Source organism: Stegodyphus dumicola, chromosome 5, assembly GCF_044657685.1.
Source record: "Stegodyphus dumicola isolate Sdum_Otavi_A_Nest chromosome 5, ASM4465768v1".
Classification (NCBI taxonomy): domain Eukaryota; kingdom Metazoa; phylum Arthropoda; class Arachnida; order Araneae; family Eresidae; genus Stegodyphus; species Stegodyphus dumicola.
The window spans coordinates 123906452-124036922 of NC_140772.1; the positions used below are offsets into that span (position 1 = coordinate 123906452).

Below are 130471 nucleotides of genomic sequence, written 5' to 3' on the forward strand. Positions count from 1 at the left end.
GTACTGTAAAACAACATTTGGCAGTTTGTGATATAACATATTTGTTTTATAACATGGATGTAGACATTCTAACTCAGCAGCAAGATCTAAGGTGTTTATCTCTCTTGAGTTTTGTTTCATGTCATTTAGAGCATGTATACACTGCTTTCCTTATTTTATGGCAAGTTCTCAATGCCACAAATAATGCTAAACACATCAGAGTAGTGACTTTACTGCTCAAATCTTTCTGTCAAAAGCAGTGTTAAAAAGTTGACTCATAATTGATTTCCACCTAAAATGGGTTCATCTATGTTTTTATAAGAAAACTGCTTTTTACAATTGTACATGTGATATCATTTAATTGAGTAACCCCTCCTAAAGATGTAATCAGTTCCCTTGCTTCTTTAGTTCTTTTCTAAATCCTTTTTCTCAGAACTCTTCAATATATAATATTGCAGTTATCAGTTTTTCTGTGGTAACTAATTACATGCTTTGCTGAATTGTGTTGTTAACTTTATTGATATTATTGAAAATTTAACTGCATCACTTCATACTACCTTCTATTTTGTCCCCCTTTAAAATTGATGACTTTTTGCCATTGGGGGATTTCTATTTCAATTTCACTACAGTTGCTCATTTTCTTCTCTCATCATTATAAAGCTTATTTATAGTCACACTATCATATTGCATTTTTTAAAAATTTCCTTACTCTGCCCTTCTTTCTTGATGTTTCCTTCAACAAATCCATCTTATGCTTTCTCTTTCTCGAGAACCTGATTTTTTATACACATTGGACCCCCTTTGTGATTGATATATGGGCACAATCTACATTTAACAAAAGCACTATGGAGAGAGAGATACTGACATTATTACTAATCTCTGCTAAGAACTGGAAGTTCAGTATGATCAGCAAGACATTTTGGCTTTTTACTTAAATATAAGATCAAAACTTGTATGCATATTAACAGATGCTGGAGATGAGGAACTGATAAACAGCATTGTTTATTAAATGTAAAGAATTTTGATAAGGAGTCCAGTTATTCAGTAAAATATCTCTGAAATCTTTATCAATAAGGTTTTCTGAAAGATTTTCTGATCCAAAATCTTCACATGTATTTTGGTGTAATGAACACAGTTTGCATAACATCTAGGCCATCAGTGTTCAAGGACGTTCTATAGTTCATCATAATATCACCCATATAATTAAATAAACTTTGTGCAATAGATACATGGAAGCAAATTAAAACAGATTTAATCAGTTTTGTCAATATTAGAAGTTTCTGTATTCCATCTTCTTTTAGCCTAAATACTACTGCCCAAAATTTTACAGTATTAGTTTATTTTTCTGTTTTTGGCATAATAATTTTTTTGTCATAAGAAAATTTCTTGCCTGAGTGACCGAATTAAATGAACTATAAACAACAGATTCATAAAAGTAAAATAAAATAGATTTAATCACTTGTATCAATGTGGATATTTTTACTTGCCATCTTCTTTTAGCCTGAATACTTCAGACTGATGTCATTAATAGTCTAAAAGTTTTAATTTCATTGAGGATTTAAAAAAATCTGGAATTTTAACTATATCCGGACCACAATCACCTCTGAATATCAAATTTAACACTTTTCACATACAAGCAATGAAGACAAGATCTTCAGTTAAATAATTCAATGGAAGTATCTGTAAAACTCTTAAAAAAAAAAAAAAAGCTATAAGAAAAAAAGCAATCAAATTTAAACTGATTGATAAATTACATAAATTTTTCCTCAAAATAGGTGGTCATTTAATACCTCAGTTAGTCCGCTAGTGCCACGAACATAAGTTATACAAAATTGATACATTTAAATGAAAGAAAAATATAAACAGAGTTTGCCACTATTGTTAAGAATGATCTTATGAATTTCAGATCCGAAGTTGAATGCCATGAAAATGAAAATAGTTAATTTTTTAATCCAAAAGCAGGTCAGCCAGTTAACCAAGAAAAAAGGATTTCGAAAGTGGACTGTGTATTGTAAAAATGTGAAATCATTTATCTATATTGTAAAATTATAATATGTTTAAGCAAATATCCTAAAAGCCTGTTTCTTATAATGTTTTCATTTATTAGCTTCGTAACTGCAGAGAAATTTCCTTGCTCTAATTTTCCCAGAAATTTTTTAAATAAAACTGACACTAAATCCTGTGAATTAACTGAGTTGAATGCATTGTGTTTAGTATATGAATTTATATCTTATACAGGCTGTATGAATACAGTGTTGAAAACTTTCAGGAGAGATAGAGTACACCTAGACGATGTGAAATCACGTAGGAATGCATGGTTGGAAATGCTTTCCTGGCGCAGTAACGACGACACAAAAGTCGAGAAAGAAAGGACACAAACGGGGTAAGAAAACGTGTATTATTCGGAGTACAACAAAAACAACACAAAAAGACAAAAATCATTGTCAAAGAATGTGTTCGGAATTACGACCCAGACTGTGATGCAGATCTTCCATGCGGAGATGTGAGGCCTGCATCATGGTCCAGGATCATAATTTCAAACACCTTCTTTAATGACGATCGTTTTTTTCCCCTTATTAGTAGGTTTCTGCCGAACTAAACATAATAAAACATTTTGTCTCACTGTTTGTGTCCTTCCTTTTTTGCTTTTTGTGTCGTCACAGCCGCACCAAGAAGGCGTTTCTGACCATGCATTCCTATGTGATTTCCCATTGTCTAGGTGCACTCTATCCTGAAAGTTTGTCGACACTGTACTGATACACCCTATATAAATGCCAGCAGTATTTGTAATAATAGAGGAACTTAGATTGAATCACAAATTTTGTTGAGAGAATCAGCATCAGCTCTACCAGAGTCAATTTTTATCAGTACTAAGAGCAGTCGTTAATTGAATAATTGATTACACATAATGCTATAAGTATAAATTAAGTAAAATTAAATTATGACTTTCCAATATAAATTGCATGTAAATCTTAATTGAAAAGATTTCCAGGACTTTAAATGTGTTTCATGTCCATTTAATCATTTTATATCTGCAGCATTTAGACAACTTTTGAATATATGTAATGCAAACTTCCATTCACTAACATAATTAAAAAAAAAAAAAAAATGTGAAGTAGCATGCCATTTATGGAAATTGAGGATATGCCTCTGACATAAGATATATAAAGGAATTCGACAATATACTGCACCTTATACTGAAACAGCTTGCATGAGAAACTTTATATTGTTATCTATTGCCTGCATTCTCTATAGATTGGTATTATTAGGGCTTGGCTGAATAGAATGTGCCAAAACTAAACCTAAAATAAAATCTTTTATACAAAATGTACTTTATATATTATTTCATCACATAGAGATTATTTTTTTTTTTAGGCTGCTTTACTTCATGATACTGTTGAAGACACAGCTACAACACTGGAAGAAATTGAAGAACACTTTGGGGCTGCAGTACGAAATATTGTTGCTGAAGTCACTGATGATAAATCCTTACCATATGGAATTCGCAAGCAAATGCAGATAGAAAAGGCTAAAAAATGTTCCTATGAAGCTAAATTAGTAAAACTTGCAGATAAATTATATAACCTTCGAGATCTACAAAAATCCACTCCTATAGGATGGACTAATAGAAGAGTGGAAGAATACTTTTTATGGGCTGCTGAAGTAGTGAAGAATCTGCAAGGAACTCATAGCAAACTGGAAGATGAACTGAAACACGTATTTAGTGCCCAAGGAATTTATTTAAATAATTAATTATATGTGTATGCATGCATGATTATATAAATTTATTTGTTGTTATTCATATTTCTTATAATTCTACGATGTTTTAAAAATATTTTGAAATTATATTCAATGTAGTTGCTATATTGCATTTTCATCACAAACTATTTTCAAAATAAAATCTAAAGAAGTGCTGTATTTTAAAAGATTAAAAATTAAGTGTAACTTTTATATTTATTTAAATGCTGTAATACATTTAATAACAAAATATGTTAAGTCATATACCATTCACTTAATTAAAAAAAAGCGTTTTATGATGTTATTTTTTTATCATTTGTAAACTATCAACTTAAATAACACTGCCATCAGGAAGAAACAATTTAAGAACAGTTTTGAAAGTTTGATAAAATGAAAACAAAATCTTTAAAATAACAGCCTCTGAACTTTGATTGCACCCAAGAACATAGTGAAAAAGACTTCTAACTGTTCTCAGTTAACTTTTTAGCTTTATAGATTAAAAATTCAAGTAAATGAGGCATAGCTCTTCAGCACTCAACTGCCCAAATAACTGTAGCTCAGTCATCTAGAGAAATACATATGTGAGAGAAGACTGTTAGAATGGGAAGAAGGAGTCATGCAAACAATACTCTTTTGGTGAATGACTCAACTTCCTCCGAACAAAAAACAGCATTGCAATAAAGCAATTCTGTCAAACTTTTTCTTTAACAATTTCAAAAAGTAGCACACATTCAAACCTAAAAAATGTTAAAAAATAGGAAGCAAGTTTTTCAAGAATAGCAGCTTTGCTGGTCATGTGTCCCAATTTGGAAATTCGTACAATTTTTTAAAAATTGATTTTATCTGAACGTAGTTCAAAATATCTCAATTTAACCATAAAATCTTGACCACTTCAATCCACTTCTTTGCTCCAGAATTCATAATCAAATGCCATTATTCTACAAATGGGTAAGTATTATTTACAATTCTAAAACATTAGTATTAGATATTTTATTGAATAATAAGATAATACATTCTACATATTATTAAATTTTGAGGGGAATGTTTTCAGTGTCAAGACCAACATAGAAATATTTACATACAGATAACATTGCATTTACAATACAGACAATCACTCCAAATAAAAACTAAATAAACACGTATTTAAAAGAATTATAAGAAACAAAAATATGTGACACCTGCCAAAAGACAAACTATTTTGTCCCCATTTCAATAAATGTTCCACATGCTAACAAAAAAATTAGAAAATATCAAGAATGCTAATTTCTGATATCTCTTTGCTTTCCCTTTTTTATTCATTCTAAAACAAACTTTTAGTTAAATGAAATATTTTACTTATTAGCATGGTTTCTACAATCAAGAAAATATATCATTTTATAAACTAATAATATTGAAGCTAACAAACTGAACAATATGTACAGAATATTTTTAATAAATTCATTGTAAAGTCTAAAAAAAAAATTAAAGACAGAATTCTGTGTTTCTAAAGCACTAAGTGATTTTTGCCTTTAATTAAAAAATCTTATGATTTATTTCCTTTATATTAGTTCTTTGAATAATCCTACACTTAATCTATACTCATCATATTATGTTTTTCTCTGTTCCTAAACATGTTTTTGATAAGTCTGTTGTAATGCAGTAGCTAGAAATATAGTGATAAAAATAATGCCATGTATATAAGCAGCAATCTAATAGAAACATACCATGGATGTTATTTTGAGTATACAAAGCAACAGTGTATGTATGGTGACATTCATGTATGGTTATGTTATTATGAAACATTAAACTCTGTCCATTTCAGTCTATATCTGTATTTGTCTTCGATGTTTTGCCATCATTTCTTTTCCTTGTATAACAAAGAGGTAGTTATAATGTTCTGATTCTTGGTTGTGTATATTAACTACTTGCACTACGACTAAACTTCATGGTAAACTCATAATGCATTTACACATGTGCATATGCATTTAATGTATAATGGACGGTATAAGCTAAGCTAAAATTATCTATTTCAGTTAATGTTGCAGATTACGTTGTTCCTTAATCTTCGAATTAGATTTTACTTTTTGCAGACTGTTAGAGCAATTTTATAAAAGTAAGCTTGAACTTTCGATTCTGTCAAAAAGAATTTCCGATTCTGCAGCTGCCAAAGGATCTACAAAGCGAAAGCATGTTTCGATGTCCATCAAACAAAAAGTGGAATTGCTGCAAAAAAAATGGATAAAGGCATATCCTTTGTTTCTCTAACCGTTCCGAAATCTGTTTATCAATTTCGCACTGCTCTGCGAGGGGGGGGCGTAACGGCGCAGCGCGCAATGAACTGGAAGTTGATCAGTCAGCACTATCCTTATCTTCAGATGTTTTTATTTTATTAGGCTTATAATTCCTTACTAAATGTAGTATTTCATCCTGATGTACTCCGTCTTTGATATGATTAAAATCAAATTCCTCGTCATTATAAATATCACGAATACACATCAAATAGTTTTCTGGTAGCAATTTTCTAATTTCGACTATGTGTAACGTATGCTTTACACATGCACGCATTGAAAGAAATGTTTAATAAAGTAAACAAATAAATATTAAGCTTTTTTTTTTTTTTTTTTTTGTAAATTTTGATACCCTTTAGATCATAATTGCTCTTTATTTCATAAATTACGGTTTCATATTTTTAACTTTATAATTTCCGCATGCCATCTTACCAGATTTAAATTGATGATCTATAATCCGGAATCGCCGAAGTCTGGATTAAAGACTTCTGACTGTATATTATTATAATTCTGCTTTTATCACAGTTTCTTTCAATATAATAATGTTAATTTTCATTAGATATATTTATTAAGCATAATTTATTCAGTAAATGCTTTTGATATAATGGAAATCATAAAAAGTTTATTTATTCAAAATGAACAAAATAAAAATGGTACTGGACAAAACTAAAGTTTTTTTGTTTAAATGTTAAATCAGCACATTCCATTTAATCACTAACACATACAATTACTTATACGTGCTTATAAATTTACGATAGTTATTTAAAATTTCATTTCATTATTCAGATGTATGTACATTATTTTTAAATTTATGGCTATTTTGAATAGTACTGCTATTTTTAATGTTATATATATTTTTATCACTTAAATAATTATGAAACATGAAGTTAATAAAAAGTTTAATTGAACTTGCCATTTACAAATCAACACCAACATTAAAAACATCCAATGTTTTTATTATATTCAACATTTCATTTTCTCTCTTTAATAATAACAGATTCATAAAAATTACAACCCAATTATAATCAGGACACTTGTCCTACAAATAGCATAATTTACATTAAATGCATGCTTTAGTTAAGATTTCATATCATATGCTTCAATAAAGTGATAAGCAAGTACTTTATAACAAGAAAATCCTTAGGAGCTGTATTTAATCAAATGATCATGTTATATGCTTGCAAACATTAAGATAATAGTGCTTACTGATTTCCTAAATTAAAAACTATTGTTCTGATCTAACTCAACTGATATAAACAGCTGACCATATGTCCTGGTTTGAATGGCATAGTACCATTTTATTTACCGCTCCTATTTGTCTTATTGCTTTGTCAAAAATCTTAGATTTGGCTCTATCTAAATGCTTTTAAATGTGTTTAAATATTAGTTAATTGTAACACACAAATGAATTCATATCTATGGTACCAACAACTGCTGTTGAGATAATAATAGTAGTAAAGAAATATTGGTAAAACTACATATAATAGATGCTGCTTTTGTTCTGTAATAATACATTTTTATTTTGCTTATTTGTTCACTGCAACATACATATGTAATATACTCTTTAAATTTCTGTTTTATATTTGCTACTGTTTTGAACTCGCAAACTGAAAATGTCACAGATTCAAAAATTAACATTCTATAATCATCTCTAAAAATATTCAAATTCATCACACTGGGTAAATTATGTTTCGATAAAATAAAATTGGTACAACCATTTTTCTGTTACTGTAATAGAGTTCGCTGCTTATGGATACAGAAAAATCAAATTATGTTGTGTAATTAAGTTCAACTGAAAGTTCAAATTCATCACACTGGGTAAATTATGTTTTGATAAAATAAAATTGGTACAACCATTTTTCTGTTACTGTAATAGAGTTCGCTGCTTATGGATACAAAAAAATCAAATTATGTTGTGTAATTAAGTTCAACTGAAAGTACACAATATGGCCATGAACATAAGAATTCTCCTCTAATATGACAGCTATTGCAATTTCAATTTTTAGATTAAAAAACTTGCTTCTTGTGCCATCCCATTTTATGAAATACATCATATTAAAATTTGAAGAAATTCTTCAAAATTCAATATAGCATGAATTTTTATCTTAAAAAGTGTTCAAAATATGCTGTTTAAATCGATAAATTTAGAATCTGTACATCACAAGACTACCTTCATCATTTATGATGGGAAAAATTCATATTTAAATATCCATTCTATATCAGTATGTCATCATAAAACATTATGAGATATGACTTCTAAACAGTGTTTCTATTCATTTTTTACTACGGAAGATTTCAAAAAATGTTAGCCTTTTGAATTGCACCTATGACTTTAATGTTGAGTATTACGATGATCATTATACTTAGCGTTTGCAATAAAATAGGCAGATCTTAATAACTAGTGAAACGTTTGATCACAATATAATAGAAAAACTAATATTCCGAGATAGTATCTCAACATATATGGCAATGGCATAGCTAGATGGGGGGAAGGGTGTCTGCCCAGGCAGCACATTTGTAAAGATGGCATTTTCTGAATGAAACATTATTTTATAGGTGTTCATCATAAGATCATCGAAGCAAGTGAAAGAGATTCTAAATTGTCATACAAAGTTAAATTAAAAAAGAAAAATAGTTTTTTTTCTTTTTTTTAACTCTAGCTAAAATACTGAAAGAAATCATCATCGGATTTCAATAACTATATACTCTTGCTATACCTATTTTACTTAGTGGAAACTTTTGAATGAAAATTATCAGCTACGTTATGATCATGGCAACATTAATAAGGAAAAATTCCTTGTTAATAATGAAGTACTTCAAATATAATAGAAAGTATAATTTGCTTTAATGCTACAGAAAATGAAGCAGGCATGTGAAAGTGCAGTCTTTTTGAATTTTTTGCATTTTTTCCCTAAAATACGATCTCCAAAATAAAGTTCCAGATTTTGTAATACTATTGCTAACTTTTCTCACAATGGCTGTAAGTGTTGCTAGTTGTGAAAACTTTTCTATATAAAAAACACTTAAGAACTATATTTTGCTTTTAAGAAACATTTATATATGTATTTTCTACATAACAGCAGCTGGAACAATAAAATAATACAATAATCTATAATGTCATTGACAGTTTTGCAGACAGAAAAACAGGCATAACAATAATATAATTTTAAAATGTTGGAATCAAAAGAATTTCTTCAAAAATTAATATAGAATTTTAATTTATTTCCTTACATGTCATCTCTACTTTTTTTTTGTACATCAGGAGGGATGGCAAATGCGGACACCATTTGAGCAGCTAAATTTCTAGCCATGCCACTAATACATGCCAATATAAATATTTACTTATATTAAAAAAGCTCAGCTATTGCTACACTTCAGAAAAATGTTTTAATATTTGCTATACTCATAAAAGTAAAATAAAGCATATTATTATATTTATAAGGATAATCTATCTAAAGTTTATATTAAAATTTATCAAGAAGAATGTCAATTAAATTTTCTTATCATTAAAACTAAATTAGCATGAGAGGCCATTTGAAGATTTCGTACCATAAAATGAATTATAAAATAGTTGTCGTTATCATTCACAAAGATCTACTTTCATTTTAAATCCCCATTCATGATTTTATAATTGTGTTGAATAAAAATTCCTTATCTTGGAATTCTACAACTTCATAACTTTTATTATGAATCTTTCTACTGATATACAGCTGTCTGGAATATGGTAGAAGAATGTCAGTTTGAAGCTTCATACGTTCTTCATTCATATTATCTTAGAGTTAATTCAACAAATTTGCATATTCCTGTAGTGACCCTCATATGGCATTTTTTGAAATGAGACAGCTTTTGGGGCGGATGCACAGTTTATCATGGTAGCAGTCTTATTGTTCACTACTAACCATAATCTAATAGCATAATGAAATCCTGATACCAGTTAAGTGATAAAATATATTACCCAATTGCTTAGATACAAATGATGGTAATTTAAAAAACTGGAAAAAAAAAAAAAATTGTGGTGCATGTAAGCATAAGACTGCTCAAGATATTTGTAGTACTTTTACCTTAAAAAAATCATTTTCATAAAATAAAATTGAATATTTTAATAATTGACATATTTTGATAAAAATGAATCTTGCTGTTGGTTTAAGTACTTTCTTTGTTTATAAATTTCAAATTTTTCAAAAACTGGAATTTTGGATTCCACAATCATGAATTTGGTAGTTTTCAAGATTCAGATCTTTTGAAGAAATTAAAGTTTTTACTAATAATTATTAATGCTCTTACACCAGGTAAAATTCATGAATATTTGTAGAATATCTATAATTTGAAAAGGGAATATTTTCCGGATAAACAAGTCCATAGTATGATTTAAAAACAGAATTTTTTAATTTCAAGATTTTAAGAAGGAGATTGGGTTAAAAAAATTTCTGTAAAAAATTGGTCTTTAAGTCCTGGAAAGTAAACTTCTTCAGAACTTCGATTAGTTGATAGAAAAGGAAAATAGTACAAGTTTGATTGAAAAGATTACTGAAAAAGAGGAAAAAAAAAAAAAAAAAAAAAAAAAACTGCTCCTGAAAACAAGAACAAAGATTCATTAGAATGGTTTAAGTGTCTTAGCTATCAAAAATTTGTAAAAGTGACAGCTCTGCTTCCAATACGCTAAAGCTACTTTTGCAAAAATGATATCTTTACAAACACAAAGTAATTGAAGAAGAAAAACTTGAAACTAGGAAAATGATAAAGGAAGACACCACTGAAGTAAAACAAAAAAGAGCAACTCTTTCTAAAGAAAAAGATAAGACTGACGATAAGCATAAAAAGGAAGAGAAACAGGAATGTGTAGTAATCCGTCATATTTCAGAATTAGATCCTCTCAAATATCTATAGAGATTTTTTATAACTACTAACTGGATTCAACAAAAATTAATTCAATTAAAATATTAATCAATATTTAGACCATTAATAATACAAAAAAAGGTGGTCAATTTTTTAAATCTTTTTTTTTTTTTTTACAGATGCTTTGTAATTCTTCACAAAACACAAACAAATTTTAAACACCTGTTTTACTACACTCTCCCTTTTATCACAAATCCAACTTAAAAAATGCAATAATTGTTGTGGCATGGAAAACAATTCCATTTAAAGCTTAACTGAACAGCTTACACTTCTTATTTACCATCTTACACTTTATGCTTATTCAAAATTGTGATATGCTCATCTAACTACTCCAAAGGCGTCTGATGACGATCATGGCATTTTTTCTGCATAAGTGTCAAACTTCAAAACTACCCCCCTCGAAACATTCTTTTTGTATGTTACATGTTATGATTACTATATGATTGATCATGATGCTTGTATCTAGAATGCTACAGCCAATTACCCCCCTCGAAACTATCTCCCTCGAAACATTCTTTTTGTATGTTGCATGTTATAATTACTATATGATTGATCATGATGCTTGTATCTAGAATGCTACAGTCAATTACAACTTATAGCCACAATTTGTACAAGCATCTAGTGTCAAAAGCTTTATTAATTATTATAGAATCCACAAAAAGAGAAAAACCCCAATCTTAAACTGACTGAGCATAATGTAAATATCTCCATGAAAGCACTCTTCCTGTCAGGAGATTTCCCTCATATGCATTTTGCTTTAATTAATTTATCAGCTAGTCTGTCTTGCAAATGTACTAACTTTATCCAGCCATGCTCAATAGTATCTCAGAACTCTGCTGTATATTTTAAGTAAAAGGCAGAAAATCAACCAGTAAACAAATACACATTCAAGCAATAAAAATAAAATGATAAACATGCAAGCAACAACAAACTATACAAAATTTTTGCTATTTTTTAAAATTCCTTTTTGTTATGCACGGATAATGAAGGATTATTGTAGTAGTAATAAGAGAAGTAAAAAAAAAAAAAAAAAATTTGAAAGTGTCAGATTTTAAGGGTTGCCCACTGGGGTCTTTTAACCCTTTCCGGCACGCTACTTTTTAAAGTCGGAGTTTTGATAAGGGGGAAAAAAAAAAAAAAAAAAAAAAAAAGGTAGGCAGTCTAATTAGGCCTAGAGGAGTACACAAGTAAAATTTTGTAAAGATAGCACTTATCGTTTTCAATGAACTGACCGATGAGATGGAGAAACAATGAATACAGACTTTCAGTTGTCCTAGATTATCGATGAGCCCGGTCTGGGCACAACTAGGGTTCGCTGTTTGATTTTAAGCAAGATTTCAAGGTAAAAATTTAAAACTAATATAGAATAAGAAGATTAGCATACAGACAAAAAATAACATAAATTTCTTTTCAAACAATTCCTTTTATACCCTAAAAAAATCTGGAAGATTTCTTTGAAAAATGAGGGTCTTAAAAAACTAAAATATATGGACTGGTTTGTGTTGAGTTGCCATCTACTATAAATAAAGAAAGTTCAGAGTAACCTATAAATCCTTTTTCATTCAATTTTTCTGTACATACAGAAGGAAATTTTTAGGTGTGCTGCAAAGGGTTAAACAGGACTTAAAAAGAAAAAGGCTAGTTCATAGAGCTTTTCCGCCTTAAACAGGAAGTGAGGAGTGATGATGTAGTCAGTCTATCAATTTACAGCAAAAAAATTGTTTTAAATTTGAAAAAATAGCCTTAAAAAACTGTGCATGAAGAAATAGCTTTAATTTAGCAGAAAAGATGTTATTACTGTAAGCATTTATAATGTCTAAAAAGTTATTTATTAATTTTAAAATAATAGATAAAATATGCTGTTTTCTTAAAAGTTGCAGGTTTTTCCTCCCCTGTGCATTTATTATTAAATTATGAAGAAAAGAAGTATCATATTCATTATCTTTTTTTCATCAGCATACTAAGTGAGAGAATTCTGTTAGTCTTTCTAAGATAACTACAATAACAGCATTCTAAAGTTAGAGGGAAAAAACTCTTAGTTTGGCGTAGTTTTAAATGTATATGTCAATCCCCCCCCTGCAGCTTAAGATGAGGAACTTATGTCTGACTGCCCTTGAAATCAAAAGTTTTATTCAAAATTTAATCTAAGATTACTTTTTTCACCTAATTATAAATTTTACATTTCCGTGTTTCTCTTTCGATTTGATATATCAGATATTTTAAAAATAATTGTCTAACTTATGCTTACATTTAAGCACATACATTACATTTAAATATATACACGGTCGTTTTTTTAAGTTTAAAAAAAGAACTTTGCTCACAGTATCTAAAGAGAATTATTTAATCTTTCAAAAGAAGGAAGATCTTTTTTATGTGAAATTGCTTTGATGTTTTATATGATTATACATTACTTAAATCCTGAGCTTTGTTTTTTACAAATTATCAATGCATTCTTATGTATTTTTACAGTTAGGGCATTCAGCAATATATTTCCACTGCAATTTGCGAGTTCTATTTTAAAATCATTCGCATTTGATTTATTATTCCTATCACATCATTTTTGTAATCAGCCTCAAAATGAATTTTCTTGAAATTTAATTTGTGTAATCTTTTAAAAACATTCTGCATTATTTTCTTTTCTTGGCACAGAATTGGATTTTAACAGTTTCTTTTGTAGCAATCCAATCAAGCAATTTTTCATGTCCCCCTCACAATCACTGCATAGAAAATGTTCTGTTCAAATTCTGGCATTTTTCACATTAATAAAAAACTGTCTTCGACACATGTATCCACTTTTTTCTTGCCAAAAGCAAATTGTCCTTTGGAAAAATATGAAACACAATACTATACTACCTTTTTCCTTTCCACGAATTTTATGGCACTTTGCTACAATACAAGAAGACATATTACATAAATGATACTTTACAACAGTAGTCTCAAACATTGTACACGAGCCCATGCACAATTTGAAAGCAGCTGATGGGCAGCAATAAATAAAAAAAATTAAATTAAATTAAATAATAATAATAATAATAAAAATAAAAAAGCAGGTTTTTTTTTTTTAACAAAAAAAATTCTTAATTAAATTTAAAACGTTTTACTAGATATTTGTAAAAACATATGAATAAAAATAACAAATTTATACTTATATTTTGAGGTAAATCTAAAAGTTGGTATCTGCAAGAAACTTCTGTTGGTCGCAATTTGGAGTTCAAACAAATAGATAGCTATGTATTCAAATTTAACAACTAAATACAGTATAAAGTCCGTGATTCAGACGTCCAATCCGGACCTCAAAGCCACCAATAACTTTTTCTAAATGTTTTTTAATACACATGCACATTTGATTCTGTGCTCCGCACATAATAAAACACGTGGTGAGTATCAATTCCTAATTTCATTTCGGCACTAAATAAAATACCTCGTTGTTGAAGAAACAATAATTTTAACATAAATTTGTATGATCAATAGTTTGGCTACGTGGATGCGTATCTGCTTGGCATAGATCTCAAACCGAAACATTCTACACTGACACATTCTTGATTTTATACCTACTAATATGTTATATCCCTGACGCCAATCTGGCAAATCATTATTTATTATATTTTGCTTTCATCACTGCATGTTTATCAACACAAGACAACTTGAGTAATGACTCATGCAATGATGCCTAAACAATTTTTACTTCCTTGCATGAAGTAAAAAGTAAGTTTTATGTTAGTAACAGAATAAGGAAGAATATGGAAAACTTTTATGCTGTGACATAACGCTTATGAATATGGCCATTCAATATGCTAAGAAATGTTGACGAGGAAAAATATAGCAAAAATCTCATTCCATATGCTAAAATTAGATTTTGTTAGTGATATTCACAGGCCAAAAGATTAAATTTACTGCTATTTGAATTAAGAATAACCGATTTGTTATTCACATAACCCCAGAACCAGCACCAGGGTTCGTATGGCGGCAGAATTTAGGTAAGACCAAAAAGGGAGGCACTTGGTAGCAGAATATGGGACCTACAGGGACTGCACCAGGCAGTAAGATATCTAGTGCTGGCCCTCAATAAGCCTTAAGTATATGTGGGAATTTATTTAATCAGATAAGCCTTGTGTAAGAAATAGACATAAGTATAATAAATAATTAAACTAATCTAATTCAGGCTTAATTGTCTATGTGATTCGATAGAAGCAAGAAAAAATTTAGCGGAACAACTTGTTTTTAATCTCCAATCTCATTATACATAGCCAAACATGTAAAGTGAACAATAGCTAAATTTTATGATGACAGCCACGAATTTTAAAGGCTTTTGGATATCTCAAACCAAAGGTGAAATTTTCCAATTAAAGGATTTTGTAAAGCAATGTAGAGAAGCGGTAATAAATGATGATAGTATAGAAGAAGATTCTCATCAATCATCAATCTGGATGGCAAAATCTGTAGTATGGTTCTAGATCAAGAAAATACCGCTACCGATAATGAGGAAAGTGCGAGAATTTACTAGAAGTGAAACAATTTCGATTGAAAAGTTAATCGGAATTCTTGACACAGCAATGTAACTGAACAAGAAATTATGCTTGTCTACAGAATTAAAGAGAAACTATTAGCACAAAAAACAAAGCAACTTAAACAGCTTACATTGAAAGAAAGGTTTAATAAAGTAAACAAATAAATATTAAGCTCTTTTTTTTTTTTTTTTTTTTTTTTTTTTTGTAATTTTGAAGCATCTATGATTTTGATCATAAATGCATTATTATTTCATAAATCACGATTTCATATTTTTAATTTTATAATTTCTACATGCCATCTTAGTAGATTTAAACTGATGATTTAATATCTGGAAAAATCTCAAATCTGGAAGCGCAGCAGTACCAACGAGTCCGGATCTCGGACTTTGCACTGTATTAAAATTTTTAGATTGGCATTTATTCAGCTAACTGTAATACACTAAACTACTAAGTAACTTACTTTTAATTTCAACTAAAAAGAGACATATGAAAGCTTCCAAAAAAGGGGCAAAATTTGAGAATAAATAATGACAACATAATTTTTTTCTTCTATTTATGAGATTTTTTTATGACACAAAACAAAAAATAACATTTGTATGTAAATTATTCTATATATCTTTGTTTTTTACTACATCTTTCAATTACACCACTTCATGATGTTTCGATTTTCATGAAGTTTGTAATCTTGGAGGGAAATTACCAAAAAATATCATCACAAATTGTAGATACTCATTGGCAGTCTGTTTTTTTTTCACAGACTTATTAATTTTTAACTACAAAAAACTGTTCTCATGTAAATGTACTCAAAAACAAAGCGGGTATTCTTATCGCTAAAATTCGTAATTTAAGATATTTAACTTTTGGCAAGTACTAATAAAATTTAATCAAATCTGTATCTTAAAATCTTTGAACAAGATTTATGTCACAGTATAAATTAATTAACTGTAGTTAGATTTTCTGAAGAGTTACGCTCATAATGTAAAACTGGACTCCATACGATTAAAATCTTAAACTTTTTCTTCAAATGCTTGTCATAGTAATGCTAACTGATTTTACAGGAAATGTGTTTGCAAGCAGCATAAAATTACTTCAAGAGCCACATGTGGCTTGTGGGCTGCCAGTTTGACTTTCGCCTAACAAATTGCTTTATTAGAAAAAAAAAAAAAAAAAAGCTTTACTAGAAAACAATATATGTGATTAAAATCAATTTTGGATGTCCACATTGCTAGTTTTAAACAGGCGAAGTTACAACAGATGCAACAAAATGACATCAGACTACTACCTGTTAACCTCCACCCTACTGTTTAACCCTGTCTTTTAACATTTAATATGATTTATCATAAAAGATTATCAATAAGGCTGGTCCAGGTGGAATAGCGAAACATTTTATAGAATACTAGTTGAATATATGTTTAGGCTAACATAGGAATGTTACACATTTTTTTAAACCTGAAAAGTGAAAAAGTATGTAACATAGTTCTATAAATATATTTAATGTTTTTAATTACATACATCATGATTTAAATGCATTTTTATTTAAATTAATCATATTAAAAATTAAAAATATTTAATTATTAAAAATTATATTTTTAACATCTAAAATTCTTAATTTTTCATTTGTTCTTATTACACAGAAAATATCAAATAATTATCAATACATACAAAAAAAACTACTCTGCATTTAAAAAACAAACATGGAAGTAGCAGCTATAAATTTTTTATCTTTACAGATACATTAAATTTAGTATTAATGTAGCTATATTACTGAGTATAAAAATTCGTTCAACTCTCATTATTATACATTTTAAATTATCCATTATTCTGACTTCCAGAATTTTAAGTGTGTTGATGGTTTTTGCACTAAAATTTAAGTTTTTTATACATCATTTATTATTTTTAAAATGGAGACTTTTCTCGACCCAAAAAAGCCACTTTCTTATTTCATTCAAAAGTTCCCTAATTTCAATAATATAAAATAAAAATCTACCTAACTATATTGTAGTATATATACATAAGTCTTGCAATAATAAATTTACTAAAGAATGGATAACATGAAATTTTTCAATATGCAATATAAAAATTAAACTGCTATCATGAAAAAAGTAGCTTTTTACTATGATTAATCATATGATTCTTCATATTTTGTTTCTGAATGAATCCCATTCCACATATTGGACACTTGAATGGTCGTTCTGATGTGTGAGTTAACATATGATGTCTGAAATTTGTACTGATATTTGAAGAATAAGGACAATGAGGACATGTAAATCTAGGATTCTTTTTTGTCTGTCCAGCAGATTTACTGTGTTTCATCATAGACACAGCTGACACAAATATTGTTTGGCATCCAGAATATCGGTATTGACCATATTGGTACTGATCATTTTCATTACCTGAAATAAAATTTAAAAAAAAAAAAGTTAACACTGGAATCAGAACTGAAATCCCTAAATATTGCAAATTTGTGATAATTCTTTAGAAAAATGCATATTAATTCATATAATTTATTATAATTAATTCAAAACAAGAAACTAATTAAAATATAATAACTAGCATTTGTTTAATTTGAAATAATATACTGCAAATATTACAACAGACTGAATAACTACATACATGCCAACTTTATAAGGGCAAAAATCAACAGCCATTTGAAAAAAGTTCAGTAAAAGTACAAAGTAAATTTTTTACAGAAAAAAAAAAAAAAAAAAAAACTAACACAATTTGAATATTTTTAAACAATCATATTAGACATAACAGTTACCATAAAAAATTTTAAATTACACTATTGAAATTAATTTCAAAATAATTATAAAAGCTTTTCACTAAAAATGTAATTTGGAACCTGTGTTTTAAAACATTTATTATTATTTTTTTTTAAATTCATAAGATATTCAAAAAGTGCTAAAATGAGAGATAATATTTTGAAAGAAAGGGAAATAAAAATATTTTATTTTAATGTTATTTTCTAAAAAAACTAATTTTAGAGTATTATTGTTGCTTTAATCATTTTGTAACAATTTGTTACATTTATTTACAAAACAGACACTTATGCAAACCCCAGAGTCAAATTTTTGTAAACAAGTTGATCTTAAAATTGCCAAAATGTTGATAAATTGCCAAATTTGGCAAAGCAGAAAAGTTGAATTTATACTCCAAAGTAAAGAACTTGTTTTTGATGTAATAAAGAGAAAAAAAAATCAAACATTAATCCAAATGTCTGCCAAAAGTACGAATTTAAAATGCTGATTTGGCAACAAATTGCCCCATTAGCTTAAGTTTTGGCATCTTTACAAAAAATAACAAAATTTGTAAAAAATTTGTTTTGCATGTAAGATTCCAAAAAACAGAAATTTGTTTTTTTGTAAATATTAAGAAAAATTTATAAAAGTTCGCAGATATAATTAGTTTAAATTGATATTATAATTTTTTTCATAAAATAACTGTACATACATTGTATATTGTACAATTGTACATTACATTGTACATTGTTTTAAACAGCTAAAGACATACAAATAACTATAACTGCACATACTGTTACAAATATTTAGTTTTACATTTAGAAACTGAAATATATAGTAATTAAGAAATATAACTTTGCTATATATTGTAATATATTTAGAAGTAGAATTTTAAGATTCATAAAACTAATATATTAAAATCATTATTTAAAAGATATTAATTCTAAATTAAAATTAATTAAAACTTTCATAAAACAGTCTACATTCTAAGCAAGTTTATATAATATATGGGAACTAAACATCTAATACAAGAAACATTAAAACACTTATTATATACTTTTCAGTTCTCTAAAAACATCAAACAAGGCAATAAATAGCTTACATTTCAGTATATCTAACCTGGAAAAAAAATAATTATATGGATATAAATAAAACATTCTCTTGGTACAATATTCAATAAAATACTAGTTTTTAGTGCAGAAAAAAAGAATATATTTTTATAAAGAAAAGATTCATTTTAAATGCATTGCTAAATGCACTGAGCATATATAGAACAAAAATTTAATCATTAATTAGTATTCGAGATCTATTACCAAAACTGCATCTGGGAGGGGGGAAAAAAAAAAAAAAAACATTCCATAGGTTTTTTTTTTTTGGAGGGAAGGAGAGTTACAGGAGGTCTAAAAACAAAAACCTTGTTTTAAGAAATAAAATATAAATCCTTGTATTTAAAAAAAAAAAAAAAAAAAAAAAAAAAAAAAAAAAAAAAAAAAAAAAAAACACTATTTTTTTCCTGAATATAAACAACGCCACATATATCACACTTGCATAGGCAGAATGATGAATACATCATTAGATGATTCTTGATAGTACTGATGTCAGATTGATATAAACATGTTGGCACTTGAATAGGTGACACTCTTTCAAGTGTGCTTTGTTGCAGAAATTTTCATGTAACATTTTGTGGTGAAAAAATCAAAGTATACCCTGTAATATCAAAGAATAGTCTTTTAACTAAAATATTCACATGTAAACATAATATATAGCAAAATCTTTGCTGTTCAGCATCCCTCTTTTTTTTTTTTTTTTAATAAAAGGCGTATACATTTTAGGATTATTCTAAACAAATCTGGAATACAGACTGCATGATTAACAACCACAAAAATTAATATGGATATTACATAATAATAACAACTTAGAAGCTCAACTGGAAAAGATTTTTTAATAAAAGATATAAATTGAAACATTTATTACAACAGTTAATTTATAAGAATAAAAAGATCTTTTATTATTTTTTAGAAATACCAAAATACATGTTGATAAAAAAATCTATAAATATATTGTAGATAGTAGATTTAATATACATTTTGACAAAAATGTTAATCTTTTCTTCTAAAGCTCTACTATTCAATGGATTTATACATGCTTTCAGAAGTATGTTATTCAAGTAATCGAGAAATACAATGATTTAGCTTTCTAACAAGTGGCTCTCCAAATTTTATCTCTAATATCTTATGATACAAGAGAAATACATGAAAATACTTTCAGGCCTCCATATTAAGAAAATGTGGCAATATAATAAAAGAAATTTTATTTTAAATATTTGATATATGAATTTAAACGGTTAATGCCAAGAAGGAATGTAACAAATCAACACTAAAAATTCTATTTCTGATAGTATTCTTCATATTTACTTCTAATTTTGTGAGAGCAATTTTTTGCTGTTTCACCACCTGATTTCCATAGCCCTTCTAAGTTATGAAATAGTATAATATGCCAATAAATGATTTTTGGTGCTAACAGCATGGAACTGTTAAAGGTAACTGTCAGAAATTTAAACTTCCTTTATGTCTACATAAGAAAACAAGGGAGGGAGAAGGAAGAAAGAAATGTTAAAATGTAGAGGTACTTAAAGTGTATTTAAACTCCATTGGAAATCTGGCTATGAGTGGGTGTAGAATACTGGTGTGGTTGTTATGGTAGATGCAGAGCCAATCAGTGTCAATTAAGTACCAATGTGTCAAATCTCAGCTTTATGGATTCCAAGTGCCTGCCACTGAAAGCTACAAGAATGATTATCTACCAAACTATTTGGTGTGGACCTGTTTCTTATGGAGCTGCAAAGCCATTGCAATCAACATTACCATTTCCTTCTCTGTAGTATAAGAACTGTCTACCAGCGTTATTTTCCATGGTAACATATGAATGTGTGCTTACCATCCATCTTCACCTGTAGAGAACACTGCTTTTGTTATGCCTAAAGTAACTCTCTGAGTGGTGCAGTATTTTAGATCCATTGTGAAGACCAGTATTTAAACAACATTTATTAATTTAGTTAGTATAATTACTTATTTTAGTTTGTATTTTCATAAACTTATGTTCATTAAGATGATATTTACATTACTAAAGAAAGTAAGAAAACAAAACATCTTAAATTATAAGCTAATATATGCCAAGTAGCAAAACTTCTGATGACTAGATAAACCCGATTATAATGCTCAGAGAGTTAAACCTTATACACTGACTACCAATAAGTATTTAGACACCTATGCAAATGACGATATCTGCGGTCCTGAGGTACGTCATGGACCCCGCCGGTATATATCGTGTAGGAAACAGCATTGGCTTTAGTTGCATGCAAGATGCCTCACAGTTTGGAGCTCTCTGATTTCGAGAAAGGTATAATTATCGGGTATCACAAATGTGGCCGATCCTTAAGGGACATATCTAGCCATCTGAAGTACGCAAAATCGACAGTGGCCTATGTGATTAAGAAGTGGAAGGTGAGCGGTGATTGTCGGAGTGTGCCCTGAGTCGGCAGACCACCGAAACTGGAAGATAGAGACCGACGAGTGCTGTCCAGAGAAATTCGGAAGAACCGCACCCAACCGATGGCCCTCATCCGCGAGGAGTTTCAACAGGCATCCGGGAGTATTGTTTCAATGTATACCATCTGTAAGGAAGCACATCTGCTTGGTTTTCATGGTCGTGCTGCTGCCCATAAGCCTTTGATCACAAAGTCTAACCGCGCTGCTCGGTTAATGTGGAGGAAAGCACATCGAAATTGGACCGTAGATCAGTGGAAACGGGTTTTTTGGAGTGACAAATCAAGGTTCACCCTTTACCGTTCGGATGGCAGGATCTGGGTCTGGCATCTAGCTGGAGAACATCTCCTGCCAGAATGCATTGTGCCAAGAGTCAAGTTCGGCGGATGTAGAATTATGGTCTGGTGGTGGTTCTCATGGTATGGGCTGGGACCCTTGGTCCCCATTCATGGTAATCTCAACTCCGATGCCTACTGCACTATTTTGGATGACAATGTGCTTCCTACGTTGTGGCAGTTTTACGGGTTGGACCCCTGTTACTTTCAGGACGGCAACGCCAGTTGTCATGTTTCGACGTTAACCAAGGCTTGGTACGGTGCCAATGGAGTTCATCGAATGGACTGGCCTGCCCAGAGTCTAGACCTGAGCCCTATCGAGAACCTATGGGACGAGTTGCATCGCCGAATTCAGGGGTGCACTACCCGTGCAAAATCGGTGAAGGAACTTCTATGTCTTCTCCAAGCCGAGTGGAAGAAAATACCACTAGCTGTCATACAAAGACTTGTGGAAAGTATGCCCCGGAGGGTCCACGTTGTAATTACCTCTCGTGGAGGCTCTACCAACTATTGATTTTGAATAAAGTTAGTTTTTATTTTCTATCACAGGTGTCCAAATACTTATTGGTAGTCAGTGTACATTCTTTTCTTAACCCTGCAATCTTCATGTGCACATCCTGCTGCACATTGCACAACAGTAACAATGAAATATGATAATGTCTCTGTATCTATAAGTAAAATATTCTGGAACTTGAAATAAACATAAAAAACTTCACTTGTGTACTTTCTTATTATCTGCAATTCCGTGTTTAACATGTCATAAAACTGCATACTTTTGGCATATATTGAAGTATACACACAGCAGTAACAACTCATGCATCCATATATCACACATGCGCTTGAGTGCAAGTGTATTTTATATGTTCATTCATCATTTAGTTGAGCAGCATTTACTGTCTTTAAAAATGTAAATACTAATCACACAGACTTTTGTTTTTTCCTCAAAAAAAAATTTCTTTTTTTTTTAAGAAAATGCTTCTTTTTATTATTATTTATGTATAGGATTATACCTGTAAGCCACAAAGATAGCCAAACAAATGGGTTTTTCCAATTCACTGAGTCCCCAATGAGTTAATGAATTTTTGTGGAAATGTAGATAATCAGAAAGTACTCAAATATCAGTACAGGAAATAAAATAGCACGTCTATAGCATGAAGCATTTCTTCATTTAGAGATCTGTAAGCATAAATTATAATTTTATTGCAATAGTAAATTTGTAATCTGGCAATTTTTAACTCTTCAGCTAAGCTTAGTATGCCATTTAAAAAGTCACTCAAAAAATACATAAATAAGCGCAACAATCTGAAAATAAGAGGAAAATAATAATTATAATTTCTTTGCTGGGAATTAAAACATTCTTAAGTGTTTGGCAACATTCTGAGAGCAACTTTCATTTTTATTATGACAAATCCTAGAGATCCAATGAGAATACAAGAGTCAGGGCTTAATTTCTAAAATTAGAAGTGCAGGAGCCCTATGGAAGACCGTCAGCAAAGAGGAACAAGAGTAAATAAATAAATAAAATGACTATTAAACTTACTAATAATTTTAAAATTAAATAGTTAATTATTATCAAATTAATTAATAGCTATTTAATTGTTGTTTAATCAATAATTATTATATAATTAAATATAATTTTATGGGTAATTATTAGATAATTATTTATTTATTTATTGAAATAATTAAATAATTAAATATTAAAGTAAGTAAATAAATAAAATTAAATTAAATGTAAAGAGATAAATTAAAATTTAATAAGCGATTTTTAATATAATTTTATTGCTAAAAATAAAATTTTCGAGATAAAATTTCTACTGAAATTTGTTTTTCAATTACATAAAAGTAGCAGCCTTCTTATTTAGGGCTCCGGCTAGAATTATCATTTATTACAAAAACTAAGAAGCACCGGCTCAATAAGCTCAGATCGTAGGGGGGGGGTTAAGTTCTTTTATCATCACAAAAATTACGTATACTTAGAGTTGATGAAAATTCAGATAATGCTAAAAACAGGCAAAAGAGAATGAGGGCATGAGAGTGGGTGGAAACAAAATTGAGGGAAATCTTGATGAGAGAGAACGTTCAATTTAAGACCGCGGATCTCTGCTGATATAGCCATGAAGCGGATGTGTGTCAGGGGTAAAATGAGTCCTGAATCTGAATCCTAAGGATGAATGTTAAAGTTGCTGGTTACATTTACCGTTACTCTGGCAATAGTGGTGTTCTGGCAATAGAAGTAAGATACTGAGGCTTTCTGGCATACTTAAAACAAGCTGTACCCAATGTATTTTCAGTACATTGCGTCATTCATCAACATCATTTAGTCTAAAAAAATCTTAGTGAACGTTTGCATGGATCTCTATATTATGTCATTAGAGCAGTTAATAAAATCAAAAGGAATGCCTTCATCGAGAGATTATTTACTCAGCTTTGTTTGGAAAATAACGAAGACTATAATCGTTTACTACTTCACATAGAAGTACATTGATTATCTAAAATCAATTTTACGCACTCTTTGATTCAATGTTGGAATTCCTGGAAAGCAAAGACAATGATTTAAAACACAATTTAATTAACTCAAAAATGACATAGCCTATAAAACTGATTTATTTGCCAAATTTAATGAAACTAATTTGAAACTACAAGGTGATCAATTAAATTTAATCAAAACTAAAAGTATAATATCTGCATTTGTTGTAAAACTTTTTCTGTATAAACAAAACTTGGAAAGAGTAGAATGTTCTCAGTTTCCAAATCTTTCAAAATTACAAAATAGAGATGAAAATTTGCTTGCTTACTGTCAACACCTAACGGCTCCTCATACAGACCTGAACCAAAGATTTGAAGACATTCTTCACTTGGATATTCCTGACTTGGTGTTGAACCCTTTTGCACATGGCCAAACTCAAATCCCAAACACAGATGAATCCAGACTAATACAGAAGTAGCTTATTGAAATATCCACAAATGAGGAACTTAACCCTCTGAGCGTTACGGGTTTAGCCCTGAAATTTCAAAGTTCCTCAAAATGTCACGAATAAGTGATATTTTCTTGATTTTAATTAGAAAATGACTCTTTCATTTTGTACCTTGATTTCTTTTCTTCCAATATACATTCAAACTGAAATCGGATACATTAAAAGCTAGCAGAAATTTTCATGTTTAATGACCGTGGAAGGCAACCTCCTGTACGGAATTTTCCAGTCCTAACGCTGAGAGGGTTAAAGCAATGTTTGAACAAGGATATCACAAATTCTGGTCCCAGAAACAGATCCCAGTTTTATATCCTGCATTATGGGTTATTGCACAGAAGTTGTTGACTGCTTTCCCCATCTTCCTATTTGGTTGAACGTTGATTCAGTGCCGTTATGAACCTTATCACACACACACAAAAAAAAGAAACCAACAAGAAATCAATGATCGTGGGGATTTGCGGTTGCTACTCACAAACATTGAACGGGACATATATACACTCATAACGTCTCATCAAGTTCATCCAAGTCATTAATTCTTTTTAAAGTTTATTTTAAACAAAAGTTATAATTTCAATAAATGCTTTTTCAACATTTTTTTTAAATTTGTAATTTTTATATTATTCATTTATGTAGCTTTTTCACTTGGGGGTCCGTTGGCAAGTTTTTATTATAAAAGCGGTCAATGGGTCAAAAAAGTTTGGGAACCGCTGATTTACAGTGCTGTCATTTTTCCAATATTGCTTACCTCCACAGGACAAAATGAGGAGAAAGAAACATCTCAACATTCTTAATTTTTTCAACATTATTTTCAATAAATTATTGACCTGAATCAATTACTATACAAAATACAGAATGCATACTAAAAGCAATGGGTCAGATTCAATTTTGTGATAATAAAAAATACTACAGTGAAAATCAAAAACATAACAAGGTTTTTCTCTTATGCACCTGCCATGCATTTTGGCAGATTTTTCTATTGCAAACAATTTCTAGCTATAAGAACAATTAATATATATACATATGTGATAAAATCAAACTCAGAAGTAATGTTCAGCAGGAATTTTGATGGCGTAAAAGTGTTGATCCATAATGAATAGGAAATTGGAGAAGAAGCAATTATTTTCAGCAATCATGTTGTGGCCACAATCAGGTTGGCACATTAATTGTGCCTATTCGGAAAAGCTTACATTTTAGATAAAATTGCAGTAAAATAGAAGGAGGAGTCAGACAGTGTTCCAGCTAGGCCAAAGCATTGAAAGCAAGTACGTTGTTCAGAGTGAAATCTGAATTCAGACTGAGGTAGTTTTGGTTCTCAATACATTATAGTTAATATTACTGTAAAATTACTATTGGCTGCTTGAGTTTTACATCACCAGAACTATGTATTTAGTTCCATTTACATCACCAGAATTATGTAAGAGTCATATGACATGGTTTAATCTAGAAATGACGCAGTGCAGAGAGAGGTTACTATTTTTAGAATTGAAATGGGAAATTTACGTTGCTAATTTAATCTTTTACATATTCTTTATTTTTCTTTCATATATATATATATGAAAGAAGCTAATTATTAAGAATTATATTTTATTCAAAAATTACATGAAATTTTAACCTTACATCAAATAATTAATTTGAAAGATCTTTATTGGAGCATTCCATTGAAAAATTTAATAATAATTAACAGTGGTTTGTTCCAAATAAAATATTTGAGATACAAATTTTCTTACATCCTTTTTTGCCCTTTTTAACTGATATCAGTATGAGTGAGCTGAAGAAAAAGTGTCGACAATACAGTGTTAAATATTTGAAGTATGGCTTTATTTCATCACCAGGAACTAGTACTTTAACCTATGTGCCGTGTATATAATAAAACTATGTCAGATAATTCAATGAAACTTTCCAAGCTTAAGGAACATTTAATGAAAATTCATAGTGACAAAAAAGATAAGGATTTAACATTTTTTCAAACAGTCAAAGAAAAATATTTGAAAACACCGTCCCTGCAACAACTGATAGTGACAATGTCTTAGCGAGATGACGATAAATTGCATGCTGCGTTGAATGATCCACATATATATACTAAAGAAATATTGATTATATTATCTCCTGAGATAAATGTAGTATCGAAAAAGAGGGAACCCATGTGTAGGAAGTTTGATTCTGAAAATTGTGTTTTAAAGTAACGTGAATGTAAATTATTAAAAATGTTTTACAGGAACTTGAATTTAAATCATGAATAACAAAATTTTAAACTTAGAAAAAGAAATTAAATTAAAAGCAAGTAATTATCGCTATTGATTGGAAATTAGTTGACTTTTCAAAAGTTACAAACGAACTCCCGTTCAATGAACAATAATTAATAAATACGAAGGTATTTCATCTTTTACTCAAGTAAGAATGGCAATGCCAAACTGGCAAATTAAGTTAGGCCAAAATTGTAGTTTCGTGAAGTGATGAGATTTAGAACCAAAGTTTTAGGGAAACATTTACTTAAGTAGTTTGTAAATTTTACTACATAAATTGCTTTTCACTCAAAATTTATAAAGAATCTTGTACTAGCAAAAATGCTTAATTCAGAATGAGTTCTTTGGTACTCTACTTTGGTTCTAAATCCCATCACTTCATCACTTTGTTTCTCAAGTGGTGATTCTCTGATTCATTTTCATGAGGCGGTATGTTAGTATGCAAATAGTGATGGGCTTTCGCCAGTAGCGAAAAAAAAAAAAAAAAAAAAAAAAAAAACAGTGTAAACTGGACACCCTGCAAAGGAGTTAATTGTGTGACTTGCTTTTTTTTTTCTCATTCCTTCAAGACAGGACAGTGATATGACACTCTCCATTATATAATTCTCATTCGATATGTATTTGGAATACTAAAAAATCTTAATCTAATTTCATGTACAGTCAAAAGTCATTAATTCGGACACCCATAATCCAAAATGATCTGTAATCTGGACCTCAAAGCTACAAACTTACTGCGCATGCGTCGCGTTGACGCATACGCATAAGTATTTACGCATGTACGTTAGACCTTTACGGCTGCGCATATGCATGTGCGCATTCGCATAATACATTTATGCATGTGCGTTTAATGTATAACGGACGGTATAAGCTAAAATTATCTAATTATCTATTTCAGTTAATGCTGCAGATTGCGTTGTTCCTTAATCTTTGAATTTTATTTGGCTTATTATTTTTTGCAGACTGTTTAGAGCAATTTTAAAAAAGTAAGCTTGAACTTTCGATTATGTCAAATAGAATTTCCGATGCTGGAGCTCCCAAAGGATCTACAAAGCGAAAATATGTTTCGATATCCATCAAACAAAAAGTGGAATTGCTGCAAAAAAATGAATAAAGGCATATCCTTTGTTTCTCTAACCATTCTGAAATCTGTTTATCAATTTCACGCTGCTCTTTTTAATTGGGGGGGGGGGAGGAATAACGCCGCGGCGCACAATGAATTGGAAGTTGATCTGTCAGCACTAACCTTATCTTCACGGCAGATGTTTTTATTTTATTTGGCTTATATTTCCTTACTAAATGTAATATTTCATCTCGATGTACTGCATCTTTCATATGATTTAAATCAAATTCCTCGTCATTATAATTCGCTTCCGATAGTGAAGAAAGTGACACAGAGGTTATTGAAAACGAAAAATTTCGATTGACAAATTAGTCGGTATTCTCGACACAGCATATATATGACTTGAACAGTGGAACTTTGTAACTGAACAAGAAATTATGTCTGTTTATAGAATTAAGGAGAAAGTATTATCACATAAAACAAAGCAACTTAGACAACTTACATTGAAAGAAATGTTTAATAAAGTAAACAAATATTAAGTTTTTTTGTAAATTTTGATACCCTTTAGATCATAATTGTTCTTTATTTCATAATTTACAATTTCATATTTTTAATTTTATAATTTCTGCATGCCATCTTACCAGATTTAAACTGATGATCTATAATCCGGAAAAATCAATAATCCGGAATCGCCGAAGTCCCGACGAGTCCGGATTAACGACTTCTGACTGTATTAATAAAATGTATTTGTGATCTTTCAATTTCTGTCCACAACATCTTTTTTGGATTAAGTTAATTGACTATGATCTTGCTGATGCTGCACTAGATACAAGGTAAGAGGAATCCTTTTACTCCCTACTTTTGTTAATTTTGTTGTGAAATAGTGAGGCTACAAAAATGTTTTACAACAAAAGATTATGAGAACAACTGAAAAATCGTAGTTTAATTAAATAATAATAAAGAGAGAAAAAAAAAAAAAAAACGTAAAGGCTAAAGTGTAGTTTCATATCAAAACTGAAAATAAAATTTTCGGTAATATAAAAATGTTGCATTCAAGTCAAATGCAATTGCAAAACTGAATTCAAGCAATTACTTAACATGGAAATTCAAAATACAAATGCTACTAATAAAGGAGGATTTTTACGATGTAATCGAAGATGTTTCTCCAAACCCTATTACAGAATAATGGAGTAAAAGGGATCGGCAATGTCGCGCAATGATAGATTTATTTATCGAAGACAGCCACATAATTCACATTAAACATAAAACTACTGCTAAAGCCAACTGGGAAAAACTTAGGCAGGTACATGAAAAGTCTAATCCCTCAAATAAACTATTTCTTTTGCAAAAGATTTACAGTTTGAAGCTTGAGGAAGACGGAAATGTGCAAACACATATAAATACATTACTGGAGTTAGTCAATAAACTCAAATCAATAGGTGAGGACATAAAAGACAAACACGTTTCAGCACTTTTGCTTTGTTCAATGCCTAGTTCTTATGATACGTTTATTATGGCTCTTGAAGTGAGAGCAGATTCCAAACTGAATCCAGAATTCTTAAAAGGGAAATTAATTGATGACTTTAACAAGACAGCTGAAAATAAGTCATCAAATTCAAAGGCATTTAAAGCCTCATTTCATAACAAAACAAAGAGAGAAAAGTTTTGCTCATACTGCCACGAAAATAATAATTTTAGGTCAGTGTGTTATCATTTAAAATCAAAACAAAAAAATTAACCACACCAAAACTCAAAGAAAACATACGCGGATTCTAAAACATGGCAAGCAAAGAATGCGAGTAACCTCACAACAAAAATTAAAACTCTGGAAATCAAATCCAGAGCCGTCGCTCTGTCTAATGACAGCATCGTACATCAAACAGCGGAGAGTTTCGTTTTCGATAGCGGGTCAAGTTATCACCTAGTAAATAATAAGAAATATTTCATGAAGTTTGAAGCCATAAATCCGTGAGATATTATAACTGTGAATGGGCAATGTGTTTTATATCAACGGTGATAGGAACTGTCCATTTTAAAACACTAAATGCTAAACAAAAAATAACTGAAGTTCTCTTATAAGAAGTTTTATTCATTCTTGAATTACTAATGAATCTAATCTCAATTAAGAAAATAACAGAAAAGGAACTTTCGGTTCCATTTGAAGGGAATAAATGTATGATCACGAAAGGAGATCAGATTATTCTAGAGTGTCATGCAACTAACAATCTTTACCAAATCAAACCAATCAAAAGGAATAATAAACCATTAGCTCATGTAGCATTTGAGTGCAAAAATGATAACTGTGTTCAACTTTGGCATAGACGCCTTAGTCACCGAAACGATGATGCGATCAAACAACTTGTAAACAAAGAACTCACTGAATTAAACTAGATAATTGTAAACATGATACCAAATGCATTCAGTGCATAAAATGCAAACTAACAGATTTCCAGTATCCCAAAGAATCGAAATTCAAAGCATCTAAACCGCTCGAACTCATTCACACTGATGTTTTAGGACCAGTACAAACACAGTCTGTCAGTGGATACCTGTACTTTGTAACTTTTATTGATGATTACAGCAGGTTCACAATGATTTACCCAATAAAAAAGAAAAATGAAGTAATTTCTAAACTAAAACAATTTATTGCTCTTACAAACAATAAATTTGGGAGAAAAGTAAAAATGCTAATAAGTGATATCAGTGGTGAATACACAAGTAAGGAACTTGATGAATATCTTATAAAACATGGTATAACAACTTACTGTATCGTATTGTCCAGCACAAAATGTCAGTGAACACAAAAATAGGTCTTTGATAGAGATGACAAGATGTCTTTTAGCTGACTCAGGTCAATCTCACAGATACTGCAGAAGCACTGCTGACTGCAAATTATTTACAGAATCATATGCCTACAAAATCAAATGCAAAAACTCCATACGAATTATGGAATTCCCAACTTCAAGAATCAAGAAACCCAACTTCTCTCATCTGAGGACTTTCGAGTGCAAAGTTTGCTTACATCTATAAATATAAAAGGGGTAAACTGGATGATACTGCTATAGAAGGAATACTCGTTGGCTATGACAGTAGATGTAAAGAATTTTAATTCCTGTGGACAAAATCATAATAAGTCGATCTGTACGATTTATTTAATACACTGAAACTAATAAGCCTGTAACTTTAACCAGGATGAAAAAAATCCTAAGGAAGAAAGCTCAGAACAGGAAGAAATAAAAATAGAAATACCCAATATCAGAACCTGAAGAACCTTTGGAACTCAGAAGATCAAACAGCGTGACAAGAGGTAAACCTCCTGATCACTACGAATTCCATGCAAAATATTTAATCTCTAGCAAACCCAAAACCTGGAAGAAAATTCAAACTTTGGAAGAAAAGGAAATGGCTAACAGCTGCTCAAGAAGAAATGAATTCACTAGAAGAAAACAACACTTGGGAATTAGTTGATTTACCAAAAGGACAAAAAGCAATAGGATGTAAATTGTCTTTCAAGACCAAGCTCAATGCAAAAGGAAAAATTAAAAGATACAAAGACAGATTAGTCGCAAAAGGATTTAAACAGAAGTTTGGATCTGACTACAGTCAAAAGTCGTTAATTCGGACACCCATAATCCAGAATGATCTATAATCCGGACCTCAAAGCTACAAACTTTCTGCACATGCGTCGCGTTTACGCATGCGCACAGGCGTTTACGAGAGCGCGTAAGACTCTTACGGCTGCGAATATGTTTGTGCGCATGCGCGTTTAAATTGTAACGGAGTTATACGCTAAGCTAAAGTTATCTAATTCAGTTAATGTTGCCGATTGCGTTGTTCCTTAATCTTCGAATTGGATCCGGCTTATTATTTTTTGCAGACTGTCAGAGCAATTTTATAAAAGTAAGCTTGAACTTTCGATTATATCAAATTGAATTTCCGATATATATTTACTACAAAGCGAAAGTATGTTTTGAAATCCGAAATCTGTTTATCAATTTCACGCTGCTCTGCGGCAGAAGGGGGGGGCAGAAACGTCATTATTAAATTATGATAGATTAGAAAGATTATGTCAAATAGAATTTCCGATATATATTTACTAATATGTAATTTGTATCTACAAAGCGAAAGTATGTTTTGAAATCCGAAATCTGTTTATCAATTTCACGCCGCGGATTGGAAGTTGATCTGTCAGCACTATCCTTATCTTCAGGGCAGATGTTTTTATTTTATTTGGTTAATAATTCTGTACTAAGTGTAGTATTTCATCTCCGTCTTTGATATGATTTAAATCAAGTTCCTCGTCATTATAATTCGCTTCCGATAGTGAAGAAAGTGACCCAGAGGTTATTGAAAACGAAAACATTTCGATTGACAAATTAGTCGGTATTCTCAACACAGCAATTATAGGACTTGGACAGCGGAACTTTGTAACTAAACAAGAAATTATGTCTGTTTAATAGAATTAAAGAGAAAGTATTATCACATGAAACGAAGCAACTTACGTTGAAGGAAATGTTTAATAAAGTAAACAAATAAATATTAAGCTTTTTCTTTTTGTAAATTTTGATACCCTTTAGTTCATAATTGTTCTTTATTTCATAAATTACGGTTTTATATTTTTAATTTTGTAATTTCTGCATGCCATCTTACCAGATTTAAACTGATGATCTATAATCCGGAAAAATCGATAATCCGGAATCGCCGAAGTACCGACGAGTCCGGATTAACGACTTTTGACTGTATGATGAAACCTTTGCTCCTGTAGTAAAATATACAACTCTACGAGTTTTCCTATGTGCAGCTTCGTATAAAAAACTGTCTGTTAGACATATTGATGTTAAAACAGCTTTCCTCCATGGAGAGCTAGAAGAAGAAATTTATATGATTCAACCTGAAGGATAATCAAAAGCTGGAAATGAAAATAAAGTTTGCGAACTTAAAGTCTATATAGTACAAGGTTCGAAATCTGGATGTCCATTATCCAGAATGATCTAAAATCCGGACCTCAAAACCACCAACAACATTTTCCTTGTAGGCTCTACACGTGCGCATTTGATTCCCCCCTCCATACATAATAAAACATCTGGAGAGTCCCGATTCTTAATTTCACTTCCACACTAAATAAAATACCTGGTTATTGAAGAAAATTATTTTAGCATAAATTTGTACGATTAGTAATTTGGCTCCGTTGCTGCATGTCTACTTGGCACACATCTCAAACCGAAACCTTCCACATAGATAATCATTGATCTGATGCCAACCTAGTGAATCATTATTTATTATACTTTCCTTTCATCACCGCATGTTTATCAATACATGATAAAATGTAGCGATACATAAACAATTTTTTTTATGTTAGTAATTGAATAATATAGGAGTATGGTAACTTTTTATGTTGATATTACGCTTGCCGATGATTATAGATTTAAGATAAATGCGCTAAAAAATGCTGACAAGGAACTCAGATGCAGTGTGTCAATGACTTTAAAATTATTGATTAAAATCAGATATTCTTTTATTTTTTAATTCAAAAGAAATGTATTAAAATCAAAATCAAGATAATTTATAATGTTTTTAAAGAGCTTTTAATTACTGAATTAACAAAAAAGCTTTTTAAAGAAGTAAAATTGTTTAAATTATTTTAAACACAGCCATGTTAGTAAAATGCAAGAAAGTATGTCACTTCTTTGTCAGTTTGTTCTCAAGCGTAAATTCTAAAACAGATCATCCAATGGGTAAATATTTCATGCTGAAAATGCATCATTTCATAGTGTAGAAAAAACTTATTTCCTACAATTAATGGAGAAGCATCATCTTGCTTATCAGCCAATACATACTTGAAAACCTAATAACACTCAAAACTCAGGAGATTTTTTTTTAAGAAATCTGATTTTTGACAATGTTAAAATGACTTTTTAAATGATAAAAATACAGTTTTTAATAATGAATTAAATTTAAATAGTTACTAATCCTTAAATGCAAGCAACACAAAAATACCTTACACATAAAAAACATTTTTATTACTTGCATTGTTTAAGAAAACAAACAAACAAACAAAAAAAAAAAAAAAAATTAATCAGTTTTCGTACAAATTTTACGATTAGTGGCAGATTTTGCTTTTGTTAAGAAAGAAACTTCATAATTTTGTTCATAGCAATTGCCACGTAGGCCTGCTTTTGCTAATAAAAGTTTTTCTGATGTGTCATCACTAATATTAGATCTAAATTTAGTCCTTGTTTTCACAACAACACTGAAAATCTCTCACACTCTGCATTACTATGGGGAACTGTCAAGATGGCCATCATAATTCTAGACAGTTCACTATATTTTTTAATCCATCAGCACCTTTCAGTTTTCCAATTAAACTCCACTGGGTGTCAATCTTAGCTGATTTTATAACTTCATCCAAGTTTTCTAATTGTAAACTGAAAAATTGCGACTGCAATATTACCAGTGGCAACATCAATATCATCATCTTTCATGATTAAATGAAGTAATGCAGGAAATCTGTTCAAAAAGTACCTTATATCAGAAAAGGATGCATTTGCTACAGCAGAAACATCAGCAACTTTAGCATGCAAAATAACTTCATCGTTGACTGGAAATTTATGTAGTACATACTCGTCAGAAGTAACTTCTAACATGAAGATAAAACTTATTTTTGTCTTTTGAAAGTTCTTCCACTACTTTTATAGTTGCAGCTCCTATTACCAAATCTTCATCTTTATTCTGATTTTCTATTTCACCATAAATCACATCATATATAGAATTACAAGACAAAACACAGACTGGTTTTACAAACTTTGATAAAATGTCTTTAAACAGATCCTAAATCATTCATTGCCAAACATGAATTAATGGAATTCTGCTTTGTAGAACTATGTTAAGAACATCGAATGATGGCAAAATGAATTGTTAAGAAAAAAAAAAAAAAAAAAAAAAACTTTGTTAAGGTCCTAAGAAAAAACATAAATATTCATTCTTCACAAGATAAACTTACAGTAATCGGAAAATGTTCCAAGTGTTGACCAATTTTTTATTTTGAGAGAAATTTGTATCAGCTTTATGCTTATATTTTGCAATATTATTTTGAGAACTGCCAGTTGAATTGCTGAATGGTGCAGAAATTACTTTATTTTCCTCAAACCTATTTTTTAACAATGGAAGTAGTAACTACATCTCCATTTACTTTAGGTATTTTATAACTTTCAATAGAGCCTTTTATCTTAACTCTTGAAGCATTTACTTCTTTAAAAAATGCAAGAAGTGGGTTCCATTGATCGAAGATTCTAGATAAGCATTTCTTTAAAGACAGCCAGCGAGTGCACACATGTTTAAAAAATTTTTCTCATTTCAGTATTATGCAGCTGTTGGAACTATTTCAATTTTTTCTTCCTTTTAGAACTCCTTTCAAGATAATAATAAATATCAACAATCTGTCCAATCATCCACATTTATTGGTAAAGAAGCTGCCCCTTTTCAGCTGCTAAAAAGGTGACAGGTGCACCTCATAAACTGCAAATCTGAATTTTCCTTTCTTAAGATGCCTGCAACACCAGTCTTCAAGCCTAGCATTACTGGTGCATTATCGGCACCAAAAGTGCTAAGCAATTATCCAGAGGGACTGTATTTTCTTTTAAAGTTTTAATAATTAGCTGTGCTGCATTAAAGCCTGTCAAATATCCTTCTAAAGTGGGGACAGAAAGTAAGCTGCACTCAATTTCTGAAGACTCTGGATTAAAAAAAAACAAAAAAACAATTGGATACAGTTTTGAATCGGCATTATTGCTTCATTCCATAGAGAGGCAGAACAGAGATGTTTTAATGCAATCAATAGCTGAAAATTAATTTTTCAAACTTATTTCTTTAACAATTGCACCTGTTTTGGCCCTTGAGCATTTCTTAGCGATTTCACTATCGGGAAACATTTTTCTAAATAAAGCTGCAGCGTGATCCGATGCATTCAGTGGCAGGTTGTGCTCCAGTAAAAAGGCAGAGAACAGACATTCTGCATTAATAACTTTTTGGTCCTTTGTTTCCAAAGAAAAATTTGATTTTTCTTTTTTCTTTTCTTTTTCAAAAATACTCATGTTGTCCTTGTGTTTTTGTGTACGTACATGTTTGAGAACATCCGCCCTTCCACCGTGCGTAATCGAAAAATCACAACGACAGATGGTACACATCGCAAATTTATTACACTTCCTTGAGGAAATAATGAAAGGAAAGTCAACTGTGTACGATTTCTGAAACTGTGTACGAGTATTTCAGACATAAAATTTTGGACCTTTCTCGCAGACATGACAGAAAATGATAATTTCTAAAACTATTTCCCAACGGGACGTGTACTCACACAACTCAGGACAAGATGAATGAAATAACTAAAGAGTAAAGAACATCCAAATAACAGCCTTGAGCTTGCTTTGTGCTCATTGGCTAATATATGCCAGATGATACACGGTGGAGCTCAATGCCCATTGGAGAAGTGGAGAATGACGTTTCTAGATACGTATGCTCTCACTCACAAAGCAGAAATTCTAATCTGATTCGCAAGGTTTTATTTTAGATATAATCTAGAGAAAATTCAATTGCTTTCAGACGTCCAAAATCATTTTTTTTTTTTTTTTTTTTTTTTTGTTCATATATTGAAGTATTAAGCTAAGTTCCATAAAATTCATGAGAAATTTTAAGAATAAGAAAAAGTCGGGAGAAATATATTGTAAATCGGGTTGGCGGGAGAACGGTCGAAAATCGGGAGTCTCCCGCCTAAATCGGGAGTGTTGGCAACTCTGCCAATATCTAATGATGATTCTAGTCGTGAACCATTAAATGATATACATGATAAACAATTAGAGCAATGCAGTGATGTAAATCACATAGTATCTATGTTGATTTGCCTAATATCCAAAATCTACAAAGCATCTGTGTCTGTGTTTGTACAATAGATGGAGTTGTATATTTAGAGAAAACTATTTATGTCTAATTAACACAACATACAAGTGAAAACTTATATGTACTTATTTTTAATACAGATGTCATTAGAAAAGTTGAAAACAAATTTGAATGCAATATTCATAGTTCAGTAACTGATAATGCACAAAATATGGTACAAATAAGAAAGAATTAGAAAAGAGTTTTCAGCTTATATCTTCTAATTGTTTATCACTGTAGTTAATTTATTGGCAGAAGATTTAAATAAATGAATTGTTACTGAGTATGTTTTTCGAAGTCAAAATATTTTCGAAATCACAAGCTTCCTTGTGCTACATTAAATTAATAGAATGTAACTAGACTATTTCCATTCAAACTGTAGAACAGAATGATGCAATATACAAGAATATTCAGTTAGATGTTTTTACTAAGGTATTTCAAAACTGTATAATTATTTATTACTTTTTTAAAAATAAATTGTAGAAGATTTCTTACCTTGCTTGAATCCAATTTCAGTCACTATAAATAAAGTCCTGAAGGATAACTGATTCATTGCTATTAAAATCTGACACAAAGCATAAAATTATTTAAAGAATGACATGAATAAGCACTGTCATTAGCATACTTTTTAGCATATATTCTATCACCAAAATATAAAGCTATACAAGTAAGAGAAGAGGAATAAGTATTGGAACTAGTGAAATAAAAATATGCAAAAACTGCTAGTTCAGTATTACACTGAAAATTTGTGTTCCTTCTTTCTCCTGAACCTTTTCCAAAAATGAGGCAGATGACTGGAGAAAATTGATAGCTCTTGTAAGAGAATGCAAATGGAAAAAATGATTGGATCTCACTGAAATGCTAAACACAGCAAGAGCTTCATCAACAGGAAGTGAAAAAATGGTTCCTAGTTTTAAATCTATACACAACGAAGTAAAACAATCAAAAATTGAAAAAGAAGTTTTTTTAAGTACTAAATGCAAATGACAGTAATGCAAATATAATACAAATAAAGGTTTTGAAACAGTTATGAACGTTACAGATATCACTGTAGTTAATTTATTGGCAGAAGATTTAAATAAATGAATTGTTACTGAGTATGTTTTTCAAAGTCAAAATATTTTCGAAATCACAAGCTTCCTTGTGCTACATTAAATTAATAGAATGTAACTAAACGTTACAGATATCACTGTAGTTAATTTATTGCCAGAAGATTTAAATAAATGAATTGTTACTGAGTATGTTTTTCAAAGTCAAAATATTTTCGAAATCACAAGCTTCCTTGTGCTACATTAAATTAATAGAATGTAACTAGTTTAAATATATTACATAAAGTTCACAGGAATTCAGCATGTGAAAGTTACATAAAGACCTAGACAATTTCCGTTCAAACTGTAGAACAGAATGATGCAATATACAAGAATATTTTGACTGTTTATTTGTATTCATATAAAAGATATAACTACAACAGTGTATTTTATTTCCTCTGTATAAATGTATATGCAGTTTATATTAAGTGATTAATATAACTTTACAAGTTAGTAATGATGAAAAGTTACCAAGATATTTTATTCTTACACTACTAATTCTAATTAATTATGCAAAATTCATATTATCATAATTATTTTACATGTAAAATATGTATCATGCTTTTTAATTTAATTAATTGTCTTGTAATATTATCTAATTAGAGATTTAGATACTTTCAACACCATTTAATATTTTGCATAATAACCATTTAAAAAGTAAATGTTAAAAAAAAACACTTCCCCCTTTTATTTTTTACACATTGCTCAGATATACCTTTTGGTATATTTTTTACCAAAGAAATTCTTGATACTATTTACTGTGGGGGGGGGACTGCAAAATATGAATAGGTACTTATTTTACAATAATATGATTTCAAAGCTGTGTGCAAAATCCATTATTTGAAAATTAATAACAAATGTGCAATCACAGGATTGTACTTTGAAATCATAGATAACATATGTAATCAAATATCTGAATGATGGTTCCCTTATTAAGCTTGGATTTAACCTTTACGTGATGGCGCACCTTTGTTTAAGATGCTTGTGCGGGAAGGAATGGAATCGAAAGCAGTCACCGTACAGGACAGAGGTTTTGCATTGCAAAGACTAATTTTATAAAATAAATCAGAAAAAAAAAGTTTCACTTCTAGCATCGTAATTTTTGGTATAATTTTAGATAATTACTTGAGCTCTTATATATGTTAAAATTAGCACTTAATAACGTACGTTTTGTTATTTTATGTGAAAATATACTTAAAAATTTCCTTATCTTGTAAAATAATTTTCAGAAGCACTATTCAAATTATTCCAAAGTTTTAATTGATAAAATTAATCAATAAAGTTTAAAATTAATAAAACAACACAATAAAGACTATTTACAGTAAGAAGTAACAAAATTTAAAATGAAGACTGAATGTTTTAAATCTCGACGCATGGCATATTACTTTCTAACTCTTAGAAAAAGTATCACTTTCTAACTCTTTAAAAAAAAAGAAACATCAGTCTCATCTGCATTAGTAAATGGTTCATTAACCATAGGAAGTTTCAATTCTTCTTCTGATAAATAGCACCTTCCCGCCACAATAGACTGGAGAAGAGGCTTTCCGAAATAATAAGAAAATGAAACGGAAATATATCTGAAGGCAATGCAAAACATAATAGAACTCCACATATTAACCCTAAAAGACTGTATATAGTAGAGGGAGAAAACAGAATAAAAAAAGGAATTGGATATAAATCAGACATGCGAATATTTATATTAGCATGCAGCAATTTAAAGAGCCCACATTTGTTTACGCTTTCCCCCCACCACCACCCTCGCAACATTTGATGAGTAAAATACCAAAGTCAGACAGAATATATCAAACTCAAGGTCAGAAACCTAAAACTGTGTTCATTTCAAAAGTAATGGACATAGAATGCCATCTAGTGGCCTTCAAAAAAAAAAAAAAAAATTCCAGCTTAAAATGCCTACACGCATCACCCGTCCTCTGAAAGCTATCTCTAGTGATGCATGGATGGGATGCCCGGCTGTCAGAGATGTTCCTAGGGAATGTCTATATGGGACGCCTGTCCTGAAAGGGTTAAGGCCATTTTGAATAAAGAGAAATTTCTTTCTTACAAATCTTAATTTGCTCGAAATGTTGCTAACTAAATGCCGGCTTATGATGAAAATTACCTGATTTATGAAGTTTAACCCTTTTGACCCGACTTTTGCATGATTAAAATTTACCTATGAAAAAGTATTTTAATTTAATGTTGACATGCTAAAAGAAGTGTGATACGAGTTTAAAGTTTTTAACTTTCTCATTTTCCTAGAAATCTCCTGGGACAACATGTCCCAATCGTATTGTCAACTGGGACTATTTGTCCCAATCATCCATCCGTCTCAGGAAAAAAAAAAAAAAAAATTACGGTAATACATAATGGGAATGTTATAAAACGTAAACTCTGTCACATTGACTAGTTCATAGATAACAAAAATTTTCATATATGTTTCAAAAACACAAACGTAATACAGTCAAAAGTCTTTAATCCGGACTCGTCGGGACTTCGGCGATTCAGGATTATCGATTTTTCCGGATTATAGATCATCAGTTTAAATCTGGTAAGATGGCATGCAGAAATTATAAAATTAAAAATATGAAACCGTAATTTATAAAATAATGAGCAATTATGATCTAAAGGGTATCGAAATTTACAAAAAAAGAAGATCAATATTTATTTGTTTACTTTATTAAACATTTCTTTCAATGCGCGCATGCGTAAAGCATACCTTACGCATATCTGAAATTAGAAAATTGCAACAAAAAACTATTTGATTTGTATTCGTGATATTTATAATGACGAGGAATTTGATTTAAATCATATCAAAGACGGATTACATCGAGATTAAATACTACATTTAGTAAGGAATTATAAGCCGAATAAAATAAAAACATCTGCCCTAAAGATAACGATAGTGCTGACAGATCAACTTCCAGTTCATTGCCGGCGCCACGACGTCCCCCCCCCCGCGCAGAGCAGAGTGAAATTGATAAACAGATTTCGGAACTGTTAGATAAACAAAGGATATGTCTTTATCCATTTTTTATAGCAATTCGTTTTTTGTTTGATGGACATCGAAGCATACTTTCGTTTTCTAGATCCTTTGGGAGCTCCAACATCGGAAATTCTATTTGACATAATCGAAAGTTCTTTTATAAAATTGCTCTTACAGTCTGCAAAAAATAATAAGCCGGATCCAATTTGAAGATTAAGGAACAACGCAATCATCAACATTATCTGAAATAGATAATTAGATAATTTTAGCTTATACCGTCCGTTTTACGTTAAACGCGTACGCGAAAACGTATTTTGCGCTTGCGCAGACACATATGCACAGTCGTAAATGTCTTGCGCGCACGCGTAAAACGCCTATGCGCAGAAAGATTTTAGCTTTAAGGTCCGGATTATAGATCATTCCAGATCATGGGTGTCCGAATTAACGACTTTTGACTGTATATAAGCATATAGTAATTTGATCACTGATGGCACATATCAACCCATATTGTCCCAAGTTAAAAAGAATTGGGACAATATATCCCACAAAAAGAATTTATTCAAAATTTTTTAAATCTGGTATTAAAAATGTTAAATTACTACTTAAGAACTATAAGAACTATTTTATACTAAGTATGCCTTAAATATTATTGTACTTAATGTAAAATTAAAAAAATAGGGAAATCAAAACTTGAGTAATCGGCGTGCTCAAAAACACAAGTGCACGATCTGCAATTTAAAAGTGTTGCCAGGTTTCTTTAGTCACATATTTGTTTCATAATTCTTTAAAAACACTGTAAATGTAAAAACCCATTTAAAAGTGAGTTTTATTTACCCAACAGGGCATGAAATCAAATCTCTGGGATGTATGGGTCCATTAGGACACAAAGCGTTAAGAATCAGTTAATTGCTTAATGTTCCCCTAATGAAATGAATTTGAAAATAAAGCTGTATATGATCTAGTACGAACAATATTCATAGCATTATCAGTGAAATTTAAAAATTACCTTTATTCATTTTTCAATGCTTGAACTACTTTAGTAGAGTGATTATTTTTAACATTAAAAGGAATGAATAATTAGGGTAATGCAATCATAAAATAAATTAAGTCATTCTGATAAAAGTAGTATATTATCTGCCCAAAAAAGATTCTTTTGAAAAATTATAGCATTGCCCTCGCCTTATAAAGATCATACAGAAAATTACTATTAAAAAAAAAAAAAAAAGAAGAAGAAGAAGAGCAGAATTCTCATTTAAACAGTTGTAATTTTAGTTAATTTGGTCTAAGTACAGTTTATTTGGATCTCTGATTACACTTTAGGTCTGTTATTTCTATGCACAAAATAATTTTTTAAATTTTAAGAGTAACCTCATTTAAACATAATTTACTTTATAAACAACAACCAATTTTATAATTCACAGAAGACATTTACATCAGATAAAAAATAACTAAGTTTTAAATTTTATTATTCACACTTTATAATTTTATTTATGTATTAATACATAAATAAACATATAACAATTAAATACCAAATATGCATAAAGATCCCCATTCACTAATGCAGATATTTTTAATCTTTCAGGTTAAATAGTATCTTTTCATGAGAAGGATATAATCCTCTCTTTCGTAATGAAAACCACAGCAGATTTCAAGCGACAATGCCAACTTTTGATGTATTTACAACATTTTACAAAACTGATTTAAAAAACTTTAATTGCCTTTATAAGATTTCAGGAAACAAAATTTATAAATGCAATTAAAGTAGTTACTGGACTATAGGACTGTTATTTGTTACAAAGTAACTTGACTCTCCTTTCAAACATATTTTATTTGCTTTACAACTCTGCTGAATGATTGTTTAGAAATAATTAAAATTAACATCTGCATAATAAAAATTTATATATATTGGAATCTCTCATTGGTGCTCTCGCATTAGCTGCTCAACCATCCTGCAAAATCAGCAGTTGTTGGTCATTTTTTGTTAATCTAATACAGTCAAAAGTATTTAATCCGGACTCATCAGGATTTCGGCGATTCCGGATTATAGACCATCAGTTTAAATCTGGTAAGATGACATGCAGAAACTATAAAATTAAAAATATGAAACCATAATTTATGAAATAAAGAGCAATTATGATCTAAAGGGTATCAAAATTTACAAAAAGAAGCTTAATATTTATTTGTTTACTTTATTAAACATTTCTTTCAACGCGCGCATGCCTAAAGAATACATTACACATAGTCGAAATTAGAAAATTGCAACCAGAAAACTATTTGATGTGTTTTCGTGATATTTATAATGATGAGGAAATTGATTTAAATCATATCAAAGACAGAGTACATCGAGATGAAATACTACATTTAGTAAGGAATTATAAGTTGAATAAAATAGAAACGTCTGCCCTGAAGATGAGGATAGTGCTGACAGATCAACTTCTGGTTCACTGCGCGCTGCGACGTCCCCCCCCTCCCGCAGAGCAGTATGAAATTGATAAAATGATTTTGGAATGATTAGAGAAACAAAGTATATGCCTTTATCCATTTTTTGCAGCAAATCATCTTTTTGTTTGATGGACATCGAAACATGCTTTCGCTTTGTAGATCCTTTGGCAGCTCCAGAATCGGAAATTCTTTTTGACATAATCGAAAGTTCAACCTTACTTTAATAAAACTGCTCTAACAGTATGCAAAAAATAATAAGCCGGATCCAATTAGAAGATTATGGAACAACGGAGTCTGCAACATTAACTGAAATAGAGAATTAGGTAATTTTAGCTTAGCTTATACTGTTCGTTATACATTAAACGCAGATGCGTAAACGTATTATGCGCATGCGTAAATACATATGCACATGCGCAGAAAGTTTGTAGCTTTGAGGTCTGGATTATGGACGTCCAGATTAAAGACATTTGACTGCATGTTGGAAACAGCAGCCATTTGAAAAAACAGCACTGTACGGAAAATCACACTAAACAGCAACAAATTAATAAAATTAAAATTCAAGAAATACCCATAATGAAATACTCTAAATTACATAAGACAAACATCCATAACAAAACACTGAAGAATACATAAAACAGCAACAAATTAACTAAATTAAAAATTAAACAAACATCCATAATAAAACACTTAACTGTCTTTTTCCCGGTCTTCTATCCATGTGCACAGTGATTTGTTTTAACTAAAATTATATCAAAGTATTGCAGAATTCTCAGCATTGAACAGCAAACTGGAATTGCTGTCAACATACACATAAATCTATTTTAACTATATCGGAGAATAATGCAAATTAACTTCATAGAATAGACATTCCAACACTTTATTACTATGCAAAATGTCATAGAATTAGTCATAGTAAATAAGGAAAAATGTAGCAATTTCTTTTTCATCAGCAGGAAAACTCCACAGTGGCATTAAGATTCATTACAAGAAAAATAAGGTATTTACGCATTAGCGCAACAACCACCTATGCGCAGTTTGGTGATTTTACAGAAGAAAAAGACGATTTCGAGAATTTTTGGATTGCAACTTTGAATGGATATGGTTATTTAAAAGAACTGTTATGCACATGATCCTCAAAGTTTTGCGACTGCTGAAAATATGCCAACTTCTACTAAGGTTGTTGCGATAATACGCATGTACCCCCCCTCCAAAAAAAAACTTCATACACTAATCATAAATAAAAACAGAAATCACAAAAAAGACCCTTAATTTTCAAAACTGTGTGCATTACCATTACCATGGAGATAGATGGTGGCATAATACACTGAAATAATGCACGCCTAACCATTAGTGAGATGCCATATAAATATATTTTCGTAAAATTCTGGGTTGCTTACTTTACTTTGACGACTTAGCACTTTGCCCAGAAATTCTTTTTGGGATTAGATGGATAATATGATACAGTAAGAAGTCCGTAATCCGGACTCATCGGGACTTTGGCGATTCCGGATTAGGGGTTTTTCCGGATTATAGATCATCAATTTAAATCTGGTAAGTTTATACAATAAAAAATATGAAACCGTAATTTATGAAATAAAGAGCAATTATGATTTAAAGGGTATTAAAATTTACAAAAAAAAAAAAAAAAAAAAAAAAAAAAAAACTTAATATTTATTTGTTTACCTTATTAAACATTTCTTTCGATGTACGTTGTTTAAGTTGCTTTGTTTTTTATGCTAATACTTTCTCTTTAATTCTATAAACAGACATAATTTCTTGTTCAGTTACAAAGTTATACTGTTTAAGTCCTGTAATTGCTGTGTCGAGAATACCGACTAACTTGTCAATCGAAATTTTTTCGTTTTCAACAACATTCTCTGTTACTTTCTTCACTATCGGAAGTGTGCATGAGTAAAGCCTTTACGCGCATGCATAAGCTTGTGGCTTTGAGGTCCGGATTATAGATAATTCTGGATAATGGATGTCCGGATTACGGACTTTGTACTGTAGTACCTATACTGTAGATAGAAACAATATAAAAAACTAATTGTTTAGGGCCAACACAGTAATTTTAAAACTGGTCCACTGTACTTTGAATTGCAATAGTATTTTTACTAGTAGCAATTTTCATTTAAATTGAAAATTTATTTTCAATAAATATAGAGCAACAAAATTCTATATGCTTCTCTTAGTACATAAAAGCAATTCTATTTAGAAAAAAGTTGAAAATTTTCATATTAGAAAAATTTATAATATACAGTCAAAAGTCGTTAATCCGGATTATAGATCATCAGTTTAAATCTGGTAAGATGGCATGCAGAAATTATAAAATTAAAAAAAATATGAAACTGTAATTTATGAAATAAAGAACAATTATGATCTAAAGGGTATCAAAATTTACAAAAAAAAAAAAAAAAAAAAAAAGCTTAATATTTATTTGTTTACTTTATTAAACATTTCTTTCAATGAAAGTTGTTTAAGTTGCTTCGTTTTATGTGATAATACTTTCTCTTTAATTCTATAAACAGACATAATTTCTTGTTCAGTTACAAAGTTCCGCTGTTCAAGTCCTTTAATTGCTGTGTCGAGAATACTGACTAATTTGTCAATCATAATTTTTTTCATTTTCAATAACCTCTGTGTCACTCTCTTCACTATCGAAAGCGAATTATAATGACGAGGAATTTGATTTAAATCATATCAAAGATGGTGTACATCGAGATGAAATACTACATTTAGTAAGGAATTATAAACCAAATAAAATAAAAACATCTGCCTTCAAGATAAGGATAGTGCTGACAGATCAACTTCCAATTCATTGCGCGCCACGGCGTCCCCCGCCCTTCTATCGCAGAGAAGCGTGAAATTGATAAACAGATTTCGAAATGGTTAAAAAAACAAAAAATATGCCTTTATCCATTTTTTTCCTGCAATTCCACTTTTTGTTTAATGGACATCGAAACATACTTTCGCTCTGTAGATCCTTTACATATTAGTAAATATATATCGGAAATTTTATTTGACATAATTGAAAGTTCAAGCTTACTTTCATAAAACTGCTCTAACAGTCTGCAAAAAATAATAAGCAATTCGAAGATTAAGAAACAATGCAATCTACAACATTAACTGAATTAGATAATTTTAGCTTAGCTTATACCGTTCGTTATACATTAAACGCGCGTAATGTATTATGCGCATGCGCACATGCATATTCGCAGCCGTAAGTGTTTTACATGCATATGTCAACACAACGCATGTGTAGGAAGTTTGTAGCTTTGAGGTCCGGATTATAGATCATTCTGTATTATGGGTGTCCGAATTAACGACTTTTGACTGTAACTGTATTGATTTATAGTCCATGAATAATTACAATACTGTGTGGCGTCATTTAAATGAAAGAGTATATACATTATTACTTTATATTCTTATTTTCTAAAGACTTTGCTAAATTTTAATTTGATGTTAGGCAAGAATGGGAACATAAATATAAAATTCTTATTCTACAATTACAGAATAAAATAATCTTTACTTAATTCATTCAGAGCTATTTCTAATAGTATTAGAATTTAGGTACTCTTTTGTTATTTGGGACCAGATTAAAAAATGTATGTATGTATGCCTGTATGTATGGATATATGTGTTCATGTACACATGTACACACATTTTTTAATCTGGTCCCAATAACAGAAGAATGGCAACATTTTAATTACTTTTATAGTCTATAACTAAAGAATTAGTTTTGCTTAATTAAAGGACAAGTATTAATATCACAGAAATAAATAGTATCCTCATTATAGTTAGGGCTTTATTTCTAAAAGTGCCGGAGCCCTATGGAAGATTGTCAGGAAAAACGAACAATGGTAAATAAATAAATAAAATGAATATTAAATTCATTAATAATTTTTAAATTAAATAGCTAATGGTAATTAAATTAAAGTATTTAATTTATATTAGTAATTAATATTTATTCATTATTATTTAATTGATAATTAATGTTTAATTCATACATAATTAATTCATTACTATTTATTTAAACGATTAAAGCAATTAAATAATTAAGCTTAAATAAAATGTAAAGGGATAAATTAAAATTGAATAAGCGATTTTTAATATAATTTTATTGCTAAAAATAGAATTTTTGAGCTCAAATTTCTACTGAAATTGTTGTTCAGTAACCTAAACGAAGGGCCAGAGCCTTCTTATTTAGGACTCTGGTGCGCTTTGTCTAAAATTAGAATTTATCCCAAAAACTAATAAGTACCGGTACTACCTAATGCTAAAACTAATAAGTACCGGTACTACCTAATGCTAAAACTAATAAGTACTAATCTAGCATTAGTGTTTTGCTTAGTGAAAACTTTAAATTTTATATACTTTAAATCTTTCACTTCTTAAAAGTTAATTTTGACATAACTGCAATTTCACTGGTGGGGATCAATCTATTTTAATTATTTATATTATTAAAAAATATCAGTTTAATCAAACAATAAGAGAAATTTTAAGTCTTATTTTTATTTATTAATTATGCACAACATATAATGCAAAATAATAAAAAGATTAAAATTTTTCATGAATAGTTTATATTAAAATTTTATGAGAATATATTTTTGTAATGTGAGAACTAAAATTAAATAATTATTAATTATTAATTTTGCCATAAAAATTAAAGTATTTTAATCAAACGGTTCTACATGAAATATAACTACTGTAAAAAAAAAAGGACCCCCCCCCAAAAAAAAAAAATCATAAGATTTACTTTACAATAAAAATGAACATCCTTTCTTTGCACACATCTATCTAGAATAAAGAAATTTCATAACACTCTGAAAATTCAGCCATAGAAGATAAATGTGCTTGCAAATGATATATAGACAGTGAATTCCCTCATCTTACAAAATGCTACATTTGCAAACAAAGTGAAATCAAATTAACAGGATCTTTAGTTTACACATTTGATTTGTACTAGAACTTGGTTAGTCTATATTTTAGGGTACCCCTAGGATTATTGCCAAGTTGTTGTTTCATTTATGGTAACTTCAGTAGTTGAATATTCTGGAAACCCTAATATGATTCGGTTGGTTGTAATGCGCAATTGCAGTGATTTTGACTGATGGGAAAATATTTGTTAGGTCTTACTTAGGTATGGATGCTAGTTAGGAAGTACGATGCTTATTTTGTGCTCTACACCATAAAATGCCTGATGGTGGTACGATTAACCTGAAGTTTCTGTACACTTTGGAACGACTGGGAAAGAAAACATTGATTGACTAGTGTGTAAATGAAGATTTAAATGGCTTTGTTCACCTATCGGTAAAGTACGCAGTAAGATTTAAGGATTTAAAAACCAGAGCTCATATCAACACTACGGAAGGTATGTGGAGTGCAAAGGGATTTTCGAAAGAAATACTACCAACAGTTTGGGGGATATTTTTTAATTTTACTTTTGTGATTTAATGTAGCGAAGGCAGTACATATATTTTAGTTTAGATAACTTTAAATAGTTTTTGATGCTGTTAAGGAATTCTGTATGTCACACATATCAAAGAAACACAAACTTTTAAATAAGGTATCGATATTTCCTTTTTGTACTGCATAGACTAGATATTTCCATTCTTATGTTAGTTCCTTTTTGAGTCCAAATGCAGTTTATCGAGATTATATATTTTTTGTTTTAATTATGTTTTGGACGCCATTTTACTGGGGAAGGCATTGGACATAAACAGGAATTGCGCCAATTTTTGCAAAGGGGGTACCCTAAAATATATTTTTACCTTAGAATTATTAGAATAAATTTTTTCTCTCCATTTAGTAAAAGTTATGAATTTAATACTGTACTAAAAACAGCTACTTTAAACAATAATATTAATGCCACAGCTTCGAAAACTTTAATTGACGCTTTAAATACTATACAGTACAAAGTCCGTAATCCGGACTTGTCGGGACTTCGGCGATTCTGGATCATAGATCAATTTAAATCTGGTAAGATGGCATGCAGAAATTATACAATTAAAACTACAAAATCGTAATTTATGAAATAAATAACAATTATGATCTAAAGGGTATCAAAATTTACAAAAAAAAAGCTTAATATTTATTTGTTTACTTTATTAAACATTTCTTTCAATGTAAGTTGTTTAAGATGCTTCAACAAAAAATTCAATTCAAAAAGTTCCTTTTTCTTGTGTCATATATAGTGGACTTTCCAATGCCATACTTCTCGCATAATTTTGAGAGGGATAGGCCTTCATCCATTTTTTTCAGCAATTTCACTTTTTGTTTAATGGACATCGAAACATGCTTTCACTTTGTAGATCCTTTGGCAGCTCCAGAATTGGAAACTCTTTTTGACATAATCGAAAGTTCAAGCTTAATTTTTATAAAATTGTTCTAACAGTCTGCAAAAAATAATAAGCCGAATCCAATTAGAAGATTAAGGAACAGCGCAATCTGCAACATTAACTGAAATGCTTTAAATAATTTTAGCCTAACTTATACTGTCCGTTATACATTAAACGCATATGAGCATAAAGTTTGTAGCTTTGAGGTCCGGGAGTATAGATCATTCCAGATTATGGACGTTCGGATTAAAGACTTTGTACTGTAATTTTATTATGCTATCCCTAATGAACCATACATGCACAACTTTTAGAAATCATATTGAGCAGAGTCGTAGCTAGGGTTTTCAGCACCCAGGGACAACTGAAGATTTTGCGCCCCCTACTGCTTGCCAAGGATGGAAAACATTTAATTCTAAAATGTCGTAACATCAGTTTGGCACCCCTTGGATTCTGCGCCCGGGGACAGATGCCCTCCTCTAGCTATGCCCCTGTTATAGAGCAAGCCCGATAAAAAACCAAGAAAGTAGATGTTACTTGTAACATGTAATTATTCTTTCTTTCATTTCAGGATGGCCAAGTTAACAAAGTTCCAATTCTAGCTGATTGTCCTCTTCATGCAGTACATCAAGCATGGGCAATTTGCTACAGTTCTTTAGTTCAATAAATAAAAATAAATTTTCTGATGTTGTGGCTGTACTCAAGAGGGAAGAATTGTCTGCTGCAAAAGTTCGTAAATTTGGATCTGACATGATTTAAAAAATCCGATGCCTACTAAACGGGCATTGTTGGATTTTGCAGTGACACTACCTAAACAAGGCATTTCAATCAGCACAAAATTTGCCGGGAACTTGACTTATCAAGGATTCACTGCTTTGCATTATTAATGGATGGAGGTTGAAGTACTATCGGAGAATAAAATGAATATTCTTGCTAAAGCACATCAGGTAGGACGTGAAAGAAAATACGAGTCTCTGATATAATGTTCACAAGAACGCAGTAACTGGACACAAATTTTATTTTACGATGAAGTAAGTTTCAGTCTTCATGCACATTTGAACTTGCAAAATGATCACTTTATTAAACTATTCAGGTTAAAAGAAACATTTCCAAGAATGACATCCTGATGGAAATTGATAAGCAACAGCCATCAATTATGTGCTATGGCACAGATTCCTGGCATGGCAGAACAGAGTTGTGGTTTATTAATAGTGATGCTGCTGAGCAAGAACACTCACTAAGATACAGAAGAAAGGGGGGAAAAACAGAAAAAACAGTAAACCAAACTATGCAAGCAGATGAAATGTGCATTCAAATGTTCAATGACATAAACAGAGTACTGAGCTGAAAAGAATGGATGGAAACAGGGCACAGGATTAATGCTTTATATGCTCACATATTAGTGCAACCACACTGGTACAGTTTGGCGACTTTCTACGGTAAAAAAAAAAATTGATGACATATAATTGGAAAAAAATATTTATTGCATTCATATTTTATACTTAAAGCCAAATCAAGCAAGTTTTTGCTTCTTTTGTACTGATGGAAAATTCGGGGTGATTGCTTTAAGAATGGATTCAAACAATTGCTATCTTTAGTGACTGGGGGGGGGGCAAAATAATGTATTCCTTCAGCATTTTTACAACAGAATCTTCTATTGTAGCAAATCCTTTTGTCTCATTTCAAAAATAGTTTTAAGAGAAAAAGTGTCAAGATTTACAATAAAACTCTTGGAGTTTGTAACACAAGAAAAAGAATATATATGAAAATGATGTTGCTTGCTAAAATTGAAGAACTCCCATAGCATGGTTCTTCTACATAAGTTTGGTTCATTCTAAAAAGTTGGTTTACTAAGGTGGTTATGTTAATATGTAAGTGCCATGTTTTAACATTTTATATATAGGAATTTTTAATAATCAAATTAAATAACTTGCCAAATTTTTTTAATCTGGCAAATGTCCATTTCCCCAGCAGCCAGTATATAACAGTATTAAGACCTGTAGCAGCATACAAAATAGTATTACAATACAAAGGACTTAAGCTTTACAATACTTACATATATTTTTACGCAATCAGTTAAAATTTCCTGAAATAATACAATATTTTATTTAAAAATGACTAATAATATAACAATGCTTTTTTATGTTATTAAAAAGGTGAAAATATAGTTATATTCATAATCTCTTACATTCATCAACTATCCTCTCATGAAATATAGAAAATATATTTAGAAAAATTCAGCACTTTTACTTTCTAAGAAACGTTGCAGCAGATTCATATTGCATCTTTTTAGCTATATACAATAAAATATAATTGTACAATTTATATCAAATATTCAACAAACCCAACATCAATTAAGGAATTTTATATAAAGAATATAAGCAAATATAATACACCCACAGTAAATTTAAATAATTAGTTGCTTTCAACTATGTCTGTTCAACAAGTAAATTTGATCGATTTTCTTTAGTTCGTAGAGACCTACTCAATTTGCTCAACTTAAGACAGCCGCTTAAATTACAGCTGTCAATTCAGAGGAAGTATTTTAACTATGGGGATTGTCCACATACAGATTTATGTTTCCTTGATCCAAAAAAAAAAAAAAAAAAAAAAAAAATACAACTAAGTTATCAGCTTAAAATAAAAAAATCTCGTAAAAATCCGTGTTATTTTTATTTCAGTATTCTTATTTAAAAACGATAAATCTGAAGCAGTCATAACTGAAAATGTATAACTCAACAAACACGCTTTCAAATGAAAAGACAGTCCCCATTTGAAAGAAACATAACGAAAGTGAAAGTTAAATTACGTAAAATGTTTTGTGAATGGTATGGGAGACATTTTCAATGTAAACAATAGAAAATGAGGCTTCTACCGGAAGTTGGTGGTAAAGCATCTTCATAGTATTTTAGAAGCTTAATTAAAGTGAAACCATCAAAAGGTCTTCTCTTCCATCTTGAAAAACACAAAAGTCTCTCTAATACATTGGAATTAATTTTTAAATTAATTTAACTTTTGGAAAAAGTCATCACTCTCATCCTGTAGGCTCCGCAAACATCATCACTTAATTTTTCAACCGTCGAAAAAAAATAACGATATGTAGATTTAAACGAAATTCTTCTCGATCCGTTTAGCCGACACGAGACCGGTGCTAACCAGATGAGCGCCAGAACTTTCGAAATATTGTTTTGTTCTGAAGAACTTTATATTTGTATCATTTTTTTGGCTGTATTCTAATTATTAAGGGTAACTACTGCATGCAAATTCCATCAGTGTACTTGACTGAAACTATAATTTGCTTAAATATGATAATGATTGCATGCGTTATTTGAAGTTTTCTGTTTTTGATTTTCTGAAATCTTTCCCTGCGATCGGGAGGGTGAAGAGCTCATGTAATTGTACGCAGTGACTTAACTCCGAGCACTTCTGTTATTCTTTTTTGTCATTTTCTGTCTAAAACTACATAGATGGCTGATATACAAGCAATGAAATGTGAAGAAGGAGAGCCTTCGTCCACTATTGTCCTAGAAGCAGAGGAAGCAGAAACCCCTGTAAGTTATTTGGAGTGTAGAGAATTTGTATGTTTTAGTGAATTAAAAGGATTTCAGATATAAATGGCATAGCGATATCAAATTATTTATAAGCACCGATGATCATTCTGCACATGAATTCAAGGCTAACAGCAGAGTAACATGGTATAATTTAGAAAGATTTGATATATTCTAATTTTTAAAAACTATTGCAAAAGAATATTTAATATTTATAGGCATAAACTGCAGAAATATGTAATACTTTGTGAAAGCGCTTTATTTTTTAATGAAGAAACATTTACTTGTAATTCTGGTGTTTAAAATTTATAATTGCACTTAAATAATTGTGTTTTAAAATACGTATTGGATTGGTTTTAATTGTAAAGTTTTGTTTTTATGCAGAATTGTTAAAATGTTCAGGAAAAAGATAAATTTTGTGATTATTACATATTATGTAGCTGTGATTATTACATAATATGCAGTACACAGCTAACAAAATACAGAAATGACTGTGCCAACTTCAAGGACTTTTATTGGTAATATATTATAATTGAAGAATTAACATAAAATATCTTTCATTTAATCAATTTGCTGGTATATTCATATTAGATATTAGTATCCAAGTTGATTTAATCTTAGTATATGGTACACGTGGGATTTGATGACAGTATGATGAGCAGTAAACACATTATTCGACGACAACATCAAAATCACATTATCAACATAACAAAGTAAAACACATTTTGGCAATTTAATATACAAATTTTAGTTATTAAATAAGAATTATATGAGACAGTAAATAAATGAAATGCGTACATTTTTCAAAAAATCCATCTTTGATTTTCTTCCCACATGGTAATATGGTTTTACTTCAAATTACATCAGAGAATTACATAAACTCAGCATTCCATACTGGCTGTCTACTAAATGCATCTAATCATAGCACCTAACACATTCAGCCTCAATGCAACTAAACCCATTTCCATGAACCACTATAACACTGACATTTGTCCCTTTTATGCAGTACTTCTGCAGGTTGAGTTTGTCACGTATCAGACACCTCTACTAAATAGCATTTTGTGTCAAATGCACCAAACCCAATGCTTGCTAGCTCCATTTGTTTGGGGTCACCCATTTTGTTTATAAAGTCTGACAGCCCCTTAATAGACCTCGGGTGTAAGTTTTAGTAAAGAAAATACCTAAAGTAGTCAAGTGAGTGAGGGCAAGGGCATCACACTTATATGTAATATGGCATGTTGATTCTTCGTTCTTACACTTTCCTGCCTATAGTATCTTGTTGAAGTAGTTATGAAGATGTTTTCTAAAATAGTTGTGCCCCGTAATGAACCTTACAGTTATTTGTATCTTCTGCCTTTTGCACATAAGAATTTCAGAGGCAATCTTAGCAGAAGGTCTGATAATCACACTTTTAATGTTTCTGTCCAGAAGAATCAAACCAAACTTTATTCATCTCCTATTTAAGGAGGACACTCTTTGCAGTCTTCAGGTTGATACCACTAAAGAGTTCCACACCTATTGGATTAAAAGCCAATCCCTGTTTTGCAAGTTCATCTGCCTTTTCATTACCTTCAATTTCCTTACGTCCTGGTACCCAGATTAGGATTACTTTGTTCTCTTAAAAGGTTTTTGCATTCCAAAACAACCTTTGATTTAATTTGAAATGAGTATAAAGCCTTTAGGGCTGCTTGACTGTCACTAAAAATGAGAATGGTTGGCAGTGATTCTCTTGCTGGGATACTTTTACTGATCCACTTACCATGATAGCTTTTTCTTATATTTATTTGTAGACAGTAGTAATAGTGAAAAGACAATAGCATATTCCCAAGACCTCTAGAGGAGGGTTTCTCAATAAAAGTACCATACATATTTAAATACATATACCACTAATGGTACACTGCATTATTTTTGGTGGTGCAGTTTTTACTCAAAAAATTTAAAATTCATGTTCAATAATTCAGATACAATAACATGCCGAACAAGTATTAATTTGAGAAGTTAAACAAAAAAATCAGCATTATATTTTCAAATTTTCACAGGACTAGTTTCAACGGTTTTACCGAACTGTCATCCTCAGCTGCAAAAGTGCAAATAAACGAGATGTAGTGATTAGATAAGATTAGTCATTAGATAATATTTTATTCTCCCATAAGTAAAATTGCGAGTTCCATACTGAAGGACCCCATTCTGAAGTATTTACAAAATTCCTTGCCAGTGTGATTTAATTTACTTCGATCAAACTAAAGCCTTAAAATTGCATCGAGCCTTAAAATTGCATGTTAAGGAACATGACACATGTGTTAGAGAAAAGGAAACAAAGAAGTTTTCTGTTGCCCAGCCCAAAAATCACACTTTCAATTTTTCTGCAGCCAAAATTATTCAGAAAATATCTTCCATTGGTGAAATATATTTTCTAGAGGCTTTTCACATTAAAAAAAGTTTGTTCTAGTTAACGAGCCTAATTCCAATCCATCTTTGCCCTCAGCCTTTAAGGAAATTATATTTTAGTTCTCATTTTATCAACAGATGCCACCAGTAACTTAACTCCTGCCCAGTCTTTCTTATCTTATCTCGTTCATTTGCGTTTTTGCAGAGAATGATGGTTCGGTAAAGCTGTTGAAACTAGTCCTGTGAAGATTTGAAAATATAATGCTGATTTTTGGTGTTTGAATTCTAAATTAATTCATGTTCAATTTGGCACCTTTATCAATCTTCGTATATTTTTTTCCATTTTTGGTACTTTCCTTAATTTGGTGCCTGCACATATTATTATATTTAGTTATTTGCACAAAAATATTTTTTGAATATTATGCGGTACAAAATTAAAAAAGTTTGAGAATGGCTGTTCTAGAGAGAGATTAATTCTGGGTGATACACCATGTACTCCCAACCCTGAGAGGTTGTCTTTCTTTAATCTGTGAACCATATTACATCATTGGTATTTAAATTGAACATGTTGTCATTCATTCATCCCTAGTATGAAAAACTACTTCAAATGGGGTGTCAAACATGTTAGTCATTTCCATGATGTACGAAAGGCATCAGTAGAGTAGGGTCATGAATTTTCTTAGTAATAATACCAATAGGACTTTTAGCAGTAGGTTTGCTATACCATTGATTTTTCAGCATCATTCTATATCCAGTCACTCTAGCAACACTGCAAATGAAGATGTCCAAGGGAGTCGGATCTAATATTATCTCTAATGCTCTTACTTGCTGAGAATATTGCATTTGTGATATACAGGAAAGCCAGTCTTTACTGCCTTCACTCGTTCAGAGTTCTGTGCTCCACCGAGCACCACCAAATCGTATATAAGTAATAAACGGTCTAATAACTGCAGTATGCATCCAAAACATAATTTTTGGCTGTAAACTCCAGTTTTTACCAAGCATAAGTTTGCAGGTCATGATGCATTTTTTTGCTTGATTGATTTTATAATCTATATGTTTATTCCAGATGAGCGTTTGATCAAGGTATAATCCTAAATATTTCACCTCAGAGGTCATGTTGATCTGGACGTCAAAGAGTTTTGGAAAAAAATTCCCATTTCTTTCTGCATGTGAATGGTACAGGATTGATTTTTCTGCGGACTCATCTTGACATGCCTCTCTATTCACAATTTACATGCATAACTTAATGTGTTTTGCACAAGTTGACAAGTTATGTTAAAATATTGTTATGAATTTTGTATTTAGTTAGATATTTTTAGTAGAATTATAATTTAAATTGTTTTATTTCCATGTGCAATGCAGCACGTGACAAGTTTTGAGAGAAAGCTATGCCAAAAAAAGTAAAAATACTAGAGCATGTGGCATTTAACATTGAATAAAAGTTTATCTCTCATATTTAAATATATCTATAATATTTGTATAAATGTTTATGTTAGCTGTAACCATAATTCAATGTTTTTTTGCTTTCCAGAAGTGCAAATTTAACAATAAGCTATAAAAGCCGGAGAGAAACATCTCAGCTCGGTTGTTGTTTAGATAACTTTGTTGATTGTAGCGAATTCGCTGTGAGATTGAATTAGCTTTCTCTGCACTTTGGATAGCGTTTTATTTAATGTTTTAGTGGTTTAAAAGACAGCTACTGATTATATTGTGTGATATTGTGATTTTGTATGAATATCTTTGAGGAAAAATCCAGCACTTTGTTATATTTCTTGTGATAAGACTAAATTTTTTGTTATATTTCTTGTGATAAGACTAAATTTTATTAACTTTTTATCGGATGTGTGCATTCAATCTATTACGAACCCACTCACACATAACAATTTTTGGTATTGGAAGGGGGCTTGAATGCCAATCAAGAGCAATGGAACAACAATTAAGACAGCTTGTCACTGCTTTTGCTGCATTCCAAGAAAAGATGGAAGCTGGCCAAGCATCCTTTAAAGAAGAGACTAATGTGGGTTAAGAATCTGCTAAAGGAGAGATGAAACTGTTCAGGAATCTGTTAAAGCAGTGACGGAAGCTGTATAAGAATCTGTTAAGGAAGATATGAAGGGTGAAGCAGGTCAAGAGGAAATGAAAAGGGAAATTACCTGCGTAATAGAAAATAAGTTCAAGGCTATGGAAAGCACAATAGAATCGGTCGAAAATAGGTTTGGAGAAATTGACGAAAGAGTTTCTGTCAAAGAACAAATAGGAGGGAGAGTTTCTGATGTGGAGCAATGAATTGAAGGAAGAGTTTCTGCTGTCCAATACCAAATCAAACAACAAACTGATGACAGGGTTTCTGCAGTCACCAAAGAAGTTAATACCTTGAAGGAATGCATAGCGGCAGCAGAGAGCAATACAGATGGTATTAAATTTTTACTGATGCCTGCTCATCCCTCTCTGAAACTATCTACATATGATGGGAAGATCTCTTGGCTAGTGTATAAGACACAATTTTCTGTAGTGGCGGAAGCAAAAAAATGGGATTCCCAAGCTAAGGCCTGTTATCTCAACAAATGTCAAAAATATGAGAGCAGATGCTGAACATATTTTTCAAACTCTTCCAGAAAACCAGACTTCGAAGATCTATCTAGTGTGTTGGAGCTGAGCTTTGAGGAAAAGTGTTTGAAAGACTGCAGTAGGCTTCAGTTAAAATCCCATCAAAAGAAGGCCATCGAAACACTCCAGGAGCTCACCACGGATGCTGAAAGGCAGTCTCACATCGCCTTTATGGAGTGCCTGAGAGACACAAGGGAAATCCTGTCTGTGCATCCAGGATTCTGAAATACAGAAAGCTCTATGAATGGAGGATGTCAAGGATTTAAAAAGCTCTCTAGTGTACACTATGAAATTCGAGGCAGTCAGTTCAGCATGCAACTCATAGAGACCGTTACCCAGTTAGAGCTGTGCAAATCCATGAGCCAGGGGATTAAGTGATGGCTCGTTTAGGTTAATTTATCCAGACAAGTCAATGCTTTGAAAGAGTACGAGTGAGAACAAACTGGTTATAAAGTATTGGAAATGTGGTAATGAAGGTCACATACGACGGCATTGCAGAACACCCCAGGGAACGGAAAATGAAACATATGATTTGACAAGACCAGTCGGTGCTTTGAGAGGGAATAGGAATGAAACAAAACCAATCCTAAAGTGCTGGAACTGCGATGCTGTAGGCCACATGTGTAGGAACTGCAGAACACTTCAGAGCACAGAAAAAAGACACTTAAATGCCATGAGACAGAAAAAGATTGAAAAGAAACAAAATTGCTGGAATTGCATATCTGAAGGCCACATATGAAGGAACTGGAGAACACCCCATGCAGGGCTGTGGAATCAGAGTTAGGCAGATTTTTGGGTAAAAGGAGTCGGAGCTAAAGTCGCTAAAAGAGGTCAACTCCGACTCCAGTTTTTGTTGGACAGTTTGAATTTAAAATAAAATTAAAGTGAATTGAAAATAAATTAATGACACACTGAGTTATTATTTTTATTTATGGACCATATGCATTAAAATAGTTATTTTCTATTTTATTGACATATTAATAAATAAATATAAGGGAGGAGGATGCATGTCACATTTGCCATTAGTGATTAAGCTGATTCATTTAGTTACTTCATTTAGTTGCAAATCTCTTAAATTTAGGTAAGCAGCAAGAACTTCCAAAATTGGTACCATTCTTAGGAAGCCAGCAGGAAAAATTGCACCACCAGATCAAGCAACGTGATGGAGAAGTACATATTTGATGATATAGAGGTTGTTAGAATTAAGAACTTTTTAGGAGATGTAGATAACCCTAATGTTTTACTTACAGAAAGACTGTGGAATGATCTTTCAGAACTTGAAACTCTTCTTTCTACACCAAACTTTCAAGCCACAAAAAAGCTACAATCTGAAGAATTAACAGGAGGCGAGATAAGAATGTGATGTTTATTCTTTTTGAAATGGGGGTTTTATTCAGAAGGAATCATTTCTTCAATGAAGAAAAGAGAAACTAGTTTGCTAGACAACGAGATCTTGCTGGGTTCAATATATGTCGATCCAAAACACTGAATTTTGTTGATGACGAACAAATTAAGAAGGCAAAGAAAGCAATCTATGAACTTTCAATAAGAATGAAATTATTGGAGATTTCAAATCAGGACAGTCAAACTGCAGACACTACAACTGAGTCTCTGTCATCCTCTTTTAGTGATGAATTAGATTTTGAGAATTATTTTTGGATAATATTGAAAAGGCTAAGGCAAAGAGAATGAAAATAAAGAACCAAGTGCCTTTAGATATAAAAAAGAAAAAAATACAAACATGATTTCTACACGGCCATTGAAGAAACAGAGAAATATGATTACTCTTGCAAGACACCTCTTTTAGAACTTTTAAAAGTCTATCCTGAAAAGTTAAAAGACGTAGCCCTAGCAGTAACAGCTCTTCCTCCTATTCAAGTCAGTGTGAAAAGACTCTTTTGAGCTCTGAAGTTTATCAAATCAGATGTATGGTCCTCCAACAAAGGAGATCTTGCTGAAGCTATAGTGTTTCTTAGAAATAACTAATGCCAGTTTTTCCATTTCATGATAAATGCTAATTAACGTCAATAATTTGCTATGCCATCAATGTTTTTCTGTAGCATCTATTACTTCTTTTATATTAAAAAAATAAGCTGTAACCCATGTGTATATGTTTACATATATATATATATATATACACACACACATTGGTATGCAGAACTTAAGCAACAGGTGCTCTCCAAAAAACATGAAATTCAGAAATGCGAGACAGCATTTTGTATTTAAATGATGACAAAAGCATAATTACGCAAAAATGAGTACAATGCATACAGTATGGAATCAAACAAAAACAGGCTTTTTTGAACTCGTGGTATCGTTACACATGTTTGTCTGTACAAGAAGAACAACAAGCAGATGTTCATTAGTATGGGATACGCCCTCCCCTTACTACAGTGGTTGCTTGGCATCGTCTCTCCATACTCAGCACCATGTTGTCCAACAGATCTTGAGGTAAGAGTGCCCATTCCTTAGTCAGCATCTGTTTCAGTTGTTGGGTGTTCCCCAGAGGATGTAATTGTGCCACAAGGCATGTTCCCAAAGTATTCCACACATCTTCTATGGATTTAAATCAGAAGAGTATGCTGGCCAATCCATTTGAGTGATATCTTCATTTTTCAGTAGCTTCTGAACAGCAGGAGTCCGGTGTGGCCATGCATTGTCATGATAAAAAAACGAAGTCTGCTCTAGTGGCACTTTGGAACAGACGCACAATGGGAAAGGATCATCTCCTGACAATAGCAATCTCAGGTTACAGAACTTCTGTCGAAAACATAGAGCTGTATCCACCCATTCAGCGTAATGCCTTCCCTGACGAGATCTCCAGGACACTGTAACGCTGTCTTTCCATGTTGTTACTGAGATTAAACTGAGAATCGCTTGTGGCACTAAAGCGACTCATTCGTAAGGTGGACAAGACTCCATTGATGAGATGCCCAGTTTTTGTGCTCCTCGCACCACTCTAGATGGTGGCACTGATGGCCAACTTTCAAAGTAGCAGCGTTCAGGACATGCAGCGCTCAGGACGGCGGGCGAATAGGCAACCTTTGTGAAGGTGTCTGGACACAGTAAACCACGACATTCATCGCCTGTTGCTGTACACAGTTGTTGAGCTGTGGTGCTTATTTACTGGTTTTCGGCTTTTTCCCAAAATGCAGAACGATATATTGGTTATCTGCTGCAGTTGTTTTCCTGGGGTGGCCACCTTTATAACAGCTGTACCTATGGTTTGGAAGGCTTTCCAAGCATGTGTAATGACATTTTTGTTGATTCCGAACTGTTCAGCTACACTGGTCACACTTCTCCCCTCCTCCAGCTTTCCGATCATTCTTCCACATGTGAAGTCATCCAGGTGATTTTTTTCTAGCCATATTTCACGAAAGAACTTGCTTCACTTGCAACGAATGTCTTTAATTGCAACTCTGACCTTCCTTTTATGGTAGTTTTGAGTTGAGTGCACTGACCTTATCCGTTTTACGTACGTTCACATAGCCTGTGACGGAAAAAAATGAGGCAGGAAACAAATTAATGACCATATCGTGAAGCAAAGTTTGAACGATAGTGAAAAAAACCCCTTTTAAAGCGCTTAAGATTTCTGCGGTGAGCGGCAACAGTAACGGACTATTCATCAATGGTCATATCGATAGAATTCCTTGCCATATGATCATTGACACAGCAGCTAATGTTACTAGCATTTGGAAAGATTTAGCTCAACAGTTTAAAAATAAAAATAAAGTCATCAAACTCTAAGCCTAAAGTCGTTCATTACGACCAGTTAGCTCCTTACTATGGCCATAGTATGTTATGTATATAATGTAAATAGTATAAGACCATGGTTTTTTTTTTGTTTTCAAATTTGTAAATTTGTGCACCTATTTATTGATTTAGCATTTGATTTATTTTAAGTTACTTATTGCAATTATTGTTTATGTTGTTTGTTGTCATAATGTGATGTGTATTATTGAATTGATGCTTTAGTTGTAAAAATGGCTTCTTTTCCAGGAATTGAACTGCCTGGGACGTGCAGTCCTTGAGAAGGGGACATTGTTATGAATTTCGTATTTAGTTAGCTATTTTTAGTAGAATTATAATTTATATTGTTCTATTTCCCCGTGCAATGCAGCGTGTGACGAGTTTTAAGAGAAAGCTACACTGAAAAAGTAATAATGCAAGAACACATGCATTTAACATTGAAAAAAGTTTATTTCTGCAATTGATATTTAGTTTGTTTTAATGTAATTAACTATTATGTTAGCTGTAACCGTAATTCTATCGTTTTTGCTTTCCAGAAGTGCTGATTTAAAAAGCTATGAAAGCCAGAGAAAACTTCTCAGCTCAGTTGTTATTTAGATAACTGTTCTTTGTTGATTGTAGCCAATTTGTGGTGGTGAGATCGGATTTGCTTTCTCTGCGCTTTGGATTGTGTTCTATTTAATGTTTTAGCGGTTTAAAATATAACCACTGATTATATTGCGTGATACTGTGATTTTGTACAAATATCTTTGAGGAAAAATCCAGCCTTTTATTATATCTCCTGTGATAAGAATTTATTTTATTAACTTTTTATCGGACTTGTGCATTCAGTCTATTATGAACACGTACAGACGCTGGTCCACCGAATTCTAAATGGGCTGTAACTCTCAATTAAACTAATTAACAAACTACTCTGTAACATATCTTTATCTTTATTATACTAATTTTTGGAAGACGCTCAGGCTCCCACAATCACTCTCTGCTTCGCCATTGAAGCCAACTCTAAAGTAATTAACATTCTTTTTGTAAACAGTAACGATGGCAGCGCCATCTGGCTTCAGAGGGACTTAACGCTCCCCCAGATTGAAATTACAAAATTTCAAGAAATTATACAAACATTCTTAAACAAAGTTAATATACTTATAAACAACATAATATACTATTACTATAACTACAGCCATTACAATACTATTAACAATATGATACATATGCAAAAAATATCATTTCAGTTTTCTATCGGAAGAATGGCGATCTTTGTTATCGCTCTTTTCTATTCTCCTGATTTTGTTTTGATTTTAACTGTTCTTACTTTATTGTCAGATCCATGATAGACTTTAATAACCCAACCTAATATCCATTTGCAAATTGGCAGATAATCCTCCTTGACGAGTACCATTGTACCAACAGAAATATTGTCCTTCTCTATCATCCACTTGTTTCTCTGCTGCAGAGTTCCTAAATAGTCATTTGACCATTTCTTCCAAATAATCTGAACTACTTTCGTTGTTCTCTGCCACCGGCTTAACCGATTTTCATTTACGTCTATTATCGTTGGCTCCGGAATCGTCTGTATTGATCTCCCTATTAAGAAATGACCTGGGGTCAAAACGTCATAACAATCAGAATCATTGGAAATAGTTGTAAGAGGTCTCGAATTCAGTATTCCCTCTACCTGCACAATTATAGTTTCAAACTCCTCATATGTAAAACGCAAATTTCCTATCGTTTTCTTTAAGTGATACTTTACGGACTTTTCCCATAGCCTTCCGAAATGAGGGGACTTGGGAGGTATAAAGTTCCAGTCCATTCTTTCGGACGTGAAATGCGAGGCCAAAGTTTTATCAGGAAAATTAATTACATTGTAAAATTTCTTCAACAGAGAATTTGCTCCTACAAAATTAGGGGCATTATCAGTGAATATTTTCGCACATTTGCCACGTCTGGCCATGAAACGCTTAAGAGTGGCAATTAAAGCACTAGAAGTTAAATCTGACAAAGGTTCAAGATGAATAGCTCGTGTCACAAAAAATATACATACACAAATGTAAATTTTATTTAGCACGCCCTTTCTCTGATGCTTGTAACTCACATAAAAGGGACCGCATAGATCCAAACCTGAAACACTAAATGGGGGTGATCTATTAACTCTCTTGTATGGTAAGTTACCCATAATCTGTGAAGACAAACTCGGTTTGCATTTAAAGCATGTCACACAAAGATGTACTGTTTTTCGCGCCAAATCTCTACCACCTAATGGCCAAAATTTTAAATGTACTGCATTCAATAATCCTTGGGGACCAACAAGCAATAATCTTCTGTGCACACTAGAAAAATAAATCTTACTTAGCTTAGAATTTTTTGGTAGGATTGCAGGATATTTCTGAGAAATTGGTAAAAAAGCTTTTTCAAGATTGCCATCAACACGAATTATTCCTTTACGATCAACAAAGGGATGTAAATTTTTTAAGTTACCTGTTATGTCATTTTTACAAAATAGAACCCTCTGCTCATGTTTAATGAGCGTTTCCTCAGCTATTCTTATATCATCTAGTTGAAGAGGGCCTACCTTTCTTGATCCACCTTTCCTGCAGTTACAAATAAACCTAAAAATATAAGAAAGAACATTAATAATTTTATCATAATTGTTACTAATATTCAAGAGTTCGTCCAAAACGTTAGAGTTCATGTCAATCAACATAGTTCTCTCAGAAATGTTATTAATGTCACTAGAACTTTTGCTTTCTTGCACAAAGGATTCCCTTTCACTTGGTGTTAGGTTCTCAACCTCTGGAACTATCGGTTGTAAGCACTTGTAGGGAAGATGCGGCTCTGTAAAAAATTCTGCACAAGTCCACCACTTAGAATTGTTCACTAGAGATGAGGCACTAACTTCATGCGTTAGAAGATCGGCTGGATTGTCCTTGGTTGAACAATAAAACCACGAATCTGGATTAGTCAACTTCTGAATCTCGTCAATGCGATTTTGAACGAAAGACTTCCATCTTCTGCTTGATCCTTTGATTCAATACAGTGTAACTTCAGAATCACTCCAAAAAAAAGATATTAGATGAACCTTTACGTAACCATAGCTTTTGTAGTAAAAGTTTTACTCTAACAGTGAATGGTGTGATGAGTCCAAGAGGATCATATACTTTTCCAGCTGTTTGGAGGATGAAGCATTTGGTACTTTTCTTTTTCCTCGAAATTTCCGTCAAACAAGAAGTCTCTATACTCAAACTATCTTCCTGAATGTTCCATTGAATTCCTAATACCTTCAGTATCTTTTCATTTGAGCTTAGCGGATGAATGTTGAAATTTTCTTCTTCCCATTTTTTAGCTAAATGATTTTCATTCGTCACCCATTTGCGTAGATTCATCCCAGCTCCATGCATAATTTCCTTTGCTTCCCTTGAAGTTTTTAAGGCTTCTGATACATCATCTGCTCCTGTAATAAGATCATCAACATACATACATGTATCAAGAATTTGAAAGGTATCGGGATACACATTTCTGTACTTTTGGTTATGCAGCTTTATAGTTGCCGCTAACAAAAAAGGACTGGAATTAACACCAAAGAACACACGCTTAAATCTATACACCTCTAGCCGATCGTCGGTATTCTGCAAAGGTGTATCAATATTCTTAACAAATAAAAATCTAACTGCATCTTGATCTTTCTCAGCTAACACGATCTGTAAAAATGCCTTTTCGATATCTCCTAAGATTGCAACTCTATTAAGTCTAAAATATATCAGCAAGTGAAATATATTTTCATTCAGATTAATACCTGGCCACAAACAATCATTCAGGGACAGACTACCTATTTCATGTGAGCTCGCATCAAATACAATACGCATTTTTATCGTAATGATTTCTTCTCTATAAACCGCCTGATGTGGCATATAAAAAACTGGCTTGTTTACTGGTTTCATAGAATCTAATACTCTTTCTATTATCCCTTGATTTAGTTACTCTTCTAAAGTTTCTCTATATTTTTGGTATAATGTATTATCATGCTACATTTTCCTCATCAGGATCTTTATTCTTCTGCGACACCAAAATTGTCGCCTAGATGTTCCCAACCTTTCTTCCAAGGCAGGCTAACAATATACCGACCATCTTTGAAACTAACAGTTTTGTTGAATATCTCTAATGCTTTATCTTCATCGTAAGAATTGGGATCATTTCTAATACCAATTGATTCCAAATCAAAAAACTTCTTCAACTGTGCTTCGACATTGTCATAAATTAACCCACAATGCATTAATTGTTTCTCATGTGGTAAATCTTCAATGCTACCGCTTACCAAATACCCAAATGCTGAATTTTGTAACACTAAATTTGTATTTGGTACATAAATTTGCCCGGATTTTATCAAATCAAAAAATATTTCAGATCCTAAAAGTAACTGAATTTTACCCGGTTTGTGAAAGTCTGGATCAGCTAATGTAACTCCTTGTGTAATCTCAATATTACAGACTTCAATTTGTCTAGAAGGCATTAAATGAGTAATTTTCGGAATTACGAAAAAATCTAGTTTACGACTGTATGTGTTTCCTCTATTTAAAATAACCGCACTTATTTTTGACTTCACCGTTGTTGAAATCCCAGATAAACATCCTACTGATACGTTTACATTTTCTCTTTGCAAATGAAGCTTCTCAGCTAATTCCGATGAACAAAGATGAATCATACTTCCACTGTCAAGCAAAGTTCTGGCTGGAAATATTTCTCCTCCATTTCCCTTAATATAAACAATTGCTGTTGATAGTAGGACTCTATTAACTGCATTACAATTTTTATTTACATTAGCTGTCATAAAACCCTCGTTATCCTTATTTATAAAAGGCTCTGCGTGAGCGTCAGTTTCGCTACTTCCGTAGACATACTGGTGTCTGACTTTTGATCCGTCAGAGATGCGATTTCGCAACTGTCTCTATTTTGGAAAATCAAAACCTTTTCTCGCTCATAACACAGTAAAGAATTGTGCTTTTTTTTTGCATAGCCTACAAGAGTAATTTGAAGGGCAATTTCTCACTCCATGATTTCCAAAACAGCAGAAACTTAAGTTGTGCTTTTTAACAAGCAGAAACATAAGTTGTGCTTTTTAACATACTCGACTCTATCCTTTAAGCTGAATTTTTGAAATTTAGGGCATTTAAATAATTTATGTTCCACATTACACAGTTTACAAATTAAAGCACTTTTCTCAGTCACACATGAAACCATTGAAGAAATCTTTGGTTGACTTACTGAAACTTTTGATTTAGACATTACTGGAATTCTAGAAGCGTTTAATGTCCTCGCGTGATCCTTTAGAAATTCTAATAACTCTGTAATGTTCGGTATTTTTTCTTTCTTTAAATTCCTTTCCCACCATAACTTAGTATTCTGATCAAGTTTCTGGCTAAGAATAAAGGCAAATATAGTGGATGAAACCCCATTTAACTTTTGTTCTAAACATTCTAACGATCTTACAACTTCACTTGTAACATCAATTAAATTTAGAATCGCAGAAGCTGACTCGTTTTGAATAACAGGAATACTCATAAATCTTTTAAGATGAGCATACATTTGTTCTCTAGGATTCGAGTATCTTTCTTCAAGGAGAGACCACGCTAACTTATAATTATTATCCGTTTTAGCTATCGTTTGGATAATTCTAAAGGCATCTCCTTTAAGCGCTGATTTCAAATATTGCAATTTTACAGCATCTGATAAATTTGGGTTTTGATCAATACTCGCTTTAAAAATATCTTTAAAGGAAAGCCAAGAATGCATTTCTCCTGAAAATGTCGGTAACGAAATCTTAGGTAAACGCACAACAGTATTTTCAGAAATTACTGCATTTTCTACTTTATTTTCTCTAACAACGTTCGACAATCTATTATTTATTTCAAATTCTATATCAATAATACTGCTATTGATTTCATCTTGCTCACTGAAGATTTTTTCGATATTTTCTTCACTACTTAAATTGATAATAGAATCAAAAATAATATCGAATTCATTTTGCAGATTGTTAAATTTAGTTTTTAACAATTCTAAATCACTAACACTTAATCTGGCTCACAAAGTTTCTTTTGCAACTTCGATAAGATAGTTTTTTTAGTTCTCTTTTTAGTGAGAACATCTTTCAGTTTCGTAGCCATTTTCGCTACACTTATCAATAACAAATTATCACACAAACTTAATTCAGAATTTACTAAACAGTTAACAATGAATAGAGTTTCAAGGGTTTTTTACTTACCCCTTTCTTTCAACAACTGGCTATAATCCACAAACACAAATTCCATAGAAACAAATGGCAAACTCACTGTTTTACACTGGATTATTTACTTAGCTGATATCTCTGCGGCTCTACTAGACCACTCAAATGGTCCGGCGAATTCTAAATGGACTGTAACTCTCAATTAAACTAATTAACAAACTACTCTGTAACATATCTTTATCTTTATTATACTAATTTTTGGAAGACGCTCAGGCTCCCACAATCACTCTCTGCTTCGCCATTGAAGCCAACTCTAAAGTAATTAACATTCTTTTTGTAAATAGTAACGATGGCAGCGCCATCTGGCTTCAGAGGGACTTAACAGACGCAGCAATATTTACCAAGGATGAGTATGACAATGTCATCTACATAGCCTTGTATATAGTAGCCTATGTCATTTTGGTGTTTGATGAGGCTATTTATTACTAGGTAGTAATGGTGATAGAACTTTTCCTTGTGGACATCCTCTGAGTCTTTTTTTTTTTTTTTCTTCAAATGATTCAACAAAGATGTTCATTTGAATAAATCTATCTGAAAGCAGGTTCTCGATCCACAATTCTCGCAATCCTCCAGAGGCCCAGTGGTTGTGCCTTGAAGCCACTACTCTTCACAATGGTGTTTGCTGCTTTTCAAATAGGAATATTTATTTTCACCTGGATATAGATAAGGAAGGGCCTTTGAAACCACCAAGTATTTATTACTATACAATATATGCACTTGCCCAGTGAAAATGTCTTTCATTTCCAGAGATTTTTCTCTGACCTCAACACACTTACTTCCTATGCTAGTATTGTAATTTTATACATTATATTGTGTGGTTTAAATATAATGTAAATATACTTTGCTATAATTAAAAATAGAAATTGCATAAAAGTTTTATTTAAATTTAAAATATTTTGGGATGAAATACAAATAAATTAAATATGAGTGGGAAATTAAAGATCTGTACCAAAGGCAAATGTGCACGGAAAATATTTTTTTTCCCCAATACCTCAGTAAGTTTCAAAGTCCTAGACATGCACTGGTTTCACAGTGCAAGCACCACACACAGATCAATGGACAAGAGAAGATTTTTTTTAAAATTCATATTTGTCTCTAGAATCATAATACAGTCAAAAGTCGATAATCCGGACTCGTCGGGACTTAGGCAATTCCGGATTATAGATCATCAGTTTAAATTTGGTAAGATGGCATGCAGAAATTGTAAAATTAAAAATATGAAACCGTAATTTAAGAAATAAAGTACAATTATGATCTAAAGGGTATCAAAATTTAAAAAAAAAAAAAAAAAAAAGGCGTAATATTTATTTGCTTACTTTTTTAAACATTTCTTTCAATGTAAGTTGTTTAAGTTGCTTCGTTTTATGTGATAATACTTTCTCTTTAATTCTATAAACAGACATAATTTCTTGTTAAGTTACAAAGTTCCACTGTTCAAGTCCTATAATTGCTGTGTCGAGAATACCGACTAATTTGTCAATCGAAATTTTTTCATTTTCAATAACCTCTGTGTCACTTTCTTCACTATCGGAAGCGAATTATAATGACAAGGAATTTGATTTAAATCATATCAAAGGCGGAGTACATCGAGATGAAATACTACATTTAGTAAGGAATTATAAGCCAAATAAAATAAAAACATCTGCTCTGAAGATAAGGATAGTGCTGGCAGATCAACTTCCAATTCTTGACTGCATTTGATTTCTAGAGCTTTTTAGTTAAAAATTATAAAAATAATATCTCCCGCCTCAAATGTTTAAAGCATTTAGGATGGATAGATGTGGAGTATTATCAAAGGCACACTGTATGTCAAGGAAGGTGGTCAAGGCAATTTCCTTTCTATCTAGGATGTATTCAGTCTTAGAAACAAGTTGTTGTAATGCTCTTTCTGTAGGTTTACCAAGTATAGGCAAATTGTAGGTTATACAAAGGGTGTAATTACCTGGATATTCTCTAATGTGCCTGTCTATAATTTTAAGAAAGAATGAAGAAAGGCTGATAGGTCTGAAGGATTTAGCCTGGTCATAGTTATTTTTGCCGACTGATGAATGAAGACTCTTCTTCTGCCATATCTTGATAATGCATCCCAGTGCCAGGCCTAGCTTTATAAATTTTAGTCAGCACTGGGATAATGATTTCCTCTGCCTTTTAGATCATGATCATGATTAATTCCATCATCGAGGGCTTTTGAGTGGTTTGAAAGTGTATATAACCCATCTAACATTATTATGATTAAAGATATTTTTAGCATAGGTCCATTGACTTCTAGTGGCTTTTTTTTTACAGAGCCAATGAAGTGCTGACTTTCATTGCTGTACGCATCCCTAGCTCCTGGAAAGTGGGTTTTGACCATGATTTCCATAATATCTTTACCATTCTTAGCAAAGTTACCGTCCTCATTCTTTAGAGTGTCAACCAAATTTGTTTTATATTTTCTAAGGAGTCTAAGGAATCTAGCTCCTTCAGAGATGGAATCTATCTCTTGTTTACTACCCAAGAGTCTTGTTTGCACGTTTGTTATAGTTGGTTAGGGTTTTTCTACTATAATTATCCCATTCACCGTATTTTTTTGCTTTATTGAAAAGTTTTCTGACTACTGCCTACTTTTAGTTCTTAGAGAGTCATTTCACCAAGGACATTGGGGTTTTGCTCTCTTAGTGTGAACTGGGCAATTGTTGTTGTGTGAATCTAGAATATTTGTTATGCAGATATTCTGCTGTAATTTCTAGATCATAATTGTCCCTAATAGTTTTTTTCCCATTTCAGCCAGCCGCACAAGTTTCTCCTGGAATTTTTTCCAATCTGTCTTCATGGATATCTGAACCTTCAATCAAGAATTAAATTAGAGTTTAAAACAGAAGTAAAAGTGTTAATTTCAAAGTGAATGTTTTGATGGTGTGAGCTCTGATGGTCTACCATCAGTTTTTCATTTTTTATATTTTTGCTAATTAGTGTTGTTGCAACACTAATATCAGTTACCTGAGATTATTAGAAGTACCGTAATTTTGGGTAGATAAGCTGGTCTAGCGTGTACGCCGCACACATGATAATTGACCAAAAAAATGAAAGGTCATTGGATAAGCCGCACCGCCGTATATGTCGCAGCAAAGCATTCCGAAACATGGCACTTAATATTTATATATTTAGTAATTCCCTGCCATATTCATGTAATCATCATCAATAACATTTACAACATAAATGTTATCAGTAATATGTAAATAAATAAGGAAGAAACATCTTACCTTAAACTTGCCGAAAAGGAACTCTGATGATTTCTAATAGATACAGTCAAAAGTCGTTAATTCGGACACCCATAATCCGGAATGATCTATAATCCGGACCTCAAAGCTACAAACTTTCTGCGCATGCGTCGCGTTCACGCATGCGCACAGGCGTTTACGAGAGCGCGTAAAACACTTACGGCTGCGAATATGTTTGTGCGCATGCGCGTTTAAATTGTAACGGAGTTATACGCTAAGCTAAAGTTATCTAATTCAGTTAATGTTGCCGATTGCGTTGTTCCTTAATCTTCGAATTGGATCCGGCTTATTATTTTTTGCAGACTGTCAGAGCAATTTTATAAAAGTAAGCTTGAACGTTCGATTATGTCAAATAGAATTTCCGATATATATTTACTACAAAGCGAAAGTATGTTTTGAAATCCGAAATCTGTTTATCAATTTCACGCTGCTCTGCGGCAGAGGGGGGGGGGCAGAAACGTCATTATTAGATTATGATAGATTAGAAAGATTATGTCAAATAGAATTTCCGATATATATTTACTAATATGTAATTTGTATCTACAAAGCGAAAGTATGTTTTGAGATCCGAAATCTGTTTATCAATTTCACGCGGCGGATTGGGAGTTGATCTGTCAACACTATCCTTATCTTCAGGGCAGATGTTTTTATTTTATTTGGTTTATAATTCCATACTAAGTGTAGTATTTCATTCTGTCTTTGATATGATTTAAATCAAGTTCCTCGTCATTATAATTCGCTTCCGATAGTGAAGAAAGTGACCCAGAGGTTATTGAAAACGAAAACATTTCGATTGACAAATTAGTCGGTATTCTCAACACAGCAATTATAGGACTTGAACAGCGGAACTTTGTAACTAAACAAGAAATTATGTCTGTTTAATAGAATTAAAGAGAAAGTATTATCACATGAAACGAAGCAACTTACATTGAAGGAAATGTTTAATAAAGTAAACAAATAAATATTAAGCTTTTTTTTTTTTTTTTTTTTTTTTTGTAAATTTTGATACCCTTTAGATCATAATTGTTCTTTATTTCATAAATTACGGTTTCATATTTTTAATTTTGTAATTTCTGCATGCCATCTTACCAGATTTAAACTGATGATCTATAATCCGGAAAAATCGATAATCCGGAATCGCCGAAGTCCCGACGAGTCCGGATTAACGACTTTTGACTGTATTATTTTTACGGGTTCGGTAAACTTCGTTTATCAGTATAAATTATCATATTACAAAAAAAATTACGTAAATTAGATAAACAGAATTTTCTAATCAAATTAAACTACATTTATTATATAAACTCTTCAATATTCTATTTGACTCATAAATGTCAGATTTAAATACATTTAACAAATGACCATCAAGGTCAATTTCAACATTCTGTTCTAAATCACTATTTTCAATGTCACTGTCTTCACTTTCTTTCCCAATGATTTCAAATTTAATGGAAGCTGATACAATCGTATTAGCTCGGACTGATTGTCATGCTTTATCGACCCATAAGGCAGCCTCCTCATACTAGGCTTTTCTCATTCGTCTGGAATTTGTGAAGGAATGGAGTCCCCTTTGCATCCATTCCTCCCACTGCTTTCGTAGTTCATGCTTGAAAACTCTATTGATAGTGAGATCCAGCAGCTGTAAAATTTTTGTAAGCTCATCTAGTATCACTGAGACATCAGTGCTAAGTTTTTTGCTTCACATCTTCCTATGTCTGCTAAATGAGATCTCGTTGAGTCCTCGGGTTTGGAAAAAAGCACCTTTCCTTTTTCGATAAATTTCTCATACTAAAAACAACATCACTTCTTTGCACATACATCCTTTTCCATTGGCGCAAATAATAACTCCTATAGGAAAGTTTCCTTTCGGAATTGTTTTTCTTTTGAAAATTATCAAAGAGGTTGACTTCTCTCCATTGGCGGCACAACCCAAAACAGAAGTAAAAGAAGTTTTTTCATTTCCGGTTTTTAACACTGAAGTAATTTTTTCACCTATTAAATGAACAGTTCTGCTCGGAAGACAGTCAAAAGTAACGGGCACTTCATCCATATTAATTATTTGCCCTCTTTTCAAATTTTGTTCTTTAATTTTCTTAGATGTGTACTCCAAAAAAGTTATCTTTTTTCAAACCAGTCCATGGGAAGCTTTTGTCCAACTGTTGTTTTGGTCCTTACAGATAATTTCTTTCGTTTCATGAACCTGAAACACAAATTAGGTTCTCCAACAAAATTTTTATTGCCCATTTGTCAAGCAGTTACCTTTGCTTGAAGGCAAATTTTAACTGTTGATACTGATAATCCACTTTGTCTCTGCTTTATTGTCCATTTCTCTAAATTGTCTTCTAAAACAAGCCAGGCTATGACACCAGTAAAATGAGATCTTTTATTGTTAGGCATTTTCTCTAATTCTTCTTGTTCTGACTTCTACTGGCAAATGCATCGCTTGCCAACTTAAAATTCTTTATCCGCAAAGCGATTTTCAATTTCAATCTCTGTCTTCACTGCCAAAAGCTTAAAAGCAGCTGTATAACGTTTTTTCTTCGAGTAGAAGCTATAATAATAATAGGATTTTTAAAACATGAATGATAAGGCAAACAAAAGGCAAGCTACAAAGCAGTAAAAACATGAAGAATAAACACAGCACTTGGTAAGTAAAATAGCTGTTTCCATAAAAAAAAAAAAAAAAAAAAAAAAAAAGTCATGGGAAAATGTGAGAAAAACCATGGAGTTTAGGAGAGAGTACATGCATTATGGTGTCTTTACAGAGAGTGCCACCCACCTTAATTAGGGGAGTTTGGACTTATTGCACTGCCTTAATGCAATCTGAGGTTAGATTATTGCAGCGAATTCTTACCGTTTCGCTTTTGCATTACTTACAATATGAATTAGCAAAGTTTTAAGGACAGAGGAAAAGTAAAATTCCCTCAGATACATTGCAGACCTAAGTTTTCAACTTTTAAACACATATAAGCCGCGACTTATCTATCCAAAATTACGATAATAAAAGTTGGATCATTGCCCATGTTTAGAATATCTAAATTATAACTAAGAATAAATTCTAAAAGGCACTAACCTCTTTTGTTTGTATCTGTGCTACCCCAGACCACATGGTGATCACTGCACTCTAGCCTAAAGACTGCCTGCAAGTTATTTTCTGCACAAAGTTGCATAAGTGTATGCAGAGATTTATTAGGTGAAGCCTTCTCTTCATTGTATACAGAGCCAAAAAGTGTTTCTCTGTAACATGCTCCCATGTTGAGTCTGTCTGACTTTCACTGCCCTTAGGTCCCTATGAATAAAATCAGTAAGAGGAAACACTTCATTATCTGTATTTGAAAGAATACAAGTTCTAGCATCACTATTAAAATAATAGATTAGCTTCCCCTTTGTTCCTTTAAGGCTGCTGATTCTACTCTTGACAAGGCAGGGTTCTTGTATCAGGGCCAGGCATATGTCCTCAGTAAACAATTTCCTGCTGAGGTTAGTGGTATCACTTCTACTGTGATGGATGTTGGCTTTAAGAACTTCATTCAAATCAGTCTTGGTGGATTTGTCGAGAACTTTAGCATGTACTTGGTGAAGGCCAATATGAAATTTATTTCTTCTTCTACCAAGATTAGTTGCATCCGTTTCAGGCACACAAGGGACGATGGTTTGTCTCAATGGTCATTCTTAATGTGAAGAATATTCCACTCAGTTGGAAAGAGCCCACCATTCTGCACCTGAATATTTTTTATGACATCTTTGGGGCCAGTTTGCTACAAACTTTTGGCAGTTTAGCAATGATGTTTGTGGTTTTGATATGTTTCCTTGTCTCACCCACCAAAAGTTTTTGCTGTTGCCAGGGTTTATTTCACCGACAGTCTGTTCCAGCCATTTAGAGCTACCCACATCTGCACACTTGATAATAAGTGCCCCATTCTCAAGTTTGCAGGATTGGAAGTTAGGGACAAAGCCTACATTGTTTGTTTTCTGTTGTAGTCAGTAGCCTGTTCTTCCGATAAACGTTTTTCAGGATGTCCGTCAATGAGTGCAGCCATCTTGATCACCTTAAGAGCCTCCTTGAAGGTTATAACCTTCAGGTCTGACTCTTTTGACAGTCTTTGGGGTGACAGTTTCAATTCTGAGGCTTTTTTTTCCCCCCTCAGGACATTATTTTTTTATTTTTATTTTATCTAGAGAGGCAGTCATGCTTTTAATAGCTTTCTGCCCGTCTCCAGATGTTTATTGAGTAGAGGTCATTTCTACCCAGCACCATGAGCGATTCGTTTCTACTCCTTCGATTGATTTCCTCTAGGTTTCCTTGTTATGAGAAGAAAGGTCTACTTCAGAGCTTTTGCATGTCAAAGTGGAATTTTTAATCATGTTGTCTTTTTCAGCCATATATAAACTAGAAAAGAAAGTACAGGATAAAAAAGGTCCACCCAGTATTACCTGCTGCTGGGTAAAGCAAAATACTCTAGAACAGCGGTTCTCAATCTTTTGACTAACGGGTAACCATCCAAACAAGACTGGAAAACTTTTGTACCACCACTACATTTTACAACCTTTTTTTTTTTTTTTTTTTTTCTCAGTTGAAATGTTAAAAAAAATATTTTCGTATTTGCACAGCCTATTGGCTATTTGTATTAAATGTGCACACATAAAAAAAATATTAGATCAAAAATTGGTTACCATTTTAATTATCAGAATTTAAGTTAAAATACTTTAATTATTAGTATGAAATTTTGGCCTGTGTAAGAGATATCAATTTCTTTATGTCTGGTCTTACTTAACCGTAAGTTAAGATCCATTTTTAATTTTGTTCTGTATTTATTTTTATTTATTTATTTTGTATTTATTTTTCAAATATAACATGGAAGAAAATGTTTTGTTCACAAAAATTGGTTATGCGAAATACAAAGTGCAAAAAGGCAATAAAAATTTAATAGTTTTTTTTTTTTTTAAATGCCTTTCAATTCTTTTTTTTTTTTTTTGGTTCAGCCAAAAGTTAACGAGTGTGTTACTTTTGAAATCTTCAGTTAGAGTGTGATCACAGGAAATTTCTATCAGTTGTTCGTTTTCTTCACGAGATTTTCGAATTTAATGGTTAAAAATACTTTGTTTCTTTGCGTACCACCGGTTGAGAATCGCTGCTCTAAAAGTTGGCAGGCATTCTAAAGGCTCCATTAAGACACTATAACCACAGTGTCATTCACCCTAGGCATGGGCTGCAGATTATAAGTGGCCAGGATTATGAGAGGGGGGTCCACAGCTTCTTATTTATTATTCAAAGCTATCCTGTCAGATAAATACAGGACATCTGGCTATCTACCACCTGCTGATGCACCTGGAAGCCACTCAAGCCCCAAGTTACTTTAGTTTCTTCAGAACAAATTTCACAAGTGACTATTTTAAAATTGAGTTTAAGGCTCACAATTTATCTGTAAAAACCATTGAGGATTATTATGAACATAAGTTGCCTGAAGAATGGCTATGCATATGACTGCCAGAATCAGAATTCTGAAAATTTGGCAACTTCTATTAAGGTAGTTGCGATAATGTGTACCTTTTTTGTTTCCCCCCCCCCAATAATTATAGTAGTTGGATATTTCCCTTTTAAATTGATCATTGCAAATTTACACTTTACAAATTAGACAAAAAAGTTTGCCTATTTTGTGGACTGTGTTCAGTAGCCACTTTAATAAGAAGTGTAAATATTTATTTAAGCACAGTTAAAAAGAGTTATTATCATAGCAATATTTTAAAAATTCAGGATTTGGTTGAATTTGTATTGCTTTCTAATTTATGAATGCTTCTTTAGTAACTTGCTTTCCTTACATATTAGTTATTAGCTAATTTCAACATATTTCAGTGTTCCATAAAAATTCAATGTGTCAGTAAATTCAAGATACATTTGAAGAGTTAAGTATTAACAATTATTACATTCAGTGGTACCTCAATATATATCTGCTTTGAAATGCATCCAATTTGGCATACATCTTGTTTAGAATACAACTCAAGTTTGCTATGTCATGACTGTGCACACTATACTTGTTTATTTCTTTCAAGACAGTACTACGATTGCCCATAAGCATCAGTGTGCCTGTTGCCACCATTCAGTAAACATCATGCACTGTAATTTTCAATTTTCAAGTGATTTTGTGCTATTTTGCGTAATATTTTTTTAAACTCATTAACATTGAATTTTAGGAAAGTTAATGAAAGGAATTAAGTAATGAAGAAAATGATTGGGATCTCCATGGGCATGAAAAAAAAAAGAGATTGTTGTAAAGTAGGAAGATGGCATGCCTAACATATACCAAGTATGGTTGTGAAAAACATTTGCTTTTAAATCCCCTAATACTGCAGAAGGGGTGAAATCGATTATCAGACAAAGGAAAGCATGTTGAAAACTTATTTTGGATCTGGATAGCAGAAAAACATTTCTGTACAGTATCATGTAACAAGGCTTCATTTATGTATAGTATATATTTTGTTTGCTGCATTTGTATTTTAGTATTAAACAGTGTTATAATAATAACAGTAGGACTTTTTTTATAAGAATGGATTATTATTATTATTGTTATTATTATTTAAGTTAATTTAGTATACCTCTTAGAATCTGGAACAGAGTAATGATATATGCCGAGGTCTCAGTGTAATGGAACTTCCGTTACTTTACTTTTTACAGGGTACTAGTTGTCAAATGTATATCATATCATGAACAGCTGTCACCTGTATTTGTGGAATTCTCTGATTTTTTTAAAAACAAAAACAGGTTGATGTATTCATGGGAAAAATCAGTTTCATTCTCCCAGTGTATACAGTGATCATCTAATTTTGCTTAAAAAACTGTCAGAGAATTGTATAAATACAGCAAGCTTTTGGCATTATGCACATTAAACATTGTGTACATTCTATATATATAAAATAGTTATTCTTTTCATGAAGCTCTATGTATTGTTGCATTGCCACCATCTTGTTAGATTTTACAGCAGCATTATGTTTGGTTTGAAGTTGGCATCCCATTAACAGAAAAATACCAAATCTTTTTGAAGCATATATATATATAAAATATATATTGTGTTTAAAAAAAATACATTAATCACAAGCACATTTATTACTAATAATAACCTTAACCATATTCAATAACAAGATATCGAAAAAAAAATTTGTATTGTTCATTTGTAACTCAAAATTTACGAAATCGCTTGAAAAGCAGTTATAGCATAAAGCATTTTAACAAATCACTTATATGTACTGAATAAAAGCTAAATTCTTTCAGAATTAAACAATTGCATTTCTTGCAGTCGTGAATAAGTGTTTATTTTTTCCCTTCACATATATACCCCTAGCCCCAAAATAGTTGTTTTAAAAATGCAAAATAGAAATAGTTATTAATGGGCTAAATCTAATAGCTAACAAGTTAATATAAATCTTCATAAAATAAAAGTGTTACTTATATAAACTTTTGAACTTAATATTATTAGCTACACACAAAATGCATTCTGTTAAAATGATAAAATGTTCTTTATCAAAAAGATAAAATAAAAATTAAGAAACCATACAACTTGATTAAAGAAAGCTCAGTTAACTGTACATTTCGATAGGTTTGTGAACTTCAGGCTGATAGGAGTTCTCGCTGACTTTATTGTGCAAAAACACCAGAATGAGGTGGAACTGGAAAACAGAAATGGCAGCTTGAAAAATAAAGGAAAAGGGATTATACTCGTACTGTGCATATGCCAAATGCTGAAATAGATTTTAATATGTTCTAAAAAACTCATTTTCTGTAATGTAACTTTGTTCAAAACAACAGTAAATGAGTTTCACCCTCATTATTAAAGCAGCTGGTTACAATGGTGGAGCTTTTCGGCCAATGTGCCATCTCGCTGCTTGTTGGGGGTGGGGGAAAGGAAAGAGTAGAATTTCATGTAAGCAGTTTAAATGTTATCTCAAAATTTCTGCCATTTTAACGATGGTTTTAGCATTGTTTTAATTTTAGAATTATATATATAGTTATAGTCAAAATAAAAATATTTCTATTTTTTTTTTTTTTTCCAAATCAGTTGTGTATATTCCAGAGGGATTTTTTACTTGGGTGCATTATTGATTTCATCTCCAGACTTGATGCTTCCTGTGTCAATAAATATAAACCTTTTAGAGAACTGAAAAATTAAGCTCAATATTTTAATTTTTTTTAATTACAATTTCTGAGATTATGAAAATAGAAAAGTGTTTTATATGCTAATTTCCGAAATTAGCTCTGAAAAAATATTAAAAATATACATGATATTCATTCATTGAGAAATCAGTTAAAATTTTATAGACATGTTATTTTATGTCATATTTACTATGTTAAATACTTAAGCTAATTATTTGTGTAAATCAGTTTCTGCCTTTTTCAGTTTTATTATTTAGTGTTTCATCAGTTTTATGTTTCTAACAATTATAGCTTAAAAATAATAATGAAATTAGAACCTATAGATTTTATGTTCTAAAAATAATAATCTAGGCTGTAACAGAGCGTTAAAGATTTTATGATATTTATGCTTTTTATGTATACAATAAATAGTAGAAAAATAGAAAATGTATATTCCATTTTTCTAATTTTTTGGACACATTCTTGAACTTTTAAGAGAGAGAGAAGTATAGCAAGTTTTGAAAAGCATTGATTGGTATATTCTTTAAAAGATATTTCAATAAAAAATTTCATTTGATGAAACTGTTAGCCTTCATTTTTTTTAATGACTTATTTTCAAAGAAATACCTAAAAATTTTGATTTGAAGAATAGAAAGTTTTTTTTTTTTTTTTTCATTCTCATTTACTCTTAGGAATTTGTGAATTTTAAGCCTAAAGTGATAAAAATGCTTGGTACTTTCTTATTACTGTAGCCATCACATAATTCTTTAGCAACATCCGAAATTTCCACATTACCGAATGGACATTTAAATACAGTGACTGCTTTAACAAGGAAGTGCCAAATATTTTATTAAAAGTAAAATGTACAAATATTTATTTAACTTGTTCTGTCTGTATTATACTGAATGCATAGCTAAAATTTTTTAACATAGAATCTTGTCTTTAGAGCATATATTTATGAGATGAATTTTTTAGGCTGTGCCTAGTGTGAGAATGAAATTAAAAAAACCAAAAGGGAAGAAGAAAGTAGCTTGGTCACCGGATACTGTGGATAATGAAAATATGAATAAGAAGAAATCAAAATGTATGGTTCTAAAATATTTAGTTGATTTGTTTAATACTTCTAAATTTGATGTTACTGTAATAAATATGTGTATCAAAATATAATTCCATAACACTTCTCATTGTTTTGCTAAGTGCATGAGTAAAATTGACATAGTACATTAAAAGAAAAAAAAACTCTAAACATTTTTAACTTTTTTCTTAAATTCCAGAAATGAACAAAGTATAGATGGAATTTATTTAAGCGAAGCCACCTTCAGCATTAATTACAGCTCCAAACAATGTTAGAATTGAGAACAGGTGCTTTTTATTACACCTGAAGACTGTTCGTCAAAGATCTGGCAGATTTCCTTTCTCAGCTGACATTTATTGTTAATGAAAGCTGTATTAGTGATACTATGCCTTATATATGATAGCTAGCAGGATTGCAGTCAGGTGAATTTGGAGACTGTAAATTAGGGATCATTATCATATGTTGTTCGTTTTCCTTCGCGTGCATATGGTTTCGTGAATTTGGGGTAACTAACGATGACAACACTTGATGAAGTATTGAAACATAATTTATTAGACAGTATTGTGCAAGACAGCTCTAAAAACACTTTTACAGTCGTCGAAGAACTACTATAAACTCGCTGAAACAATCAACGACACAGGCTATCTGACTATAACGGTAAAGACAGCTTCATGGCAAAGCACGAGAGTACAACTCTCGACTCTGCTCGGTTGTTCTCGGGTTTCTACGTACTCTCGAGACTCTCCACTCTACAACTCGCGATGTACTACGGTGATGACAGCTTCACAGTAAAGCACCAGAGTATAGCTCCCGACTCTGCTCTGTCATTCTCGGAACTCTATGTACTCTTGAGACTCTCCACTCTACAACTCGCGTTGCATTCGATGATACACTAGAATATAGCTTCCAACTCCATTTGGTCATTCTCGGCCTTCAACACTAAGATAAAACTCAACAATGCACTAACTCGCGATACACTAAGAGACTCTCGATGCACTCAGCATTAGACTTCGAGACACTCACTCACTGACTGATTATCAACTCGCTTTCCGCATACCACCAGGGTTTATATAGCTTTTGCTTTGCGTTCGAGAACATTCTGAGCCAAACCAGTAAAAATTCATTTCAAAAGGTTCTCCATCCATCCATGGCATATTGCCAAATGGATGATTTCTTGCCAAATATGGCAACCCTGCCTTTTCTTGCCATTTTCTGGCAACCGTAAGCTTGCTTTGTGAGGGAGCTATCTTACCACGCCTGGCATTTTGTAACACTATATATTAGTAATATAATAACGTGGAGTAAACTGCAGTGGATTGATGATGGTTCTCTGTGTTTTGACCGGGAGAGACTTTACTGTGTTACACTCAAAGGTGAGACTTGTAGACAGACGTGGCCGAATTGAATATAATTTTTATTTCTGGACATTATTAAACCATTTAACCTTCTGAAATGAATTCATACTGGTTTGGCTCAGAATGTTCTCGAACGCAAGGCAAAAGCTATATAAACCCTGGTGGTATGCAGAAAGCGAGTTGATAATCAGTCAGTGAGCGAGCGTCTCAAAGTCTAATGCTGAGTGCATCGAGAGTCTCTTAGTGTATCGCGAGTTAGTGCATTGTTGAGTTTTATCTTAGTGTTGAAGGCTGAGAATGACCAAATGGAGTTGGAAGCTATATTCTAGTGTACATCGAATGCATCGCGAGTTGTAGAGTGGAGAGTCTCAAGAGTACATAGTTTCTGGAATTCTAATTATCGAAACTATATTTTTTGTCACACATTATCATGGGCGCAATATATATCTCTTAATTTAATACAGATAATCACATTTAGATAATGGCATAGTTAGCAGTACGGCAAAGCAAAAGTAGTGAATTAGCGTCTTGACTGCAAAAGAGTTGAAGCTAAAGTATGCAATATGGAGGCTTACCAAGAGAAGGTTTTGGTTTCGATAAGAAAGGTTTCAGTTCTTGAAACTTTGAGTTTAGGTTCAGAAATAGGTAAGTCTTTAGCATTACATAACCAATGCAACATGGATTGATCTAGAAATGACACAGCCCAGAAAAATTATTACGATTTTTGGAATAGAGAAGGGAAATTAAGGGGTTACCGCTAGTTTAAATTATAATTTTGATCTACATGTTTTTTTATCATATATATATTCCTCTAGTTGCATCTGAGTTTTCTTTGGCTATGTATGCTGCAGAGTCTTGCTAGATCAAGAATGGTCATCTTGTAGCTTAGCCAAAATGGCCTAGATATCATGACATGTCCCAGATTTGTATGCTAGCTGTGTAGTCGTTGAAGTACCGTACATTTGAAATGAAAATGCCATTTCTCTCCCATGTTCTTCAGCATTGTCTTGTGTCTTTCTGACAGCTGTGGCCTTCATATCAGTCTGAATCAACCCTCTGTTTCCTAATTCTCAAAATTGGCTTTAGTGATAGAACTTTTGTATAGCATCATTGTTTGCCATCCTGATGGAGATGGAATAGACTGTTACTTTCCTTCACTACTCATTGTCATTAAACCTGTTTGGGATCCAAAGTTCTTGAAGTCTTACTGACAACTGAGAATCTTGAATAGAAACATTTAAAACATGGAGTATGGATTGGAAATCATAAATTAAGAAAAATCAGTTCTTTTTGGTTAAGGGAAGCCCCAAACATAATCAATCACAGCTGCAAAATCTACCTAACAATGGCAACAACATATCGATATATAAAACTCCATGGAAAGAATAACTATTTTATATTTAAATGAGTATAATATATATATAATGTTTAATGTGACTGATGTCAAATTTGTGCAAATCCTTTCCCCAAGTGAAAGCAGCATGTTGTATATATAAAAATAATATTTTTTCTCCCCATGTATGCAGCAATCTATTTCTACTAAAAAAAAAAAATCAGAACTACACAAATTTGATCTTGCATGCATTAAGCATCATACATCTTATTATATAGCTGTTTGTGATACAATTTGAATAGGCTACACATTTGGTGACTAATGCCCTGTTAACAGGAAAGTGTAAAAAAGGTTTATATTATTTGTAATTTCTCTGTTTAAATTTGTACTAATTCTACTCCTGCATCCTGTATGTGTCAGTATAAGTTTGCACCTTTTCATTGTTAGTATAATAGATAAATTATTCGGTAGGACATCAAGTGCTATTAATTTAATAAAATAAGGAAGTGAAATATTGCAAGATTCTAACAACATCAATTTGAAAGTTATATGAGTATCATATATATTCATATGATAAAAATATTTTGTTTCTTTTCGTGTTTAAAACTCCTCTGTGCACAGAAATGGTAAAAGAGCAGGTGGATTATCAATCCTTATCTCCATTGCTTCAAAATTTCCCATAATTCTTGATTAATATGGTAAAAGCTTGACTGTCATTCAGCTAACCAGAATATTTTAGATTCTTTTTAAATGAAAAATTATGGAAATGAGTAACATAAGAAAGCATCATAAAGCAAGTATGACTACATGAAATCCCACATATTAACATATGAAATGTGAATACAGCTGCATGGTTCACTTACTAGAGATGTTGCTAAATAATAGCAATAATTTTATATGAAATACTGTGCTTTCCAAAAGTTTCAGGATGAAACACATTTTAGATTATAATTATTAAAGCAAACTATATACAGTACAAAGTTCGAGATCCAGACTCGTCGGGATTTCGTCAATTTCGGATTTGGGATTTTTCCGTTTATTGGATCATCAGTTTAATGCTTTTAGGATGGCATTTAGAAACTATAAAATTAAAAATATGAAATCATGACTTATGAAATAACGAAGCATTTATGATCTAAATGGTTACAAAATATACAAAACGAAACATAATATTTATTTGTTTATGTTATTAAACATTTCTTTCACTGTAAGTTATTTAAGTTGCTTTTTTGTGCTTTTATTTTCTCTTTAATTCTCTAGACAGATATAATTTCTTATTCAGTTACAAAGTTCAACTGTTCAAGTTCTGTAATTGCAGTGTCAAGAATTCCGACTAACTTGCCAATCGAAAATTTTCATTTTCAGTAACCTCTCTGTCACTTTCTGCACTATCAGTAGTGGTATTTTCTGGATCTAGAACCACACTACAGATTTTGCCGACTGTTAATTGATTTATAATTGGGTCAGTGTCATTGTAATGAAAACCTAGTGTTATATCATCTTCATTTATTACCACTTCTCCCCATTTCTTTAAAAATTCCATTAATTGGAAAACCTCTTTGGTTTGTGATATCCGAAAACCTACGCATTTGCGGCTATCATATTCATCAACCTTACCATGAATATGCTAGCTGGTCATAAATTATGCCAAGCATTTTTTAAAGTATCTGCAGACACATCCTCCCACGATCATGTGACGCTCCACAAAGCAGATTTTACGCTAAAATATTTTTACAATTCTTGAATAGTCTTGTCATTATTATTCAAGAAATTTAATATGGATTTTAAAAATTCTACATTATATTTTCATTTTAGCACGTGCACTATTCTGATACCCATAGGCTGAATGACTGACGTAAAATTTGGAGGAAAGAATAATACGGATACGTTATGTTTCACTAAATTTTTGAAGTATGAGCCAAACACTTGTCTTCAATCAAGACAATTTTTTTGGGATCAGGTAAACCAACTGAATTCTGCCGAGCCTCGGGTATGAAATGATTTTCAAACCAATCATTCATTTGTGTCATCCATGTTCTGTTATTTGCACAATATATAGCGGGAAACATTTTACTCCTTTAAATGCTCAAGTTTGTGTATTTTTCGGATTACGTAAAGTTTACGCTTGTGCTTTCCTGCCACATTTGCACATGCAAAAATTGCTAGTCTCGCTTGCAAATCTTTGATATGAGTTGAAGCCTTTTCTATAGAGGTTGCCAATGTATTTTGTGTTACATATTGCCAGAAAAGACCAGTTTCATCAGCGAGGTAAATTTGCTCTGGAAACTATTAGTGAGGTCAATGAATTCATCTGCAAATAGTTCAGCAGCTTTAGTATCAGCTGAAGCTTTTTTACCTGAAATTCTTAATATCAAATGCTTTATATCATGACGATTTTTAAATTTGGTTAACCAACCTGTCGAATACGTGCAGTGAGTTTTTAAGTTCATTTCTTAATGATATATTTTAGCTTGACCTATTAGCATTTGATCTGTCAATGGTATGCCCTCACTGTGATGCTGTCTGGCCCATTCAATTATCACTTTGTCTTGATCTTCACTTCTAGCACAGGGAATTATTTTTCTGTTATTCGTTGCAAGTGGGCTGTTGGAATCCATAAAAAAATTCAAAATGTTCCTTTTTCTGTTTTCTTACATCATATACTGTTGACTTTCCATAATGCCATAGTTCTCGCATTGTTTTCAGACGGATACCTTTATCCATTTTTTGCAGCAGTTCTATATTTTGTTTAATGTACAGCAAAATATGCTTTTGCTTTGTAGATCATGTTGCAGCTTCAGAATTGGAAACTCTTTTCAACATGATCAAAAGTTGAAACTTTAATTTTCATCAAATTGATGTAATAAAAACATCCTGCAAAAGTAATTAAGCTGGATCAAATCAGAAATTTAAGGAACAGCGCAATCTGCTATATTGTCTGAAATTCCTTGGAATCAGTAAAACACAATTTTAGCCTAACTTAATAGCATCCACTATACATTATTGGCTGTGTATCATAAGATTGATGATGAAAGACAAGTTGTTCCGCTAAATTTTGTGTTGCTTCTATCGTGCACTTAGACAATTAAGCCTGATTGTATTAATTTAGAAGTCAAACAACTATTAGCTTAGTTATTCATTTAATTGTACTTGTTTAGTTATTTATTGTACTTACATCTATTTCTTGCACATGCTTATTAAGGCTTATGTGAATCCTGAATAAATAAATTCCTACATATATTGAGGGCCGCCGCTAGATATCTTACCACCTGATGCAGCTGCGTGTCCTAAATTCTGCTACCAAGCACCTCCTTAACTTCTAAATTTCTGTGGCCCTTTAATTTTTGGATCCCAGTGCTTTCCCTAAATTTAAAAAATATTTTCATCCTTTAATTTGGTTGCTCGGTGCTTCTCTAAATTCCAAACATATTCTCTTCCTTAAATTCTGCTGAATGGTGCGGCCATACGAGCTCTGGCACCGGTTCTGGGTTTATGTGAAAAACAAATCAGTTGGCTTATGAATATTATTAACAAAATCTATTTTTAGCATATGAAAAGAAAATTTTTTTACATCTTACCCCTTCGATATTTTTCTTAGTGCATTTAACTTAAATCTGTAATCATTGTCAAACGTAAGAATATCAATAAGGTTACCATACGCTTTGACTAGTATTAAAAAAAAAATTGGGGGGAAGCTGCAGGAGTCATTACTCAAGTTGTCATGTGTTGATAAACATGAGATGATGAAAGCAAAATGTAATAAATAACGATTCGCCAGGTTGGCATCAGAGATATAAAATATTAGTAGGTGTAAAATCAATGGTGTTTGTATTTAGAATGTTTCGGTTTGATATGTATGCCAACCAGATACACAGCTACGAAGCCAAAGTATTGATCACACAAATTTATGCTAAATTATTGTTTCTTCAATAATGAGGTATTTATTTAGTGCCGAAGGGAAATTAAGAAGCAGGACTCTCCGCATGTTTTATCTACCAGGGGCAAAAATCAAATGTACTTGTGTAAAGCATTTAACAAAAAAAAAAAAAGAAGAAGAAGAAGAAGAAGAAAAAGAAATTGTTGCCGGTTTTGAGGTTTGGATTTTAGATCATTTCTGATATTGGACATCTGGATCTCGGACTTTGTACTGTATACATGTAAACGTTCAGTATAAGCGTAGCTAATAAATCATTCATTTTATTTTATTATGCCTGTACTTTCCAAAAAATTTTTAATTCCTCCCACCCCAAAATTTACACATGATAAAAACATTTTATACATAGGGAGAGAGACCTAATGCAGATTGCTTATATTGTTGACTTGAATACAAGCTTGTTACATCTTCTAAATACTGTCAATCTAGTTATCAGAAACTTTGGTACGAACCAAAGCCTATGCATATTTTAACACGTACTACAGTTCATTCAGTGATCTTGTAGGAGAGTTCAGCCTAGCTAACTATTTTCTTAAAAGTTCTATAAATATTCATTTGAATTATAGTGCTTGAACTGTCTATTCTGTTTGCTGCATTTTCTGATCCCAGAGTAATGATTGATTATAGCAGTTACATATACGAGGGCCATCCAGGAAGTAGATTACGTTTCCGTCTGTGTCCGCTAGGGGCGGGGCTAGCGCGGCCATCTTGGGGTCAGAGCGTTGTGCAGCTCAGTCTGCATCTAGCCGTGCTAGTGAGAGGTTCGTGCTGTGCTCCGTTCAGATACTGTGACGGTTTGAAATGTCTGCGTTAATTGAAAATCCCGCGAGCTGCGAGGTGCGCTCAGTAATAAGGTTTCTGACTGCAAAAAACTGTAAACCGATAGAAATCTATCGGCAGCTTCGTGAAGTGTATGGGGACAACATTATCACTGAAGGTGGAGTGCGTCAGTGGGTCATAAGATTTCAAAATGGCCGAACCAATGTTCACGACGAAGATCGAAGTGGGAGACCCAGCATAGTGACCGCCGAACTTCTCGAAAAAGTCGATGCTAAAGTCCGTGAAAATCGAAATTTCACAATAACGGAACTTTCTTTGAGTTTTCCACAAATTTCGCGAAGTTTGTTGCACGAAATCATCAGCGAAAAGCTTGGTTACCACAAGTTTTGTGCAAGATGGATTTCAAAAATCTTGACAGAGGACCACAAAAATCAGCGAATGGCTGCAGCGTTGAACTTTTTGGACGCTTACCATAAGGATGGTGACTCTTTACTCGATCGCATCGTTACTGGTGACGAAACATGGGTGAAACATGTGAACTGTGAAACGAAATTGCAATCAATGCAGTGGGGGCACACAAGTTCTCCCCAAAAACCCAAGAAATGCATGCAAACAATGTCGGCAAGGAAGATGATGGCGACTGTTTTTTGGGACAGAAAAGGTGTAATTTTGGTGGACTTCCTGGAAAGAGGCACTACAATAAACTCTCAAAGGTATTGCCAAACTCTCCAAAAACTCAGAAGAGCAATTCAAAACAAGCGCAGAGGAATGTTGAGCTCTAAGATCTTGTTGATTCACGACAACGCCCGGCCCCACATGGCAAATGTCACTCGTAAAGTTCTTGAATCTTTTAAGTGGGAGTTGTTTCCTCATCCGCCGTACAGTCCTGACCTGGCACCGAGCGACTTCCACCTATTCCCAGCAATGAAGAAGTGGCTGGCTATGCAGCGTTTTGATGACGACGCACAGCTGCAAGAAGAGGTAACGAAGTGGTTGAAGGCGCAGGCGGCCGAATTTTTCGACGAAGGAATTTCCAAGCTCGTACATCGTCACGATAAATGCCTTAATTTGTATGGTGACTATGTAGAAAAGTAGTATTTGAGTGTGGCTTTCATCTGTATATAATAAAATTTGTTTCCTATACTTTGTTTATTTTTTTTATTCCAAAACGTAATCTACTTTCTGGATAGCCCTCGTATTATGGAATTGTTATCCATTAAAAAATAAATTATCTTGCATGTTAATCAAAGAAAACTTCGATATCCCGAAGCATTTCACAGACCAAAAAGAAAAGAAGGGGGGAATGTGGACATTCAGATTGATTCTTCCCTAAATGAGAATGTTGTTCTTTCTTTAAGTGCCTTTTTCAAGAACATTGAACTAGTTTTGTAATGTTACTTTTCATTCTATAAATCATGATATTTAACCAAAATGTAGAAAGTATCTAGATTTGCCCATGAACATTACTCAGCTTTTTATTGTATTACTTTTCCCAAATATAGTCAAGTTTCCTTCTGTAAATGAGTTAATGAACCATGAACAGAAAGCCTTCATATAAACTTGGACAAAGTCTTCTTGCCTTTGAAGCAGATGATCATAATGAAGCTGAGATGAAGTTGCAGTTCTAACCTTTTGTGTTAAATAGCCATTATTATCATTGTTTGTTAACTGCTATACTTGAAACTGTATGCTATAAAAACCTGGTTCCATTTGACTGGCTACATGAGATTTCCATAGTTTCCACATATGTGATGTAAATATGAGCCAGTTTTTCTTAGAAAATTCTCCACAACAGCATTCCTTCCCTCAGGCAGATGGCTGATCTTGCTTTGCCTTAGTCAACCAACCAATCATAACCACTTGATGACTGTATGACTTAACTTTTACTGTCTTTATAGCAACTTGGGTTCTACTACCTACGTCGTGGAGATTTTGTACCATGAAGACTCTTTCAATATTTTAGCCTGTGGATAGCATTGACATTAGGATAATAGTGTAATGAATAGTCATAAATGTTCTCTTCACAATTCATAAGGTATTACCATCATGTTCATCAAAAAACAGTACATAACATAATATTCTGGGAAGAGTGATATCATTTTCATCATCCAAAAATTTACTGTATCGATTAGGCTCCCGATGCCACATGTCTGTATTTATCTAATCAACTGTTCAGCATCATAGAGAATTGGCAAATGATTTCTCCAATGCATTGTGCAGAATAATGCAGACAAAGTTTCACTATCAGCCAAGATTTCGTTTGAAATCAAAGTATTTATGCACAGGAAGTTAATTGAAGCTTCTCTATTTTAAAATTAAGCATTTAGTTTATCAAAGAAATTAATGAATACCTGTAATTATATGAATGCTTTCTTAAGTTTAGAATATTATCCTTGTTATTAATTGCATTTCATGCTCTTATCTCATTCTTTAATGGTTGAAGGACAAAACTATTTATTCTACTTTGGAAAGCAATATTTTTGAATTTTAGATATTTTCAAATTATTACATATCAGTTATGTAAGAATTTAATCATGAATAATTAAAGTCATGAATTTATATTGGTACTTTTGCATATTTCAGATTTATTGCTAAACATCAGCATTTCTTAAACTGGGGATCGTGGGACTTGCAGCAGGAGGTTGCCAAAAAATTTAGCAGTTTTGATATTTCTTTAACTTATTATAATAGTTTTACAATTACCAAATATTTTTACACAATGTATCTGAAAGTAGATAAGGTAAGACAATACAGACAAAGAAAAAAGGAAAACGTTTCAATGCATTCTTTTTATAATAGAAACACTAATTTTACTTGCTGGCATTTCGTCTCTTACTTATTTAAAATTTTCACATTGTTCTAAGTCTTAAAACTAGAAATGACTTGAAACTGCAATAGTATATTACAGTACAAGTGAAAAAATTGACAGTTTTGCACGTGATTGTGTTGGATTTGCGCAATGCTTATGAGGTCCCACAAAATCTTCGTAAATATTATGGGGTCCTGGGGGGTCGCAAAACAATCTCAATAATAAAAAGGGGTCACGAGTGAAAAAAGTTTAAAAAACCTACCCTAAATTATTATGATTGACACAAGTTTATGATATACTCTTGTTAGAAGTACCACAAAAATTAATTTATAGGCAAAACAAGTCTGCACTGAATCTATCTGAAAAAAGTTGTAAACTGTTCCTATAATTTGTTTTCAAAAATAATCATTCAGTAAACATACTTTAGTATCATTTTTATGCTTTGTTTTATATTGATATTCACATTAAAATTCAGAGTTTATATACAATTATTTTACATCATTAGGTTGTTGTATTTATGAAAAGCCAAGAGAATTTGGTGAAAGTTCTTCAGAATCAGATGATGAATGTGAACACTGTAAAGGACATATGGAACGTAAACGCCGTCATCCAAAACCGAATTCTTCCCAAGATGAAAATCATATACATCCTGTTGGTAAGCCTGTTTTTATGAATTTTTATGTGCTTTTATAATAGCTAAAGATACATTAAGTAAGAATCCGATTTGCAAATTGAAATTTTTTTCTGAAAAATTCTAATGATTCTGAAGCAGAATAACTGCTATTTAAATGTGCTTTTGAACCAAAATTTTTTAATTTTCAACCAAAGGTACAATTTTTTATTCACTTAAAATTAACCCCAGTAGATCATAAGGATTTTTTTTGGGGGGGATTGCCTTTAATTAGTGAGCTTGTTAAATTTTCAGGTGCCTGGTGAGTTATTAATGCAGCAATGGTTATATATTACGAGACTTCAGTATATTGCCCTACACATTTACAGGCAAGTTGGCTTTTGAAGAAAATTGCAACCACTCATGATTATTGTTACTGTTGAAGATACCTTCATGCTATTTCATTTATTAATAAAATGTGCAGTAAAAGCATTTTCATCTTCATTTTGTTGCAGTAACTGTGCATAAAAGTTGATGCATCGTAAGTCATCTTGATGCAAAACTTGCAGTGTTTTGTAGCGAAATGAGTACAGAATGGCTATTCATAATACCCTACACCCAGTACTTCTCACATTAAATTGAATGTGTAGTGCACGTGTGTTCAACCCACCACTATATTGGAACTTCCTGGAATAGCAACTTGAGTTCTACTACCTACGTCGTGGAGATTTTGTACCATGAAGACTCTTTCAATATTTTAGCCTGTGGATAGCATTGGCATTAGGATAATAGTGTAATGAATAGCCATAAATGTTCTCTTCACAATTCATAAGGTATTACCATCATGTTCATCAAAAAACAGTACATAACATAATATTCTGGGAAGAATGATATCATTTTCATCATCCAAAAATTTACTGTATCGATTAGGCTCCCGATGCCACTTTTTTTATACAAGCCAAATAATAGCTAATGAATATGCGCCTATAGTCAATTGCTTATTATGCAAATTTTCTCCATTTGTAAATATGATGGTTGAAATATGTATTTATTTTACCAAATTCTTCCCAAGATGAAAATCATATACATCCTGTTGGTAAACCTGTTTTTATGAATTTGTATGTGCTTTTATGATAGTTAAAGAGACATTGAATGAAGACATGTATTGTTGTGCATATTCTTTCACATTTTTCGAACACTGTGAGTTGTAGAGGGATGCTTCTTGGTCCTTTTATTATGCTCTCTAAGCAAGAAATCTTGCCCTGCAGAAATTATGTAGTCTTAATTGGGCATCTTATATATTCAATTAATGTTTAATTGCATTATTTTTTTAGACTTTATTTTGTCTCCATATTTTTTAAGAGTAGTCATATGGTGGAGGGCCACAATAATTCACTCTTATATGTATGTAGATTATGAAGGTGAGAAATTTTGTGAAGCATTGTGTTACATTGGAAGCAGCTGTTTGATAGATGATTATGGCAAAATCTGTATAGGTCTTCTCTTTTTTTTATGTGTTTTAATTTAAAGTCGATGATTAAATTAATCAGGGTAACATAAAAGCTAAATTAACTGCAGTAAACATTTCATAATACTTTTCCAGCTACAAAATTTGAGTCTGATATTTATTCCAGTGTTACCTCAAATCACTTGGAATATATGAAATTCCCCCGTACCCATAATTACTATTAAACAGTTATACATATTTAGTGGAATTTTCAGTGTTAAAAGTTTATAAAAGTATTCTTGTTAGTAAATTTTTACTCTTCACCTTATTTTGGGATTTTTATTGATATAAGCTGATATTAAAATTACTGTGAACCACCATAGACAATTTTGTAAGTGTTTCAAAAATTTTTATTCTTTAGCTTTACAGCTTTCATTTCATTAAATATAAGTGGATCTTTAAGGAACAAATGCCATTTTTCATTATTAATGCAAAGCTGTTTATTATCTGTATGTTTGAGCAATCACATATCATTACTAGCTACTATCACATGAAGTGAGCACTATTACGAAACTTGTTTTAAGAATATTGTCAAGATACTTAATTTTATATTGTACATGTTCTTAAAGCTTAACTGTGAATGGCATAACTGCGTTTATCAGGTCATCAGATTTCTTGTTCCATGTTATATATCATCTTGATATTTAATATTTTTTCTTTTCTCCTCACCAACCTCCATGAATGATCTAGATATCCTAATGAACGAAACATGTAGAAACAAAAGGTAAAGTTAGCTTATATGTAATAATAGCAAATTAATGCTTTTTAAATGTACTTCTCATTGGACAGAAATAAAAAGGCTTGCCATTCAAAAGGTTAATATGAAGTTCTGCATGGCTCAACTTGTTATTTCTAAAGTATTCCTGTAATTAATTTCCTGGTTGTATTTTTAAGTTTGTCACTGATCTGTGATTGTTCCAATGAAAGAATCACTAATTGTAAGAGCTGATAAGTGTGTGTCAGCCATGGTGTATATTACCACGCATTGAAATAAAGCATTATGAAAATAGTTTCATGAGGACATATATAGATCTTTTACTGTGTGCATATGACCTATCCTGCCAAAAATTAGAGACCATAAGATAGATATATGCCCTACTTAAACAGCTGTATTTAGTATTGTTGGTATTTTCCTATGAACAAAAGCAGTACCACTTCAGAATGGTACCAAAATGTTTTGTGGCATAGCTGGTTTTATAACCATTACTTTCTTTATAAAATTTTATAATATTTGGTAACTTTCCTTTTGATTGATAACTACATTTTGCACTAATATATTTTGTCATATTTCTACTGAAATGGTGTTAAGTTGCATAGTATCGCCAGTTTATTTTCATCAGTATGACGTTTCATTTATTTAAGATAGATCAGATTTTTACTGTTATTAAGACAGATAAATACACTGGTGTTCAAATTTAAGAGAATCTCAGGGTTCGTACGGTCCTTAAAAGTCCTTAATTTTTTCAAAAATGATTTTGGGTCCTTAAAAGTCCGTAATTTTGGCCAAAATGAAAAAACGGTCCTTAATTTTGCTCATTTGACATTTCTTATCATTTCTAATGATTGCTATTCTCAGTGTGAATTGCGATTTCTCATGAATATGGAATTAAAATTACACGGCTCTTAACCAATTTGTTGGCGGATTTGCGTCGGAAACGATAAAAAAAAAAACAATTAGCTACTCGAACGAAAGTATTGGTGTCTGATTGGCTATTCACCCAATCTTTCGAAACAGGTGTTATCCATAAATTTAGGCAGATTGTGACGAAAGCGTGAAGCCGGAAGTTGTTTAAGAGGCGAAAGTGATGATGAAGTCGCTCGAGAAAAAAAAGGGGGGGGGATTCTGAAAATATTTGCCAAAATTAGAGCAGTCCCAATCTGGAAGGCCACAACCCTTCCGACACCAATAGGAACGAAATGCCTAGAAAGTGCATTTTCAATAAATTGTGGCCTCATCAAGCTGACTACAAAGACTGGATATTGATGGATGACAATCCTTATAAAGCTAAATGTGGTCTTTGTGTGAAACAAATTGAAATTTCTAGAATGGGAGAGTCATCGCTGAAAATTCACATGAAAATTAAGTTTCGTTTTATCATTTCAATTTGTTTTTACACGGTTTTGCTTAGCTTAATTTCTGTTTTTGTTTCAATTAAGCCATAAATTAATTTTTTATCACCTTCTACAGAGTTTATTCTCTTTTGCACATACTATACGTATGGGATATCGGGATTATGAGTTTATTTCTGCAGATGGATTGTTATCGATTTCGCTGGAAATATGTTGGCTCCATTTCGATTTTAGGTCGCCAAGGGCAAATTCAGTAACGCTAGCCGAGAAAAGTGAAGTTCGGAAATACGTTTTGAAGCTTCAATAGACAATTAAGTATTTGGTTTAATCCTATGCTGTTAATAGTAATGCATTACTTTTGCTAATGGCGATACAATTATTAGTTGAAAACAACTAACTAATTAAAAAATTTTTAATATTTTTAAAGCTGAAAACAACTAATTGAAACTAATTTTCCTGAATTAACTAGACGCAAAATTAACTTTCATGAATTACTAAAGTTATTGGGTAGAAGTTTAACTGAAAATATACATTCCATATTATATATATATATATATAATACGGACAGTACAAAGTCCGAGGTCTGGACTCATCGGGACTTCGGCGATCCCAGATTTGAGATTTTTCCGGATATTAGATCATTTTAAATCTACTAAGATGGCACGTAGAAATTATGAAATAATGAAACATTTATGATTTAAAGGGTATCAAAATTTACAAAAGAAAAGAGCTTAGTATTTATATGTTTACTTTATTAAACATTTCTTTCAATGTGAGTTGTTTGATTTGTTTTCTCTGCTAATACTTTAGACTAATACTATAGACATATAATTTCTTGTTCAGTTATTAAGTTCCATTGTTCAAGTCCTGTTATTGCTGTGTCGAGAATTCCGAATAACTTGTCAATCCAAATTTTTTCTCGTTCAGTAACCTCTCTGTTACTTTCTTCACTATCGGTAGCTGTATTTTCTGGATTTAGAACCATACTACAGATTTTGCCCTCCGTTCATTGATTGATGATTGGGGCATTGTCATCGCAATGAAAAACTCCTGTTTAACTTCCCTAAATTCTGCCGCCTGGTGCGGCCATGCGAGCTCTGGTGCTGGTTCTGGCTTTATGTGAATAACAAATCAGTTATTCTTAATTCAAATAGCACTAAATATAATCGTTTGTCCTATGAGTATCATTAACAAAATCTATTTTTAGCATAAGGAAAGAAATTTCTGTTAAATCTCCCCTTGTCAACATTTTAGCGCATTAAACTTAAATCTGTAATCAGATAATACTCTTATTTGGCGTCGCTGCATGAGTCATCACTCAAGTTGTCATCCGTTGATAAACATGTGGTGATGAAAGCAAAATACAATAAATAATGATTTGCAATTTCGGCATCAAGGATATAAAATATTAGTTGGTGTAAAATTAACAAATGTTTTGGTTTGAGATTATGCCAAGCAGATACGCAGTTATGGAGTCAAGTTACTAATCACACAAATTTATGCTAAAATAATTACTTCTTCAATAATGAGATATTTTATTTAGCGCCAAACTGAGATTAAGAATCGGGATTTCCGGCATGTTTTTTTATGATGAGGAAAAAAATCTAATGCGCATGTGTAAAGCATACCCCTTCCCTCCAAAAAAGCCCTAAAAAATTGGTTGGTGGTGGCTTTGAGGTCCGGATTTTAGATCATTCCAGGTATTGGATGTCCGGATCTCTGACTTTGTACTGTATATATATATATATATATAGTAAAAAATGTATATTTTCAGTATACATTTCTTATCATATATATATATACATACATTGTATACATATATATGCGATATTGCATGTAATGCCCCTTTTAGGTGCAAAACATCTCTCCCTTCTCAATTGAGTTTCTTCTAACAGTATCATGAATTTTGTCAAGTTAGAAGAACCATCTACTTCAGGAAAAGATGCAACTGCTAACTCAACATTAATAAGTGTAGAAAATAATAAAAACAATTATTTTCTTTTCAAATCTAGCCACTATTCTTTTAAATCGTGCAATGATATTGGGCCGTTATTCACTAAAATGTTCCCAGATAGTTCCATTGCAAAACAGTTTTCATGTGGTGAAAAGAAATGTGCTTATATCTGTTATTTTGGTCTTGGCCTTTATTTTAAAACTTTGTTACTAAAGCATTGTAAAAATGCTGAGTTTTTTACATTACTATTTGATGAGACTCTTAATCTGACAAATCAAAAGAAGCAACTAGATATTCATGTGAGGTACTGGCATCACGAAAATAAGGTCAGAACTCAGAACCTTACTTCTGCATTTATAGGGCATGTAACAAGTGAAATTATTTTATCCAAATATGAATGTGTTGAAAAACTAGACTTGTCATAACTCTTAAAAATATCTATGGATGGTCCTGCAGTAAACTGGAAATTTTATGATTTATTGCAACAGGACTTGACAAAGGAATATAACATTCAATGCTTGACATTAGGGACATGCGGTTTACACATTCTTAACAATGCTTTCAAGCATGGGATGTCATCCACTGGCTGGGACATTCCATCATTCTTATCCTCCTTATATTGGATTTTTAAAAATTCCCCTGCAAGACGTGAAGATTTTTTAAGTATATCTGGCTTAAAAACGCTACCTGTGAAGTTCTGCTTTTACTGATGGTTGCAAAATGTCCCAGCATTTGAAAGAGCCATTGAAATATGGGATGACTTGCTACTGTACATTAAAAAAGTTGAAATGGGGAAGCTTAAAAAAAATTCATTGAAATCCTTCTCAAATATTTTGAAGGCAACTAAAGATAAAACATTTCTTATAAAATTAATTTTTTTTTTCTCTCTCTGTCGAAAATATTATTGCCTTTCCTTGAATATTATCAAAGTGATAAACCACTTATTCCCTTTTTTGCTGAAGATATCTTAAAACTTGTAAATGATTGCCTTCAGCACTTTAAAATTTTGAAACTAGAATATTCAAAAATAAGCAGAAAATCTTTATAAATTTAATTTTAATGATCCAAATTGTTATAATGATAAAAGTAAAGTTTATTTGGGATTTATTGCTGAGCAGTTAATGAATGATAAATGCCGCAAGAAGGACATTTCACAAACTGAAAGTTTTGCATTGAAACAAGAAGGTCAACAATGTGTCTTAACAATGGTACAGCACTTAATGTCTAAATGTCCAATAAATTATTCTCTTATTCAAAATGCATCTTGTATAGACCCGCGATTGATGGTTAAAAGTCCAGAAAAAGCCCAGAACAAAATGAAAATAGTTCTAATGGTATTAATGTGGAATAAACGTGTTTTACAAGATGATTGTGATGAAATTCTGCTGCAGTTTGGAGAGTTTCTAGACAAAGTAGTTAAGACAAATTTAAATGAATTTTCTACTTTTGATCCTCAAAATCTTTCTCTTGACACATTTCTCACTTCTTATTTTCATGATTTTCGCTATTAAAAAAAGTATGGAAAATAGTGAAAATGATTCTTATCTTGTCACATGGACAGGCTTCTGTGGAAAGGGACTTCTCTGTAAATAAAGCAATTGAAATTGAAAATTTAAGTGACTCATCATACATTTTTCAATGCACAGTATTTGATTACATAAAATTTTCTGGAGGTATTCTTAATATCGAAATTAATAAAGAAATGAGATCAGCAGCAGCTTCTGCAAGGTCTAAATATATGCAGTATTTAGAAGAACAAAAATCTTTAACTAAATCTGAAAATTCAAAGAGGAAAAGAAATATTAGTGAGAAAGAATTTGATTATATGAAGCAGAAGAAAAAATTTCTTCAAAGCGACATTGAAGATATTAATGAAGAAGTAGATGCTTTAGCAAATGAAGCTGAGACCTGCAGGAACATTGATTTGTTTATCAAAGCAAATGAACTTAGAAGAATAGTTAAAGAAAAGGAAATAGACATAAATAAATTAGATGTTAAAATAGCTGAAAAGATTTCAGATTTAAAAAAAGCACAAATGTTTTGTATCTTTTATTGTACAGTTTATTATTCTAGTATCTTTCAAAAAACCAAGGAAATAAATTGTATGTTTACAAATCAGTTATTTTAATCTGCAAAATATTCTTACATTATGATTATAATAGTACAGTCAACCTGTGTTTAAATAAATATCAAATAAGTTAAATAATAATCATTAAATCTCTAAAATAGTGACTGTTATTAGTGTAAAATACACTTATACATGTTTTTCAAGAAATTATGTTCCTAATTTAATGTTATTCTACTTCATAACTTGTAGGGAGTTTTAATTTTCAAAATTGTTTTATGGTAAGTATTAAATTGAATTTAATAATAGTGCATAATACACACTTCTGTTAGTTTCTTAAAGTGAAATTACAAGCATGAAGTCGGTTGTATGGATAATTGCTTTATTCTATTCTGTTCTTTTTTTTTTTTTTTTTTTTTTTTTGTTTGTTTGTTTGTTTGCTGATAGGTCCTTAATTTTTTCTTTGATGGTCCTTAAAAGTCCTTAATTTTCATGTAAGAAAATGTGTACGAACCCTGGAATCTGCATATTTTGGAGATTTTCTTGAAAGATGCAGAATGAAAATGTGAATTATGTTTCTAAACAAACCAAAAAAAAAAAAAAAAAAAAAAAAAAAGGCATATTTTGATGTGCATCAACCAATACCTGTTTCAGATTTAATTAAAGTCTATCTGTCCTGGAAAAAATTGAGTGTATGTGAAAGTTCTCTTCATTTTAAACACCAGTGTATTTCAGAAATGTGTTGCCATAAATAATGAACCAGCCATCTCTAAGTTTGAAACTGCAATCCAGAAATTTTTGTTACACATTTTATAACATTTGTTTACAAATCAAGAGAAAATAATAGGTTATATATATATATATGTAATGTGTGTGTGGTAGTTGAATAGATTATTCTAAGATTTTTCTTTCTTTTCAGAGCCAGAAAGTAAATGAAGACGGTGTGAATTATGTTATTTATTCAAGATGTGTATATATGTTTGTATATAGCCATTTTTTGATTGATTAATATCTGAATATGGTAATTTTTACTTTACAGTGTTGTTTATAAACTACCATATTCAGTATGAATTTCGAATTATAGCCATTTTTTTGGCTGTTATACATCGGAATATGGTAAAATTTGCTTCATAGTGCTATATATAAAATATAAACCGTGGTAATTGCTACTTTTTGCTTAGCTAAGATTTAATTAGATGTGTAGGAGGATATTAAAGAAATCAGTATATATATGTTTTATAATCGTATATTTTACTGTTTAGAAAAGTATTTTATAAAGTATGTTACTTCATTAAAAAAGAATATACTTTTCTTTTTAAAGTAACACTAAAATAAAGGATATTTTTTATCAGTGATATTTAATAAATCATGTTTGCAGAATGAAAAATTATAGATCATGCTGCAATTTTAATTTTGAGAAAATTAGTAGCCAAATTTGAATGTAGAATATAATTATGAATAATCAAAATTTTTTCCATGATGAGTAGTTTTCTTAACATATCACACTTTCAAAATATATTTTAAGCTGGTGGTAATCTTAATTTTGAATAAAGTGGTTTGCTAAACTGTTAATTTATATTCAAGGCCTTTTTGCATAATTGTAAAGTCTTTTTATGGATAATGTTGAGAAATACAATGAATAAATAAAATAAAATAAAAAATACTGTGTATATTTTGCTGATGCACCGATTTTTTTTTTTTTTAAATCAAGAATATTAACTACTGACAGGAAGAAAGTGCTGTCACAAATATTTTTTTTTAAATTATTGGCAACAATCAGTGGTGATTCCATTACCAGAGACTCAAACAAGCTAGGTGGGTAATGTATTACAACAGTTAAAGTTGGAAAGAAATGCAGATTGTTACTAGATTTGTGACAACTTTTTTAATTCTATCTCTTGCAGTGCAAGTGAAGAACTGGAAAAGATGAGATATAGGAACATGTATTTAAATATATAATACAGGAATTTAAAAATTGTTCTGTTTATGTTTTGGTAATTTATGTCATGTATTATATATACAGCATCCCCTATTTTCCCTTTGATTATGTGCATATATTTAAGATTATACTGCATATATTTAAGATACTTGTCTGTTTAGTACCATTAATACTTTCATATTATTTTTTTCCTTTCCTGTTTCTATGTAATTTTATATGAAAATTCAATTGAACCTCACTATAATGAACTTCTAGGGATTTAAAATTTGATTCACAGTTATATCTAATAGCTGATAAGAAAAAAAATTAATCATCTTATAAAGTAATGGGCAAACTGATTGATAAATCCCCCCCCTAAAAAAGAGGGATTAGACATGCAACACAGCGAGTAGAAAATTTAACTTTCTTTATTATGCATTTAGGCATCATCAACATCAGCAGAAATATCTGCAATGTTGAGGCATTTTTTATATTTATTTCTGTCACGTTTGAAAAAGTTCCATGTCGCAATGGCATCTCAATATTTTAAAATACTGGAATACCACTTTTTTTCCTTAGCCATTTGGGAATAAGCAAATCCTCATTTTTTATCTTCAACACCCTTTGCTCACCAACATACTGAAAACTCCAGATATCTGATTCTGTAGCTGATTGCCAAGATTTTTCTCACACTTCCATTTCATTAAAATATTAAATGTTATAATCTTCTTGATTGTCATACTTCTCCAAAATACTTTAAACAAGCTGCATTCTGTAATGACATATCAAGCTCATGATTATGCCTTGGTCCATGGGTTCAGGATTGAAGTTGTACATGGGGGCAAGGAAACAAACTTAATCTAGTCTTGAGTTTTTAACACCCATGGTGTGTAGTTCACTTGTCAGTGTTTCACTTTTAGGTCAAAAACCTGTCATCGCACTTTCAGAGCCCTTCTTCAAACAAGTCATCTTACCTTACAATTAGCTTTAACCTTCTGAGCGTTATGACCGGGTTTAGGCGGTCAAGATGGCCTACCTCGAAAGCATTACCTCGCATCTGGGCGGTCACTGGAAAAGTGTTTGAAAGCGTTACTGACGGTTCTAGGCAGTCAATGGTGAAGACCTCGAAAGCGTTATGACCGCCTTAAAGCGCCCGTGCAGATATCTTCCACCACCCCTCTTATTTCTGGAACCCTGGAGATCTCTAAATGACAACTCTCAGTAGGAGTTTAAGAGGGTTGTTCTTCTTCGTTTTAGACCTCTATGTTTTATCGCCAAGAAAGTGTTTAGACATATGACAAACTGGCGCGAACGTTCTTCACTAAATAAATAAGCAGCGTGTAAAAATTTCCCAATACTATGTTTAAACAGATAACATTTTCATAAAATATCCTTTAGATTTTAAACTAAATTCTCAGAAATATGCAAAATGCTTGTAAATTCAATTAAAAAATAGCATTTCAAAATACTTGTATTATTTAAATAAATTTACTTATGTTTATGTAGATGCATAAAACTGGCAAGTTAAAAACTTTCATTTAATTCGCACGAACAGAATAGTACTGCATTCAGTTAACCTGAATTACATGCAATTGCATATAAAGAATAACATTACTTAAGCAATAAGTCAGATAAAAATTAGAAAATCAATAGTCTATTTTTATAAGTTATAATAGGCGTATTCTTGATAGGGGTTTATAAAATGCAAACTAATTTAATAGTAAATATAATAATAGGGACTTATTCTTTTTGGAACAATACTCGTCGCTTATACTGGTTTGCTAAAGTTTTGTTCTAATGCATTTTAAATCGTCCAGTGCTTTTAATGTACATTGATATGAATGTGATTTTTATTAGAAAAAATTTTAATAAGTTTGATTTTCTTTTGTACTCATGCTTTACTTAATATATATTACTTTGTTCAACGCAATGAAACTATAAGCAGCAACGAACAGCTGAGTTAAAATTTCCATATTTTGTTACCTAAATTATTAAAATACTATACAGCGTAACATCTGAGTTTCCGAAATGTAACCCGCAACTTTTCTAGGAGTTACAAATTTGAGTTAAAAAAATAGCATTAATTTATCAATAAAAACTAAATACTAATAAGAAAAAACGCACAAATGTTTTTTTTAATGTTTGTTTAGTTTATTTTATTGTTTTCGGATATATATTGTTGGCGAATGGTGAAGTTGTCGTTGGAAAATGACACATAATAAAGATAAAAAAGAAGAATGATATGTATTATTTATTATTCAAAATGCATATAAATTTCCTTTAAAATAGTATCAGTCTTTGATTGAATGTTGTCTAGACAGTTGCAATGATATTTTAACTTGATTAACATATCAAATACAGTTTCCTTTTCGATAACTTCGTCAGCAATCTGAAGAACCTTTTCGATTCTGTTGTTCAGAGGCCAATATTTAGAGTAAAGAAGCCAACGTAGGACAACACACTTTATTTACACGAATAATGAATAGAAAGATCACACAGGAAATCATACTGACCATCACACAGCAATTAACATTTCACCATCTGCCTACGCTCGAAGCTCAAATGACGGATGTGTCTGTAGAAGAGACAGTTGTGCCATCATAATTAATACGCATGCGCACAAGAAAAAAACGTTCGCTCGCCTCTACCCAACACACCCCTCCTGCGAGCAACATTTTTTCAATACAAAAATGAAATACAAACAATATATAACACATTACATTAAGAAATTAAGGAAATTATTTTCAAAGTATACATTAATTTTTCTTCACTGACACTCTTAGTAAGAAAATCTGCAATCATATTATCAGTTTGTGAATATTCCAACTTAATGACATTGTCCTTTGTTAAGTCCTTCATAAAATGGAAACGTAAGTTCATGTGTCTGGATTTCGTAGAAGATCTGGCAGAGTTGATCCACTGGATGGCAGCTTGACTGTCTGTATTCAAAACCACTGCACCATTCAAAAATTGTTTACATTTTAATTCTGATAACAACTTTACAGTCCAAATAATATCCTTACAAATTTCAGAAATAGAAAATAATTCTGCTTCACAAGTAGACAAACTAACACTTCTCTGCTTACGACATTTCCAAGAAATCAAATGAATCACCTAGTAAAATAGTACCACCAGAAAATGACTTACCATTTTCTTCATTTCCCCAGCTAGCATCAGCATATGCATTTAAAACTCCAAAATCATTGCTATAGAAAAGTTTTTTATTTTTTGTACCTTTCAAATACCTTAATTCCCTTTTAGCCAAAAGATAATGCCTTTTTTCTGGTACATGATTAAATTGTGACAAATAAGTTGTTACAAATGATATATCAGGACGTGTTCTATTCGCTAAATATAAAAGTTCCCCAATTAATTCCTGATACAAAATTGCATCAATTTTTTTCATTTGTACATGAAAAACCTTTATCTGCCCCTTTAACGATTGGCGTTTTACAATTTTACAATTTTCCATATTGTGTTTAGTCAATAAAGATTCAATATATTCTGTTTGAGACAAACATATATCATTTTCAAGTTTTTCTATTTACATTCCCAAAAATTTTGAATTAGTATTTTCATGTAACTCAAATATATTTTTAATTTTAGAAACAATATTTTCAAGCATTTCTTTATTATTACAGAATACAGCTAAATCATCAACATACAAACACAATATAAAAATGTTTTTGATATCATTATAAATGAATATACAATTATCGGATGCTAACTGTACCAGTCCAAGTTTTTCTAATTCAGTTTTTATTTTCATATACCAATTTCTACCCGATTGAGGCAACCCATAAATACTTTTCTTCAATTTACATACTTTTCCTTCTCCAATCAGTTTTTCATAACCAGGTGGAGGAGTCATATACACATCCTCGTTTAAGTCACTGTACAAGCATGCTGTTTTTACATCATAAAATTTAACAGTCAAGTTTAATTTAGCTGAAAGTGCAAGCAATAATCTAAAACATTCAATGTTAACTACTGGTGAATATGATTCGGTATAATCCTTATTTTTTATTTGATTAAACCCAGCTGCTACTAATCGTGCTTTATATTTTACTTCCCCAGAGTCTCCTTCCTTCAAAGTATACACACACCTACTTTTTACTAATTTTATTTTTTCAGGCCTCTCTGCTATTTCCCACACTTCGTGTTTATGTAATGAATCTAATTCATTTTCCATTGCCGATTTCCAGTCATACCAATTAGCACTTTGTTTTGCTTCTGAAAAATCATTTGGAACATTACTGATTATACTTGATGCTAGTTGTTTTGATTTGAGCCTCTGGGATCGTCTTAATGGTATTTTATTTCTGTATTTATTACTTGTTTCATAGCTATCAAATGTTTGGACTTTATTCCCCCTGTCATCACCACCGCTGGCTCATGTCCAAATCCCAAGTTTCTAAGGCTTTATTTTCTCCCATATAATTACTACCCTTTAAAGATTCGTTAAATTTAACTGATCGTTCTTCAATTATTTTATTACTTGCTATATCATAAATACGATATCCTTTTCTTTCTCTAACGCACCCTAACATTATCCCTCTTTTTCCTGGTATGTCAAATTTGTTTTGCATTACTTTCGGAATGTGAAAGTATGCCACACATCCAAACTTTTTTAGATAGTTTAATTTGGGTTTTTTACCAGTCCAAATTTCTAAAGGAATTTTTTCTTTTCCTTTCCGGGGTGTTAAATTTGATACTTGAGTACTAAAATTAATTGTTTCTGCCCAGAATTTTACCGGAAGCTCACTCTCATGTAGTAATGTCCTAGCCCTTTCTAAAAGAACTCTGTTTGCCCGTTCAGCTTTCCCATTACTCTCACTGTTATATGGAATTGTTTTTTCCTGAAAAATACCTGAATTAGCAAGATAATTATCTAATTGTTGATTTACAAATTCTAAACCATTGTCTGTTCTCAAACGTTTAATTCTTTTACCAGTTAAATTTTCATACTTAGCTTTCAATTTACAAAATGCGTCAAATACTTCACTTTTACTTTTAAGAAAATAAGTAAAATACATTCCAGAAAAATCATCCACTAAGATCATAAAATATTTAGACCCATCAATTGATTCAGTTTGAACAGGGCCACATAGATCCGAATGAATTAATTCTAAAATTTCTGAACTCTGATTAATGTCAATATTTGGATGACTTTTTCTAGTTATTTTACTTATGTCACAAGTTTCACACTTAAAATCACTTACATCATTAATATCAATGTATTCTTTCATTTTAAGCATATATTTTGGATTTAAATGGCACAATCTACTATGCCAAATTTCATAATTATTACCAGCACAATCATTAGCAATGCAAGATTCAGAATTATAATATGGTTCTAAATTAACTTCAAGCCTGCCGTTATTCTTAAATGCTTTAAAAAGTAATTCATTACACTTACTAAAAATTAATACAGAATTATTCCTTGATTCAATCTTACATCCTTTATCCATTAAGGCAGTGAGTGACAGTAAGTTATTTCTTAAATCAGGAATATAACTAACATTACTAATAGTTAAATTAATAAAACTAGAATTCTTTGTATTTATAGTTTTTGCTTTAATAGTACCAATACCTTCCGAATATATTTTTGAATGTTTACCTGCCTGGTAAATTTCCCTCACCTCTGGTTTAATATTCTGAAACCAAAAGAAGTCTTTTGCCATGTGTCCGGTTGCACAACTATCAAACAACCAAATTTTATCACATTCATCATTTTTTCCACGCGTAAGTTGAAGAGCAAAATCACTTTCATCAGAACGAGATGAAATGTTCACACTTGTAGATTGTGACTTCTTTCTTTCCTTGTTACCTTTGGATAACTCACTTTTTGGATTCTTGTTTCTGCAATAGCAGTCCTTCGCGATGTGACCAGGCCGTCGGCAAATGTAACAAATTCTTGGCTTATAGTTTTTATTCCTTCTTGATATGAACGCCTCTGCATTGTTTCCATCAGGTCGTTTCCCATTCGTTGAATTGTGAACGGACTCTTCCTCACGGAATATTTCTAGTACTTCATCAATTGTTTTTTCACGCTGAGTTTTTACAATTTCCCTAACTCGAGAGAATTTTCCACGAAGTCCACGGACTGTGTAAAACACCAGTTTCCGAGGAGATACGTCTAGTCCTAGCGATTGGCATTTAGTTGCTATTCCTCTCACTCTTGCGATATAATCATTAGCCGACTCATGCAACTTCATTTCTAAATTTTTTAACTCATTACCAGCATCTATTTTCCGATCTTCGGCTTGTCTCGTAAATGTTGACTTTATTTTTTCTCAAAGAATTTTTGCATTCTCTTTAGTGGAGAACTGAAACGCCTGTTGATCCGATAGTGAAAGTTTTATATATGCTACGGCGTCAGCGTTTTTCTCATTCCACAATCTTTCATCTTTCTCGTCTAAGTTTTCTGGTTTCGCTGTCGAAATTACCGAGTCAAGTCTTTTCAATGATAAGGCAGTTTTAATTTTCAATGCCCAAATAAAATAGTTCTCTCCAGTTAATTCGAGAACGTTCCACTTCTCCATTTTTGGCTTCTACTAAGACACTTTCGGTTTCGACTTGGTATTTTATATCCAATTCTTCTTGACAAAACAACGGAGCTGCTACCAGTTGTTGTTCAGAGGCCAATATTTAGAGTAAAGAAGCCAACATAGGACAACACACTTTATTTACATGAATAATCAATAAAAAGATCACACAGGAAATCATACTGACCATCACACAGCAATTAACATATCACCATCTCCCTACGCTCGAATGACGGATGTGACGGTAGAAGAGACAACTGCCCCATCATAATTAATACGCATGCGCACAAGAAAAAAACGTTCGCTCGTCTACCCAACAGATTCATTAGATGATTTTGAATAAAACTTGGATTAATCCAATTAAAAAAATATTTAGAATTACCAAAATAATAAAAGCTAATCTTATTTTATTTATCAAAGTACTACATTATTTAGTCAGCGAGAACTGATCATAAAATCTGAGTCTTATGCCCAAGATTGAGAGGTCTAAGGATTAAAAAAAGCTTCTCCTTCTAGAGAAAATCATCACATATTATGGAAAAGATTTTGCAAGACATCATTATTTTAGACAAAACACGACTTTTTTAATTTAATCTCGTGTATTAGAGATCAAGTATTTTACCATAACTTTGTTTTCACATATGCAGATGATCGCCGTGTTTTTAACTTCCATAGCTTAAATTAAAGAAATACACATAGCAACTTAAACCATGAACATTTGCCTTAAGAGTTTTTTTTTTTTTTTTTTTTTTTTTTTTTTTTTTTTTTTGACATGCTATGTGAAGAAATGACTAAATATTGATTGATTTTACATTTATGTTAAATGACAGTGATTAAAAAAGAATAGCTGTAGATGTGTAAAAAACCTGTACATGTAACCTTCTGTATTTCTAAAGGAAAGCTTAAAATGGTTCACAATAACAGATGGCTTTGATCATTCAGTAAAGTCATCGTAGGTATATTCAGTTCGCGGTTTTCAAGAACTGCAGCAGTTCAGATTTATCACAAAAGAGTAATTACACCCCTGGGGGGAATGCTTTACTTACGGAACGGAAAAACAAGTTTTTAAACATACGCATACAAAAGGCGTACCTTTTCTCACAACATAAATAGCAGATGTGATAATTTGAACACATGCTTTCAATCAGTTGCTTCCTCCTAACAAAGGTTCCTAGCAAAGTCTTGTAGTGTTTTAACTATGCTGTGCTCGAGCATTGTGAATAATTTGAAACAGTATTAAGTTGTAATTACTGGTTAAAATGGCTTAAAACAAATTGATATAATATACAAAAGTTTGTAAAAATGAAAACTGGAGTCACTTCCTTTCACATAATTTCTGACTAGCTCTTCCAAAATATTTTAAAGCTTACTTTACAACACACTCGAAAAGTCTACATTTTGGGAAATTCATTTACTGTTTTTAGTTAGTAGTTTTAATTGGTTTTGTGATGTAAGAAGGCATTTAATCGTTGTTGCTGTGTTACAGTGCTTATTTTTTTCTATAAGTGCTTGTAAGGCAGCAATAACACAAATATTGCTTTATTTGGTAATATTATAATGCATAGAGGAACTTACAAAAAGAACAAAAATAATTTTTTCTTTATAATATGTCCTTAAAGGGTTTCCAATGAAAGCATAGATAACTAAGTAGTCACATTAATAACATTATATCAATTAATTTACTAACCGAATATGATAAAAATTTCAAATTCGAAATCCGTCTTTTTACTGAGTATTTTTCTCAGAAAGAAAAAATCTTCAAAAAATCTATGCTGTTAATACATTTTTGGATAACTTCCTGAGAGGAATTCATTGATAATAATAATATATAGAATCCATTAGGTGCTTAAAGCGATAGCTATGAAGACTATCTATCTAAGAGGAGGGATGCCTTCGTGGAGGATATTCTGAAGAAAGCTAGCATATTACACATGAAGAAAACAACGAAAACCAACCATGCAGTCAACTCGTTCGCCTGAGGTTGAACTCAAACCAGGCCGAACTACCAGTATTCAGATTCAGAGGTCTTGACTGTTCAGCATATTGATGAGGCCTTGAACACAATCATGAATCTTTAAACTTATTCAGCTGGATGTGCTGTTAATTCCATATATTCTCCTCTCTTAAAGACTGAAATTCGAATCATAGATCTTTCAGTTTACTAATTGGACCTGCTACTACTTGCACCACCAGGGGACACAAGGCAAAAAAGGGTAAGTCTTTATAAATGTACCAGCACGACGGCATTACATGATATGTTGGACATCTTAACTTCGAAAATTATATGGAATGTATTTCCAAAGGGATATTATGTTCGATTATTTTTTAACTTGTTGATTCTAAGCCAATCATCACCTTTTCAATCCAAAAAAATTTCGTATTATATCTAAATGCTATATAAATCATTTTATCTACATACACTAATTTATGAAATTTAACTTTTACATTAGTCCTATAGCAAGAAATTTCAAAATAGAAAGTGTTCTTCAACTGCAAAGCAGTTGTATGAACAAAATAAGTTTCAGAAACTGTATTTACTTTGATTTAAGGCTTTAAAATTTTCAAAAAAAAACAAAGATTTCAGGAGGCGTCTTGGCATTGAAATAATGGAATATTAATCCTGAATTCTTAAAAAGTCCTCCAACGAAGGCATCCTCCTTTTAGGCAGATAGCCCTAGAATGCTTTACATTAGTCAAATAAGCCAAAGCATACTGTTGCTGTAAAAAAAAAATACAGTCAAAAGTCGTTAATCCGGACTCGTCGGGACTTCGGCGATTCCGGATTATCGATTTTTCCGGATTATAGATCATCAGTTTAAATCGGCGATTCCGGATTATCGATTTTTCCGGATTATAGATCATCAGTTTAAATCGCGTAAGATGGCATGCAGAAATTCTAAAATTAAAAATATGAAACCGTAATTTATGAAATAAAGAACAATTATGATCTAAAGGGTATCAAAATTTACAAAAAAAAAAAAAAAAGGCTTAATATTTATTTGTTTACTTTATTAAACATTTCTTTCAATATAAGTTTCGTTTTATGTGATAATACTTTCTCTTTAATTCTATAAACCGACATAATTTTTTGTTCATTTACAAAGTTCCGCTGTTAAAGTCCCGTTAATTGCTGTGCCGAGAATACCGGCTAAGTTGTCAATCGAAATTTTTTCGTTTTCACTAACCTCTCTGTCACATTCTTCATGTCTTTATCCATTTTTTGCAGCAATTCCACTTTTTGTTTGATGGACATCGAAACATACTTTCGTTTTGTACGATCCTTTGGGAGCTCCAGAATCAAAAATTCTATTTGACATAATTGAAAGTTCAAGTTTACTTTTTTAGTATTGCTCTTACAGTCTGCAAAAAATAATAAGCCGGGTCCAATTCGAAAATTAAGGAACAACGCAATCATCAACATTAACTGAAATAGATAATTAGATAATTTTAGCTTACACCGTCCTTTATACATAAAACGCGCACGTGAAAACGTATTCTGCGCTTGCGCACACGCAAATGCGCAGTCGTAAGAGGTCTTACGCGCACGCGTAAACCCCTATGCGCATGTGTCAACGCGGAGCATGCACAGAAAGTTTTTAGCTTTGAGGTCCGGATTATAGATCATTCCGAATTATGGGTGTCCGAATTAACGACTTTTGACTGTATTGTATTTTTCGACATAATTTTGACTGCAAACGTTCTATTTGTTACTACGGAAAGATTTTATTTTTGTGCTAAATTCTGAATGTTTGAATTTTTATAATACACAGAAACAAAGATAACAGAAAACTAAAAAAATATTCATAATTTACTTGGATATATAAACAAAATAATCATTGTTAAATAGATTTTTAATAAGAATATTTTGGAAAGAATAAATGATTAATGTATACTTTACGTTGTACTTCCTAAAAAGCTTGTTTGTTTTAATTGAAAACGATGAAACATTCTTTAATCATCTGCTTAAGAAGTGGAATGCTTTTGTGAAAGATTCTAAAAGGAAACTTGGCTCATAATTGTATTTCGCACAGAGAAATCGTAAAAAGTTCCTATGTAGCCAGGCTGTACGCCATGATTTGAATCCGTATCGAAGGACCAGATTCTGTGGTCTTATCCAGTGGGCCATCAGAAAAACCCAGTTTCGTAGAAGACTACAAGAATCGAGTCATTAAATAATTTGCTATTACATTGCATCGGCTAAATAATTTGCATGTCACATAGATTTAAAAATTTAACATAGCACGCCAAGTTACATTTTCCTAAATAGATATGGGCTAGCCAATGGTCGAGCAATAATATCGTTGAACACTGGTAGTTCGACCCGGACTCAAGTTCTGGCAAACAGTTTGACTGCATGGATGCTTTGATGATTTTCCTTCTGTGGTTCAATACCAGCCAATTTCCCTTGGGAAGTTCTCCATGAAGGCATACTTTCATTAGTAAGATAACACTTTCTTACTTTGCCGTATTGAAATAAACTAAACCTAAAACTGTCATATATTTTGCCGCCTTTTTAAAGGAAGTTTCACATTCAACATACCTTACAGTAATGAGATAATTTTACTTGTTCGCATATGCCATATTGACATATTTTACCCGTTCAAATATTCAAGAGGATAATTATAACCCTATTTTGACAGATCATAGAATAGACAGAAACGGATAATAGAATATATGGAAATAGATGATAGAAATGGATCTATACGTAGATCTTGTGCAGTTGTTAAATTTTGTTTTAACTGATTGCATATAAATACATTTAGATAACATAACTTTAAGAATATCAAATTTATGTATAGAAATATTGCTTTACATGAACTATAGAATGAATATTACAAAAAGTATTTTTCAGAAAGACAATTTAAGACGGAAATTATTGTGCGATATTCATTTTAAAACAATACTTTCCTCCTTAAAGTTATAAGGTATTTTCTCCCTTGTTTCTGCATGCCTTCGTGGTGTAATGTAGTGCATTCGGAGTATATTCAAGAGGTCCAAGGTTCGAGTCCCGGCTAAGGCTTTGCTAATTTTTTATGTGTCTCCTCCACAAACAACTTATGTTCTACAGTGTTGTCCAAACTAAAAAAAAGGGGGGATGAATGATGATTCTTCACTACCAGGATTTGGCATTTGTGTCTCCTAATCTCCAGTCGGCCTTTAAAAGGCGGAGTATATAAGGTATTTTCTAACTTCTCACTGCATCCTTTTTGGTGTAATGGTAGCACTCTCGGCGCGTATTTGAGAGGTCCAGGTTCGAATCCCGGTGAGGGCATTGCTTATTTTTCGTGTCCTTAGCATCAAAAAAACCTAATCACTCTACGAATTGTCTTTCTGAAAACAATATCTGATTTCATATATAATATTTTACAAAAGGTATTTAAAGAAAATTTAATCAGTTATTCTTTAAATTTTGCTTCAAAAAAAGTGTATTTAATGTGTTTCTCTTCAAGATATGCTATTTAGATTACTTCTTATCTTTCCTGTAAAATATTTACAAACAAATAAAGCTCATATATTTGAGATCGTTTGATGTTCAAACCATATATTTATTTATTTTGAAACATCTTAAAAAATCTGATGCAGACATCACATGACTTTCTTGTGCACCAAATAAATTAAACACATGTTTTGCTAAACTTCATTTAAACCTATTTCGTTTGAAAATAAAATAGGCTCTTCCATTTCAAAATGCCCATTTGGAACTGCCGATTGCAATAAAAAGGGAGGTGCACAGCTAGATGTTATAGCAATCGCATACAGAAACTTTAAACATTTTACGGTTTACCGTTTTTGAGTTATGCAATATACATGAATACATACGTACAGTATAAAATTTCAACATTTTATGGTGAAGTTATGCGACATACATACGTGTAAGCGTCAGGATGGAATTAATCAAAATGGAAATTTCCTTTGAAATATGAAAATCGAAAATTTTCACGATTACAATACTTTACTTATTTCTCACAAGTCAAAACAATGTCATAAATAACTTCTAATAAATTTATGATGCAATCTAAAGAATTATTTAAATCTAATACTTTAATCTGGAATAAACTCAAAATATTTGAAAACTAAATATAAACATAATATTAAAATAATTTGCGAATAATTTGTATTCGAAAAATTAGAACATGAGGGCAAAAATTCTCACAAATTCCCTTTGTATATTAAAAAGTATTTTCTGAGAAAATAACTGTAAAGAATGCAAGATAAATTTGTCACCATCATCGAAGCAATTCCTTTAAGAAACTGGAAATTTAAAGCATTTTGCTTAGTTTCTATTACTGATGCATATTTACTAACTTTCTTATTTGGCACATATCTTGATTAAGGTACGAGCAATATACAGCATATGTGTTAGTATGCAAACTATAACGTAGCCAAATAGGAGATAAAATAACATTTTAGCAACCAATCCTGTGACGAAGATACCATGGGGAAAAAAACTAATTTCACTCGCTAAATCAACGGAGGAGAGAATTAGCTTAATTATATCCACATGGTAAGGGGGGGGGCCGCTTTTGAAGTAGCTTGAGTCAAAACACTTGCTGTTTTTGCGACAGACCAGATGAGTAAACACGATTATTTTTCATGCCGTTTCCTGAAAAAGCCGCAACACTTGGGGGGTTAAGGAAAAATTTTCACAGATTTTATGTATCTTGGCTTTTGAGATTTTCTATGAATTGTGAAAATCTTAAAGATACTCACTATCATGCACATTGGACCACACAAGAACTGTGATTTGGTGCATCTGTGATCTTAAAAATTTAATGTCTGGTTTGCATTATCTTATTGAACAGCTCAACTTCATTGGCATTAATTTTTCTTTGGACTGACAGGATATATCAGCCCAATATTATTTTATCCCCCCATTTCTTGATATCTGATTTGGTAACTGTTTCTAAGATTCCAGCAATTTTTCCTGAAGAAATACTGTTCTGCTTCTTTAACCTATTCAGAGCACAAAAAGGAAGTCTTTCCAAATTATTTGGCAAATTCGTTATCCTTTAATAGAAGCATTAATCCAAATACTATAGCTTTGAATGGTGAATCATTTCACATAGCTGCCAACATTCCTGGTTTCACCAGAAATTCCAGGTTTTTCATTACATTTCCTTCTAAATCACTAACTGTCTTACTTTATAATTTTCTCTTTTTATTTCACCACTACCAACATGGCTTTTCATCCATCAAAGTAGAGAACAAACATGAATATTGACTGATCTGACCACATTAGGCTAAGAAAGTTCTCTTAAAAAATATCGAATGCATCTAAATGCTCAAGTTGAGGTGAACGAATTATAAAACCTAACCAGTAAAATGTAAAGATATTTGCTATTTGTTGCATTCAACCATACATGCCATAGTATTTTTAATTTGCATTTGTTAACTAATTAACATTATAATTTGGCATAAGTGATTAATTTTATTTTTATCTTGTTAAAAGCTTTTGTTCTGTACTAAGGGTTTTGTCAGTGTAAAAGTTAAGGAAAATCATAAAATGAAATAAAATTTAAAACATCTGATTAAGTATTAATATATTTTACATCAGATTCATATAATAGAGTGAATTTAAATCAGTCTCGCTTTCTTTTGAAATCATGTTTCCATGCAGTATGAAAATCTCCCAGTTTTTCAAATTTTTAAAGTTGGCAGCTATTATTTCAGCAATGCTTTTCAACATCCTTATATTCAGCCTTTCTCACCTTTTTCTGTGTATCTCTCTCTCTCTCTTTTTTTTTTTTTTTTTTTTGTTTTGTTTTGTCTTATAGATTATTTTCAGCTTTCCCACATGGTATGAACTGTAGATTGTTATAAGCTGTGTTCTCCTTGGATATCAATTTGGATATATCCATTCTGTATTTTTTGAATAATACTTACCTTATCAATACAAAATGCCATATGTTTAAAAATCAGCATATTGAGTGAATTTTTTATGGAGAAAAGAATACAGTAGAGAATGAAGAGAGTTAGATAAAAGATTATATGATGTTTCACCCTTGTGCAAAATATGTAAAATGAAAATAATTTTATACCAAAGGTGACCAGTGAGAAAATTTTCATTATGCCCAAAATAAATGTGCTTGCAAGATGCAGTACTCATGTAAAGAATATTCTGAATCTTGCAGCTACTTAGTTTCGCTTTCCTTGAGTAACAGAAATTTCAAAATTTCCATTATCTTGTTCATGCTTAATCACAGAAGCAATTTTAGGTGCTTCTGTGACACAATTTTTCTGCTTTGGCACACAATATGAAACGGATAATCAGTGTAGATTGTTTTGGGGTTACGATATAAGGAGGAAACTAGTTCTCCAGTACAGATGATGGGGGATTTGACATTGATAGCTGATTGGTTGTTGAAAATTCACAACTTCAAATTTTTTGCTAAAGAAAGGGGGGAAAGGAAAAATTCATACATACTAAGTTTAAAACAAAATAAGAACAAAAATTAATGCAAAACAAAATATCACATGAAAACAAATTTGAATGTAATATAACTGTAAAGGAAGACAGCTACATAACTCATTTGATGTTTTCTCAATGTTTAAAAATATAATTGGTTGCTGTTCTCTATAATTTGCTGTGACAAGGGAGGAAAAGAGGTGACTACATGTAATGGGTATGGAATCAAGCAATATAAACTTACTTTCCATTTTGTTCAGTAATAACCTTAAACTTTCTAAATATTTTTCTTTTATCAGTATTAATTATAATACTTCATTGTTTTCTGTCATTAGTTTTTTTTTTTGGCGGGGGAGGGCATACCCGGAGGTTGAGAACTACTGGTGTAGAACACAGAGAAATGTGAAGATTAAAGAACAGTTATGTAAAGGTATTTTATATCATCGTAATAGCCTAAGTGAGGATGACTTTAAGGACTATTGATTTTTCTAATTGAAAGTTGCAGAAATTATGGAGACAAATTCAGTTGAAGATATTCACAAATTTTGTTTATATATGATTTCTATGCATTTGAATGTTCGCTGCAGCCACCTAAAATAACTTTAAATATGTGGTAAAACTGGATGAAACCAAAAAGTTCATTAATTATAAACCGGGTCTGCTATAGCGGTTTTTTTCTTTTATTATTATTATTATCATTATTATTTTGCAGGATTTCAAATAGTAATATATATATTAACCATAAATGAAAGAAAAGTTTATTTGCTTGATAAATAAATAAAATTGATTAAAATTTTACTTCACTTTTTATCAAAATGCTTTATTAGGAAGAACTCTATCAAAGCAAGTAAAGTTATTTTTTGACTTTATCTTATTTTGTGCCAGTTTTGATATATTTTCATTCTGAATAAGGTTATCTTATACTTTAATATATTATATTTAAAAAGAAATTTGATGAGTCTCACCCGTCTCTAATCTTACCTTCTTAAAATGTGCTTGTAATGAATGACACTGAACTTTAATCCGCTTATCATATTGATTACACTTTGATTCAAAAGTCTTTCATTTGGAGTGTAGCACTGTATAACTATGATCTCAATGTGCTCTGTGATCATGACCAGAAAATGAGAATCTGATTTGTTGTTGATGCTTTGAAATGAAACTACGTACATTGCAATGAAGAAATCAAATTTCCCAAGATCAGAGAAGCCAAATGCAGTCAGGAGTGTTAAATCATGTCCCTTATTTCCTTTTTTTTTTGGGGGGGGAGTGTATCAAGGTTCATTACCTTAGATTAGACTATTAGTCTTGTATTTTGTAGCAGTATTTGAAGTTTATGGTGAATGTTCATCACAAAATGCCTTAGCAGTGAAATTAGGTATTTCATCGTCGTAAAGCATACCAGGCTACAGTATCTTGAATAAGCAACAGTTTTGAGTGGAAATGAAACTCGGGTTTCCCCATTCCACCTTTTCTTATTTGTTAAATTTTGAGTCTGCATCCTTAGGCTGAAATCCAAATTGTAGCATTTTGATACAGTGCTATATTCATGCCAAATAACGAAAGAGACAGGGTATACTTTTGTTAAAGACTTTCCAAGAGTATTTTATTCATTATCCAGTCACTAGGATTGATGTTTAAATGTAGAAGGGAACTCTATTAATGCCTTAATATAGTCCATTATAGGATGACATTGTTATGGAAGATACTGTTTTGAGTAAATTATTATGGGAATAATTTTAGTCTGTTCTTAAGTACAGTCCAGTATCACAAAACATAATTTTTAAAAAAATGAGAGAATATTCAAAGCAGCCACCACGCCAGTGTTAGAAATTTTATAATCATCAAAATATTTACATAAACTACATTTTCATAGTTCTTTATTGCAGACTATCTTTTAATGGAGGTGGAAGATTCAGCTGTCGTTGACATTCCATGTATATCTGCCCCCTCCATCTTTTTTTTTTTTTTTTTTTTTTTTTTTTTTTGGTGTGTGTGTGTTTTTTCCGCAGCAGGTTTATCGGGTTTCATAAATCTATGTAAAATGGTTTGTTTTCCCCCCTTTTCTTTAGAATGGTTTTAAAGTAACATTGTTGAATACATCAGCCAGTCTGTGTCTATTCATATAAATATATTTTCTTGATTGTGTTAGTAATTTCCTCTCAAAGATTATCATCCTAATTAAGCAATAAAAGGTTTCAGCATATTTCAAAGAGAAAGAGTTTGAAATAAATAACAGTAAACCTTGGGAATGACTTATTCTCTGTGAATTAAATTTTGAAAGCTAGTCCTCTTACCAAAAATTTTAGATAAACAAATAAATAAAATAAAAAGATTAAAAAAATAAAACCCTAGTTATGATTCAGATACTTCACCAAAGTATATATCATTTTTTCGGGTAAAAATAAAAATCTTTATAAATGAATTTTTGAACCACTGCCTGAAATTCTTTAAACAATTTTTAGTATTCTTAAATTATTTTTAATGTATTGTGAACTGATGTAAAATGAAAGTTACATTAATTTATATGAATGTAATTCATCTCACATTACTGATTATTTAAAATATAGAAAACATACTATTTTCTATATTTTAAATAGTCAGCAAACATGAAGAATGTGTTGCATATAAGCTACATGTTTGTATGTATGCTTAAACATATATACCAAGAAAAAGAGGGGACAGTTCTGTATTTCCTGTTCTCCTGGAGCGATTGACAACATTCAGCTTGCATTTTTCATATCTCCAAGTATTGTCAGAAATCTAAGTACCAGAATAATAATCAAAAAGTTTGGGAAAGTAGCACATGTCATTAGAGATCACATGATTTTTGTGTCGTCATATTTATGTATATTCACATGATCTGTGATGTCATCACAAATTCGGTCTCCATTGGTTCACTAAGTTCCAGACTAATTCATTTCTCATTAATTTTAATTACATAGCTTAGTTTGATGAGAATCTTAAAACCAATGCAAAACAAAATCTGCTAATTGCCCATTTTTATTAATTTTTAGTTAATTTAGGCTTTTATTTTTAAATTAATTTGTTCATATTCATTATTAGGTGCTTTCTCACATTTGGATTGTGAGCACTTTTGTAATTAGCAGATTTTTCTAATTCATAATTTTTTGCTTTATTTTAACTGTTAATACTCTTTAGTCCTCCCCCCTCCCTGGTTGACTTATTTAACATTATCAGATTATGATTATTAATAAAATCCATGTTCTTTCATTGTTAAGTTTCTTTATGTTATTACTTAGAAAACTGATTTTGCTTTAATTTTGAACTCATCTGAGTTGTTTAGTTCTCAGCAATATTATAATCAGGAGAGGGAATTTCATTTTTTTCTTTGTTTCAGTAACCAATAACATGGCATCCAGGCTACAAATCGCTTCATTATCACCATAAAATTGGGAGAAAAACGGGCTTATAAACAAAATTCGTACAGTAGTAAAATCATTAATATTAAGGTGCATAACTCTTGTTTTATACTTTTTTCCCTGTTGTTTTTATGAAATTCTCCTAACACAATAAAACTTTTTTGCTGAATGAGTTCAAAGAAAAAAATTTGAAATTGCCCTTTACACAACAGACAACAGTGAGTACACACTGGTTTTTTACAATATTTTTTAGTATTAATTTTTTAAATATATATATATATATATAAGATAAAAAATATGTAAATCAGCTTTATAATTTAATTTATTAATAGCTTCTTAATTCCGTATTTTTAATTTTGGTATTTAGTTTCTCTATTCTAAAAATAACATTTCTGGACTGCACCATTTCTATATTAATCTATGCCACATCTTGCATAACGTTGATGACTTACTTAATTGGGAACGCAAACTATGAGAACTGAAGTCTTTCTAACTTAAACCAAAACCTTTTTCTTAACAAACTGCCATATTGGATAAATGTGTACTTTTACCTTCACTCTCTGTACTACTTGGACATCATATTGCCGGGCTGTGTTCCTGTCACAACAGTATTAAAAAATTTAAATGTTCCGAACATAGGTACAATTGGAGTGCCAAGTGAATTTTAGCCTCAAAGGTGAATTTAAATAAAAATGGAATTTAATCTGTCTCGACTGCTAAGTACGAATTCTACGTTCTAAGTATAAAGTATCCGCGTCTCAGTGTCGCAGAGTACTTCTACATTTTGGTTTCATTACACACACACATATATATGTACACAGTACAAAGTCCGTAATCCGGACGTCCATTATCCGGAATGATCTATAATCCGGACCTCAAAGCCACAAACTTTTTTTTTTGTACGCTTTATGTATGCGCGTTTATTGTATAACGAACGGTATAAGCTAGGCTAAAATTATCTTTACTGATTCTAAGGCATTTCAGTTAGTGTTGTACATTGCGCTGTTCCTTAATCTTCTAATTAGATTCAGCTTATTATTTTTTGCAGAGCAATTTTATAAAAATTAAGCTTCAACTTTCGATTATGTCAAAAATAGTTTCCAATTCTGGAGCTGCCAAAGGATCTATAAAGCAAAAGCATGTTTCAATGTCATCAAACAAAAAGTGGAATTGCTGCAAAAAATGGATAAAGGCATATACGTCTCAAAATTATGTGAAGAGTATGACATTGGAAAGTCGACTGTATATGACATAAGCAAAAAGAAAAATGAACTTTTTGAACTGAAGTATTAGCACAAAAAAATGCAGCAACTTGAACAACTTACATTGAAAGAAATGTTTAATAAAGTAAACAAATAAATATTATGCTTTTTTTTTTGTAAATTTTGATACCCTTTAGATCATAATTGCTCTTTATTTCATAAATTAGAGTTTCATATTTTTAATTCCATAATTTCTGCCTGCCATCTTACCAGATTTAAATTGATAATTTATAATCTGGAATCGCCCAAGTTCCGACAAGTCCGGATTACGGACTTTGTACTGTATATATATATATATGTGTGTGTGTGTGTATGTGTGCTTAAAACAAGCTCAGGTGTAATGGTATTTTAGGAAAATTAATTGTACAGATATGTAGAAATAGTGATGACGTAGAAAATTACTCATTGTAATGAAAAAGACATAGTAGTATTGATGGCATAGGTCCTTATTGAAAAGGAAACTTGGCAACCAAGTAAGATTAAATATTCATTTTTATTTCAGTTGACATTTGTGGTCATAATTCACATGCCTCTCTAATTGTGCCTATTTCCAGGACATTACATTTTTGAAAATATTGCAATAGGAAGAAAGCAGAGCAGCAGCATCCTAATAGCAACAGATGTAGAAGCAAAAGTGTGGAATTAATCCAGTATGGAGGCTCGGCAAGAGAAGGTTTTGTTTCAGATTGCTTATTAAGAGACGTTTCAGTTCTTGAAATTTCAAATGCAATGAATTAGCTCTGTCATCAGCATTACGCAAGCTATGTCCCATCTCGCCTTTCCGGAGTGCCCAACAGAAACAAGGGAAATCCTGTCCCTGAAATAGTTTATCGACGGCGTCTGTGATTCTGAAATACAGAAAGCTCTACGAATGGCGGATGTTAAAGATTTAAAAAGCGCTCTAGCCGTGAGAAGAAACATTAGTGACAAGAAACCGACCTTAAAATGTTGGAACTGTGGAGCTGAAGGACACATACGGCGGAACTGCAGAACACCCCAGGGTACGGATTTTAAGTCCACTCCTAGCAAGCAGCAGGGAAACTAATTAGTGGCCATGTCGCGGAGCGGAGGTTGCCAGATAATGAAAAGCCCCAGTTTAAAGTGCTTCAGATTTCTGCAGTGAGAGGCGGCAGTAATGAACATTTCATAATAGGACCATATTAATGGAGTTCCCTGTAATATGACGATAGATACAGGAGCCAATGTTACCATCATCCGAAAGGATTTGGCTCAACAAAATGGGAAGCAAACTTATCTGAACGCCGCCCTGCGTTACTCTCTAGACTATGTCCGGTGAGAAGATCGACATCAACGGAAAAGTAAACGGTAATATCACGTTTGGAAGTTCCGCTTACCATCACACGGCATATGTAGCAGAGATCACTGATTCTTGCTTACTCGGATTGGACTTTCTAAGGAAATAAAATTTTTCCTTAGACTTTAGAAATAACGAATTGTATTCTACATCTGAGGACATAGCCCTATTCAGAACTAATGATAGAGTGAAATTTGTCCACAAAACTATAGCTCAAGACAATACCCGCAAGAACCGAGTTTTTACTTCCTGAATCCATAGCCGAAAATAGAAATTTCTGTTACGGCATCATAGAATATCCCAATAACTCGTATAATAGTTGGACATATTTGAAAGAAGATTGGGGACATTTTATTAACAACTTTATGGTGATTTTTCCTTTTATGTCTCATTTTTGCGATGTACTTACTCAGTCTAGAAGTTTAGTAAATAGCAGGTAAATTTTATATCAAATGGCATAGGTTAAAATGAGAAATAAAATCGTAATCAGCATGATTTGTAACAGATTGGCTATTGCTAGTGCTGCAGCTTGCAGAGAGAGAGACCTGTTGATCAGAAAGAAAAACCTGAAAGCCTGTTGTAGGTAAGGTATTTCTCCCACATTTCTTGGCATGTCTTCGTGGTGTGGTGGTCTGCACACTCGGCTCGTATTTGAGAGGTCCGCGGTTTGATTCCCAGCAAAGGCTTCGCATATTTTTCATCTTTCCTGTTTCCAAAAACTATCTAATGTCTCTGCAGAGGCGCTCGAACTAAAAGGGTGGTGGATGATGATTCTCCTCACCCAGGATTTGGCGATTAGGTCACCTAAAACCCCAGTCATTTTTTTAAATTGGGAGTATATAAGGTATTTCTCCCGCCTTCGTGGCATGGTGGTCTGCATGCTGGGCGCGTATTCCAGAGGTCCGCAGTTTTATTCTCGGTGAAGGCGCTTTTTCATTTGTTCCTGTTAAAAAAAAATTCTAATGTCTCTACAAGTATTGTACCTTCATATAGTTTCTGGGATTGTAACCTGGTTAACATATTTTAAGATTCCAATAAGCCACTAATATAGCAGAGGTGATAAGTTGTTTTGTATTATTTTAAGTCTCACTAGATGCAAAGAATAAGTTTACAGTAGTTTTTACACTTTCGTGCCGTATCTTGTGGGCACGGTAATGATTAATGAAAAGCAATAACTTTCTTTAACATGCATAGGTAACTTTTAAAGATGAGCAGTTAGTTATAAATAATTAAACTGGGTAGTTAAATACCCTCAGTCGTTATAGATTTACATGACCATTATTAAAATCACAATCTAATAACATTTCACAGTTTAAAATACATGTAATTTATGACACCGATTCTTAAACAGTATTAGGATAATTACACATTAAAAGTTACAAAACAAAATATTTATGAGTCTTTTTAATTCGAAGTGTTTCTAGACATTTTAGCAAAATTATATCAATTTTCTTCTCTTTAAACATCTTTGCTAACAATTAGAAATCTGTTTCAATACACAAACCAATGTTCCCACTAGTTTCTGCGTGCTTTATCTCTTAACTTGTAGTCTCTCAACAGTGTACCTAACGAGGTTTTACGTGATCTGGTAAAAGTTAAATAATCCAAAACCTCTGATACACATGAAGCAAATTATCGTTATGTCTGAAGGTAACTATAGCATCACATAAAGATTTAAATATACCTCTTATTTAAAAAGACTTTGAAACATACAGGCACGTTCTTATGTTATGTTGAGAAAATAAACTACAGCTTTTAGTGATGAAAGTAAACAGGAACAGCCAAATGTAGACTAGTATTCAAAGACTATGCAATTTAAATTTAATCTAAGGTGGCTCAGTACCTTTATTGTAGTAACAAATTCAAATATAAGCAATGATAACGCAAAGATGAATAATTACAAATTATCAGATGTAGCAGGAAGTAAGACAACATCTAAATGAAGGGCAAAAACTTTCTGTCTTACAATCCAAAAATCTCTTTAAAAACTATCTGATTTGCATTCTGGTGAGGAAACGGAAAGCTATAGTAAACGCTAAAATTCTAAACAACTGATTAATTTGCATATGTATTCAGTTTCTTTCAATATGTTTCTTCTTCACTTCAGAATTTTGGGAATTAAAGATTTCTGTTATTCTAAAAAACGAAAATGCATTTAGAATATAAAGGAAAAGTTGCTAATTTTATTTCTTTAGTAATGTGAACATTCAGAATAAATATGAAATGATATGTGGTAAGGGCTGATTTGAGCCGATGAGGCAGAATTTTTAGATTTTTGTGACACACTGAGCAACAAAATCTAGAAATAGCAAAATTTTTAGAATTTAGGACAGGGACTGGGAGCAGAATTTAGGAGAGCATTAAGCAGCAGAATTTAGGAACCACAGAGATTTCATTAGGTGGGAAAAAGGCCCAGCACCAGTCCTGTGTATGATCCATTGAGACGTATAAGATGAATCTTTTAAATTGTCAGTTTTCAATTTCTTTATTAATAAAAAAATTCTTTTTTTATAAATGACTGTCCAAGTGAAAAGATTAGAAACATTTTTGGTATTTTCGATGCTTGTGTCTAGAGAAAAGTTGAGAAAATAAAGAGAAGATAAACAGGTTAAGAAAAGGACTTCTAGCATCAGAAGTACAACATTCAAACATTATATTTTCAGTGTGTTTCCAAAAATTCTTCACAATGTATGAAATTCAACATAAAATTTCTGTAAAATGCATCCATTATGTGTTAATACAATGAAAATATTTTTTATTTTGTTACAAATTTTAATGGAGCCTTCTAAAATTGTGGGTCTGTAAATCTTGCCTTCAAATCCTTCTAAACTTTCCAAGTTGCAATGTCTAAAATCCTAAAGAAAAATTAGCCCTACCAATTCTGTAACAGAAAAAAGGCCAGAAATAGTTTGAAAAAAAATCAGTGGAAAAAGTGTGAAATTAATTTTATAGAGAAAACCGATGCATATTCTAATCATTCTGAAACAATTACATGGGAAAACTTTTTACCATGAAAAAATTGAAAGGAAGAAATTTTTAATTAATTACATTATAAGGTATTTCTCCCACTTCCCTAGCGTGCCTTCGTGGTGTAACGGTAGCACGCTGGGCCGGTATTCCAGAGGTCCGTGGTTCGATTCCCGGCGAAGGCGGTAGCATATTTTTCATCTTTTCTGCTTCCAATTAACCTAATGACTCTACAACATACCTATTTTGCTTTTGCTATAAATTGTTTCGTAAACTGTGCTTCATAGCATTTATTATCTTGTTTATTTTTCATATTCAAAATACTGTGTAATAAGCCGCCAAAACGGAAAGTAATGTCTCTTCATAATATGACAGCAAAAAAATATAAATGCTTTATTTTAATTTTATTTCCTAAATATAATTTCAACATATTTCCATTAATTTAGTTAAATTTATCAATGTTATAATGATTTTTAAAAAAAAATCAACGAAAAATTCCCAGATCTCCGAATTAAAAATTTTCTATAGAAAGTGATATTAAAATCACCGAAATGCTGATAAGTCACCAAATTTCGAGCCGTTTTATAAAAGAATTCACATCCACAAAAGCGGAAAGTTGTTTAAGAGCTCTTCATTAGAAAAAAATAATTTTGAAATGCTTATGTTTCACTTCTTGCTCAGAAACTCCAAGTACCCCACCCCTTATATTAGAAATAGGAACAAATTATAAACCATGAACTCATTCAAAAGATAATCATATTTATCAGTGAATCGCCAAAAATATTTCTCCAAAATAATTCACACTCAAAATAGCAGTTGTAAAAACAAAACCGAAATTTCAGATGATTAAAATTCAGGACCTTCTGATGATTTTGGCCGAAATTAAGGACTTTTAAAGACCAAAAATCGATTTAAAAAAACTTAAGGACCGTACGAACCCTGTACAGCCGTTGTGTTCCTTTTTAGACAGAGTTTTGTTTTTTGTAGTTCGGCAACAGTAAGAAAGATTAGAATAATGTTTTGATTTCCTTACGGGTGTAAGCTATTTTTTGATGAAGTTGACTAAAGGACTGGAGAAAACGGCGTTCGCCAAAGTCCTCATCTCCTTTCTTCTTGGTTAAAAGCAACATTGCTAAAGTGTGTAAGCAAATAAGGTTGTGGCTTTCTTAAGCAAGAAAATGCTACTGTTTATTTAAAATATTTCTTTTCAAGTGTTATAGAACAGAGTCAGATTTAATTTAAAGGCGAGAACGACTGAATGAAATAATATTCAGGTAGACTCAACGAAACATTAGTGGTGACAACCGGGACGTGATCTCACTGGATTTTGAAGGTAAATCCTATAAACTTTTCAGCATGGAATCATTAGTAAAGAAACGCTCGCCTCTTAGAGCTAATTTTACTAAAACTTTTAACGCCTTGAATGATTTATTAAATCAGGAAAAACCTAATGAGATAGAAATTCGATAAATGTTTGATAGTTTAAAAAGGATATATACTCAGCTTTCTAGTTTCGATTCTGAAATGAGTGAAGTACGAGCGCGAGTATTTAATTATTCAAGAATACAATGAGAAGGTGGGTAGCATTACAGTTAAAGTAGACATTTGTATAAATAGAATTTTAAAGGTTCAGTGTAACCAGTAAGTTTGTTCTTCTTCCGTTCAGTTTAAAAGGAAACTGAAATTACTGAAGATTTAACTCGCTAAATTTACCTGTGAAATTAAGGACTGGCTTGCCAGCCAGTTCCAAAGAATTCATAAAGATCAAAATATAGAAAAGGAAGATAAATTTCAGCATTTAATACAATGTATGTCGAAAGAGACAAGAGCTCGTGATATTGTAAACAGTTAACCGCCAACAGGTGAAAATTATAATAAAGTGGTAGAATGCCCAAAATCTCGTTTTGGTCGAGATGAATTACTTATTGAGTTCTACAAATGAGAACTGCCAAAGTTAGTCGTAAAAAATGCTACAGGCAGTACCCGAAAATTAGACACTGTTAGACTGTACGATAAACTGGAATCCTATTTGAGAGGTCTGGAATCCATTGGTTTGACATCGGATAAATATTCTGCCATGCTTTTCCCTCTCATTGAATCTTGCATACCAGAGGACATTTTAAGGGTGTGGTTGAGAAATCCAATAGTTAGTACACTGGATGAGTCAGCAAAGAATCCATACAGTGAAAAGCTAAAAAGGTTGTTATTGTTGATGAAAACGGAAGTAGAAAGAGAGGAGCGAGTTCTCTTAGCGAAATCTGAGTTTTCAAATAAATATGAAAAAGGGGAGAAAGAAAAGATGAATAAAGCTCTTAATCAACGGACAGCTGCAGATTTATTTTCAGGAGTTTTCCAAAAGAGAAAACAAAACATAGCTTGTGTATTTTATGAAAAGGCTCACGAGAGCAGAGATTGTTTTAAGGCTCAAACTCTGAATTTTCAGCAGAAACAAGATATTTTAAAGTATAAGAAAGTCTGCTTTATATGTTTAAGAGCTGGACATCGGTCAAAATTTTGCAAAACAAATATTAAATGTATTCTTTGTGGAAAAAGACATTTGATTTTAATGTGTCCAGAGCTGAAAACTAACAAATTAATTAATAATTATCTTAAATCTGAAGAATCAAAACCAAGCGATAACAGCCTGTCAAATCATTGTTACTCTAGTGAAGCTCTATTTCAGACATTACGGGTTAGATTGAAATCAGGAAATAAAGGAAAACCAGTATGGGTACTCATCGATAGCGGTTCCCAACATTCATACATATTAAAGACAACTGTATATGAGATGCGTATGAAACCAAATGATGACAGGTTTTTGATTCACACACTTTTTGGAAGATTAACGACAGAGATGAAGGAGCATCGTGAGTATGAACTTGACATTGAATCCTTAAACAAATACATTTTCCTATAAGATACAAGATCTAGATCAGTCTATTATTTGTGGAAAAATTCTGCAACTAAAGAAAGGAGGATTATAGGAAAAAGAGTTAAAGGAAAAGAAGATATGGCTTAATGATTATGGAGAGAATTTTTCCGATATGGAGATATTAATTGGAGCTGATTTTCGTGATCATTTGTTTACAGGGGAAAACTCATTATCTTAAGTGCGGCTTAGTCGCATATGAAACGCTTTTAGGCTGGCTGGTTATGGGGAAAATGTTTGATGAGAACCCTATTAAGACCTCTGCAAACTTAATCACCTCTCTACTGATAAAAAAATGCATCAATTGCTAATCTGTGAAACTCTGGTACTCTAGGCATCAGAGATCCTGTTGAAATAAAATCTAAAGAAGAGACACATAAATTACTTATGAAACAGTTCCAGCAAACGGTGAGAAGGGATAAAGAAGGTCATTACATCATGAAGCTGCCTTGGCTAGAAAAACAGGAGATTTTGAAGGAAAATAAATTGGTTGCAGAGCACAGGTGTGCTTCAATTCCGGAGAAACTTATTAAGGAAGGCAGATATGCAGATTATGATGTTGTTTTCCAGGAATGTTTACCAGAAAGTATTATTGAAGAAGTACCACCCGAAAAAGAAAATAAAATCCCATATCATTATTTACCCCATCGAGGTGTTTTCCAGAAAAACTCTACCACACCTGTTTTCGATGCTTCATGTACATCCGGTCATTCTCCATCACTTAATGATGTTCTAGAGAAAGGACCAAACCTCTTAGGGAAAATTCTTTCACTGCTACTGAGGTTTCGGGAAAGATCAATTGCCATCATTTCAGACATAAGGAAGGCCTTCTTAAAAATTTCTGTTGCGGAAGAAGACCAAGACTATTTGAGATTTTTATGGTGGGAGAATTTCGAGAAAAGAAAATTAAAAATTTATCATCATAAAAGGGTAGTCTTTGGACTCACATGCAGTTCATTCTTTTTGGCTGCAGTCATTAATTTTCATTTGGAGGAATGCCGTGATGTTTTTCCAGAAACTGTGCGCAAGTTAAGAAATGCCTTTTATGTGGATAACTGTGTAATATATGTATCTGATGAAAAGGAATTACTGCAATTTGTACATGAGGCTAAACAAATTCTAGCTTCAGCATGTTTTGACTTACGCGGATGGGTATATATTTCTTTAACAGAAGATAAAAGGAATCTCCCGTTCTTGGATTATTGTGGAACAGAAATAAAGATGTCCTTTTTTGTATCTTAGAGAATGTTTCCTTTGAGAAAGAACCTGTAACCAGAAGAAATATTCTTTCAGCTGTCAACAGAATTTTTGATCATATTGGGATGTTAAGTCCAGTAACTATATGCATGAAGATGCTAATACAAGAAAGTTGGACTCTTAAATTAAGCTGGGATGAGGTATATCCTGAAAAGTGTTTGTAAAAGGTTTTCACTGTGGACGGAAGATCCTCATTTATTATCGGAAATTAAAATTCCAAGATATGTTGATTGTGATGGTTGCCGAGATGGATTAAGGCTTCACACTTTTGTAGATGCTAGTAAATCTGCACTTAGCGCAGTTGTATTTCTTCGTAAAGAACACCGTGATGAACTAAAAATTCATTTAATTCAAGCTAAGAGCAGAGTTGCTCCCTTGGCAAAGGCAACAATTCCCAGATAGGAATTATTAGCCTGTTGTGTAGGAGCACGCATTATATCTTACATTATAAAAGAAATGAATTTGACAGAAGTCCCAACCACATGTTGGACAGATTCTTCAACCGCTTTGTTTTGGATTAAGAATGAAGATGTTTGAAGTACATTCGTTAAAAACAGAGTTAAGAAAATTCGAAGTACCACTTCAATGGATTCATGGAAACATATTCCTAGCAGTCATAATCCGACAGACCTCCCATCCAGATGTTGTTGTCCAAAATTTCTCCTTATATCGAAATGGTGGGAGGGACCGGAGTGGCTAAAGCATTCCGAAGACAACTGGCCCAAATCTCAGATTCCAACCAATAGAGAAGAAGTTTACGAAAAGCGAAAGGAGGGAGAAACTGCTTTAGTTAACTTTTTTTTTTTTTTTTTTTTTTTTTTTATAGAAAAGCGATGGTACTTGGACGATTTTTCAAGTATTCAAAGATTTTGAGACTAATAGCCTGGATATTGCGTTTCTTTAATAAAAATTTTGAGAATATAATGAAGGGAAAGTTCTCTATACAAGAAATTCCGTGCCAAGTGTTTCTCATAAAAGGAACATTCC

General features: G+C 31.7%; 3 protein-coding genes across 8 annotated transcripts in view; 2 read left to right on the forward strand and 1 right to left on the reverse strand.

Annotated features, from left to right (window-relative positions):
• Positions 1 to 3930, forward strand: part of Mesh1 (Metazoan SpoT homolog-1) — a 19042-nt gene extending 15112 nt beyond the window's left edge. For both annotated transcript variants that reach the window (XM_035354778.2, XM_035354779.2), the window contains exon 3: positions 3355 to 3930. In XM_035354778.2, the coding sequence (XP_035210669.1) occupies positions 3355 to 3732 (378 nt within the window). In that variant the 3' untranslated portion in view covers positions 3733 to 3930. The remainder of the gene's footprint in view (positions 1 to 3354) is intronic.
• Positions 3931 to 6919: 2989 nt separating this feature from the next.
• On the reverse strand, positions 6920 to 53057 carry LOC118185011 (uncharacterized). Of its 5 annotated transcripts, none has more exons than XR_004757525.2 (3): positions 52458 to 52906; positions 23017 to 23182; positions 6920 to 17781 (listed from the first exon to the last, which is right to left on the reverse strand). XR_004757525.2 is itself a non-coding variant. In XM_035354775.2 (2 exons), exons 1-2 carry the CDS (start codon positions 19281 to 19283, stop codon positions 17480 to 17482), a joined length of 402 nt encoding a protein of 133 aa, XP_035210666.1. In that variant the 5' UTR covers positions 19284 to 19555; the 3' UTR covers positions 6920 to 17479. The 5 variants fall into 5 exon arrangements, 1 of the variants encoding a protein (XP_035210666.1); XR_004757526.2 differs by lacking the exons at positions 6920 to 17781; positions 23017 to 23182 and adding exons at positions 52110 to 52143; positions 52246 to 52350; XR_004757524.2 differs by lacking the exons at positions 23017 to 23182; positions 52458 to 52906 and adding an exon at positions 52933 to 53057.
• Positions 53058 to 53192: 135 nt separating this feature from the next.
• On the forward strand, positions 53193 to 101161 carry LOC118185012 (E3 ubiquitin-protein ligase PPP1R11). The gene is made up of 4 exons (XM_035354776.2): positions 53193 to 53608; positions 80982 to 81090; positions 91798 to 91947; positions 100418 to 101161. Exons 1-4 carry the CDS (start codon positions 53525 to 53527, stop codon positions 100432 to 100434), a joined length of 360 nt encoding a protein of 119 aa, XP_035210667.1. The 5' UTR covers positions 53193 to 53524; the 3' UTR covers positions 100435 to 101161.
• The last annotated feature ends 29310 nt before the right edge of the window (positions 101162 to 130471 follow it).

Excerpts from the sequence above, each read along its gene's own strand:
- LOC118185012 (XM_035354776.2), top strand. The coding sequence starts at position 53,525 with ATGGCTGATATACAAGCAATGAAATGTGAAGAAGGAGAGCCTTCGTCC. Across the intron at positions 53,609-80,981 it reads CAGAGGAAGCAGAAACCCCT|GCTGTGCCTAGTGTGAGAAT; the intron begins GTAAGTTATTTG and ends TGAATTTTTTAG. Across the intron at positions 81,091-91,797 it reads GAATAAGAAGAAATCAAAAT|GTTGTTGTATTTATGAAAAG; the intron begins GTATGGTTCTAA and ends TTACATCATTAG.
- LOC118185011 (XM_035354775.2), bottom strand. The coding sequence starts at position 19,283 with ATGTTTTATTTATATCCATATAATTATTTTTTTTCCAGGTTAGATATA. Across the intron at positions 17,782-19,183 it reads TGTTTTTAGAGAACTGAAAA|GTAATGAAAATGATCAGTAC; the intron begins GTATATAATAAG and ends ATTTTATTTCAG.